General features: G+C 42.8%; 4 protein-coding genes across 9 annotated transcripts; 3 read left to right on the top strand and 1 right to left on the bottom strand.

The window, feature by feature from the left end:
- Positions 1–30,464: 30,464 nt before the first annotated feature.
- FGF4 (fibroblast growth factor 4) lies at positions 30,465–33,604 on the top strand (the record flags this gene model as incomplete). Its single annotated transcript, XM_082316604.1, has 3 exons — positions 30,465–30,768; positions 31,592–31,695; positions 33,428–33,604. The coding sequence occupies 3 exons, from the start codon at positions 30,465–30,467 to the stop codon at positions 33,602–33,604; spliced, it is 585 nt and encodes a 194-aa protein (XP_082172730.1).
- A 28,890-nt stretch (positions 33,605–62,494) lies between these two features.
- On the top strand, positions 62,495–66,676 carry FGF19 (fibroblast growth factor 19; the record flags this gene model as incomplete). The annotated part of the gene is made up of 3 exons (XM_082316797.1): positions 62,495–62,726; positions 62,809–62,912; positions 66,344–66,676. The coding sequence occupies 3 exons, from the start codon at positions 62,495–62,497 to the stop codon at positions 66,674–66,676; spliced, it is 669 nt and encodes a 222-aa protein (XP_082172923.1).
- Positions 66,677–72,375: 5,699 nt separating this feature from the next.
- Positions 72,376–103,160, top strand: LTO1 (LTO1 maturation factor of ABCE1). Of its 6 annotated transcripts, none has more exons than XR_014228927.1 (8): positions 72,376–72,480; positions 73,098–73,203; positions 75,806–75,876; positions 76,089–76,206; positions 84,614–84,680; positions 93,204–93,482; positions 99,844–99,899; positions 101,879–103,160. XR_014228927.1 is itself a non-coding variant. In XM_082318780.1 (6 exons), exons 1-5 carry the CDS (start codon positions 72,407–72,409, stop codon positions 99,853–99,855), a joined length of 381 nt encoding a protein of 126 aa, XP_082174906.1. In that variant the 5' UTR covers positions 72,376–72,406; the 3' UTR covers positions 99,856–99,899; positions 101,879–103,160. The 6 variants fall into 6 exon arrangements, 4 of the variants coding, with proteins under 4 accessions (XP_082174906.1, XP_082174905.1, XP_082174903.1 ...); XR_014228928.1 differs by having other exon boundaries at positions 93,039–93,482; XM_082318780.1 differs by lacking the exons at positions 84,614–84,680; positions 93,204–93,482.
- Positions 88,555–107,354, bottom strand: CCND1 (cyclin D1). Its single transcript, XM_082318776.1, has 5 exons — positions 107,084–107,354; positions 105,128–105,343; positions 104,414–104,573; positions 98,770–98,918; positions 88,555–93,217 (listed from the first exon to the last, which is right to left on the bottom strand). The coding sequence occupies exons 1-5, from the start codon at positions 107,279–107,281 to the stop codon at positions 93,062–93,064; spliced, it is 879 nt and encodes a 292-aa protein (XP_082174902.1). The 5' UTR covers positions 107,282–107,354; the 3' UTR covers positions 88,555–93,061.
- Between the last annotated feature and the right edge of the window lie 36,825 nt (positions 107,355–144,179).

The raw sequence follows: 144,179 nt of genomic DNA, 5'->3' as shown, positions 1-144,179 counted from the left end.
AGTATTTTCATCCTAACTTGCCATAGGGTATTATCTCAGTGACCCTGTCCTCCAAGATCATATGAATGTTTTACACTTACCAATTTTGTGTCCACAGAGAAAGCATGGCACTTTCCTGACTCTTTTGGCAGTTCCTCATAAAAGGCTACATTCCTATTTTTATGGAATACAGGAGTTAGAAAACTGGTTTATTTTTTAATTTACATATATTTATTTTTATTTTATGATCAGTCAGTATCAATTACACTTTTTCCATGACTGTCCAAGAAAAGTAAAATTGTAAGCTACTTCAAACATTTCAACAGACCTACATATTACTAGAATATTTTTGAATTTCTTTAATTAAAAACCCAAGACACCTGACCTTGTCATTCAAATAAATGAATGTTGGTAAAGTGGCATTTGCATTGGCCGAGCTTCAGTAATATATACCTGTTTACCGACTGATGATTCCTCTCCTAAAACAGGACCCAAATATGATGTGAAAGCTGAGTTTGTGGTGTGGACTGAACTTGCAATATAGGAAAATTCAGCATTGGGGATGAGAATCTTTATCAGGTACTTTTGTTCAGCTAAGTTTTCTACAGGAAATCCTAGTTCTAGGTTAAATACGTTTTAACTGTTTGGGGGGGGGGGGAAATAACAGTCACATTGGGCATACAACAACTGTAGTGACTCGCTAATTTAAGGTGGCTGCTATGTTCTGATTTTCCTTTCTTTTCAAATGCTTGTTATTTTCACCAGGTAGTCCTAAACTAAAAACTCCAAATCCAGACCATGGTTAACGATCTTGAGTTTTGGTTCAATCCACATAAAAATATGTTTCTATAAATTTTTCTACTCTGATTCTGGAAGTTAACTTCCACAAAGCTGAGGGGAGTCCACAACACAAGTTTAATTTTGAGCAAGGGGTTAAGCTTTAAAAATTTCTCTTCACAGTCAGGAGATGATAGAGTAGTACAAAGATTTAGATGTGCCTGACAAGCCCAAATAATGGTCATTTCAATGAGATTTGGTCTTGTGCTCTTCACTTCCTAGAATTAGGCCCTGATACAGCACAGCTGCAGAAAAGAGAGACCGCACTGAATAAACATTCAAGCTGAATTTAACGAAAGATCTGTAAGATAAATATGACATTACATAGAAACAGACAGGTGCAAATCCCATTCCCTGGTCATATCGACACAAAGGTCTTCTGTGGGCTACCTGCTGAATAACAGTATGATCATTTAAATCTAGGTAGTGAAAATCCTCCATCACTAAGGGGTGAATTCCATGAGAGAAGTAAAATGAGTGCGTAGAATGAGTTTACTAAGCCTAGTAGTTATAGGTTTAGCACTGCTTACATCCCTATAAAGGTAAAAACAGAAAGGTGTCTTTATACCAAAAAGTGTGCTCCATTCCTTCCACCTTCGGATCCTTTCTGTAATGCTCTAACAAAGAAGGAAACTATGTTTGAATAAGAAAGTTAAAATTCTTTGATCTCTGCTTTCCGTTACACTGAAATAATGTAAAAAGACACTTCAATGAAGTATATTAAATAATGCAATGTGGTGCACACAGGATAGACTTAGTTTTCAAAAAGGGTACAGGAAACCATGAACCATGTTCTCAAATTTTCTTGCTTTTACAAAATAACTGAAAATAGCGATGGGATCTTCACAGAAGTAATCAGGCAGTATCATGTCAGGAGCCACTGGAAAAGCTGTGCAAAGAAGAAACACAGAGACTGAAAAAGAAATAGAAGAATTCAGATTTCCTGTTTTGTTTACTCTCCTGTGAACCACACAAGGTCCAAACTACTGCAGAATTCAAGGTGTCTTTTGAAAGCTGGTTGTATTAGTGAAGAAATTAAGTTTTGCATCCTGGCCGTCGGGGTGTTTTGGGGACACATTGTTGATTACGCCAGCTACCCTATCTCAGCTCTGTATTTCCCTTCAGGCTACTGGTGGGGGCTGAACTTGACTGGGCAGGAAAGAGAGGGACGTAGGGAGTCCTCATGGCTCTCAAGCTTCAAGAACAAAATGCAAGGGAAGGAAAATGTCAGTAAGCCCCACTGGCAGGGACATATCGCCTACTGCTGAAGATTAAGAGAGCTGGTTTTCCCCATGTCTAATTTCTGGGCCATATTTGTTTTGCCCGCTTTCAGATCTACTTCACTTCAACTTGTAAGAAAACCAAGATTCATTCTCATCTTTCTGTCCCCTAAAAATTATTGTTGTAAAGCTAATGACTAATGGCTGCATCAGGTATTTTTGATACAATCCTCTTTGTCTAAAGAAAGTGGACAAACTCCTGTTTCCCATGACACAAAGATGGCATCTTCACACCAGCTCCAAGTCCATTTCCTATCAAACATTTAGTCTTCACTCTTAGCTTTTCTCAAGGCCAAGTGCTTGTGCTGACTGTATTCCCTGCTTTTCTGTCTCTGTTTTTATTAATTTTTCCTCTCATTCTTTTCTCCTTTTAATTCTCTTTTACAGATGGTCAAACTACCTGCCATAATGCAACAGAAGGTAATTGCTATTGGTGATATAGGAATATCGTTAATTAAAAACCACCTGCTTACTCCTGTCTTTGTTTTGAGCTGTATTGCATGCTGCTTGTAGGAGTATTGTTTTAACCACCTTCCCATAAGAAATTGCAATGAAGTTTAGCTTAACACATGAACTATATCCTTATTTCAGTTTCAGTTTCCATCCCAACAAAGCCTAAAATACTGACACTGAAAATAAAAAGGAGGGGGGAGACAAAAGAAAAAATAATTAACTGGGTGGAGGCGATGGCATTTTAACTACTGTAGGTAAGTGATGATTTTCACATCAACCTAAAACAATTTTACTGGCATTCTTAGAATTTTTCTTTGCTCAGTCTCATTGCAGCAATTCAAAGGAGATGGCTTTGGGATTTGTCTTTTTTTTTATCTTTTAAGAAATATTAATGTTCTTGTTGAAATACTTTTCATTACAGACCTTCATTACTTAATATTCTTTTAGCAACCTTGAATTCCACAGTTCCCAGATACTGACAGGCTGAAATCCTATTCACGATAATTATCCCAGTTGTATCCTATATTCCGTTTTATTTATTTGGACCAGAACCTTATGGGATACCTCAGAAGAGGCAGTACATTTGAGTTACTGTTACTTTCTCCTTGGGATTGTAAAGTCAAGATGTGTCTCCTCTTCTAAAAGTTTCTTGAGTGACTTTATACCTTTCCATTGTACAGGCTATTATCAGACTTTTTTCTTTTTTTTTTTTGAGGAAGATGTGAACTTTACCCATTTTGGATTGTAGAGTTTCTGCAAACTTCACATACTCTGGAAGTTCACTGGCATCCTTAAATTCGTCACAAAACAGAGATCATAGAAAGGGTCATTCTGGGAAGTCAGACCTGGTAAAGAGCTCGTCTGCTGCAGCCTTTTGATTAGAGACCAGGTCAATTTTCAATTGTTTTGTGGTTCAGAGTCCATTTCAGGGCCACCACCAGCATTATGCAGTTACATCTGCATTAGCACATAGTGTAGACCCAACAGATCTGCAGAGCGAAACCTTTGGAGTCAAGTACCCAATGTCCACACTATGCGTATTTTGGGAGTGGGTGGGAGGGTTACTTTGGATAACTTCCAGTTTGGCCCTATGGACTGAAAGCTCTTTGGCAGATGGAGCGCTCTGAGAGGGTCTTTGGGTTGAGTGTCACCAAGAAGGAATCCACTTCATGCACTCAGCAAATGTTGACATAACTCCAACTAGCAGGACCTTGCTCAAAAACACGCTTCTGATTGGAACCAAACACCAGTGTAGAGGCACCCTGTGTGAGATCCACCCTGTAACTGTTTCCTTTTGGAGTAGAAACCAGATCTTGAGATCACGACTTCAACCCTCTCCATCCTAGGTGGCAAGTCAGTTACCAGAGCACAAAACTATTGCTGTTCTCATCCTAGAGCCAGGAGAGCATGGGCACCACATATTAATTGCCTATTCCTGGGCAACCTGCTCTGGGTGGCCCTGCTTGAGGAGAGGGGCTGAACCAGATGCCCTCCAGAGATCCCATCCAACCTCAACCTTTCTGTGACTCAGCGATTCAGTTATTAGTTCTACCGAATCCAAACTGATTATTGGTTTTCCCTCACCTTTGGATATTCAGACTCATGCTGTGCATTTCGGAGTCCAGTTCCCTATCCCAGCCCCTCAGATTTCTTTCCACAAACTTCATGTGAAACCAAGCATGCTGTTCAGTTTTGGATCAGTTATTCTCTAGCCCATTTTAACAGTCTAGTGTACTAACTATCTGTTCTTGCCCTTAAAATCCCTTATTGCACATTCAGTATAGTCGTTCAATTGCCAGATACAAACAAAAATTGAGCAGCTGGTGTGTGTACTTCCAAAAGCTACCTTTTCAGCTTGCTGTCCTGCACCGCCTCTTTCCTGAACTCCACAAGGTACACTCTCTTTGTCTCCTTCACCTCCTTCACATCATAAAAGTCTTTCTGTTGGTGCCATTTATAGCACTGTATTATTGCACAAATTATACAAATATTGTGTTACTTTCCCAGTCACTAATACATTATTTGAACTGGACTTGAATGTCATTTTCTTTACATGGGCATGAGGCAGAGAACAGTGCATCAGGGGCTTTTGGCAAGCAGTTTTCATTCACTTGCTTCCAGACAGAAGACATGCCGCCTGATCCATGACTTCTGGATTTATATCTGAAGCAAATTTTTTTAGTTCCTTTAATCCTTGCTTTAGCCCATCATAGCTCTTATATTCCAGGCTGTTAAAAAATTAATGTAAAATACTCTGGTCTTTGGTGATTATGTTATTACTTTTGTGGTTGTCTGTTCATAAAAAGCAAGAGTTGTGCATGAAACATAAATAGCTACCCCATGTTGAATAACTAAATTACAAAGCATGAATTGTTTCCCAATTTACTCACATATTTTTCTCCACTTTCTCAGCATGGATTTTCCCTCTCTTTGGGGGTCATTAATCTGCCATCCTGAGATTATAGTTCAGTAATTTTGTGATATTTCTGACTCTTTGTTTCACCACTTGCTATAGGTCTGATATTCGTTTCTACAAGCCCTGCTACCATTACCCATTTGCTTCAGCAAGAATAGCAGCGCACCCCATTTGTATTTGGAAACTGCTTCACGCTTGTACCCTCAGCATTTAGAAGAGAGACTGGTGACATTTCTCAAGGTAATCTTATTTAATTACAAAGAATGTATAAAATCTGTTTTCCTCAGTCACCGCAAGCATGAGATAATGCTAGAGGGGATTTTTTGTTCATACTTTTTAATGGCAGTACCTAGCCCCAAACCCTCTCTGTTTCAAGTCCTTTTTTGATCTCTTGGATTTCCTGCTTTACTTCCTGATGTTTCCTCTTTCTTCTCTGCTTTTCTTCACAGATGTACAACCCCCTGCAAAACAATAGGCAAAGAAATCCTTTTGACCACACGTGCCTTTGCTTTGGGTGGTTGCATGGACCTGGTTTTGGAATGGGGCTGGTATTAGTTCAACTATTCAGTTGACAAGGCTTAACTGTTTCTTATAATCGTCTGAATTGAGGATGTGGTTACTCCCCCAGCTTTCAGAAGGTTTAGTCCCATGCAGAACAGTTCAGGCTGAAAAAAATCTAGACAGCAAAGCTGTTATAATACACTGATATTCATCATCAACTATTTGATTCACAGCCTCATCAGTAAATACGAGCTCAGAGGAGCAGACAAGTAAATGTATTTAAAGTTGTAGCCAGGCAGGGCAATATGAGGCATCACAAACCAATGCCGTTGAAAAGCCTCCTTGAGTTACAGCGAAAACCTTTTCCCTGAGCACCCTGCCACCATTGTGCATGGACGTCCAGAATCTCCCTCCCAGACCTAAACAATAACCTCAGAAAATAAAGCTGCTAATCACGACAATGGAAACTTTAAAGCTTAGTGTTTATTTGTATTTGATATAAAGTATAAGATTCTTCATATTTCTATGTACATGTATTGCATAGTCATATGGAATTTTCCCCAGAAAAATGTATAATCAATTGTATTAAAAATGTTAAAAATGAGGAATTCTTTTTCTGGCCTCAAAAACTCAGGGAGAGTGCTAAAAGAGAGTGGTTTATAACGTACCTCTCCAAAAACGTATTAAAACAAACAAATTCAGCCAAACTTTTCTAAGTTTAGTCATCGTGAAATTACTGAATGTCATATACATACAGCAAATACAATTACATCTTTGAGCCCAAAGCAAACAAGATTCTACATATTTTTATACTCCTGGAATTGAAGTGTTTCAATTTTAATTACCAGTAATGTGCTGAAGGTCTTGTAAAAAGAGGCATTCAGTTAGGACAACTATTTATGCATTGCTTATGTGCACAATTGTTTCCTAAGAACCAAACTTTTGCAAGTAGATCATCATGCCACTCTGCCAAAAAGATCTTGATAGGAACTGCTGTGATCTGTCTTATCAAAACAATAATCTGTGCACAGAAGGACCTTACTGACACCTCTTCTTTTTCTCCTTTTGGAATGCAACCTATTTTAATTGGTAATAAATATAGCATTTAGAAGTATCACAAAAGAAGTCTCTTCTACCAGGAAAATAAAACAACAAAGAAACAAACAAGTGAAACAACAGATGGTGGGATGAAATGCATTAACTCCCACTAATTCAAATCCATCTTGTTAGACTATTCTTTGTGATATTAGCCACTTAGCATTTACATAATGGAAGCTATATCTGATACGATTTACAAACGAGCTAACAGACTGAGGTTGGAGTTTGGGCTTCAAGCTTTGCCATGGTGGCCCAAGCACAGGACATGGACAAGCAGCCTGGGCTTTGCCCCAGCTCTGCATGCTGATGTGGTGGTCTGGGGTGAAATGGGGTCCATCTCCGTATTTCACTTTGTTTTCCTGACTTTAGGATGCAAGCACTCGTGACCCACCTGTGTCACAACATGGGATACGGCTGCGGTCGCTGACAGTCTCGCCAGTCTCCATTTTCTCCGTGGGGAGGCAAGGCACAGGGGAGGGACGCTAACATGTCAAAACCAGGAGACTACAAAGAATGTCTGCTGATCAACCAGATCCTGACAGATATTACTACATCTTCTAGAGCTTAAGAAGTGGATATGAGATGTCTTCAATCACCCCTTGGTTGCTTCTGGTCTCCTCAGAATGTCACCACAGCTGTACATCTCTTCAAGGACTGAAGAATTTTTATTTTTCCTTTGTTCTGGTAATGACATATTAAAAACTGATCGTGGGTTCCTAGTTGTTGCTATAGCCATTTTTCCAAATAGTGCGTTCCTTCATTTGTCCACAGAAAAGCTTAGCTGCAAGTGTGGAGATGAGCAAGGGGAGGCCGGTTCCCTCCTTTGTGGTTGTTTTTCATGTTCTTCACTTGCTGGTGTACACGCTAAGGTGGCACCTGTACTGGGAAACGGTGTTGTGGACACAACCCTGACAGACAAACTGACCCAGTGAAGGAAACATTTGCAGCTGCAAATGTTGCTTTACATATTTTGTGGCTATTAAAGTGACAGCAAAAAGAAGTGACCAGCTTCTAAAATATAAAAAAGAGACCTGAAAATATTACATGAATAAAAGCAGACACCTAAGTAACTAGGTGTAAAAATTTTTACTTGAATTTGACATGTTTTTCTCCAATTTGAGGCCAAATTTCATTCTTGTTACTATCTTCAGGGAAGCTATTGGGCAGAATGTACACCAAAGAATTCTCTCTGTTGGAGTGATTTGAACCAATTCGTACCGTAAAGTTCAGCGTTTCAGCTATAATTGCTTGGTTTGACTCCAGCACAGTCTGGTTCCCACCACAGGTGGTGGGACTTCTATTACTCTCAGTGGACTTGAATCATTTTCCACCTGACGTTACAACATTGTGAAAGTTTAAACAAGATTTTGGAGTACTTTGAGCCCTTCGTAAATGTGTGCAGTAAACAAGTCAGGGGCACATTTGAATAAAATAGTTATTTATTTGCAAGGGAAAGGTCCCTTGCTTTTTGGATGTACTGTTCCTCAGATGAGAGCACTGCTCATAATCATGGTGTTGGGAAGGTTTATTTCAGCGGCATGAATTAGCAAAGCAGAGGAAGAAAGAGAGTGAGAATATGTATAAATCCCATGGGAAATCTGGGAAACTTGTACCCCTGTGAGAACTAAAGAATAGAACAGAACTGAATAGCTTGGATAAGGTAGCAGTTTCTTTAGTTCATGGATCTGCTTCCTCTTCTATTAAAGAAGATTTGTGTTCTTCCTTCTTGGATTTTAAGTGGTAAAATGCTTTGCATAGGGAGAAAATGTATTGAACTGACTGTTGTTTTTTTTTTTTTAAGCTATCTTAAATAGTGCCTTTGAAGTTTGCAGCGGCGCTCAAGTTCAAATGTCTCCTGTTTCCTTTCGGAAGGTTTGAAGGATTTGGGAAGGTGAACAAGCAGATCTATAATTAAAGAACAGTTGATGGTAACTGTCCTCCTTTGTTAGCATGCTCGGGCCACCTCCAAATTTAGACGGTTAGAGGACTCTGTCCCATTTTAGTTCTGCAATAGTTTAGATGCCACCGTTGCATAGCAGAAGGGAAGCGTTTCTGGAACCAAGGGTACATCCCCTTTCCGACCACAAAAACAAGCTCACAGTCTTCACTTTACATATTAAAGAAAATGCTATGCTTTCCTACGGTAACAATCCTAAACACTGTAGTATCTTTATTGCAGTCTGAAATGTCTGGATTTGAAGAACAGTGATTTGTCTGTGAGAAGAATTTAGAGACATCCTGATGCTAATGCAGAAGTAAGTAAGAAGCACAGGGCAGCAGGGCTGGCTGCAGAGCTCTGGAAGGATCCAGCTCTGGTGGGATGTGCAGTTCTACTGACTTGGAAATATCTCTGGCACCAGCTGCTTCATTTTGCAAATTTTTGTCCTGGAGCAAAGAAAACTAAGTCTGATAGTGTCAAAATATTGCAAGATCTCACACTAAGATGTTTTTGAATGGAATGTCTTTTTCATTTGGAAATAACCTTTTCTGGATGTACTTCATGTAAGCTTGATTATACTTGTCTGATAAAACATCATATGTGATGACCTGTAATGACCAGCCACAAAAGATAATAATTTGTCTTAAATCAATTTTTATCTTTTGAAATTATTCCTTGTATGGATTTTGGAGGGAGAAATGGACTCATTCATAAAGTATGACGAGAATTCAGTGTCTTTAGATACTTCATCAAATATGACTCCCCCAAAAAATTGACAGCAGATCAAGGCTCCACCTTCCTTTTATGTTCCTACTAGGAAAAGTGACACAAATATTACTTTGTGCAGCCAGAAACGAACTAGTCTGAAAGAAGTCTGCTGGCAATCTTTGAGACAGTGGCACCAGAAGATAGGTGACATACGTTACTCGGCACAGCATAGTTATAGTATGATCGTACATGCTTGGTTTACACTGCAGACGTTGGAGTCTCACAGGCATGTGTTGCTCAGACCATGAAACCAACTGAAAATTGTTCTTAAATCCTTAGACATTTTTTCATGGCAACATGGGTCTAAAACTACAGCAACAGAAACTGAGTTTATTTGTGTCCCATAGTCTGTCTGCTCCGAGGATCTTTTAGCCATATTCAGAAGGGCATATGGAAAGAAAGCTCTCTGGATCAGATTAACCCTTTCTTTCCCCAGTTCTGAATGAAGAGCACATTGTATTTCCAGTGCTTTACTGCAAATGCATTTGAAAATAGTTATAGGAAATTGAGATGCTCTAAGATCTTCCCAGAGGGGGATCAGGGTAGTAAAACAAAGCTCTTCAGAAATGAGTTTTTCCTTCTTTTCTTTTTTTTTTTTTTTTTAAACACCCTAAATTTCCTAATCTAAATGGAGCAAGGTGATCCTACATATTGTTTGTTTTTCCTTAGAGAACTCAACGCAATGTTAAGTTTCCTCTTATACCTGTATTGCACAGACCAAATTTACTCTCTTGTTGTGTATCATCCCTTTCTGCGGTCTACTTCTCTAAGCATTTTCCCAGCCTTAGTAAAAACTTGTACCAAAGCCTTCTCCCCTGCAACTTCCCTCCCCGTAGGCCCATGTTTTTACTTCTGGTTCAATACTTCTGTATATGTTTTCAGAGAAGACAATCCCTTCTTTACTTTTTCTCTCCTCTGCTCTACACAGATAGAATACCTATATAGATAAAGTAAGAACGGTCGCCTCCCAGAAAGCCTGAAAGCACACAAGCAGCCTAGTGATCCAACCTCAGAATGGTCTCAAAGAAACCCCACCACCCTTCAGAAAGAGCCCCCTGAGCCAGAAGAAAGCCCCAGCTGCCCCAGCACACCTCTCTCAGAGCCTGTGGAGGGCACAGGTTCATTAATTCCCTGCATGTGTGCCCAAGGAAGGCAGCTGTTGACCATCTTCTGGCCAGAATCAACTCCTTCCTTGTTAATCCCCATAAAAGATGTGGCTACCTCTGCTTGTAGTGTCTCCTCAAGGGGCTGCAACAAATCCCACAACTCAATTGCTTCTGAAGCCTGATCTGCATGCAAATATAAGGCTTCAGCTGCTGGAAAGAGGAGGAACAGTATTTGAACTCAGGGCCTAGGTTTCATTTTGTAGCTATTTGGGTTTGTGACTCTGCGGAGATATTTTGGGGCAGGACAATGAAGAGCTGGAATTCATCAGGTTTAATAGCAGGTTGAGCACCTCCTAAGGGAAGGAACCCAATATAGCTTTCTTTTAATACCTTTCCCTAAAGGATGAGGATGGACTCCTGCCCCATAGCTCAATACGAGGTAAGATTACTTTAATGTAAACTTAATACTGCTTCTTGGTTTAAATTCCAACAAAAGCTGGCTTCTCTGCCAAGAACAAAAAATAAGAAAGCTTTTCTGATTTAAAAAATCAATATTAAAAAAACCTTATGATTTTTGCAATGGTACTGTCTCATGACACAAGCCAAACACTCCATCCAACTTCTTTTCTATAGAAAACTTAAATTTAAAACAAAAAATTCTTATCTGTACTGATATGATTTTCTATAGATTTCTCATGGTATCTACAATGAGATGAAAAACTCTAAACTTATGGAACAATAAAATTCTTATAAAACAAATAAGCCCTTATAAAATAACACAATTTATAAAGTCTATGTGTGGGATATTCTGGTGTTTGAATATTGGAACAAGATTCCAATTTTAAAGATTAATTAGAAAGGCAGTCAAGAGCTTGTTTTCTTGCTAAGTTTTGGAGCAAATCTAGCTTATAGCCCACATAAAGAACATGTATGGTTAACAAGGGAAGAAAATGTTTTTAGAAAATAATGAAGTATTTGGTCAAAAAGCTGTGGAAAGACTGAAGGACGTTTTGTGCCTCTCTTCCATGCAACCTTGATTAAGCAGAGTCAGAAAGGAGACATGGACAGATTAAAATGCAAAGAGAGATAAGAAAACCACTTTTGTACCTTGAGCTGCTATTATGGTGTTGCTCCCTCCATGAGACTGCTAGAGGAAAAAGAAAAGCAGTAGGGGGGAAGAAGAAACAGAACCACTTCAGAAAACTGCCCTGGAGAACCCTGCCTGTGGGTTTTTATTCTGCGCACGCTTCCAGGAATAATGCACTTTAACTGAGACAAACAAAATGTGTATTTTCACACCAATGACATAATTTACTTGTAGATGTGATACTCGGAGTTCACTTATTTCTGAAACAAATTCATCCTTTCTATTTGGTTATACTGTTTGTGATGGCGAACCAGTAATACATTCAACAGTTGTAAAACTGTGTATTCAACTTTGGTGGCATGTGTATATTTGTACTTGGAGACCCCACGAGAAGAGAAGTTCATGTTATGCAAGGAAACAACGAGATGACACTTATGTGCATGAAGGCTGCTGGAGAGTCTGATACTGATCCCTCGCTCGTCATGGCATGCGTGGGCATGAGCCCTGGGTGCAGTCCTGCAGATGGCAGAGGGAGCACGAGCTGGTGCAGCTCTGCACAGGCTTCGCGTGTGATGGTGGGAAGCAAAATGAAAAACAAAATGCCAAGCCAGGAAACAAGCTACTGTCATCCTCAGTGGGTATCGTGACTTTGCAAGAGCCAGTGCTGTAGAAACTAGTATTACGTTTCAGGAATTTGGCTGAACTCTCCAACCGCATTGTATTTGAGCTACTGTTCAACCTTGGTGTTATTGAAAAGCAGCATTTTCAATTAATTCTATATTTCAGAGAGGACGTATGGCCAGTTTTCTTGCTCCTGCCCAAAGTTCCACGAATATTAGGGCTCTGTGAGGCCTCTTCCTCCTTTTTGCTTTCAACAAAAGTATTCAAAGTAAAGCTAGATCTTTCCCTTTTTGAATAGTTTTGTGCAAACTTTTGCATAACTTCAGTGCAGTTATGAGAGGGGAAGTGTTTTTGGGCCAGCTGAATTAATTGCAAATCGATTTAATGGGTCCAGTTAGTGAATTTGGATAACCAAGGTTTTGAATAACTGAAATACTTTTCAAGGTAAGCAATAAATACCAGGAATAGAACTGTATTATAGGAAACAGAGACTATGACTGAGCTTTGGATAATCAAGATTCTAGTTTGTATCACGTGTACTTTGGCAGCAGCTGATTCCTATAGGAATAAAAAAGTAAGAACATGTGCAAACCGCAGTAGGACACTACCACTGTGACCTCATCAACAACTTCAAGGTCATCATTAGGAGAGTCTTCAGCTTTTTTTTTTTTTTTTGCCTGGTTGCACATGGGTGGTTAAGATTTATTACAATCACTGCAAGAGAACACCTGCTAAATGTCAAAAGATTCCTGGGAAACTTCAAGTGTTTTGCTAAGGCAAAACTACACCTCTAACACAGCTTTCAGGAATCCAGCTGGATGGAATACAGTCTAGTCTTCGTTGATTTGTTCATGCTCTAAAGCAGAAGCATAACAAAAGTGATGTTCAGAAACATTTGTCCTCCAGACAAATTTACCTGTGTCTAAAATGATCCATGCCTTGCTTCCTGGGATTCTTCATATATGTCATATTCTGAGTAAGGACCAGATCCTTGGCTGAAGTTGGTTGGCGTTGCCGTACCGGTGTTGGTGAAGCTGTGAGGAGTCACACTAGCTGAGCACTTGATCAGGTGACTAAGCACTGTCTAAACGTATTAGGAAAAATTAAATTTGACTTGTGAAACTTATACTAACTAAACATGGAGAAATATCTTAACTTTCAGATTCCTAGAGGTTTTTGCTGAAATTTGCCATGCGTCTCCTTTGGCTGCATTGCAGTGTTCCTCCCCTACATCACCATTTTATTTTCAGCTCAGTGATTCTCTCTTTTTTTTTTTTTTTTTTTTTTTTTTTTCTTTTAGCAATGAAACTCTGTCTGCTTTTCAAGACTAATATATGGCCCCTGAGTGAAGGCAAGGCTGTGATTCAAATCAAGAGTTCTGTTGACATTATAATCCTTAGGAACACAGCTGGAGCATTTCATGAACGGTAGCGAAGACCCTCCATTGATTTACTGCCTTGGTATTCAATCAGGAGTCCATGTTCTGTGTTGTTAGCTGCAAGATACAAAAAATAACTCGGTGAACTTCTAATTAAGGCATTTAGCTTCTTGCCTATCTTGTAAGAAAAGATTTGTGCTATATATGAGATGCTGTTGCTTTTATGGATTCTCCCCTATTTTTATAGCAGGAGGGCTTCAGGCCCCAAGAAGGTCCTGTGGGCTATAAATGGGATATACACCAAAGTTGCTCTCTGACCCTTCCAAACAGAAGACTAAGCAGTGAGGGATGGCAGGAATTTTCATGCATCTCGCCCAAGCTCTGCACCTTTTCTTTTTATTCCAGTTTTATGTAAACCTTTCCTAGCCATAATCATCCCTTGAGCACAAAAAAAAAAAAAATCATTCCAGTTCTCATGAGAGCCGCAAAGGGGACCCACAGCTCTGCTTCTGGGCGGCAGATAGACCCTTCCCTTTCTGCAGTGCCAGTCACCAGCCACAGCATGCACGAGAGCAATGTTGAAGCCGTGCTCTTTCTCGTCTCGCCCCTCGTTCCCAGGGAGCGAGCAACCGTGCTGCCAGCCCCCCCTGACCTGAAGATGAGAGTTCCCTAGATTGTTTCCAGCTTGCACTGCTAGCCCTGCTGAACGAATAGCACTTACAGTATTTTTGGGGTGGTGACTCACAAGAAAGTCATGAATGCCCCCTTAAGAGGCTGTCAAAAGCCCCCTGGAAAGAAGTGTTTTGTTTTTCCTGTTTTCGTTGTCCAGGCTGCCTCCAGATATTTCCACAAATCTCCAACATGGTTTTCTTGAGTCGTTGTCCATGCAGCAAGTTGTACCCTAAAAGGCAACAGAGCAGAGATGCAGACCCTAATCTAACACCATTCCTGTTCTTCACCCCCCTATAGTAATAGCCAGAACACACGGCCCTTCCAGTCATCGTAGAGGGTACCAAAGTGCCAGCCAGGACCAAAGCCACTGATGCTCCTGAATGCCTCCCACTTGCTTATCTGCTTGCTAATTTCAATGATACTTCAGGCAGCTAAATGCCATGGAAATTCAAGGGTTTAGGGATAACGGTGTCCTGGCAGATCCGTTATTGAGTGTGTCAGTCATATTTTATCTTCAGGAAGTGCTTCAGAAACTTTACTGATCCTCTCAAAAATAACATGTAGTCAGGGATTGTTATCACAGATACTTGTATCTCCAAGAGTTATGAGGTTTAATGACTTGATCAAGACCAAAGAAAAGCTGGTGTTGAAACACAGTCTGGATTCAAAAAAGGGCTCAGAACAGCTGTAAGATCTGGAGTTGTGAGTGTTATATTTGGACTGAAAGGCAGCTGTGAAAAGGAAAAATGACATATGTCCATTTTTTGTCTGAGCATGCAGCGGGAGATACAGCGCTTTAATAAAGGTGTTGCCTGCTTACCTTCTTTCACCTCTAACATTTATATTCTTCAGGTACCTTCATTGTGCTTCAAGCCCTAGTAGTGTCTGGGTTTCCAGCCTTCCTTCTCTTACTGAGCCAGAGCTTCAGCTGGTCAGAGCTCTGCTAAAGCCACCCTATGCCAGGAAGACGGTAGTCAAGACCTGCCCCGATGTCTGTTGGTATGTCTAGAGCTTAGTGACACAAAGCTTACCGAATAATTCTTTGCAGGGCCCATCACTGTTTTATTTGACCTGTATTGTTAGTGCTGGGTTCTCCAAGAGGTGTATGGTGGCAATATGACAACACAACGAAATTGCAAGGCTGGCTCTCAGCTCAGCCGCAATCCCTTCATCAAGGTGATCCGCCAAGCATAAAGATCCCCTCGTCTTCTCAAAAGTGGGCCATTAGAAGCGCTAAATAATTCAAAGGAAAGCTCGAGCCAAAACTTTTGAGCCTGGAAATCTCACAGGGCAAACCAGAGCAGACCTCTCCTGAATCGCTTTCATCTTTATAGGTTGAAGAAACAGGTCTGAACCCTGTGAAATGTGCAACCGCGGGAGCCAGCCTTGCATGCCAGAGTTACCCTGCAAGTGGATTAACTGCTGCTTCCCAGGGTGACCCCACATCCTGGGAGAAGCTGGAAAAGCGTCTGGAGATACTGGGCAGGACCGTAAGAAAAAAATTCTGTGTGTTCGTGGGCTTTTTGGAATAATTTTATCCCCTGTCAATTTGCTATGAACAATTGGGTAGAGAGACTGGCTAAGAACAGAAAGGCTGGATTGCCGCCTTCATTAGTTAAGGATGCAGTATCTGCTGCAATGGGGTCCCAATATTTCAGTGGGCCTTTGGGGTATAACAAAAACAAGCAGAATAATAGGTGACTTATGGCTGTTGGTTTATTGCTCATCTATAGTTGCAGCAGAGGCATTCACTGAAAACCTCTCTCATGCACTGTTCAGTATATTCCTTTAAAAAATATTTAGCTGTGATTTCTCTTACTGTCATGAAGAGGAAGACAATATCTCGCTTTCAGAACAACAAAAAGCTTTCTAGTCCATGTATGGTTAAAGACTAAGTGCAAGTCCTGCAGGAGTTGAATAACAGTATGTAGAAATATTTCATGGCTGCTTTATCTATTATTGCTACTTTAAAAGTATTTTTTAATGTTATTCTTGTCAAACAAATAAGATATTCCATAACATTCTTTTCTCTTGGAGCTCTGATTCTAACTTGGAGAAAATCAGTGGGGAAAAAACCCACCCCACTGATTTAAACAGTGCAGGATCTGATATTAGTAAAATAATGCCATGTAAAATAATGAGAGTGTAAGGTTTATGACTGCTTATTTGGTGGGGCTGGGGTTATCCAATGGGAGAAATACTACCAAAGTCCAGCAAGATATGGTTACCAGGCAGGAATCCCAGGAGATTCTGTTACCGCACAGGAATCCCATGAGACAGTATTATCAAGAAGGAATCTGTAGTATTCAGTTCACCATAAGGCAGTAATATTAGATTTTTAGAATTAAATCCTGTGGTATCTTGTTTTATAAGAGTTGGCACAGAAGGAACAGAGAAAAACGCAATGGAAGAAAGATGTCTCGCTGGAACCTGAGCTGGAAGCCCTAATCATTACACCGATTTCTAGCAGGAATGAAACGTCAGAGATTTTCCTCATGATCCCGAGGTATTGTTACTAAACATGATATCAATCACTTATTAGTTAAATAATACTTTTTATTTAATTAATCAAATACAGATTTGATCACTAAAATGCCAAGGCATGACTACTATTGTGACTATTTTTTGATTGGCATAAATAACTTCTGGATTTTTTTATTTATAATGGGTTTTACTTTTATGACGAGTAGTACTACTTAATGTTATAAATGTGCAGTATGGCTGTGTTACACCAGCCCTAACCAAGCTAATGAGCTGTTTAGATCAGCGTCTTACACTGCATGTTTGTGTGGTGCCTCACACAATGACATTTGCAGCATTTGAACAATAAGAAATATAAGAGAATTAATAAAACTACATTTGTTTTCTTCATTATCTTTTTCTTGTAGTACTATAATGCTGGCATATTTGGCAAGAAGCGACTGGGACATTTGTTTCAAGATGACCTAACTTAATTTCAGCCTCTTTCTGGAGATTGGTCACTACATCTGTAAGTTTTGAGAGCCTTTTGACAGCGATGGAGAGCGTTCTCAGAAAGCTACGACCAAGCTGCCCAACAGAGGAAACAGCTGTTTTGATCAAATGGAAATAGCAAGCCTAAGTCTGAATGCTCATCTTCTCTTAAATGCAATATTTTGCCTACCTGTATCATGGTCCACCCTTATCAGTATTTAACCAAATAAACTCTGATCAAGGACAAAGTCCCCTTGACATGAGGAGTTTAGCGTGAAGAGATGGATCAATTTTGTGATTAGCCTGAATAAAGGCTGAGTATGCATTAAATTAGGATCTAATACCAGGTTCCAATTGCACTTTTAATTCATCAATACTTCTAAATAGATCCTGTCAGAGAGACATCTCTGAAGCTGTGCTTTGGAAGCTGAGTGACAGATGCAATAGGTCACAAACTCACACGGTCCCACACCTCTACGCAAACAGTCAGAAACGTCTTGGAACGACTCGTCTCTCAAAAGTTTATCTTATTGAAGAGGGAGGCAGGAAAACTCAGGACTTTAGGTGAGAAGCTAGAAGTGAGAATGGAAACCTGTTGAAAAGAGCATTGGTAATCTATGATGGGAAATTTAAAAGATCGATCAAGAGGGGTGCCAAGCACAGCCGCAAGGATCAAGACCAAAAGCCATCAAAGAGAGCACAGTCATTGCTCCTTGGATCTGGCTCTCTGTGTGACAGACAGACGACCGTCCCAAAGCATCGCATCCTCCTGGCTGTGCTGACAACAAAGGTGTCGCCCATGGGACAGCGTCAGGTATTCCCAATGCTTTTCAAAGCTGCGGAAGGACTTGTCCCTGGTATTCAGATGTGATTACAGCAAGCTGAAGAAAAAGAAAAGGAGGTGGCAGGAAGGAACATAAAACTCAAGAGGCATTAGCCTGTTTGCTGTGTTTGAGAATACATTTGCTTGAGTGCCTGTGAACAAGAAAGCAGGCACAGCTGAATAGTAGGCTTAAGGAAAGTCAGTTTAGCTTCAGAAGAGGGTGTACATACGCTGATCAGATCTTAACCCTAAAAGACATAATCAAACAATAGTGTGAGCATGGAAGACTTCTGAATGTGCTAAGTGGACCATTAGAAAACACAACACCTATAGTGGGGATATTGGTGACACAGAGGTACTAGGAAGATTACAAATAGAGATTACTGGTAATGACAGATGGAAAAGTTACTGAACCCGCACACTGGAGAGATGCAAATCACAACCATAGTGCTTTTGTGATAAGGATTTCAACTCCTAGGTAATGGCTTGGGACCATTAGTTCACATACCGTGGCTCTACCCAACAGCCCTTGGATGCTAATGGCTTGCAGTCCTGGTGACAACAGGGTTGCATCACCCCAGCGGTCCTGGGGCGGCCGAATCACTGGGGTCTTTGTGAGCACTTGAGGACTCCCCACGTGCCTCTGATGTGCTTTTTGCCAGGTACCTCCGTGTAGGAGGCTATGAAAATTTTAAGGAGAACATCATTTGTGAGTGAACCCCACAGTGAAATTCATTCTCTGTGCACAGTGACCAATTTCACGTGTTGCTACAAGAAGGAAAAAAAGTCAAATGACTCTGTCATCTTGGAAGAATTAACAACATAACTAATGTTCAACATCAAGCTAAAAGCCAGGCCAATACTTTGTGGACCTCAAGGCTGACCATCTGTCATGGAAATTTCCTCATCTATAAGAAACCACTGACATTTCACAAAGTTTGTTTTGTCCTGCTCAGTTAGATGCCTTTTTTCTTAATATAACGTGCTTCTAAAAGCTTTTTCTCTTGTATTGCAAAGAAATCATTCTCATCTTCACTTGTTTCCTCAGAGCCTTTCATAAATACATTCTACGTTGTCAGTCTCACCAGCGGCATCTCCTGCGCTTACCTGTACAAATGAGCATGCAACGTATATTTTCAAAAATTTGACTTAGGAGCCGCTTGTTTCAGTGACAGAGTGGTGTTTTTGCAGAGCGACTTGATGAAGTCAGGTGGAGTTGCAAAGCAGCCTACACCGCAAGTCACAAGATTGAGGCTTGGAGCAGAAATCTGGTCATGAATTTGGTTTGGGATTTATTGCTCGGCAACTTGGAGCACAGCTAGTCAACAGCTGGCTCTCTAGCCAAAACACACTGGCAAACAGAGAAAAATTGTCATGGTAACAGCGTTACAGCGCATATTGCAATGGCACTCTGGTCGACTAAGGGAATTCCTAAGTGGTACCACAGTAAAAATTATGACTAATAATAACCAGTAATAGTAACTATTGCTGCTACTAATAATAGCAATAATGATATTTATACTATAACAACAGTGAGATATATTTGGCTAGTATTTGGTGATTCCAAATTGCTGTTTAAACATGTCTGGCTGATTTCTTATAAGCTCTCTGCTGAGGTATTGCAGCTCTTCCAGCAGTATGGGGTTAGTGCATGAGCAAAGGTGTTCTGTATGTTCCCCTCTGCAGCAAAGGGAAGTGTCTTTCCCTTATCCCTAATCGTCACGGAAGCTTAAATAATATATAGTAATATGCAACTTTGTCATAAATGAGTATGGTGCTGGCGATGGAAGTGCTGAAGCCCCTGAAGGAGCAGGAGTAGTGCCACAGCAGGGCGTTGGGTACAAGCTCCTGCAGCCCCAAAAGGGAAGAGCTCCTAAAGCCACTTGGAGCCAACTCTGCACCCTGTGCTCTTGTTGAGTTGAAAGCACCGTGAAGCATGAGAATGGGTTGCAAACCATGCCTCAGGCTCGGTAAAAAATAACGGCAATTTGCTGCTGTTAAATAATAAACTACAGCAGCATCCAAGGTTTGTTCCTGTGATTCTGAATTATGATTGCACTTGCACCAAAGCTGCTACAGCAGGGAGTTTTGGGATAGCTTTTTTATTTATACTCCCTAATTTTCATGCTGCAATTTAGAAGAACTACTGTGGTGATGGGGGGGAGAAAATTTCTAAGCTCTGCAAAAATCTGAGGTGGAACACCACTTGCCAGCACAATTCTTCTCCCTCCTCTTCTTCCTCCTCCGAGCTCCCCAGCAGTGGCCCCAGGTACACGCCTTCCTCAGGCAGGGCGAGAGAGCAGGGGAGTTCCAGAGGGAAGGGAAAAGAGGCAATCTGACTGCAGGTGTGACACATCCCCAAACTGCAATATGTTCGTTACGGAGGATACTGCCTGCCTTTTCAAATACTGATAGTGAAAACTGTCGCTACTACCAAAAATAACATTAAATCATTTTGGCAGCAGTTCAGCGGGGACTTCCAGGCAAGCAAACAGGGTGGCTTTGAGGTCTCCCTGGCTCTCACTCCCTCTGACACCTTCCAGTCCCCAGCCAGGCGGATTTTTACTGAGGTCACAGTCCAGCACTCTGTGAAAAAGGCTGCTGAGCCAGGCTTTCCATCTTCTCTCTTAGCATAGGGCAGAGTCAGCACCAACAAATGCCCACCTTCCCTGGGCTCCCGTGGTTGACAGGCTCTTCAGGACTGGTCTGATCTCTCCAAGGGTGGCTCTGGTTTGACATGGTGCTCTAGTCCGGGTATAATGTCTTGACCAGCTTCATCTTCCCTCCTTCTGCAGCCGCTCTTCTTGTGTGGGACAACACGTGACCTTCCCCATCCTCTTCTTAAAACCAATACACAAGTAGGTAGGTACCGGTCATCCAGGTTGCTATGCTGGTGTTGGCCAAATGAAAATGACAACAGAATTTGTAATTACAGCGTGTAGTAACACTATTGAAAACTAGCAGCTGCCTGGGCATTTTGGAATACAAGTCAGTCAGCAGCTTATTGTGTTTGCTGTTTCATCCTGTTCGTGGTGTGACTGTAACTGAAGCCTTAGACTGATTTTTTTTGTCAGAAAAATAATAATGGGAATGATAATATGTACGGTGTTGTAGACAATAGGAATGGTATTTTACAGTAAGGACTACTGTACCATCATTATGTTCCTTTGTCTTCCAGTCACTCATGAAGGCTCCAATGCCTTTTGTTTTTCCGAGTTCCTGCATTTGAACTTCAAATGACAAGCAGCCTCCTTATAAGCTGGTCCAACAACTCTCAGGAATATAAATTTACAAATTAAAAAGTGGAAGGAGGGGGGAGAGGAACACAGATCAATTTTGAAAGGATTTTTTTTAATGGCAGAATCCTTTTTCACCCAAATACTGGTACCCAAATTTAGTTTTTTATCCCCTGAAATAAATGGATGTTCTGAGAACTCCAGATAATTTCATAATACCTCATTCTGGCATTATAAAGTTTCATTAAGGTAGCCAAAAATGTTCGCTTTGCAGTTCCAGAGCAATGCTGAATGGCCACGGATATACTGAAACCAGCCCCTCTGATTTTGCCTGGTTCTTTACATGCTGGAATAAATTGCACGCAGCTTGTCCCATCTGGGTCAACAGGAGCTCTGCTGTGCTCCTTTTGTGGTGAAGGGCGTGCTTCGGTGGTTATTATAAGACTGTAAGACTTTGGGGTTCGCAGGGCTTTTTCTGGCCATGTCTCTGACTGAGTGGAATATTTTGTGACTGTATATAGCACGTGGCAAATAGCATAGCAGTGACTGCACAGCACTGTCTGAATTCCCTGGGCAGGGAGTTTTCCCTTCGTTATGTATCATTCCCATCCCACTGTCCCGATTCCAACAGCTCGCGTGTACATCCCCCATTCCCATTAATATAAATAATAATGTGCACAGAGATTCATATCAAAATAATCATTCTGAATAGGTGTGCTCCGAACATAAAAACAGTATCTCTCATAGGGATCAGACTTTCTGTAGGCTCAGCTTCTTTTGTTTTATCCCGTTATCTCAAGAAGTTACGTGGAAATGAGTGAAAATAGAGTTTAGCTCAGTGTCTTTCATGCAATAATTTAGCCATTATTCCAGTTGGGTAGCAGAAAAGTGAAAATGTTGGAGTTGTGGGACATGTTCTGCTTGCATGTGACAGCTAACGGGTTTTAGATGACCACACCATTACACTCAATGTTTGCAGGACATACATATTCAGGAAGGAGACTTGGCTTAGTTCCAAGTGGCTTCCAATCCACCGATGGAGGTAATCATGGGTTAGTACAGGGAAACTATTAAGAATACCAAAGTCTTCATTCTGCTGTTGTCTGCCTGGTTTACAGCTGTTTTCTTTTCAAGACAATCTTTAAAATGGTGATTTCAAGTTTGCATTTAACCCATTCCACATCTTAAAAACAAAAAGCAGTCCTAAAGCAAGGTAAGTACCCAAGCTAGTTTCCTGGGGATCTCTTCCCACAGAGCACATTAGCAGTATGGAAATTGTATGTTCTCTTAATCCAAATATAAACATATTTTGAAATGGAAGAAAAATCATAAACTGAATGTTCCTTGCTGAGAGCTAAGGAGACTGTGTGGCTTCATTGAACAAACTGACTTAGAGTCCAGTCCTGTTCCTTCTTTCATCTGCAGGACCAAAAGTAGTCCCTGCGAGAAATGTACTCGTAGAACAGTACCAGGCATCGTCCAAAAGGAGATAAGCAGTCTCTCTCTTTTTCTTTTGCTTGTTTATTTTTTAACTTGCACGTATTAGTTCTTGTAATGCTGATGTTACTGTAGCTCTTGTAGCTTTATTAGTGAAGTGAGAAAGATGGAGGGGAAACAGAGACAATATTAAAACAGTTGACTAGAAAGAAGTTGCTCTGGGCGTTGAATAGCAGGAGGAATTAAATGATTAAGTCAAAAATCAAGCAATGCAGTATGCCATCTCCGCAGGTTTCTTGGTGTCAAGGGGATTTTTCTGGGCAAGGATCATTCATCCAAGACTTTTTTACTTATATCTTGTGTGATCCAAACTTAGAGTGAGAATTGGCTCCCATTGTAATCTATAAGGCCTGTTATTAAACAGCATAAAGAGAGTGGATAATGAATGTGCCAAAACCTAAGACAAATCTTCTAGACATATTTGACGGCAGATGACTGACACGTCTGTTCACAGATAACCTGTTTTACAGACTTCTGCAATATGCTTCTTAGCTATATATCTGGCTTCTTGGCTTTTCTTTCCAAGTGCCTTGAAGGGGAAGAAATTGTATTTTACCTAACATATTACTGCTGTCACTGCCTTCAAGCAACACAGAATTTGATGAGTAACCTCCATGCTAGTTGGTCTTCAAGCTCTAGAGCTGTTATCTGTGTATACTTTGTGGCTTGCAGTTTACTTTTCAAAAACTCACCCAGCAAACCGTGCAGTTGTTTCTGGCTGACTTCATCAGGAGTAACGTAGTGCTGAACTGGGTACTTGTCCGAGCGAGCTGTCTATTAAACGCTGGTTTTGTAACTGTTTTCAGGGCCTTTTGAGTGCCAGAGTGCAAGATAAAGTTTTTGCCACTGCTGATACCACTGATCGTTGTTAAGAAAGAAGAGTATTTGGAGAGGTTTCAGGATGTCTGTGTTCCGGCCCCCACCCCACGCAGCCCATAAGGTGCAGAGCTTATCCAAAATCAAAGGAGCCCAGCTGTGTCTCCTGGTGCAGGTGAGTGCCATGGTCCTGCTGGACCCGTGCAGCTGTCCTGTCCTTGGGGGTGAAAGTCAACATCGTAGGTTATCTGTATGCTGTGCCACGTTGGGAAAGCAACTTGCCTAGACCAGGCTTTGAGAACCTCTACCACAGTAGTTCATCAACTGCGACAGACCACACAGATCTTCCACAACCTCTCTGGTCTTGATTCCCTCTCTGCCACCCCAGATGTACGTGAAGGCTTCTCATCTGGCAGCAGCAGAGCTGCCCCTCACTGCCACAGTGAGCAATGGGCTGGGAAGGAGGATAGCAACACCCAGCTCATGGAGGTATTCTGAGGATACGGCCACTACCTCCTCAGAGGACTCAGACCTTGCAGTGATGAGCACGGTGAGAAGTCCAAGAGTAAATAAGGAAAAGAGACATCCGTTTGTTTCATGGTTATGACACTAAAGGTCAACTGGAAAAGCTAGTCTCCTACATGCTTGGAGAGGTTATGAATTGTACAGCTACGTCCATATATGTTCTGACAGATTTTAAGTGGTGCTTTGCTGGGAAGTTTTAAAATTCAGCAATACACGTCATTTGCTTACAACAGCCAGTTTTCTTCACATTAGCCACCGGTAAAAAATGATTCATACAAGAGAGGCCACATGTTGAACAGACTCGTGTAAACCAATTATGCTACATTCAAAGTCAGCTAAAACATTCTCACACAAAAAGTTAACTTAAGCTACTATTTCCCACAATAATAATAATAAAAATAAGCTTAACAAACACTTACCCTGATTCTCAAAACTCATTTTCTATTATGTTTCCTTTTACCAGTTTTGTTTGGCAGAGTGTCAAGTAATGTATCAGCAAAAGTATGTGTGCCATAATCTGACAAAAGGAAAAAAATGTATATTTTTAGTTTTAAAGTGTTTATAATTTCAATAGGTAAAAAGAATACAGGACAAGGAAGAACAAAATAGCACATGCGGAAATGTCAGCAATGAATATGAAAGTATAAGCATGAGAGTTTTAGCGTAAGAATGAGCCTGGCTGGGAACTAAGTTTTCTAAAAAAGACCTACTTTAATAACCAGAGCCCTCTGAACATATTTCTCCATCTAGGTTCTTAGCAGACTTCCCCTCCAAATTTTTGGTCAAGCTTCATGAGGATGAGGGCAGTGAGACTATGACAAGACCCCAGGATGTGATTGCCCTCAAAAATGATCTGGCTTGACTGATGACTTCCCAGGACATGTCCATTGTCTCATGCCATTGAGTCCTGCTCTTCAATAATACAAACTCCAATGGTACTCCTGAGGAGTCCTCAGATCCTCCGTGTTCTCCACTCATCCCACCACCCCACAGAAAAGCATCTGAGGCTTCAGGAACTGACACTAATCACAACATCAGAGAGAAATCCCACTTAAGGCTGCTAAGAGTTCCTCCTTTAGCTGGTTCCCATGACATTGCTCCCCAACGCTCATTTTCATGCCAGCCATAGTTCATGTGTTCAAGTAAGCAGCAGCACCATAAAGGCGACTGCAGAAGATCCACCAGGTAGGACAGTTAAGGTCTGGGTGTTGTTTAGTCATCCTTTACCATGAATGTAACTTCCATGAAGGAAGTTTCTGTAAGTCTGTCATCTTGTCCTGAGGATGGAGAAGAGAGTAGAACAGCTACAGAAAAAGGGAGAGGGTAGTGGACCACAGGAAGCCCATGCAGCAGAAAGAGCTGATAACAGAGCAAAAGCCAATGGAGCAAAGAAAACTGCTGGAAATATGGAGCAGTAGTGACAGTAGGATTGGGAATTTTTGCTGTGGGGAATGAATAGTGAAAGAAAAGCAAGGAGCAAAGCTGCAGCCTGAAGAAACAGGGTGAGAAGCAGAGGCTATAATAGATTGTCCAGACGTGATTCTTCACCTAAAAGCTGTTCATACGTCAGTCAGTGATGAGGACCAGCAGGACAACAAAATGGCTTGTCATGACCGTGTCAGGTTGCTTGGCTAAGAACAGCCTTGGGTCTCCCAGAGGGTCGCTATCACCATACAACCCCCTCACACCTTTGAGCTGATGTTGCAGGAACAGCAACCTTACAGCTCAAAAGCAATGAAGCAAACAAATCAAGCCCAGAAGCTGAGGAAAAGGCTGCTAAGATGCTGAATGTAGTTCACAGAAAGTCAAATGTCTGTGGCTTGATCTTCCGGTCGGAGCTCCTTGGTGCCCATCCCTGCAGCAGCAAGTGTATATGAGCAGCACGGTCACAAGCTGGAAGTGTGAATTGCAACATCTAAGCCACTGAAGACCTACAGGAGCCACACAGATGGACGCGGTCGTGTTCTCTCTGATCTCTGCTTTATACAAAGATACACAGAGATGTACGACTGCGCAAGCTCAACAGCAGCAGAGGGAATAGCTGTTGAAAGAGTCCATACCCATCACAAGCAAAGTGGTGTTCACTCCTCTCAGTGAATGAATCCAAATACACTGGAGAGAGGTTATTAGTGCCTTTGTTATCTGCCCAGCATTGTAGCTGCCTGCTGCTATACTCCACTGCCCTTTTCCAATATATAACACTACAACATCACTCGAGATAATAAGGTTTTGATCATGGCAAGACGCTCACAACAGCAAACAGCCCAGGCACACAGAGATCAAATAGACCAGCTGCAAACAGAGAAAAAAAAAAAAGAGAGCATATGAGTCGCTAGCTTGTGTGTGGGTATGCATGTTATGCAGGCAGCAGAGGCCTGGATGGCGAAGGTCTCCCAGCGACCCCGGCCATTCGGGGCTTGGGCCCCCAGCACTGCGCTGCATTCCAGCCTGCCTCTTCTCCCGGGACCACTGCCCCTGCTCACACAGAGAGGCAGCCAGACGTGAACGTGAGAAAGCTTTCTCTGGCAGGTCCCTTCTGCAGATCGCTGGGTAGTTGTCTTCCAAAATAATCATAATTAAAAGGGGTGTGTGCAAAGGGAGAGCTGGGGTACAGGCTTGCTTTTTCACCATGTCTTCATAGCATGCAAACATGGTGAAAGGGATTTTTTTCTAACAATATACTTCTCCGTGCCCCTTCCAGTCCACTCCCCATCCTTCCAGATCAAAGGATCTCAGTACAATATTTGCCTTCAACAGAAAAGCTCATGAGCAATATCTTTCAGGGTCATTTACATCTGTTTACTGGGGTTAATAAACATGTAAATTTGTTTTTAAATGGTGGACCTAGACCCCTTTAGAGATATGGACACAGACCCAAGTTTGGATGACAGCTGTGCCAGTGCAATTGCAGAATATTTCTGTAAAGGTTGTAAAGATATTCCAGGTTCCTTCTTTTCCCTTTTTCTTTCAGCATACACGATATGGGCCTTGAACCTGGGTGTGGACCTGAATTCTGTGAATCCTTTCTTCTTTGTCATACTTTAAGCCTAGAGGAATTTGGAAAGCAGAGCTGTCTGAACTGTGACATCCCCATATGCTTCTTAGGGAACAGAGCCAATACAAAGATGAAGACATTTTACCTGTTTCAATATTTAAATTATTGCTGTGAAAGAGTGTGTGACGCAAGGCGTAGAGGACACACAGCAGTGGAGCATGGCACGATATGGAAGATTCAGAAGAATTAATTATGGGATGATCTGGAGACACTCAGCTCCCCTTCACTGCGTGAAAGCTGGTGGCATGTTGGAGAGTCGGTTCCTGGCTCTGCCCTGGAGAGCCTGGCTGACACAGTTTCCTTGGCTTCCATAGGGAATAGGCTGCTTTAATGGTTTCCCGCGACAATAATTTCCAACTGACAACGTCTGTGTTGCAGCATAAAGACCCCGAACGCCAGCAGTTTCCACCTGCCATTTACACCTGGAGCAAACTGAAAATGCTGCCGCTCTGCTTTGCTTTCATCCCTGTGGGTTTGTCACAGGTACAAACAACTCGGTGATCGGAGGGCTTTGAAGCATCAGGACTAGTGTTTCACAGGTAGACTGTGCACAAGCTTACACACATGTGAATATACAAAATTTGGAAGCAAAACCAAACCTCATAGTTTCATTCGTAGCTGAAAAGTTGTTGCTTTTCCTCTCAGAAAGGTTCATTTGAAGCCTTTATGGAAAGAGCGCCATTTAATTTTGTAAAAAGTTCAAGAATGAACTTGTAGAAGCATCCCTTATTAACCAGTGATATTGTGACTATGTAATTTGATGTTCTGGGTGCTCTGTGTAATCATTTAGGACCTGTTCTTGCAAACACAGGGACTCAGAGCCTAACAGAGCGTTTTGGGACCCATTTCCATAAGTCCTAAAGGGATGAAGGTATCACAGCTCACTGGGTCTCCAGTGCTCGTCCCTAACTTCAAGTTTTAACATGCTCTCACATTCACAGGGCCAAGACCTCAGAGTTCGTGCTGTTTTGGGCCAGGGACAATCGCTGCCAGTGGCAGTAAGGCCGAGCAGACCTGGCCCTGACCCATGAGCTGTGGGTGTTGGACTGTACTTCTGCTGCAGGAGGGAAGCTGCCAGGTAGGTGTGTTGGCAGAAGCACCACTCCTTGGCCTTATCCTTCAGAGGGTAAATAAACTTAATCCCAAATTCATCCACTGCTGTCTGCTAACAGCAAATAATTCAGATTTTGAAGTGAGGAGAGATCACACTGTTCTAAGGACCCTGGGGAAGGAGAAGGTGTTCAGCACAGCCCCTGCAGAGCAGGGCAGTTTGCAAGCCCGGGAGCAGCTGGTCTTTGCCTGATGCACAGCCCTTTCATCCAGAACTGATCCACCAGGCTTGTCAGGTGTGAGAGGGGTCTGGATGGACCTGATGCAAACAGAAATGTAGTAAATGTCTGTGCATTTAACCTGAATGGATTTACCAGCCTGTAAACTTCTACAGAGAAAAAAATTTAATTCTGCTGCTTTTAAACACACACAGAGAAATTAAGTTTTTTGAGACAAAACTACACCTAGGAGTCTTTTACCTCTATAGCACCAGATTGCAATCACCCACAGAGCAGCAGCATTCTCTTTTCCATCCTGAGAGGTGTGGTAGGAGAAAGGCACACACACACACACACAGAGTGTATATGCACCTCACAAGATGAAATAAAAGCACATCGTCTAAGTTTGCTTAGGTTTAGCGAAGGTCAGAGATTTTCCGCACCTAGGTGAGCTGTCATCTGGCTTGGGGCAATTCTCTTTTCTCTCGCATCCTTTGCTGGAACAGCAGGAGAGCTTTACTGGCGTGAAAGACTAAACTGTCCTCAGGCTATAAAGGACTTGAGTCACAAACCACTTCCCCCCCACACACACACTTTCATATTAATTCAGGACCTTCCAAAATTGTCCTAAAATCTCCTCACCTGTTGGTTCTGAAAACCTGTTGAGGACCGAGGCTTAAGTTAAGGGAGGTGACAAAACATATGGGATTTGCTCTAAACAAAGTAATTCTAGGCTGATGGGGTCAAAACCTCTCCTACTTTTAAATACTAAGCTTCATTTTCATGAACTTAAACCAAATGAAGTAATTACCTAAGAACAACTGCATCATTAAGACACAACAGCAGCATCTAAGTAAGTGCATGCGTAGTAAAGATTAGAAAATAATCATACCATTAAAAAGCACAGCAATACTTGCATGAATGGGCAGCGTCTAAAGCTCAGGAATAAACTCCTGTCACTACAGCCCCTATCAGTACAGTGACCAAGAGGGAGCTCCACATGTCTGGTACTCCAGAGCAATGCTGTGCTTTCTGATTTCTTAAAGGGATATTTAGAATCAAAAACTTTATTGCCGCTTTTGAGCACATGCTGCCTCTTTAAATGTTTTCCTCTTTATTAAAGCCTTGGCCTTTTCCTTTGTTAATTTTTTTTTGCAAGTTCTTTCATTTTTCATTTCTTAAACCTCCCATGCAACAGCTATTTTGGCTTTTAATGAAGGGAATTTTTCTGCATCCAGCAAACTGTAAACCATGTCGCTTGGATACAGCAAAAGCTGAAATTCCACAGATTTCCACAAAGTCATACATTGTGTTGGGGGGAAAGTGTGCTGGGCATTCTTTGATTTTTGTGTCCTGCATTAGCATTTGTAAGCACTTAGTAGAGAGAAAAAGAGAAAGAAAAGAGAAAGTAAGAGAAAAGAAGAAAGAAGGGGAGGGGGAGAGAGAAGGGGAGAGAGAGGGAAAGGGAAAAAAAAAAGAAAGAAAGAGAGAAAGAGAGAAAGAGAAAAAGAGAGAAAGGTAGAGAAAGAGAAAGGAAAGAAAAGAGAGGAAGGAAGGAAGAGGAAGAAAGGAAAAGAAAGACAAGAGAGAGGAGGAAGCTGCTGTGATGAACGCAAAATATGACCTTTTCTTTTTAAAAGTTTGTGCTGTCCCTCTTGTTTAGCACCAGTGCTGCTCATGCTTTCCCTTCAAGACGCTTCAGAGTTGTTAAGCATCTAGGGGTGATAATTTGACTTTCAGCTAAACCGGAGGGCTGCAGCAGACAGCAGTAGGTGGTGATGTAATAGGTACCAACGCACATGGATATATAAATATCGTGGCCAGGGCTAAAGCGCTATGGCTGAGCAGCTATAGAAGAAGATCAGCACTTCAGACAAGACTCCTGGAGTTGAGATCAAGTTCAGAAGCTCTTGCTCCCGGGATTTCCTCTCCATGCAGCCAGCCCAGGGAAACCGCAGATCCTCGGGGGACTGAGCGCGGGGCTCCCTCCCTCCCCCCCGCCTCGCTTTTTGGTTTTTTGTTTTGGTTTGGGTTTTTTTTTTGTTGGTTTTCTTTTTTTCTCCCCCCCTTTGACCTCAGTATAAAGTGGGAGCTGGGGGGTGAGCGTATTTTCGGAGCGACCGGCCGCCGGCCCGTGGCTACCCGCCCTTAGCCGGGATGCCTCTCCCCGCCGCGCTGCTGCCGGCTCTGCTCCTGGGGCTGCTGTGGCCGGGGGCGGTACGCGGCCGGTCGCCCCCGGGTCGCCTCCCCGCCGGGCCCCGCCAACGCCGCTGGGACGCGGCTCTCTTCGCCCGCTCCGTCGCTCGCCTCCCGGCCGAGCGCCGCGACGCCGCCCGCGACGGCGACTACCTCCTGGGCATCAAGCGGTTGCGGCGTCTCTACTGCAACGTGGGCATCGGGTTCCACATCCAGGTCCTGCCCGACGGCCGCATCGATGGGATCCACAGCGAGAATCGATACAGTAAGCCGGCGACGACCCCCACGGCGGGGCAGGTGAGCCGCTCCGCGCCCGCGGAACCGCCCTCGGGGCGGTTCCGCGGGCGCGGAGCGGCTCACCTGCCCCGCAGAGCGGTATGCGCCAAAGGGAAGGTGGGTGCATGGCAGACCTCTAACTCCCCGAAAAAGTCCGCCCGCCCACGGCACCGCGGTGCTGCCCACCTGGGCTCCCCCGAGGGCGGCGGGCGCCGGGGGTAGCGGGGCGGCGGCGGAGCTCATCGGGCGCTCCGGAGGAGCTCATCGGCGCTGCTCAGCGCCGTGCTGTCCCCTTGCCGCCGGCAGGCATCAGGTGTCGGGGTTGCCTCAACATCTGGAGGGTCTCCAGTCCGTGGGCCGCCCACTCTGAGCAGGGGCCGGGGAGAGCCCAGCTCTCCCCCAAACTTGAAAAGCATCTGCTGGGGACTTAACCCCGTGGCCCCATGACTCTAATATCCAACTGAAACAATAAGATACGGAGCGGGGGTGTGTGTGAATATAAGCTGTGTGATGACAAATGTTTCATTTGCCCCAAGCACACTCTGGCTTATTTTAACCTCGGCTACACAGGAGAATGCCTGGGGGCAAAGTAAAAATAGATACTTAGCTAAAAGAAGAGAGGTCCCAGCATGGGGCATGGGGCAGCACGTGGAGTGTGAAGCTGGGGTTCTGAGGCCACCCACAGCAGTGGTGGGGCATGGGGATCCACACCACACTGGGGACGGCAGCCTCTGGGTGAGCGCAGCACTGGCACCACACACTCCTTCAGGGCACAGCCCTTTGCCCCCCTGATTCCTGTGTCTCCTCTGTAGGTCTGCTGGAAATCTCCCCCGTGGAAAGAGGAGTGGTGAGCATATTTGGTGTTAGAAGTGGACTCTTCGTGGCCATGAATAGCAAAGGCAAACTTTATGGATCTGTAAGTAGCCACCAAGCGTGTGCCCGGGGAGGGGACCATGGTCAGCTGGGGTGAGAGGCGTGCATGGTCCTAAAAGCTGCCCAAGCCCCATCCTTGCCCCTCCTGGGTCAGGCAACACAGAGCAGCCCTTGCTGCTTTGCCAACAGAAGCTGTGCTGCCCAGGTATGCTGCTTGCTGAGATTTTGAAATGAAACCCAATTTTGTGTAGTTCCCCCATAAAAACTATAGTCACCCAACCATAGCTACCCATCTTGCCTACCACATAGACCAACAGAGTAGTCATTTGTGCGGCAAGACCTCAAGCTAGCCTCAGTCCGTATCTTTCTTATATTTAAGTACAAACAGCCTTAAGCAGGTATGGCAATTGCTTTCTCCTTCTCTCAAAGGGCACTTGAACTTGTGATCAGCCAGGCCCCCACAAATGACCCTTTATGATGTGATGAATCAGTGCCTGTCACATACCTATTGATCACTCTTTGTTAATGCTCTTGGTTGGAGAGCCTGCTCCCATGACAGTTCAGCATCGTCAGGGTTTGGACTTCTATTTATAAGAAGGCAGATCTATTAGGAGGCAACACAGATCTTTTTTTACATTGAATCTTTGGAAAAGATGGAGGCATCTTATAAAATATACTTGAGGTGAACAATAACAGTGCATGTCTTTCTTTGCCCATGTTGAGCTGTCCTCCTGCTTTTGAGTTCACCTCTGTGTAAGTTACTGTGATCAGCATAACTTCAAACCCATGTTCTCGGGTCTCCTTCCTTACTCACGGCTTTTCTATTCCATGTTTCTCAAGTACGCTTTGAAGAAACTTGGGCTGAGGAAGATCCAAACTATATCAAACTAAGGCATTTTCACATGAAGACATGAAGCATCCAGTATTATTTCCTGGGGCATCAGTCCTGTTACAGAGGATTTTGACTTATATAAAAGCCAGGCAGAATCAGTCACCAAAGTACAAGGGCTGCCTTTGCATCATTTCTTAGGAAGACTGCTGCTTCGGTGTCCTGGATAAAGTAATTCTCAGTGCCGTGTTCAGCTTGGCAGACTGAGACCTGCTTTAAAAAACCCTAGGCTTGTGCCCAATAAGAGATGCGTTCACTTGTTACTCTCCAGATAAAAACACACTTGTAACACCTGTCCCTCTTTGTACTTCTTGCAAATGAGACCTCTTCACTGGAAAGGTGCCTTTTGTCAGCTCTGTTTTCCTGATCCATTAACATACGTGAACCCAAACCCTTCCTTCAATTTTAAAACTAAAAAAGCAGAAAATATTGTCCACGCTGAGTGTCTTTAAAATGCCTCTTTCTCCTCAAGCAACATGAGAAAGTGATAGCATTCAGATTTTTCTGAAGCCTTTCAGGCAATTTATTGCTGGTAGGACAACCACTGAGCAATTAGATGAACAGGGCAGCAGAACTGGGCTTGGGCCTTACCCTGCTGCAGCTCTGTTAAAATGTGCCCCTCTCCCTCAAGAGTGCAGACATAGCTATGGGTGTCCTTCTCATCTTTAGGTGTACATGCCTGGCCCGGACACAGCATCCTTAATGATCCGCTGACTCCTGGGTCCTGTTTGAAGCTTCGTTTGGGTGACCACTTCAAAAGATTACTAAGGGGGAGGGAGTCAGCTGCGCACTTCCCCTCAGCACACCTTCTACACCTGGTAGCAAGAATATTTCCACACCTGATGTTTAAAATTCCTTCCGTCTCATTCTTTCCTTTTCATTTCAGACCCATTTCAATGATGAGTGCAAATTCAAAGAGATTCTCCTGCCAAACAACTACAATGCTTACGAATCCAGGATTTATCCCGGGATGTACATAGCCCTGAGCAAAAATGGAAGAACAAAGAAAGGCAATAAAGTATCTCCCACAATGACAGTGACACATTTTCTTCCTAGAATCTGAGACATCTCCCTTCAAACCTACCTCAGCACAGGGGAAGACGCAGAGCACGTTTGGGGAAAAGAAACATGGTGCACTTTTACTGGAGAGTTTTATGCAAGAGTAGGTGTAAGATATTTAAGTTAATTATTTAAATATGTATATATTGCCACAAAATTTATTTATAGTTCCAATATTTTTTTTTTGTTTTTAAATTTCTGAAAACAAAACAAACCTCCAACCCAAGGTATTTCATTTCATGGTGCAACAGTAGAAGACTTCTGCTTTGTGGTTTATTTAATTTGTTTCTAAGTTATCACAGGTGTGCTGCTACTCCATGTCCTAAACCAGGTGAAATTCAATTCCTCTATTACAATGTTTTGCACTGTTTGTGTGTTGTACGGTGTCTATCGTTGTACACGTGTTTGTTTGTTTATTATGGTGGCTTTGTTCTCCTCTGTGTGTTTTCCAAACCCCCGTGACTCCCAAAGAAGCTCTTGGCCTCCGAGAAGGAGCGGTGGCGGAGGTGCCTGGGTGGGATGCCAGCGCGGAGCCACACACAATGCCTGACCTCCTTTGTGCGGCGTTGCTATTTAATTGGAACAGTATCGGTTTACCTCGGTACAGAAAGCACGGTGCTGAAGAGCTACCCCACGAATCTGTTTTTAGATCTGCCAGTACTGAACTTTGAACTTTCCTGCAGTCTTCTTAGAGCTGCCAGGCAGTAGAGAGGTTTAAACACCTATATAAACTCAACAAGGTTGTTTTTTTTTTTCTATTTAGATAAACAGGAGCATATGATCTTTTGCGGTCCCTAATGGAAGCTTTGATACGATTGCTTGGCATCAGGCTAAAAACAAAAGTGTCTGTCCCTCCCCCAACGAGCACACTGTGAAACGCACTACCGTGAACGAATTATACTTTATTCAAATTAAATTCCCTTTCACATTTGGAGACTACATTCATTTTTCAAAGTTTGTGAAACTTTATAATACTCATAAGTTTTTAAACAGCAAAAGCATTTGCTGGTTCATAGAAAACACAAGCTCCACAGAGAGAATTTAGATTGATTACAAGGAATTGAGGTTGTTTTGTACTATTTATTATTTTTGGTGCAGTATTTGGAAGGAGAAATATGCTGCTTTTTTTCTGTCTCATTCCCTGACAAAGCTGATTAATTTCTACCTCACTAACTCTCAAAGCCAGTCTCCTAACAAAATCTGCATGGAAGGAAGGTACACGCTTTTCTGCTTGGTCTTACAGTTCTGGAGGAGGGCCTGGGGGAACAATCGTAATCCCAAATCTCTCTTTTTCCATATGTAGCCAAAAGTATTCAGGATAGAGTTGGTTGCATCCTATTTGAGCCTTGTCACGTTTGAGCTATCTTTACCCAGTGGTTTACTTTTAGTAAGGATAATCATGGTGAAAATATTTGCAGACAGCTGTCAGGCTGCAGTACTATATCGTCATCAAGTAACCCTATATTTTTCTTTATATATTTTGCAAGTGTAACTCATGTCTCTAACGTGATGAAGGAAAAGACAGGTTTGATTAAGGGGGAATCACTAAAAGGATCCGTTTGTCCTTTTTTTGTTCTTTCTTTCTTTCTTTTCTTTAAAAGACACATCGCCTTTGGGGCATCAATATGTTAAGTGGGAACCAGGACTAACCACAATGTTTGATGACTTAGGGGATGTTCACAGATCATCTTCCAATGTAAATTAGTTATTTCTGACTACACGCAAATCTGAATTCAGCCTTTTTTTTTTTTTTTCTCTTTACATTCCTACACAAAAGCCTTTGTTTCTTTGTAATGGTATAGACTCTACTATATTCTCTACTTACACATGACCTTGAAGACAAAATCTACTCACCAAAGTTCAGTAAGACCAGAGCAGACCAGGACCAGATCTTAAGCCAGCTGCTGTCAAAGCAAAAATAAGAATTTAGAAAAAGGAAGCCAAGTCAAGAGAGAGCGCCTAGGAAATGTCATGCCTAAGGATTTTCAATTTTTTTTTTTCTGTAATTTGGGGGATTTCTGTACTTTCTCTGTTTTCTATGTGTGAGTAATCATTGTGTAATTATCACCACTACCTCTGACAACCGATGATTTTGTGCCATGTTTCAGATAGCAAAATCAGATCACAAAGATTTTCTCTGGGAATGGTTCTTCTTTGTCACTTTTCACTCTATTAAATCCACAACCGACGGCCTCACACAAGATATACTCAGAGGTAGTTGTTGTAACTTTGAAATATTGTGATAAAACCTTGATAACAATGTTACATGGTATGAGCTTTCACCATTTACCAGAATCTGTCTGTAGTTTTATACAGGTGCTGTTCAAGACTGTGGTGTATGTGCTGTGCACATCTAAATGCATAATAAACGATAAATGTTTACAATGTATGGCACCCTGGTATTGATTTTAACTCTTTAGAAGGGAATGCATCCTGCAACGAAAGACAAAAAAAGTGCTATTTCACTTTCCCAAAGACCAGGGAGTCTTTGCACCTATGCCAGATACTTCACGAATGACAGCCTGGATTTCTTACTCAGCTAAAGTTCACCCTGCCAAAGTTGGAAATTGTCCAGGAAAGCCCAGCTTCATGAGCTCGGTAACAGATACACACGCTTGCATCTGCCACGCTCCGGTGTTCTTACTTGTATTATTTGTGTGGTTATTAACAACGGCAGCTTTTCGTGCAGCATCTAATATTAATGATCAGAGACACAAACCACTTTCGACATTTATGTTGCCGGATGGTAACGTTACAAATGAAACCCGATTGCCTTTTTCTTGGCTTTAATGAGTGCTGCTCGCACTCCCTCTGTGAAGTAGGACTACATCGATGCCAGAGATTGCAGGATTACCTGTTTGATTTGAGATACTGTCTCTTTTTACAATTAATGATTATACTCATACAAGTGTATAGAAATACGAAGTGCTTTGTAGCACACCTTATGGCAAGATTCTGTTGCACGACTTTTATTTATAAACACTCACACATATGCACTTGTGTACACACACGCTATGTCAAATCTATGTACTTTCAGTTTTACTCATGGCTCACCCTCCTCCAAGGATTAGGGAAGATATGTAATGGGAATGACAATATTCAGGTTTGATCTTACACACCTTGATGGCAAAGGGAGTTTGTCCAGCTCAGGGCCATACAAAACAGAAAGCCAGACCCCAAGATACAGACTTCTCCATTTTCCACTGAGTGATGCTCTTTTTCCTGTTCCAAGAAAGGGGAAGGCAATAGATGAGCTGGGAATATCCAGTGCCCTCACTCTGAGCAAGAGCAATTTCTCTCTAAAGTTGTATAGGCTCTATAAATACATAGCACAGGTGGGGTTTTTTTAACTGGACAAGTATAGCTGCAGAGTGTTTAATGCTCCTATGAATAGAGCCAGAATAAATAGGCAAGCAGACATATATAATCATTTTTCATAATTAATTTTTTTGTTTACAATGCTTGAAAAAAAGAACAAATGTAAATTTATTACTGCCAGGTCTTCCAAAATTATAACAAAAAATTATGTCCAGGGACAAAAATTTGTTTCAGCCTTGGGGAGACATCCAATTATAATTTTAAGATTGGAGATAAATCCCAAGACTTGGCTCTTAGGAAGGTGAGATTTCAGAGTAGTAGCTTTGCAGGTTCATAGCACCTAGAGTACTGGCGCCGCACATGTGGTCCTACCCCCACAAAAATATATGGGCCTGTTGCCACTGCAGATGGAGCAGCTTGAGATGTCACAAAGAACTCCAGAGAAACCTTCTTCCTCCTCTGACATCACCTGTTTTTGCTTCATTGCTAAGCCAGCTTTCCTCACATTGCCTTTGGAGATAGTAAAAGAAATGCATTAAAGGCAAAAATTGATTTTAACCCCCCCAGAAAAGGCCCTGATATATCATGTGCTGCAACATTTCTGAGATCACTGAGAGCATCGCCATGCTCCAGGCATGCCCAGTGCTCCTGCCATCCTCTACCAAACATTTCTCTGCACAGAACAACCAAAAACCTTTCCTGAGGCCAGATTAACCCCTTCCCTAAGCCAGGCACATTTCCCCCCACCCAGTGATGGTCCAGCCTGTCCTGTAGGATAAACAGAAGAGGAGCAGTGCCAGCCTGGCCCCGCGCTGTGCCCCTGCTTGCCAGGGGAAGGGCAGAGACAAGGCTCCAAGCTCCATCGCTCGTTTGCAGACTTGCATGCTTTAAATGGTCCGTGCTTAACATTTTCTGACTCATCTGTGACATCTACCAAGTTGTCTGTATCTAATCTGTGCTAATAAAAATCAGCATGACAAAACACTGCCTTGTATATAAATAGCCACAGGTTTCAGAGCGGTCACTGAGTTTATAGTGCCAGATTCAGTTGTTCACACTTTACCACTTGGTTTCCACCGCAGTATATTAACTGACCATGCAAGTGGCCAATTAAAGAGAGTCTGTTAAGGAGTGAGGAGTCTTTTGATAAAGGCTAGCAAGCACTTCAGCAAGAAAGTTAAAAGGGATTCCCTGAAGCACTGCAGCTCCCTTTATACGACAAAAAGTATTGTTAATTGCCAACCACAGATAAAAAATTTTTAATGTAGAAAACCTGCTCAGAAGCTAAAAAAAAAATAATAAAAAAAACCCCACAACAACCTCCGCCCTGTTCTTCTTCTACCAAGTAATCTAAACATGGATGGGATAGTGCAAAATCATAATACCTAGCTGCTTTCAGGCAATGCAACATGCAAAAAGGAGGCACAGCACGATTTCAGTTTCCTGCACACCAGCTGTCATTTACGGACTTCAAACCAGAAATACTACCCTGAACTGTTTGGTTTTAGAATTGATTACTTAAAAAAAATAGCTTACTATCATGCCAAGAAATGCCTACAGCGTCACTTAAGGCAGAAAATTACTTAATGTAAAACAATGACAATTTCTTATATCCTAAGTTTCGTTACACATTAAAAAGAAGTTCATTAGTGCTGTCTGTAAAACAGATTGTTTTTTCATTTTTAAGACTACTTATAGATACTTAAAAATTTATAAAACTCAAACAAATGTTCCTGAAAACCAAGCATGATTGATTGTGTTTTCCTTTTTGCAAGCACGTCCAAAAATGCTGCAATCCTTTTTGAGACTGATATTAGAAGATATGTCTTGTCCATGCTAAAGACAAACTGAATTTTGAGAACCATTTCTTAGCAAAGTCTCATGCACGGACCTGCAACCTGAACAGCCCTGTGCTGGGAGTGAAGCAAGTAAATAAAATGAAAACAAGCTGCTAATAGGTTCCCTATATGCTTTGTTACAGGGGCAGAAATTATACAATGAATGGAAAGTTTTCAAGGAGAAGCTAGTTTGGTGCCATGCTGGAGAATTAGATGTTAGTGTCACCTCTGCCACCAGGTAACCTGTGATGCCAGCAACGTGGTGCAACAAGTGGTCCAGCCCTTCCTTTCTGTGTGCCCGCATATGAGGCGTGGCAAATACGGTGAGCATCTGAAACTTAACTCAGCTGCAGCTGTGTTGTGAATATAAATGATGGGTAATGACAAGCGCTATGCAATATCACGCCAAGAAGGCTGCAACCTGGGCGGTTGACATTACTGTACCGTTTTGATAATATCTCTGTGCGTCAGCTCCCTGTTCGAAGCTGTCATTAAACAGTGTTCAAAATATATCCATTAATATATTAAAATTTGTGAGACACAGATACTGAGTTTGTGAGAGCTTGGGGTCTGTATGCCGTATAGCTTGCAGTTGAGCAAAACAAAACTAGGAATGGGTGCTCGTTTAGTGAACGCCATCTGTACTGGGCACGGAATGGGGCAGGACTCCTGCCAAAAAAGGTGGTGCATGACCAGATTTTAGTTGCATGGGCAGGTTTAATTAAGTTTTTCTTAAATTCTGAGTGCTGGATTGATTTTGGGTACCTTCTAGTGTCATTCTGTGTGTGTACATGCAATCACATTTTATTACTAGTCATACTATTTTATTGTGGGTAGATACAGAAGTACTCATTCTCTATGACTCCCCAGGCTGTGTTGACCTTTGCTATCGTTCATTCACACTACTTCATATAGGTTAAAGAAAGTGATTTAGTGCTGTTTGTACCAATTAACATATTCCAGATTCAAATTAGTTGCTAATCAGGTTACCTCTGAAGTACAAATCAGATCTTTATCAGCTTAAAGGTATTTGGCAAGTGTCAAAACCACTTGGTAAAACTCTGTGGTTTCTGGGGAGTTACTATTTACATCCTTTTTCATTATCTCCACAGCTACATCTGTTTGCTTCCAGTGCCTTCAAGAAAAGTGTTTGTAATGCTAGCTGGGGCCAATACAGCTGTTTAATGTCATTGAGGTTAAGGGTGCTTGTGAGAAGAAAGGGAGTACCACCTGCAGGACGAGCTTCCATTAGAGATGGGAGAGACCCCAACCTTGTGGGGATCTTGTTAAAGAAGTTTAGAAGACATGTCTGGCCGTGCACCTCTGACTGACAGCTGCCTGGCAAGCTTGAAGGCTCATCCATGAGGAACATTTTTGAGCTTTTGTTGGACAAACCTCTTTTATAAGCTCTTTCACTTGGCCAGATGGTAACTGGGTCCCTGCTCTGATCCCCGGTCTGGGGTGGGGATTGCCCCGGGCTGGCTCACAGCGGCTCGTGCCTGAACATCACGGTGGGATGAATGGCCTCCACAGGGCTCCTTCATCACCAAGCCGAGGCTGCTCCAGTGCCTCCCCATGCCCACCATCAACACTGAAACCCAGCACCATCACAGCTGCTTCCCATCTGCAAGCCCCCTCCCACCCCTGCAGCAGGACAGCCCCCACAGCTAGGAAAGATGAGGGAGAGCCTCGATTCCTCCACGAGACACCGTCTGGGGTGAGGACCACTGCTCTGCCAGGCCTTGGCACCCCTCTCCTCTCCCTCCCAGCTAATGCTAACCAGCAGGGTGGCTCCATATTACCTTATGGGGAAAGGGCACGTTACAGCTCCCCGGCGCTCGCCTTCCATGCCGAATCCTTCTCCAATACCTGTTGCAAGAAACCCTGATGATACTGCGAGCAGGAGCTTATCCATGAGGAGTTACACATTAACCCAAGCAGTTAGGTTGCTATCTTACCCGTGTGGTCTCGCTCTGGAGCCAGAATGTCTTTTCGTCGGTGCCTTTCCTTCAAATGAGGTTTGAGATAAGCGGGATAATTTCCCTGGGCATGAGTGTTGCAGCCGGGAGGTTACTGCCGTGTGATGACCTCGGGTTCCCTGCAGTGCTTGCTCTGGGAGCGGCCGTGCCCGTGCGGCTAGGCAGGTCCAGCCTGCCAACAGCCTTAACTTGGCTGCAATTTATTATACCTTTTCCACAGCCCCTAAGGAAAATTACCTCCGTTGCTTTTTCCCTTGTTTTTGACCTTCCTCCACTGGGGCTGGGTGACTGGCACTGCCTTTCCCCAGCAGCCCTGCCCGTGCCCGGCTTCCTCCTCGCAGGCAGCGGGCTGCTTCTGCCCAGAAACATCACTCATTCAATCCAGCACCTGTCCTTCTTCCACACTGTCCTGTTTTGACACCTTTTCCTCTTGTTTTGCCATTTCTCTTTTTCCCTCATACTCCTGCTTTGATTTTATACTCACCTTTTCTTATGTTTCTTAGTTGTGTTACCTCCAACCACCCTCCCTTTCTCTCCTGCCTTTTCTACTCTTTCTCTTTCCCTGAAATCTTTTGTTAGATTTTATTCTTGGGACCTTATTAATCACATTAAGGCCAAAGAGCTTTAACCAAGCACGTACCTGGACCTGCCTGCTGCGGCTGGCAGCGATGATGCAAACTCTGCCAACACAGGACCGACTCATGTCTATATCCAACCCTGTGACTCAGGTTCGTTCCCGCAGATGTTAATGTGCACAGACTATCTGCTATACTCTTGTCAGGGTGGGTTTATTTTCATTAAATCATAGAATGGGTTGGGTTGGAAGGGACCGTTAGAGGTCATCTAGTCCAACTCTGCTGCAATGAGCAGGGACATCTTCAACCAGATCAGGTTGCTCAGAGCCCCATCCAACCTGACCTTGAATGTTTCCAGGGATGGGGCATCTACCACCTCTCTGGACAACCTGTTCCAGTATTTCACCACCCTCATTGTAAAAAATGTCTTCCTTATATCTAGTCTGAATCTACCCTCTTTTAGTTTAAAACTTTCTTACTGCTCTGGTTGGTATCTGCCCTTGGTTTTCATCTTCTGCCTTAAGTTCAAGCTCCTGTTCAGGTTAGCACAGAACTTCTCACTTGCCTATATTTTATTTTTACCCCCGTATCTCCTTTCCCTCAGTCCTTTGCAGTTTCTCTCCCCAATGTCTGAGGGTTGCAGAGGTAATCAAACCAGCTTTCGGCGAGTGATGGCCTAGCTATGGCGGTGAAGAGTTGAACACACGCATCTGTTTGAAGAGCAAGGTGTATGAGCCACAAACTGAAGCAGAATTAGACCGTAAGTGTCTGTTTACCAGACAGAAAAGCATAAAAACCAGGTCCCTTGCGCTCCCTGATATGTTATCAGATGTGATTCACTGGATCGTATCTGTTTTGGCATCATAGCATGGGCAATTCAGTGCAGGGTTTTTTAGCATGCTTAGCATGGTCAAGGAAAAGCATGTATCTATTTATAGAACTAAGTAAGTTATAAATACAACTATGATAGTCTTATGCCGTGCAAAGAAGGTATGCCTTGATGGAATAACCAAAGCAAAGTGTATTTTAGGCAGAACGATATCTATATAGATGGCTATCTCTACACATAGCTTTGTGTTAAATAGTGATTGTATTTTAAAAGAATTTGAATGCAGAACACTGCTGAAGTCAGGTCTATAAATGGAAATCTAAGAAATTACACGGTAAGATAAACTGAAAGTCTTTGACCTCCAAGTTCAGAAATTTAGCGTCTTCCACAAGTCTTTATTCTAGTAATACTAGTCACATCCAAGACAGTCACTTGTTTTAAATTAATTCTTGTTATTTATTTTGCTCATTTAAATATATATACATATATACAAAATTTAAATTATAGAATAGGTATTCTAGCCATAAAATACCATTTTATTTCATGCCTTGGCAAATAACTCCTGGAGTTAATATTTTGCATTAATGACTAGTAAATAGCAAAGAACGTGACTTCATGGAATGAGGTACGTCATATGATTGTTCCTCAGGCGGTAATAGACTAGAGCTCGTTCAGTAAATGTTATAGTTTTCGAATACATTTTAGTCCAAAACATGGAATAAAAGAGTAAATACAACCACAATGGTTAACGTGTTGAAAGTCTATCAAAATACTTCCTGAGGTTAAAAATTTAGACATTTCATTTCAGTCTGGGGCTTTTACGCTTTTTATTATCAAATAAATATCACAATGGCAATGTTCATATAGAAATCTAACTGCAATTACCATGTTTCTACAAAGTCCTCCTATGCATACGTGGGTGGCCTTAGTAGAATAATTAGCGCATATCATTAGGACTTATCTGGACCCTTTAAGCCTCAGCTTATTGGTAGTCACAGGTACGCAGCAAAACAAAGAACAGAAAAATAGATTAGTTAAAATATTTTGTGAATAACAGTTGAAACATCAACAAATACTTCTTCAGGTTTTAACTGGCGGAAAAAGGATCTCCTGATACTTTCTGCTTGCAAGTCAGGTGAGTGCGAAGTAGTGACCTCCCAGAAGGAGGGAATGCATGTGTTTGGAAGCATATTCTACATTATTAGTTTAAAGCTCAGTGTTTAAACAAATGTTCTTGCTCTTCTGCGGAACGATCACAGAAAATAAATAAGGCTACCAGTGCAGTCATCGAATGACCGATGCTGAATGATAGATTAATAGTCACAAAAATATTCTGCTGTAATCACCTTTTGGTGACTCTTACAGAAAGGTGAACAGATGCAGAAACAAGGAATATATATGCATTTAACAAAAAGTTGTATGTGTTCTTTTGGGTACCATAGTTGCAGGTTGAAAATTATTATATTCATTTCTCCTGGTGACATAAATCTGAGTTTTCTTTGCATTAGATTTTTGGAAGATGATGTACTATAAATTTGCATTTGTTCATTGTTTACACTCTCCAAAAGTTAATTAAGAAAAATATGGAAGCAAATATGTATCTGCTTGCCAATTTATTCTGATTCTATTCATAGGACCATCAAATACATTGTCCTCCTGATTCTGCAGAAAGCCCCACTAGCTTTACAGGTATCTACTGATTTCATAGGGACACAGTTGGGCACTCACCTGTACAAGTTGCTGCGTTAACAGAATTGCCTTTACATGTGACCATCAATAAAAATATTTCATTATGTTGGTGGTGGGAGTGCACTGAGAATATATTCCTCGTAAAAGGGACGAGTGCATGAACTGACAATCATAAATCATAAAACATTTAAGGCAGAATGGGTTCTTTATACGCTGTGCTGAAGGATCAAAAAAAAATATAACAGCCACAGCTCTATGAATGTGTCTACAGATACACATACTTAAAAATACCTCTGCTAGCTACCAACATCTATTCATTTTTTACCTTTCATGGGGATCTGTGAAATTTCACGGAAGTGTACAGCTGACAGCTTTGGTCAAAACGGTGACACTAGGGGAGAATCCACTCAATTATTCTGTTAAAGAAAATATTAAAAACAGTCAATGTTAATTCATTTTATATTTGACACAAGCACTTAAAAAATTGAGCTACTCTAGAAGTCTGTTTAATGACACACAGCTTCAGGATACTTTTGTGGTTTTCCCATCTACTTTATGTAAATAAAATCCACTTGTAAGTTAATGGAAATAATCAGAAAGATTAATTTAGTTTTTAATAAACAGAGGACCACAATAATATGGGTAATAAAATGATGTGTAACCAAGAACAGCTTGTGGTAAAAATGTCCCTTTTTTTTCCTGCTAAGGAGATTACAAGGTTATCATTTGTAAAATAAGCATATTCCCGTTAATTAAATTAAGGACTTGGGCTGCATAAGCAAATACCAATCACAGGAGAGAAAAAGAGAGAGGGACAGGGATGCTGAGTTTCACACATAATTTGTTTCTGGCTACTTAGCAGGGCTATGACAGACATTCACTAAGTAGAAAGCAAACATTTACTATTTGGTTCACCTATCCAGCTAACGCCTATAAGCCTCCATTAGCAAAAGCTGCCTCCTTTGGCAGTGGATGGTTTGTTGTGAAATACTTTTACTGTGATGGCTTCAAAAGAGCATTTGTTGCTAATTTAAAGATGTATCAGCACTGACCAAGCAACAAACATACATTTACAGTTATATACTTTCTAGTTGCACTATACTTTATATTGCAGCCCTGATTCAGGTCTACTGAAGTGAGTAGGGAAGCTTCTATTGACTTCAGTGAAGTCAAGCCCTAAATCAAATGCTGGAAAATAAATATACCCAGGATGTCCCCCCAGAGATGTATACCAAAATCAGCAGCCCAAAATAGTCTACGCTCAGCCTCATGCAGGTACTTGATGAGGGTCTTTACAGGGTTTGGAAAAGTCTTCCCCACACTGCCTGGCCCTCAAAATGCCATGGGAAATGGCAGTCCCTGGAATGTTTTTTTCCCATTTGGCTCTCTCAGAGCTGCAACCCATGCCCAAGGTGAGCTCCATGGCAAAACAAGCCACACACCCCCAAGGAAGAGGGGAGCTCCCTTTTGGGATTCATGGCTGCACGCCCCACTCATGCCTGTGCCTAAAATTTGCAACTTCAGCCAACTGCATTCAACAAGGAGTCTTGTCTTAGGGAAGCATTAATGCAATTTTGCTAAATGTCAGCTCAAAATCGTAGCAGCCCAAACAAAGCGGGAGGAATGCTGTGTCATGGCATGGGCTGCAAACTGGCAAAGCTCCCTGAAAATAACAAAGCAATTTCAACCAAAGTTTTGCAGGAATGTGTTCCTGGGGAGGAGAAAGGGAGGGAGGACTGATGGACTTGGATGGGAACTGGCTGGTTGAAAACCTGTCTTGTCTAAGATACAGCACTTTCTTGTTCTCCACTTCTTAGAAATTAGAGAAAAAATGGGAGATTCCTTAATTTCTGTGTTTATTAAAAAAAAATACTGCAATGTGTGGGCAGTGATGTAGTAAAAGCATTATTTTTATGGAGGTTTTAGACCACACTCTGAGTATCACAGAGACATGAGCTAACGAATTGCTGCTACACATTTTGTCAGTTTGGTCTAAAAGCTCTATATAAATAATGTTTTAATTGTGTAAGTGTTAATCCATTGTATTTTCCTTCTATTTCTGTCCTAGGGTAAATAGGACAGGGTAATTAACCACAGGATATTCACCTGTGTTATTCACCAAAGGGTATCAGAGTTTAAATGACTCGGGTATGGACTCATTGAACTGCTAACTGGGATATGAAACTTAGTGCTTGCACCAGCCTTAGTATCAGAGGAAGGGAAGATTGCAAATGCGATGCCTGCTTTCAAAAGGGCTCAAGGGGAGACCAATAAAACTAGAAATCAGTAAATAATTAGCACTGGGCACCTTGTTTGAGACCATAATGAAAAATTATTAGCAGACACCAGGATAAAGACAAAAGAGTGGGCAGGAGACCACAAAGATTTTAGAGAAGAAAGTTATGCCTCAACTCTGCAGTTTTGGACAAGTCCCCCTGCCCAGGCTGCCGTGGGGTAAGAGGGACGTCTTGGAACTCCTATTCCCTGAAAATACCAGAGCTGTAATCAGCAGTCATCAAATAAAATGTTACTTACATTATAAGGTGTTGAGTACAATGATCCAGATTGTAACCTTCATTTCATAAAGTCCCTCTACCAAATATTGCCAGAGGTGGAAGAATGACTCTATATGCTCCTATTTGTCTTGTTGTCCTGTAGATATCTGTAGCCAACCACTACCAAATTGCCAGGATACTGGACTAAACTGATCTTTGATCTAAATCATTCCAGCCACGCTTATGTCCTTGCAAGCCTGTCCAGACATACTCCTCCAGTTATAACGAAGTATTTGAAGGATGTTAACACCATGGTTCTGGATTTATCCAGTCCCTAACTCCAATAGCTCAACACGAGACCCAATTGGAAAGCAGAGAAAATGTGAATTTGGAAAATCCTTGGTCTTATGTCCTAAGTAGCAAACTCTTATGTTTAACATAGCAATCTTAAAGCCCCAAACCTGCTTATTCATGAGGTAGGTAGCTGGCACCAGGCAGCATGACCAGTACAGCACTTACCCAGGAAGACATGGCCAACTCTCTAAATCAAACAGCATCTCAAATGCAATCGCATTTTTTGCCAAGTCTTTCAAAAAGTAATTATGGTTACTCCCATTTCTGGGTGAGAACATGCATACTGCTTTTGAGCTGTGACTCTAAGAAGTTTTCCATAGACATTGCTTCCATAAAGCACTTTTTGAACTATAATGACATTTTGTCACTCCTTATACAGACTGAAGTTGAATCTAGAAGTAAAAGGTAATTAAATACGAGGCTAGAGAGGCTGAAATTAATAAGACTTGTGTCCTAACTGACCCCACCATGTCTCTTTTGATTGGCAGGATATCCTCAGCTCTTTCACGGTGGGCTGGGGGCACTCAGGACCGTAGCAAAGCCTTCACACGCTCCTCAGCGGGTCTTGAATCAGCTTCCGAGAACAAATGCCGGTCCTCAGCCCCAGCTATTCCTATGGCAACACGGCAAAGTCTGTGGGGCCAGACTGCTTATTCTTTGAAGGTGAGTAAAAAGAAAATGAATAAAACAATCACCAAAGCAAGTAACAAGTTAACAACATACAATTTCAAGCAAGCTAAAGAAAAAGAAAAGAGTGGCATTTGTAAGTGATGTGCATCCTGCTGATCTTTTGTAAAGCCAGCTGTGAAACATAGCTGCAATGTCTGTTTATAGCTAGGTGTGCAGGCTTCCAGATGTGTAAGTGTAAAGCCTGCAGACATCAAAAGGACTAACATTCAAAACCATTACCTGAACACCACCTTTATGTATTTCAAAGGGAAACCAGCTGAACTTTCCCTGTAATCACTATCTTGCAACATCCCTTTAATGAACCTGCTAGTACAGGATCGTTGTGTCAGCCAAATAAAGAGGGTGCTGGCATTTTATTTTCTTCTGCTAGGAGCTGTTAATGTCCCTAGGACCCCTCACAGCCCTGCTGTTCATATGCGGGATCGAATGGGATTATGCAGCAGCATCAAGTGGGAAAAGGCAGACTCGGCAAAGCTGTCAAGGGGTATGGTGGGCAAAATCTGTGGTCGTAAACTGGAAATGTGGGAAGGCCAGCGCTCAAATCTTGGGATAAGGGGAAACATGAGCTGACAAACTTATTTCCTACCCTTCTGGGTGAGTGGCTCCCTAATTCATACCCTGGCATTTCTGCGCCTTGGGTGAGTAACCTACACATTTAAAAATGACTCAGAGTTTACTTCTAAAGCATTCCTCATCAACCATCCAAATAAACAGTATTTCTCCTTTACAGTGTTCACAGAAAATTATTTGGCAATTACATTTGTAACATATTCAGTGGATAAAAAAATATGAATGGATACCTCTTTGTCACTTTATCCATCTTTTCCTCTCTTACACTACTGTGGCAGAGAATCAAGAAGGGACATAGGTTTTCTGTAGACAGGAGATTTAAAATGCACATGAGTCATATTGTTTAACAAAACCATTAAGTAAGTAAGTGTCTTGTCCTGTGATCCCATGGATGAGAAATTCATTTCAGAATTAGCTCCTACTTGCTGTATTTCATTCCAAATAGGAGGTTCATTCTTTAAACTCTGATTCTACCTTCTACAGTCCTGGAAAAATCTCAAAACTGTAAGCCAGCTGTAAACAGGAGCATCTGCCCACAAGATTTCTGAGATATGTGACCTCCCTCATTTCCCTATTATGACTTTGTACAATTCACAATTTTCTGGCTGGGAAAACTGGCATTTTTCCAAGAGGAAATTCAGGTTTTTTGCCATAGACTTCATCCCTTTTGATCCACATTTAATTTTGTTATCTAGCAGCTTGCTTTGCATAGCTACCTTGGTAGCTTTCCCACAAGTAAATAAGTCGTCAATGATAATCCCCTCCACAATTCCTTAGACCTACACTTCAGAAACCTGAGAACAAAAAGCTAGAAATCACCTTGTAAACAGAGTTCAGCCCACACCAAGAGCAGGGAGACTGATATAAAAGTTCAGGTGCAAGAATTCACCGCAGTTTGGTTCACACTCTTCATCATTAGCCTAAGTTGGCAGGGCAGTGAATTGGGATATGAAGGACAGAGTCAAAGCATCTAAAGTGCATAATAAAACATTACCATGTTTTCTGCTAAGCAAATAAATTAAATCTATAGTAGACTTTACCAGATGCCATGTCAAAATTTGCAATTACTGGACGTGCTGTCTGTCATGCACAGAAAAAAAATATTTATTTAAGAAAACAAAAGATGGTATCATGAATTGTCCCAAAATTGTCCCTAGGTGCTGAGGACCTAGCATCCACACTGGACACTGTTCAAGGGGGTTGCTTCAGGCAAGGTCTAATCTGGTCCTATGGACTAAATGGCCATTAGCAGCTAACAGCATGTCAGGGGACTTCACTGAGCACGTATTCAGGTTTAGTTTAATCCAAACTGAATTCAGTCCACATGCTCTGATACTACTCACTCCAAAAAGCAAATGGAAGCTCAGCAAGGAGGGAAATCAGTTTTCTTCCAAACCATTTATCCTGACTTAAACTAAATTGCTGCCATAAACAGACCCTTTTTCCACTGACATACCGCACACCAAAAAAAAAAAAAAAAATCTGGTGATTTGAAATCATTTTCTTCTAACTCACCATGGCCAGTTAATGGAAGGTAGTGTATACAGATATGTACACCTGCAAGCAGAAAGTACACCTGCAAAGAACACATCAGATAAAATGCATTCAGCCACCTGCTCCTCTTCCCTACCACAAAGCCTTCCATCCAAGGCAGCCACATTTTGCTCTCTACAACTACCTGAAAGGAGGTTGTAGCGAGGTGGGTGTCGGTCTCTTCTCCCTAGTAACAAGCGATAGGACGAGCGGAAACAGCCTCAAGCTGCGCCAGGGGAAGTTTAGGTTGGATATTAGGAAAAACTTCTTCACTGAAAGGGCAGTCAGGCATTGGAACAGGCTGCCCAGGGAAGTGGTTGAGTCTCCATCCCTGGAGGTATTTAAAAGACGGGTAGACATGGTGCTTGAGGACATGGTTTAGTGGTGGGCTTGGCAGTGATAGGTTGACAGTTGGACTCGATGATCTTAAGGGTCTTTTCCAACCTTAATGATTCTATGATTTTATGATTTCCTTCCCTCTTCAGGATACCTCAATTTTCCTGTGGCATCCTCACTCACAACCAGCCGTGCTGCTGAAGGACTGAATTCTATTTCCCACTGGCAGCCAGCAGACGTGAGACAGGATTACAAGGTCATCGGCCACATCGCAAGGGTCAGGGCACCCTCCCTCCACCGAGTACCCTTGCACCAGCATCAGTGCATGCTGGCAAAGATGCTCACAGGCACAAGCAGCTCTCCTCCCACCCTGGGCTCAAAGGGCCTGCAAAACAAAATCATTGCCAGTCTTCTCATGATATTTCCAGTTTCTTTGCTTTACTTGGTTTGATTTATAACGTGAGTGCCATGGAGTTGATCTGGTTTCACGGGGCTGTAGAATAACGTCCTGTACTTGCTCACATGAGCAGCTAAGTGGAAGCAGTCGATCCGCCCTTTCCTGTGCGGATCAGTCCTGAGAAACAAGAGGTTATTTATTTTCCATTGCTTGATCAGTCCTTGTCTTTTATTTTTTAACTAACACCATCGTGGGTAATAAAACTAGTTTACTTTCATTTAAATTAATTTTTAGGGGCTGGAGAGGTGGCTAAAGACCATCCATAACTCAGCATTGATATCAAAATTATGTAAACGCAGTCTGAAAAAATATTTAAGTTCTAAGCACTCCTTGAAAACTATGGGAAGAGGAAATGTTTAGCTCTATACGAGCAGCCGCTGGCTGGCTCATAAACAGGCCCACAGTAGCCTATTTAAAGAACATTGCAAACACTTCGCACAATGTGCATTTTATTAGGAAAAGGAAGCACTGAGGAATCAACTAGAATATACACAGCAGGAAAAAGTAAACGCATTAACTGACTTTAATGCGGATAAAAATGGTGGCGCAGGGAGAAATTCTCTTTCAGAAAGGTCATTCATTTGCCTCTGCATTCCTTCCCCACATTTACATGCTGCTCGCTGGATTCATCAAAGGTCTTCATTATTCGCTCTTGGCATGCATAAAACAATCACTTTCAGATATAATGACCTAATTACTCAAACAAGACAAATGAAAAAAAAATGGCAGTTATTTACTTCAGATGTTAGCATTTAGCAGCTCTTCAGAAAAGAGATTTAAAGGACTTGCGTATTTAAAACGTGAGAGCCAGTATCACCTAACAGGGTGGGTTTTGATGACTACAACAAGCACTGGTGGTGATTCCTGTTCAATGTGACTCTTGGGCTGCCCCAACTTATACCCCAACTTATCCTCCTCTCCTTAGGGACCAGGACAGCTGCAGGTAGTCGTCAACAGCTGCAGAACGAGGACATTTTCACCATGTTTTTCCCCCAGCTTCCCCGTGGTCAGCCCCAGCTTATCCTGCACGCCCAGGGCTGGCCCGGGGGCTTTCAGTGACACTAGGGCCTCTACACAGCCAGGGAAGGCCCAACAACCGAACTTTACCTTTAAAGGCCATTTCTGCTCCCTCCATATCCTTTTTCTACTGCCCAAGCAGCACAAAGATCAGATGTAACACAGGAAAGTTTTAGACTGAACGTTTGTAAAATTAATGCAGAAGTGGGGCGATTTATTGCTCAGATTTGCTGTGTCTGAAAAAGAGACATGGTTCAAAAGGTGGATCGTTATGGTTCTTGTTTACTTCGTGATGTTCTTCTGTAGGATGGCATAGTAGTAATGATGTAATCACTACCAGTAAATGTCACAGTCAGGCAATGACTCATCTAGAGCTCACATGATTACAGAAAAAAAAAAGATACTGGTGTTATTATGATGCTTATCAGTGCTGTGTCATATATATAACCATATTAATTGCCTCAGCTAAATAGAGTTGATTCTGGGGACAAGAGTCAAAGCATGAACTTTTGAGTCTCTCTGCACTTTCCCCTACAGAGACATATTTTGTTTGCCGTCCCAGTACCTCTGCAAGTGTGGAATATGGATCTTTTTGTATTTTTCCAGAGTAGGCTGCCTACCAGTCCCCCTTACTGCTTTGGCAGTGTTAGTAAACACTCACAAATGCTACGTAGCAGTTTGCTTGAGCCTGTTACATTCACGTTAACATACATGGTTATAGAAAGATGTAGCTCATTTCCTAATTACGAAGCATTTCACACTGGATGGCAAATGAAAGGCTTAAGCCCCAGTGGGACCATATGTGTCTGACCCACAAATAATTGTTTGACATCAGAAGGTTTATTATCTCCTAGCAGGAATGAGAAGCATATTTCTTAATAGGTTCCCCACCCTGGGCAGTGCAAGCTTTCCTTTGAAGAGTGTCTCTATGGTAATTGATGTTAATAAGCAGCAAGCCAAGGAGAAACACTGGGTCACCAGGTAGGAAGCCCCCCAAGAGATAATCTAATTACTCTCCAAAACAAATTACTTTCAACCAAAACAAATTACTTTCAATTACTCTGCAACAGATAAGATCAGTGGAGGGAGCTCAAAGCTGATGACAGCTGGAGACTGAGGCTTCACCAGTTTACGGATTGATCGCTTTTCTCTTTGGTCCGTTTTGTTGAATGACAATGCAGTGACAGAAAACTGGAGCCAAGAACTGAGCTCCCTTTCATTTCATTCAGATGAATGCGGAGGACCTGCCAACTCGATGCTCTTTGCTGTGTGGCTCATTGATCTAAAATTGGAAAAGCTGTAGCCATGCATGTTCACATCTGTAACATGAGCAAAACTCTAGGAATAAATATACAGGCCGGGAGACTATAAAATCCACTCCCTGTATGTGCATCGTTATGCTAGGAAGCAGAAGGGAAAACATTACATCGTTGCTTATTTGTGCATGCACATAAAATGTGAGGCAAAATGGAGCCTTCATTCTTATCAGGCCTTAATAGACCTAAACTATAAATATTAACTGATACTCTAATAATTTACTACCAAGAATTTTTGCTAAATATCTGACTGTTTCCACTGAAGTAGATTAATTTTTTCCATGGAAGGCAGAATTGGGCCTTAGCTCCTTTTCTTAACAAAGTATTAACAATATTGTTCTGAACATTAACTGACGATGATGATGATGATTATTATTATTATTATTCAGTACTATATGATGAAGTCAGACTGAAATACAAACCAGAAAATTTTACCTCATGACAGTATAGAAGGAACTCGGGTAGCAAGGGTTATAAATTACCAGCAAAAGCTGCAGTTGATATGTCTGTCACTGCCTTTCTCAGGAAATTGAGAGTTAAAATGCAGCTCTAAAGGAAATGTAGTCAGGCAGTTAGGGTGGGGTGTAAATGATTAATCAATGATTTTTTATATCACTGCTATTTGCCATGATGGTGCAAAGGGTTGTCATTGCTGTTTGTGTGTGTGTTGGAGGAAAAAGTAAATTTGGGGATTACTGTCTTTTGAGAATGGGATACTGGTATTGCCACTGGAGCCATAAATAGGAAGGGTTTGTGTAGGGTCCATTTATAGTTCTGTTGCTCTTTATTTCATTAGTATCGGTTAATTCCTTCTACAAATGATACAATCGATGACACATCTGCCTAACTGAATCCAAATCCCACTGATGGCAATATGTGACCTATTAGTCAAGAGAATGGCAAAAGGGACATCTATTGCCCAGCCATAGCAGCTCTTCTGCAGAGTGAGGCTACAGTAGCAGAGATCGGCAGCTGTTTTGTTGCAGGCTTTATCTGCTAGAGACCTCTGATAAAGAGTAATATACAGGTCTCAGGGAGCCTTCACTTGAATGAAACCTTGGTGCCTCACATAAAGCTATGAGAGGGACTCCTACCCCACTCTGGAAATCTTCTGAAAAGGGTTAAATTCAGAATTAGTTGCAGGGGGCCTATCTTTACAATTCCCTTTGCAAAATGAGTGCCTAAATCAATAGATCCATATTCAAGAGTATCTGAACTTGAGACGGACCTGTATGAGAGAGACACCATGACTCCACTTTTTCATCCTCAGCACTTTGGTCTGCTTTGTTTGCTTCAAGAACTGAGGTGTCCCATCATCTTATCATGCAAGGATCTTCCTTGTAACTCCAGCCATGAAAGAACCAGAGGTAATTTGTCTCTCGCTTTTGGCCTGTAATATTTAAGGAACTTTGTTTCCAGGAAAATGAAAAAAATTGAAGATGCATTTAAAATAAAAATATTTGAGGTTTAAAGATGGTAAATTAGAATCCTTCTGACCATTATACGTCTGATCACAGATGTAAATACACATAAAAGAAATGCTGAGTTTAATTCTGCTTCTTACATCAGGTCAAGGTACATAACATACACAATAGCCAGATAGTGGGGGATTTTAGGTTCCATTTAATATTTGCTGTGATGTTTAGATAGATAAATCCCTTGTTTTAATGCAGGTATTTTACTTCACTTTTCAGCAATGCTTCAGATTTTATCTCATACTGACACAAGTTATTTAATGAATCTGAATTACTTTTGGAGTAAGACATCCATTACCTACTCATTTTTTCACTAGTCAGATGTGTAAAACCTAAGTAAACTTGAATTACTTTCAAGACCATCCAGGCTTTTTCCATGCTGATTTGTTCTGCTTCTCTTACTTTCAAATGGCCTTTTAATTGGCCCTTAAACTAGGAAATTATGGCTGATTAGGATCAATCCAAATGCAATGTTTTGGATGGACTGGCTATTTGAACACCATTCTTTTAGATCCCACGTTACTTCTGCTTTGTCAAGTAAAGGTCAATTTTAGCTGCATTGGCAGGATGCTTCAGTAACCTTTGCCCTTCAATTCTTGACCTCAAATGTCCCACAGCCATGTTTCATGGTAGCAAATGTGACTATTTAAGAAACTGCCATAAGGAATATCAGAGAAAGTTACTCAGTTTCCCGATTCATGGTAAATCGTGCAGCTACTCCATGGCTATGGTATAGGCTTCCTTTCAGCAGATTATTTCCTCTGACCTCCAAGTAGAAGAATGGTTATTAATAATCTTCATTTTTTGCCTCTTGAGCAAAGTCATTGCAAAAACTTTCTACTTGACTGTCACCTATATTAAGGACTGAGTCTGGGTGTCTTGTGAAGAGGGATGGAAGATATCGCCACACTTTGTAAAATCCAGGTAATGTAACTCTGTCTACTAAACAGATTTTGGAGGAGTTGCACAAGAATTTTATTTCTTCTAAGATATTTCTCCATGATTTTAGGCCCAGGATATGGGCTGGGATGAAAGGTAGACTTCTATTGATTCAGCTGAGTCACTTTGCTTTCCAGAAGCTGAGGATATGGCTGTATGCAAAATATTCTTAACAGCCTTATATGATGCCATTAGGAAACTTTGTACTTTTTTAAGTTTACATTTGTTCAGAACTGTTTCATAAGAGGCTTCATCATTTCAGTAAGAATCCTTCCTGCAATATCATAATAATCAAAAGTGATGACAGTAGGTGAATAAGCACTCGTGGACTGAAATGACACTTTGACACAACGTTCACCTCCAGTCACTAATCATTTACATCTCTCTAACAGTTTATCCAGTTCTGTTGGTGACTTGCAGTTCCTAGTAATGATAAGGAGCAGAGTGTAGCATGAAATAATAGGCAGCAAGAAAACTGTAGGTCTCAGCTGGCTTCCTTAACTCCTTTTCTACCTCTTTTACTCCACAACATGGTAAATTGTTGTAATGTGTTCAGCACAGACCTCCGACTCCATTTATCTGACCCTGATCAAGTGTCTGAAGCCCAGATCCAAAACCACCACAGCTATCTACAGTGGAACATAATCAGAAGTTCCCCAGACATGTATAAGTCTTACCTTTCACATCCTTCAGTCTTAACAGGACTGAGCAATCTGGAACCAACCTGTGTAGGGACAATCGGAAGCCAGGCACTTCTCCATCTCTGTCCTCGAAGAGGCTCCCTGTGCCAAGTATCTGCAGATCTTATGTATATATTGGCAAGCACAGGATTCTCACAGTAAAAAAGCGGTGCCAACTTCGTCAAACCATGGCTGGACTAGAAACCTTCCGCAACTTTTAGCAGAATACAACAGTGATTTAACATCAGTCTAGCAGATAAAGAATGTAGATCTCTTGCTCTGCAGCAGTTCAGACCCCTCAAACCTTCCCTAAGAAAGCACAAAGGCAAGCCTAGCAAGTAGTTTGAGCCAACAGCAGCTACGAGGAAACGTAGCTCTTTGTTAGCACAACTGCTTACACAAATGTCTGCTCCACTGACTCTATGACTCGGTTGCATGGGCTCATCCTCCTGAGACAGCTGCAGTGTGTAAATTTTACATGCTGTAAAGCCTCAGATGAGCATCTCAAAGGCATCTTACCTTTATGGGCTGTCAGGGACAACTAGAGAGTAGTCTGATCCTCAACACCACATAAGTCCTAACAATTCTCCCATTGGTTCTCAGTCAAGCCTAACAGATTGTAGCTAAAATACCACTTAGATGGCCATAAGCCTACCAAATACTATTAGTGATATAATTTATTATCATCTTCATGACTAAAAGACTTTGTGGTATTAATTTTACAACAAATCAGGGTTATTATCATAGGTGCTTTTGAGGCATGGAGAAAACATCTGTCTTTAAGCAGAGTTATAATTACATTCCCTGATATATAGGAGGCCTGACTTCAAGAGAAGGAGGGGATGCAGTGCCTCACCAGACAGACAGACATAGCTAAACCCATTTCACCCCCCACCCCTTATTCCTTCTGACTTCAGAAAAATCACCACCTGAGAGCCCCTGGCTCAGTGTCCTTGTTAACAAAGAAAACAATTTTGCACTTCCAGTGAAATGAAGTTAGACCTTTATGGAACAAATTCATCCCAGATATAACTCAGTGAAATTGCTCCAGGGTCAGGTTTGGTTTAACACGCCAGTATTAAGACTGATTTTGTGGGAATTGTCACTGTATCAGACTGAATAGGATCACCTGAGTAATTCTGGCTCTCCAGGGCTTTGGATCTATTTGAACAGGACCACAGCTCTGAGTACGCACCCTTGTGAGTTTGAAGCAAAACTTTGGTAGCAAATCTGTTTCCTTCTTTTTGTAGTATATCTTCTTCTTCTACTGGCCCATTCTCTGTCTATTAAGGAAAAAATATTTCCAGTGGAGTTGGAACTTGTCATTATGGCAACATTATTTAGCCACTGACAAGAAAAGAGTACAGATAAATGCTCTCTGGTTACCACTTTCGACTGAGAAGTTGGTGATCTAGAACTACTCTTTTCTGAAAAAGCTAGAGACTTTCCTCGTGGTTTTCACAAACACATTGCATAAACAAAGTCCAGGGGCATTACTCCCTAGGTCAAGCTAGAAATGAAAATGTAATCTACTGGCAAAGAAACTTGCAATTCATTTCTGCTGCGGGATGCAGGTTTGCTCAAAAAATAATCATGGTGCAAGATTATTTTAAGGAAGAAATCACCATCCGTAATAATCCAGCAACACTGCACATTTCTGTGTTAAGGTAAGTAAGTTCAAAACAGAAGTAAGAAAAAATTAGGATCTCAGCCTTCATAAAGAGGCCAGATTACAATTGCCTTGAGTACTGAAATATTTTAATTAAATCAAACATTTAGATTATGTGCCTATGTCTTCAAACTTTCATTGATTTAGTGTAAATAAGGTGCTGGAGAGCTACTGTACCAAATATGTTCCCAGAAAATCAATAAGGCTTCTTCTGTACCAGTATTACAAAGGATTTCATAGCACACAGAGAAGATGGCGTGGCTTAAGTATTTCCAAAGCATGAAATAATGGCTTACAGTGAGGAAAAAAATGCATTTAGGCCATTTGAAGCTGATGAGACTTTTGTGAGCCTTAGAGTAGACTTAATCAGAAGATATCATTTGACCATGACAGCTTTAAGTCAATTCCAGGCTGAGTATTGCTCTCAGGAATGCATTGACTGATAGCAATAGTTAAGAAAGCATTAGATAACAGAATGGCGAGAGATATTTGAAATTAGTTGTCTGGCCGGGTTCATTGGAAAGAACCAGCAATAACACATGCAACTACGAATTACAGTAGCAATGATCCCTCCAGCACGTTGACCTTCTTTAGCAGAGCAGTTTTAGAAGAGGAACCTCTCAGGAAGCTGATCTTTTGAAAAATCTTTAAGTATCTGATGCATTTGGATCCTACTAATTCACCGGGGACTATTATACTATATTATTATCTGGGGAGAGCCTCCGTGAATGCTTGTCCCGTCGTATGACATCCTGTCAGTGGGCGCACGCAGCGGGAGCTGTGGAATCTCAATTCTGCGCTCATTCACAGCCCAGGGAGAAATATTGTCACCTTTATGCCTCTTGGATTGCAGAAGCAGCTGGGAAGCAGAGCAGTCCTTGACATATGGTGGAGTAACCTCTCCTTCTTAGGCAGGTTTTTTAACTTGTGCTGTGCTGATAAGGCTCTTTATAGAACAACCCCGTGCTCAAATAACCGCATATCGCAGTGTACTGTGTCTTCACGTCTGCTTTCCCTCATTTGCCTGACATACTCATCTCTACCAGAAGCAAGAGAAAGGACTGGACTGTTCTGCTGGCCCTCTGCCACGGGGGAAATAAAGGCTTTCTTTTTGCTGTCACTTCTGGGATGACATGCAGGAACTTCAGCAGAAATCAGAAACCAAAGGAATTAGCACTAACATCTCTAGCTCTGCTTGGGACCTCGCTTCCCTCAGTGTATTTACAGCCTCTCTAATTCTTCCACTTCCGACTTCAGAGAAAAGGGGAAAAGACTTACAAATCTCTTCTCAAAAGTAATATTGAATCACGTTCATGGAATGCCTACACCTAAATCTGCGGGAGATCCCAAAGATACCCCAAAGTAAAAACTCTTTAAAGTTTCTGTACTATTTTTCTCTTTCTGCAATGACTTATATATCCAAAGTTTTCACCATGATGTTCTGTAGATATTTTGAAGTTATTCTGCTTTTGTGCAGATGGCTCTTCATCTTAGACACATCTAGTTCATCACATTTTGACCCTCAATCATCCTTGCATGACTCACCTATGTAATTTTCCTTTGATCTCCACCACAAGGTGGACTTCTATGACCACCTTCTACTCATGGGTGCCTTCATGCCCTATTTCTGACCATTGTTTGTGGCAATCTCCCTTGGTTTCCTTTCAGTTCATTCCAATGATGTTATTGCCTAGTTAGGCACAAGCCCTCTGCTACCTTTTTGGCATGTTCCAGGACCTCTGGATGTTTGACTTTTAAATATAGGTAGTTACATTCTGCCAAAACACATTCGGTTCAGCTTTAGTGTTACAGAAAGCTGAAGTTTTTGTTCTGCAGAAATTACAGAGGGACATTGAAAAGTGCAGTAGAAATAAATGATTCATTCCAACAGGTGAAAATGCTTTTGCAGTTGTGTACTATTTGGTCAGGAGGTATTTTTATTCTACAAGACTTTCCTCCTCAGGTTTTTTTTTCCTATCCCCATAAAAGCAAAAATCCTGCACTACCAGGTTTCCTTGTTGAAGGCTCTGTTTATATAGGGAGCAGGTCCAGCACTGAAAGTGATGGTGTGATTTACCCCGTAATACATTTGTACTGCAAATATTTTTTTTTTCTGCAATACATTTGTAGAAACATGTAAAGATGTGTCTTTCTATTGAACTTTGGTAAAAAGATGCCAATAAATGATAAAGTTCAGTGACACAGATAGGAACTGAAACAAAAATCATGTGTTGCAACTCTTATATTTTGAAAAGAGTGAGACTCATTAGCTCATTTAGCTCTAGCTAAAAATAAGGTACTTAATCTGAGTTAATCATCTAGGCTTTTTTTCCTGAGCCAATAAAGAAATAGGCACTTCCAGAGATTATTTAACCCATACCTTTTAAAAAGCTGTTTTGAGATAGGATTGGTACTATCCGGTCCAGATAAGTACTTGGAGGCACTTATCTCCGCCACTGACTACAGAGGAACTCAGAAAAACTATTTAGATTGAAAGCTTCCTATAGCAAGAGAGGCCATTCCAAAAAATGAGTTAAAAGTGCTTCATTTTCATTTTAATTGGATTTGATATGAACCTTTAAACATCAGTCCACATAACATCAGCAACAGTAACAACGAAAATAATTTTAAAAGCTCTCCATCAATTGTTAGGAAATTCTCACTTATAGCCAGCTTTTTCACTGATTTGAAATATCATTTAGTGCAAATTATTTGCCCTTTCTGCCTCAATTTTTAATCTGCACAAGGGAATAATAATACTATAAAAATTAATAAACAAGTTGCAAGCATCAATTCCTTACTGCTTGAAAGAAGTTTGACTTCTTGATGAAGAAAATGAATACTTACGATTGTGAATATTATTCACACCATAGTATAGCAGAAATAGTAGTCATAAAATAGCATCTATTCACTGAGATGCACAACAAAATGAACTAAAAAGGCCTTTCAGATTCATTTCAGACCACAACCTCTGTGTGTGTGGTGGGTGCTCGATACCTTGAAGAATGCACATGTAGCCAGGATGAGTTACATGCACAACTGCTGTGGGGCCCAGGGTTGCAGGGCAATGAACCGCCTTTGTAGCAGTCATGTAATAACATTGCAGAATTCTGTAGAGGAAAAAAAATGAGGGTCTCGGATGCCTTAGTATTATTTACTGGGTTTATAATATTGTGAACTTGTGTGATGTTTGAAAGGCCAGAATTTCTCAAATCAGGCCACAATTTGGTGGATGAAGCAGGAGACTCCTGAAAGTGAAGTGATCCTGATTTTTATTAATCATTCATCAGTCATGCAGAGAAAACTGGGCTCCTTTTTGGGTGTCTCAAGCTGACCATCAAAAAAAAAAAATCCAAAGGCGGTCAAAATCAGTAGTTGCTTTTGAAATGGCTGGTGACATACAATCCCTTGCTCCAGGGAGCTTGTGATGCAAGACCCTGATCATTCAAACACTGATCGATCGACGTGATTAACTTCAGTACCATAAGCTACACATGATAATAAGTGTAAGCATTTATGCAAGTGCAGGCCACCATCCTGCAAGACTCTGTATTTTTGTATGACCTTGTCTACGTGCACAGCCTCACTGAGCTAAGATTGCTCATAAAGAAGTGTTATTTGTATGAGTGTCTACAGGATGGGGATGCAAATGTACAGACAAAAGGATGAAAGTAAACAGGTAGCAAAATATAAAAACAGTATGTGGAAGCTGACTGAAACTTTGCTGTTTCAGAGAGGTTGCTGGGGGCAGGGGATTATGTTTTGCTTAGCTGTTATTTAATGTGTCCTGTGGGGGAAGGATTTTTTTTCTTTACAAAATCCCATTGGTACCCATTTTCTCTCTTGAGATCTAAGAAAGTTCCTTTAACGCTCAGTTTGGATAGACAGCAGAAAAGTCAGCAGCAAGCCCCCAAAGTGCCCCTGAGATGCAAAAAGTGTGGAACAAACCAAAATATGTGTGCTTGCTTCTTCCCATCTCTCCTGGTGCACTCGCTGAGTGAGCTCCCGGGGAGGAGCCCGCGTGGAAAAATCCACGCACCGCCCAGAAGAAAAATGTGTTTGATGCTGAGATCGGGCCGCTGGCTGGGGGCAACGCTCTTTTGCTACACACGCTTTTTTTTTTCCCCAATCTCTTTGTACAAATGGGGAAGAAGAGGAGCTGGAGAGCCCCCCCAGGCCGCAGCTCCCCGGCGGCGAGGCCAGCCCGCATCCCAGGTGCCAGGCTCCATCTAGTGACCCAGCCGGGGATGGCCGGGCGGCAATAAAGCCCGGGAGCAGCCCCGGCCCGCCCAGAGGCGCCGTACCGGGCCGTGCAAGGGCCGTGCGGGGCCAGACCGGGCCGTACCGGGCCGCCCCGTCGCGGCTGCCGGTAACAGGGCACGGCGGCACCGCTCACCCGGCGGCACGGCCCCTGCCCGGGGAGGCGACCGCGGCGTGCGGGGCCGGGGAGCTGCAGCGGCTCCGGCAGCGGGGCAGGGTCCTGCCCTGCCCTGCCTGAGGCTGATTTCCCTTCGCGAGGTTCAAAAAGCATTCCCCGGAGGCGGAATTTTATTTCTGGAAAGGGAAATAAAGGATGGGCGAGCGCTAGGGCCTCACCCCCGGGCTGGCTCCCTCACCTCCGCCTAGCCGCTGGATGGGTTTTGATTTACACACGCCCCCGCCCCGGCCCCCTTCTCGGCGCTCACACCGGGGCAGGGGCTGCGGGCCCGGCAGTGCCGCCCGCCCCGGCCCGGCCCGGCCCCTCGGGGCAGCCGGCACCGCGGGGGTCCGGCCCCGGCCCCGGCCCCTGCCCGACGGGGAGAGGCGCGGCCGGAGACTCGCATGGAGGGGGCGGCAAGCTCGGAGGTGCGGATGGGGAGGGAGCGACTTCAGGGTGTCCCCTGCGAAATGATGTCATCCGATCAATATTTTCGGGGGGAGTGACCGATCCGACCAATTCCCGCTATGAAATGGGCTCTATATTGGAGCTGGATGCAGCCGAATCGATCGGGCTGATAACGGAGAGCTATAAAAGGCCGGGGGGCTGGCTTCGCCCGCGCTACATCCCCGAGGCGCAGCCAGCGCAGCCAGCGCCCGGCCGCCGCTCCGCGCCGCTCCGCGCCCCTCCGCGCCGCTCCGCGCTCCCCTGCCGCGGCATGGGGCCGCGCCCCGCCGCCCGCCCCGCCGCCCTGGCGCTGCTGGGTCTCGCCGCCGCCGCCGCCGTGTCGCTGCCGCTGCCCGACGCCGGTCCGCACGTTAACTACGGCTGGGGAGAACCCATCCGGCTGCGGCACCTCTACACCGCCAGCAAACACGGGCTCTTCAGCTGCTTCCTACGGATCGGCGGCGACGGCCGGGTGGACGCGGCCGGTAGCCAGAGCCCGCAGAGTGAGTACCGGCGGTGGCGGTACCGGTACCGGAGCGGGACGGGGCCGCGGAGTTAACGCCGTTTTTCCCTCTTCCCCCGCAGGTCTGCTGGAGATCCGCGCCGTGGCGGTGCGCACCGTGGCCATCAAGGGCGTGCGGAGCTCCCGTTACCTCTGCATGGACGAGGCGGGGAGGCTGCACGGGCAGGTGAGATGCGATGCCCCCGGTCCCGGCGGCTCTGCCCCGGCATCGCCTTTCCCGAGGGAGTTTTCCACCCCGGCCGCCGCGCTGAAACGGCAGGCGAGACCAAAGGGCTGACATATTATTTTTTATCGCTGCGGTTGGTAATGGGTTCACAAAGCTTTCAGGTCCCCACCACCCCCCCTTATCTCTACAGGACCGGTGATTCTTGTCACTGTTACCGCCTGGAAGGCCGTGGGGATTATTAGAAGGCAGCAAGGAAACATCATTTAGAAAGCGAAGAATATATTGCGTGTCCCCTGCCAAAATATACTGAAAATAAAATCCAGGGCAAAATTGCATTTAAGTTTAAAAAGCCTCATCGGTGGGTGGCTGCGTTTCTGTTGCAGAAATAGATTAAGTCATGCCACAGAATCTGAATAATTTCTCACTGTTCAGGTCAGGTACAAAAAACCCCCAGATTCCTCCTTTGGAAAGGAGATGCAGCCAGATGGCTGCCAGGCGTACAAGTCCCAGAAACACGGGGCTGCCATCTCTTAGGTAGTACCAAGCAGAAACAGGGTTTCAAGGGGAAGAAGGACTCTTCTCCGCTGCCTCACGTCTGACCTGTGATAACGGCGCACCTGCGGCGCTCCAAGAGGTTGAGGAGTTCAGCGACCCGCTGACACCGCGTTGTTAGGTCATGCTTTTTCCCTAGGTATCTTCTAGTCATTATCAGCGATATAAACTTGTTTTTTAAGCCACACGAATAAGCTGCCAACTCTAGAATTTGAAGGGTAAGATTCAGATTCAGTCTGTGTTTATCTGCTTTACAGGAGCCTGAGTTTCACAGAGCGATGGCTTTTTATTATGCCACAGTAAAGATACAGCTTGATTCTGCTTTGATTACCCTGGCAAAATTTCTGCTGATTTAAATCGGGCAAGGACTTGGCCCGTTGTCAAAACTCCCAGTATCTTTAGTAAGAGCAGTACTGATGTAGTGATGTTTTTGAATGCGTAGTTAACAGAGGATTAAGCCTTTCTTTATGAATTTCCTTGCTTTTCTGGGCTAGAACCAATCGATGCCGTGATAAGGTGCATAGGTTCAGACGATATGGTAGGTCAATTATTAGCTTAATGTTTTAATGTATATCCAAAGGAAAATGATCAATAAAAACAAAGCAGAGCCTGGATCCTGCTCCCATCAGAGCTGCCGGCTGGACTTTAGCAGTCATAGAATTTTAAAATAGCTTGCATATAACGCTGTTTTGAAGGCATATGCACATGCCTTGACTGAGACTGGGTTTGTTGGTGTATACTATTAATTGCAGGGGTTTTTTTCTGAAAATACAATGGCATGTTGGCACGCCGTCACATCTCTGTGTTGCGGACACCTGCTGTCACCTCCCTGCTAACAGCCTGGGCAGGCAGCTCTGCAGGCAATGCTTTGCCTTATCGGTGCTACGCTCAGGAGTGGAAAAACGAAAGGGCAAATACGGTGTCTGGGGACTGAACTCGGCAACCACTTGCACTCCTGAAACATGCCCTTTTTTAACACTGGAAAACTGATGACTAGGGTTGATTTTTGAATGTGCTGTAGTCTGTAGTTTAGGGGGAAATCGTGTAACTGCTGAATATACTGACATATTCCTCCCATGAAAAAAATAATCTGGAAATACTTAAAGTGTGTTTGGTACTTGTTTAAAAAAATACACTAGAGACAATCCCAATGAAATGAAGAGGGAATGATACTGGTGAGACGTGGGGGGCGCAATCAATGACTTATCCGTAATGCACACTTGCTCAAGAAGCTCTTTTATTTCATCATCCTTGTTAGTGAGGCTGAGCACTCGTAGAAATAAGGACAGCTAACAATTCAGCCATAAGTTTGTATCATAAACACGTATTTTTCTGAGATATAATGTGTGCAGAAGGGTAAATATTGCATAATTTTATTTGGAGAAAATGCCTTTTTTAAAATTACTTGATTAGTTTAAAAAGTGCTTTTAAAAGACAACCAAATGCATGCACTTAATTGTACTCCATATTATTGAGGGTGTTTGAGAAAGGACTGAAGAGTATCAAATATAACCTCTATTCAGACAGGCAGAGCATTTGTGGAAGGACACTTTTATCACTGCAGACTGAGAAATAATCAGCAATTGTCTTTTATTGACCGTGAGTTCAATCACCTGCAGTGGCTGAGCCTGAAATAGCACCAGAGTTGTAAGAAATACAGTGCCGTCTAAGGATCTGGAAAGGGCTGACCTGGTGATACTAAATCCTAATATACTATCTGTACAGTATATCACAAATGGAATTTGGCAAGTTCATACCTAAGAAAATACATTCTTCTGTACAAAATTTTAACTTGCACTGTTATTAATTTGACAGTTCTAACTAATGTGTAATGGGAAAACAACACTGTGTTAACTGGTCTTTTGTAATTTCGGTAAATGCTGAGTAAAAAACCCCAGCAGTTACCTTTTTAGTATCGTTTTACTGTCCGGCCATGTTTGTGTAGGTGCTGTCTTTGACAGTACTGTCTTTCTACAGACGTGATCCTGAAGCCCTTACAAAAATCTCTAATAGAGGCAGTTTTATACCCGAGGATTGTTGCGTTAGGGCTCGTGACTGCAGTTAAGTACTGTCAGCAATTAAGGACAGTTTATCTAAATGAGCACTGTCATCTGAGATTCTTTTTCCCTGTGCTCAGGACAGGATAAGTGTGGTAGCTGTGGAGAAGTACACGTCCAGATTCAAAGCTTATTTAATGTAATGGACATGCATTAACTTCAGGAGTTCTGGGTTAGGTCTTTTATCAGCCTCATAACTCAAAATGCATACTATGTGCAAAGTGGGGAGCTCTAGTGGGATAGGATAGGATTAGAATAGAATGGAATAGAATAGAATGGAATAGAATGGAATGGAATGGAGTAGAATGGAATAGAATAGAATAGAATAGAATAGAATAGAATGGAACGGAACGGAACGGAACGGAACGGAACGGAACGGAACGGAACGGAATAGAATAGAATAGAATAGAATAGAATAGAATAGAATAGAATAGAATAGAATAGAATAGAATAGAATAGAATAGAATATTTGGAAGGGACCTACAACAATCATCTAGTCCAACTGCCTCACCACTTCAGGGCACTTCAGGGCACTTCATCTCGGTGGCTGTGGTCCATCCCTGAAAGAGCAGTCCCCAGACCAGCGGGTCCCACCTGCATCCCTGCAGCAGCCAGGCAGAGAGGCAGCGGGCAGCTCACCAGCATGGATCTGGCAGTGGGGTCTGCAAGGTGCACCAAATTGGGGCATCCATGACAAGCCAGAGGGACACCCCCACTGACAGCAGAGGGAGAAGGGCTGGTTGCATCAAAGGTTTATATTGTGGTTGAATGCAATGAGTCTGGTGGGTGTATTTGTAATTCTCGTTACTTCTTGCTGTTCAGCTCAGGTATTCCACTGAGGATTGTTCCTTTGAAGAGGAGATTCGTCCAGACGGCTATAATGTATATAAATCAAAAAAATACGGAATATCGGTGTCTTTGAGTAGTGCCAAGCAAAGACAACAGTTCAAAGGAAAAGATTTTCTTCCACTATCTCACTTCTTACCTATGATCAACACCGTGCCCGTGGAGTCAACAGACTTTGGTGAATACGGTGATTACAGCCAGGCGTTTGAACCAGAGGTGTACTCCTCGCCCCTCGAAACGGACAGCATGGACCCCTTTGGCATCACCTCCAAACTGTCGCCGGTGAAGAGCCCCAGCTTTCAGAAATGACTCTGGTCACACACGCGTGTTTTTAAAGAAATATTGCAGAGTACTGCAGGGTTTTTAGCTTTTCATGTAGTGATATTTCAAACTTTTTTGTATCTTTCAGTACAGAGCCAGCCTTTTCCTTGCCATGTGTTGTACCTGTAAGAGATGAGTGCCCAGAGGCTATTCTATAGTCTAAAGAATTGCCTATCCATGGTTTTATTTGGAAAAGGATTAAATAAGAAAAGCTTAACAGCTTCATCAGATTTCCTCCATTACCGCGCTGATGATAAAATAATTATAATTTTTCTACATCAACTTCATTGCCACGTATGTTCACCTGATATTTCTGTTCATAGGACCAAATGCAGAAAACCTTTTTTCCAGTCAAAGGGAGGTTAATGATCTCTTAGCTTCAGAGGCCTTAAAGACAAACATTTGGAACACAACACGATTAAGGAAAACCTAGCAAATGTGGTTATGTGAACTGGAGTTAACGCTGTTTCTTGAAAAGCTGCTGACAACATTCTGGGAAAACTTTCTGTTGAAAGCATACCACTGAAAAAACAATTCTGCTTGTATATTGTGCTTTTTCTTCCCTTAGGAAATAAGGGAAGACAGGTAAAAATTTCTTCCTTCCCTTATTGCTAAAGGGTACTTTGGAAAACTGGATCTTTGATTTCTTTTAAAGGCTAATTTATGTTCGCTGTGGGATCAGCATCATCCAGCAGAGAGTTCTCATTAACATTAGTGAGGATTCAGTATGCGGTTGGAAGAGTGCACAGAACTAGCATTTATGTTCATCAGGTAGGGAATGAGCAGTTCAAATTAGCGTTTAAATTAAGGTTCTGTTGTATATAAGCATGCATGTCATTAGCAAACGGAGAGGAAGGCTGAAAATGGATGATGTATAGGTCAAATCGATCGCAAAACAGGTTTTCGTGTTTAACCTTTAACCATCAGCAATTCTTTCAAGTCCCTTCCAGGCTTGATTCTGCATCCGTGGAAATCAGTGGAGAGACAGTTCAGTGACTTAAATGCCGCAGAACTGGGTCAGCCATGCCGTTCTTCTTGCAGGAAGGGGTTATGAGTACCTCGTGGCCAAAACGCGGATGTCTGATGTCTCCAGTTCTGTTCTCCCATTGTAACAATTTGATGAAGGAATAACCAAGGTGAAACCAAAGAAAAAAAGAAAAAAAAAAGCGCAATGTGAGAAAAGGGTTCAGGGATTCTACTCATTTCCAAAGGTTCATTTATAATAGAGATTTCTATACAAAAAAAAAAGCTCTACTGGAAATACTGGTGTTCTTCTGACCTAGCACTTCATTGCCAATGCAATATTTATAATTAATTTATTGAATACATACATCTGTTTATTTTGTTACTGTTATTTATGCTCAAAATTCTATTTATATACTCTTGAAGGTGGGTTTTTTAGTTGTAACAAATTTTGTGATGTTTTGTAATCATAAAATTTTAGCAAATGATAGCGTTTTAAATTTCTGTGCGTTATCAATAGTGTAATGTGTACATTTGCAATAAAAAAAAAATCATCTTCAACACAGAAATCTAGCTGGCTCTTTTGTCACTCCTTTAGTCTAGAGAATTCAGGGAGCTTTAGCAAACTGTGGCATCTGGCTTGGCAGCAGAGGTGTGAAGATGGAGTCCCTGGCGAAGGTGTTTTCCCAAAGCTAGGCAGTGAATGCCAAGGCTGGAATTCCAGTCTGTCTGCTGCCAGTTACTGATGAGCTCCATGTGCAACAGCAAGTCTAAGAAAATTATCTGTGTTACGGAAGGGTTTTGGAAACAGCTCATTAAATTTTGACCTTGGGATATGTGATGGTTGCTCCATCTAGTCCTAAGTTGTTACTCTCTTAATACAACAAATGAGTGAAGCTCAATTTTAAGCTGTGTGAGTGCGTCCTGCTGTTTTCCTCCCATTTCTCATCATTCAATCATAGAATAGAATCATAGAATCATTTAGGTTGGAAAAGACCTTGAAGATCATCAAGTCCAACTGTTAACCCAGCCCTGCCAAGGCCACCACTAAACCATGTCCCTAAGCACCACACCTACCCATCTTTTAAATACCTCCAGGGATGGGGACTCAACCACTTCCCCAGGCAGCCTGTTGCAATGCTTGACAACCCTTTTAGTGAAGAAATTTTTCCTAATATCCAACCTAAACCCTGGCGCAACTTGAGGCTGTTTCCTTTTGTCCCGTTGCTTGCTACTTGTGAGAAGAGGCCAACACCCACCTTGCTACAACCTCCTTTCAGGTAGTTGTAGATCTAGGCCAGCAAGTGCTGCCTGTAGACGTCACCAGTTACACTTCATCGGCAATAAAGCAGTTGTGGATTTTCATCTATTCTATAAAACATCCCTTTCATATTCCATTTATGTCATTAAACCCTGCTGTTCACACTGCTGGCAGCCTTCAAGGTGCTGGACAGTGAAAGGCGTGCTAACCCCTAACTGCGCGGAGGAGGTGATTCCTTGGGAAAATGGAAAATTCCCCATCAGGTGTGGTTTCTCTGATTCTTCTTCAGCTGCGCAAAATCCACCTGCAAAATGAAAAAAATCCTGTGGGTGGAAGGCTGCTCTCTTTTAAAAATGGGAACCATACTCGACAGTGCAGCCAGGGAGAAAACGGGTTGCTTTTGCCTGTAAAAGATGCAAATTTCTGGCAGGAAAAGAGACTGAACATTTCCGTTTGGAAATGCTGTGAGTCACAGGAATTGCAGATTTCTTGGCCGGCAAACATCTCCCATGGTGTTTCCCATTCTCCTTTGTGCTGAGCCACTGCCACACATCCGGAGGGTTCCCGCTCCTCATGTCCTGGGAGATCTAGTCCTGATGTTCAAGTTGTTTTATTCCAAAAGTTTTCAGGCTTGGGGCATTCTGGTTTTCTGTTTTGCATTTCTGGTTTTGATCAGACACTCTATTTTCTCTGAACATTAGGTACCTTTCAAGACCTTTTAGTAAAAAATAAAAAAACAGAAAACAAAATAAAATAAATATGAACTTTTAAAGTTTGGTCAAAAAAATTCACTTTTACTTTTCTGCTAAAAAAATTGCACAGTTTTGATGGGAAACACAGCAAATAACAGAGTTCAGAGGGTACACTGTTTAATTGAACCAGTGAGAGATTTTTTCAATAGATGTAACATCGTCGTTAGTGAATGTTGCTCAAGAGCACAAAGATGAGCAACCTTCTATTTGCGAACAGCATCTTGAGCTCTCAAGTGACCCTGTTTGCTGACACCTTTGGATTTGCATCTTCCACCAGCAGCACAATGTTTCTTACTGCAACAGCATGGTCAGAGGTTGGTTCAATATTTATTCAGACGGAGGGAAGAATGCCAGGAGCTAAATTACCCACACCGCTTCCTGGAGCACTTTAGTTTTCCTTGGAGGTTTCCCATCCAAGCTCTGACCAGACCTGGCTGTTTTGCTTATAAAATCTGACAAGATCACAGCTTGAGGTGGAAGGATTTCTGGAAAATGCTTTCCCTACCATCAGACACCTGACTCGGTCAGGAACTTGGTGTGCAAAACCTCGAAACACCATTGCCTTTGGTTCTGTGGGAATGTAAACACCACTACCACCATTCACGATACACCTCCCGGTTGATCATAGTTTCTCAGACAGTTAGGACAATTGCAGTGCTTTCATTTGCAATAGTACATTTTACAGCCCTAAAAGGTTTTTAAAGGTCAGGTGTCAAATGTCTCCTTGTGAAGTCTCAGTTAGAAGCTATGATGTGCAAATACGAGTTGTTAGAGTAGTGGGAAGGCTGTAGGAAAGGAGATACTGAGCATCTCCATTTCCACTTTGGGGAAGTGTAAAAAGCTATAAATCTTTTATTCAGGAGCCATAATATCAGCTTTACCTCTGCTCAAAGCACTGAAACTATGTTCGTGGAAAACTTGGGACCACTCTTTCTACTCTGCCGGTGTACTTTCTATATGAATGGAGAACACAATAAATTAAATAAATGTACTTTCTTTCCTAAACAATGTGTGGAAGCCAACCATCCTTTCAGGCAGCTTCAGACATGATGAAAGCAGAGCTGCGTTTCCTTTGGAAGCGAATGGGAGTGCAGAAAAGACATCATTAGGACTCTGAATTCGGGGTGAATTTGTGACAGTCTAGGCACACAGCAAGTTTATCAGGAACCCCGTTGGACAAGACCAGTTGTTGAAGGTAAGTAAGAATGCCCCAAATTGAGACTAGTGTTTTGTAGTCTTCTTGCCAGGACATTATTATATTTTCAGCATTTTTCATCAATCCCGCTACCTACCGAGATCAAAGAACTTGTTTTTCATTAACTTCCTAAGCAAGATTTAAATTGTAGCTCTGAGCTTAGAGGAAACCTTCAAAGGCACCTTATATTTCCACTGACATCAGTGGACAACATGTGTTTGCTTGTGATTGCGTGGTTGTAGAGCGGGTAGGTATTGACACCTGGCAAACCTTCAGTGATTTCATGTGAGATCCAGTGAGATCTACACTTTAAATTGATGAGAAAATGAGCTGGCCCACTGACTACAGTCGCTCTGTTTAAATCAGTATAGCCTGCTGCGATGGAGCATTTTTAATGAACTGTGATTGCTGCATCTGGTTAGCTAACCTTTAGTAGTGTGACTTTATGTTCACTCTAATGTAGTTTTATTTTTTCTTTAGATCCGTCTCTGGATTTTAAAGCTGTCTTTGAGTCCTCTGCCCTCCTGTGTTTGATATGGAGGCTAAAACACCCCCTGTGCCCCTATCTGGATTGGCAGACTACTTTGGTGTGCCCAGAGCCACATTTTCATTAAGTATTTGGAAAATGAAAGTGTAAGTTAACATTAAAGTATATGCTTATAGATAAGTATAAATGCTTCCTTTTACCAGTGTTGACCTGTAATAACAAACAAATGTAACAAAGCAGCCTAGAATGGCACAGTAAAGTTTGGTTTGGGTATTTACATCAAAAATATTTACGTTTTGGGTATATGTGTCAAAAATACACTACTTGAAAATCAGAAACGTCTCAAAACCTGGCTCGTACCGGAGCCCCGGACTCGTGGGGCTGGACAGGAGCCTCCCACCGCCGGCTCCCGCACCCTGCTCGGGGTGCAGGGAGCAGCAGCCGGGCTGGCTGCTGGGCGAGCTGCGTTGGGCCACCCAGAAAATAAGGCCAAGAAATCAGACAAAAGAGTTCATCGTCAATAATATTTTTTTCCCGGTTCTACAACTCCTGATGGTTTCATGGGAAAAAAGACCAAAATTCGTCCTTTCGCTGGTTTTGCTACTTTTTCCCCGTGCCCCCTCCAGCTCGCGCCCCGATTCCCGGCGGGGCACTGAGCCTTCCCCACGGCCACGCCGGCCCCCCGCGCTCCCAGCGCCGGGCGGGCTGGCGGAGGGGCCCAGAGGCGGCCCCGCTCCCCGGTGCGGACCCCCCCCCCCGGACCCCCCGGTCCCCCGGATCCCCCCCGCGCCCCCCGGCCCCCGGCGGCGCTCCAGCGCCCCCTCGCGGGCAGAGCCCGCGCCACCGCCGCGGGGGCGTGGCGATGCCGAAGGAGGCGGGGTCATTGCCTCGCGTGGCCACGCCCCCTCGCTGCCCCAGGCCCGGCGCGGGGGGGGGGGGCTTGCGCGCCTGCGCACTGGCCCCACGCGGCGCGCGGCCCCTGCGGCTCGCCGTCCTTTCCCGCCATGCCGAGCGGGTGGGCGTGGCCGGGGCCGAGCCGCCGTCGGGCTGAGGCGGCGCCATGGCGGCGGCGGCGGCGGCGGCGGCGTCTCCGAGCTCGGATATGTTCGATGAGATCGTGATGGCTGAGGAGAGGTGGGGTTGGTGCGGGAGCCTTGAGCGGGGCACCGGGGACCTCGGGGGGCAGGCGGGGCCGGAGCGGGGCTCCTCGCTTGCCGCGGGCAACGGTTGGCCTAGGGGGAGGGAGGGGAGCCCCGGGCCTGGGCCTGGGCCTGGGCCTGGGCCTGGGCCTGGGCTTCCACAGCCGGTAGTAGGAGCTGAGAAGGAAAAAGTGAGGGGCGAAGGACGGGTAATGAGCTCGGGGAAGGGGCGAAGAAGGAGAAGAGCGGGGAAAATTCTCCTCTTTGCTCTTGGTGAGCGACCGACCCGATCGATCTCGGCTCTTCCACCCTGTGGAAACTTGGCCCGGAGTTGTGAGCTTGTAGTTAGCTGTGGTGTTCTGGTGAAAGTACTGGGCTGGGTTGCAGAGTGCGTTGTTCTTGGCAAATTATTATAAAGTTGTTTGAAGAGGTCACAGTGTTCATAATTGTATCTTAATTTAAATCAATGTTATGTGGTATTTCTAAATACGGTCAGTTGCGTTTCCGAGATGATACGGCATGTTTTTTTATTTCTGTGAGTTCCTTGTGTGCAGCGTGAGTTTGATACGAAATGAAAGTAGGTGCTAAAAAATTATTCTGCTGTCTTCACAGGTTTCATGGTGAGGGGTATCAGGAGGGGTATGCTGAAGGCAGTCACGCTGGAGTTGTTGAGGGAAGGAGGTATGGATCGCTCCACGGTGCCAAGATTGGGTCTGAGGTAAATGGGAAAATACTTGAGAATCGCAATGTTTTTGTCATTAGGAAATTATTGTAATACAGAAACTGTTGGGCAGAGACCAATATATTGGTAGTCTGAGACCTGCTATGTTATACTGCTCTGTATGTATCCAAGAGGGCCCATAAAACTAGTTTAAAGGTGGTATTTTGATTCAAACAGTTAAATAGATGGTTCAGTGTTTTTTGAGCTTATTTACTCTATGAGATTTTGATTATTTTTTTTTTTTTTGAAAGGGGGGATAGGAAGAGACAGATCAAACAAGCTTGCTCAGAAAAAAATGACGATGGACTGTTCATTTATTTTTGTAACCCAAAACTGTGATTAGAGGCCCCCCTGTACCATCTCCTGTGGCTCAGCATTAGGGAAAAACACAGAACGTTAAGACACCTTGGGTGGAGAAGCATAAAGGGGCAATTCTGGGTGTCTCCGTTGCACTCTTCGTTATTTCTAATACTGGCAGAGTTCGTTAGCATTGTTATTCTTTAGCACATGGAGTCACTTCTGTGTGCTGGCATGCTCACGCAATGGCATACCTGAATCAATAAGCCCTCCTAGAAATGAAAGGACTGGAGAGTGGTGGTGAGGCACGTTAACTTGTCTCATATGTCCAGCTCAAGTTTAGCATAACATGGAGTGTGTTCAGTGCTGTACAATGTAGTTACAGTATTTTTGGACCTGGACTGGATTTTTTTCAGCTTTGATGGGAAGCTGTACTACAGGATTCATGGCAGGCCTTATTTCAAGTACAGCACCATAAATCTAAATCTATTCGATCTATTGAAACCCTTTGGGTAATTTGGCAATTTGGCCTTTTGATATTTTCAGGTGTCAGAAAGTTAATTATGTACAGAAAGAACAGTAGCAATGGTATTAATCCATTCTGAAGTGAAGAAGGGAAACTGTCAAATTCTGGAAGGATCGTTATCATAAAATTTTGGTTTGCATTTGGGTTTGATATAGAGATGTACAGTGATGAAATATTTTCCTACTTACGCTACAACTATGTAGTTCCAGGATGAGAAAGTTAAACAGCAGCCTCCAAAGCTGGATAGTTTTAAACAAAATGGTCCTAGACAGACCGTAATAGAGAAGTGCTCTAATCTACTTGTATTGGGGAAGCTGCAGAGGACAGTAGGATTGTAGACAGCAAGTCACGTTGAATGAGAGAAAGAGTGACTTGGGTAATCTTAGACCTGTCACCCTATTTTGTGTCTTAGGCAAAATTAGGCTGATCTGATATTGGCCTTGCTAGGTAGAGAATTAAAGTAAGACGTTATAATTAAAGCGTGTCTGTTTTCAGGCACATCCCCCAGGCAGGCTTAGGCACAGAATGTGTTTGGGCTCAAGCAGAAGATTGGCACTGCACCGCCGTGGTAGAACAGTGCTAATTAAGCTGAGAAGTCTGCAGCTACGTGTCCAGGGGCCAGGTGTGTTTTACCACAGTAGCTTGCATTTACAGCAGTGGTAACTGCTATATCTGTCAGTTGTCTCCATTTACCTTAGGTCTAAACAGTTTTGGGGCGTGCAAATTAAATTGCTGTCAATGAAAAATTAACTGGAAGCCTCACTTCAAATATGCTTGAGCATTTAATGGGATATTAAGCCCCAAACCCATGTTTGGGCCTTAAAAAGAACCTCCACTGCGTACTTTAACAAACATAACTAAGAGGAGACTTGGAACTAACAAACACTTCCACTCTACTCTGAAGTGGTTTGCAGGCCACAGGAGCTTCCAAGTCCAGCAATGTTTTGTAAGTTTAAATGGCAGGTGTATACACGATCACAAGTATGGACCGAAGTGGGATTGGACTGTAATTTTGGACTTAATTGCTCAAAGTCCGCTAACTTCTGTTTCAGGCGTCTGCGTTGTTTTTCTGTGAACTCTAAGTTGCTTTTGAAAGGGACTCTGGCTGATTTATCCAGTTGGTGCATTGAAGAACTTAACCTATATTCTTATTTCAGTTGGTGTTCAAAGTTGTAATGAGAAGTTCTGGCAGCGAGGCTAGCTTAGTCAGCTCCTCGTGCTTCATTCTGATGCCATGCTACCCTCTTGAATTAGGCTGGTAAAATTGTTTGTGTATTAACTAAGAAACAAATGTGTTTTCCTCTTTGGTTGACTTGGTAGCTCCCTCAGTCCAGCTGGCACACCTTTTTGTAGGGCTGTGCGTGGGCTGCTTAAACTGACAGTGCTGCAAAAATGAATACTTACCAAAACGTCTTAAATAGGTTGTTTTCTAACTGTCTCCCTACTACCACACTTTAATAAATCTGGGGGTTCAAAGCGTATGAAGTATGACTAGTGTTTTGCAGAATTGCTTTTTATGCTGTGTTTTAAGTATTTTGTCCTCTGATGCTGAACAGATTCTTACAAGACATTTTTTGACTCTTGTGCTGTGTAACACAGATAGCCCTCATTTATCCTACCCTAAGTCACTGAACTTCCCAGCGTAGAAACATATTTGTATATCCAGTGATTTGTTTCCTGAAGAATGGGATACAATGTAGTGCTTTATTTTTGTTTGACTATATATACTATGTGTATTTTTTTTTTCCCCCTCATGACATTCTGATAAATTTGCAGATTGGCTGCTACCTTGGGTTTGCCCTGACGTGGCAGTGTCTGCTCCAGAAATGCACGGATGAAAAGAACAGGTAAGGGTAAAAAAAAAAAAAAATATAAAATACACACTCTCAGTGAGCTAAACGAGAGAAGTTGAATTCAAGAAGGATGGAGGGCTGGGTTCTATGCTCTGAATTGTTATATATAACTATTAGTATAATTTTCATATTGACAGATTGAAAAAACTTCTGTAGTAGGCTCATTGGTTTTTCTGTTTTGATTTCATTTTTTTTTCTTTTTGTAGCAAAAAGATAAGGGCTCTGGATTCATTAATAGGGATGATTCAGAAATTCCCATATGAAGACCCCACTTACGATAAGCTGCAAGAAGATCTGGAAAAAATCAGAGGAAAATTTAAACAGGTTTGTAGGATTAAGTTGTTATTTTAGCACAAAATGGTATTAATTTCTGAAAATATTTAGTCTAAACCTGCTCAAAACCACAGTATTTGTGCAGAGCAATTACTGTTCTCCTTTTGCAATCATAGTAAAAATACTTGAAGTGAATTAAGTGAACATATTTGGTACTTGAAAGTTCCCCAACCGATAGCAAATGCAAAATAAAAGAAAAATATTCTTTAAATGAAAACTGAAAATATTATTTGACAATGAATTACAAGTGGGACGAGAAGAAGAGAAATGGAGGAATTGGGAGTTTTGTTCAACATTCGTCTGGGAAAATAGGTGCTTTGAAACACTTTCGTGTATTCTTTTTTAGGTTTGTTCAATGCTAAATATTCAGTCTGATTTTAGAATCGGTATTGAAAGACCTTCACTAACATTTTGAATATAACAGATGAAGATAAACATGGATGACCAAAGAAGAAACATTAAAAGAACAGACAACTGGAAAAGTGTTTATCTCCTCTTATTGTAAACAAAATCAAAATAGTGAAGAGGTGCTAAATGTTAAAGGGGAAAGGGAAGACCATTGAACTTGCAGTAGGACTTCTCATGTGTCGTTTAACATTTATTATCTCCAGGTTTTATTTAGGATCGCTGAAACGCCAGTGTGTAAACCCGTTAAATAGAAATATTTGCTTTAACTCCTCACTAGCCTTGCACTGATAGATTCATTCCTCAAAAGGAAAACATACGCATTTGCAAAGTTTCCTTATTTAAAGCGTGTATGTTACTTAAAAGTCTGTGTATGCAGATCATTCAATTTACACGATGCGTAGATATTGTAGGTGAAGTAAAATATAATTGCCTGCAGACTTTGCAGTAGGAAACATTTTTGTGTGTAAAGGGTAGAATGACAAATGAAGTCAGAATGCGAAGGAGAAAGATTAAGATATCTGCTTGTAAAGTGGCTGCAGCTCAGAACGTGACATTTGCGCTTCCATGAGTTCTGCAGACTGCCGCAGTGTGGGGAAAAAAAACCCTGCCAAACCCCCCAAAAACCAAACCCAAAAAGCTAGCAATTTAAGTGATCGATGAGAGAAATGTCACTACCAGAAGAGCTGTGATACTAATACTAGTATTTACTAGTACCTTTTATCAAGGAATAGCTTTTTATTTTCCAGTCTTGAAAATATACTCTTTAGTCTCATTCAAAAAAATGTATGCTGTCAGCTCAATGTATTCAACTATGTTAGTTTAAGAAATACAGTCAATTATTTTACCTGAAAAATGTTCTGGGTTGGGCTGCTAAATGTCTTTGCATATATTTGCAATGCAGTTATATAATGAATATAAACTTCCATCGGTTCTGGCGTATGCATGTCTGGCTAAGTCTACATGGCATAGTGTAGCTTCATAAAGAAAGATTTGACTACTGTGAGTATCGGAAGCTGTACGCAGGGTAAACTATCTCAGGTGAAGGAAATGTTTTAATGCGACCATAAGCTCGAACAGCACTACTTTGTGCCACCTGGACCTCAGTTCTGTTTTACTTGTACAGCTTTTTTATTATACAAGAAAATAAGCAACTTGAATTTTGAAAACGTACACTGTTTATTCACATCTGGGATATGAAGGACATGCATTCTGCTAAAATTTTTGTCTCTTGGACTCTGAAGATAAAAACAGTTTTGCTGACTGTATGGCGGGAGTTGTGTGCATATGTATCAATTTATTTCAAAATCATCTTTTACTTTTTGTCTGTTTCCTGAGTTTGCAAATATGCCAATGTCAGAGGCTTTTCTTAATAAGTGGTTGCTGGTGTACTTTTTTTGTTTGTTTAATTGTCTTCCATGTGTAAGCGTTCAAACAGCTTTGATACACATAGTGAGTGTCAGGGCCATCTAGTGGAGGAGGTCATTGTATTGTGTAAGAAACAGGTTATAAAAGTTCACAAATATTTATATAGATGGAAGTTGTTAAAATAGAGAGTACAGAACATATGTGCACATGATACAGCTCTTCTAATTATGTGGTGAATTTCTTTGAAATAAAGTAATATTGAGGTAGGATTCATTTGTAGCTTGTTTCCTCATTTTTGAGACCTTGGAAGGGACAGCGCAGCACTGATGGTCTCTTCATTTAGGGCAGTTTGAGTACAGTTGGCTTTTAATTGTTATGCAGCTGAACCACTGGGAACCAGAACAAGCACCAAACTCAAGTACCTGAAAATAGAAGCAAAATAAAATAGTATACCCTGTAATCTCAGTAAACAGATAGGCACAAAACAAAAAGATCACATACTAGAGAAAAGAAAGCTGATCTAACTTTATAATCACTTCAGAGAAATCCAAATTTGAAAAAGTTGTCTCTGCATCCACAAAACAGTTTATTTTTGCAAATCAAAGTAATTTGCCTGTTTACTTCAAATTAATGAAAGGTACTAGACATTCATCTGTGATTAACTTCGACTCAAAATATTTTTTTGTTGAAATCCATGAATTATGCTTTAAATAAACTCCCCCTGGATCTTAGTCTAAAAAAGGCAGTGTTGTAGTTGTTGTGAATGATAGTACAAAGAGAAGTAAACGCTGGAGGTCTAAGTATTCATGTTTTAAAATGTAGCCTTTTTTGGAATCTTTGTACATGGTTTACAAAAATGTACGTAAAAGCAAGGGAAGGGTGTGAGAGCTCAAAGTACCTGTGAAGCATTTGATTAATAGAAGTGTATGATATGTAAGTTACGTGCAAAGCGCTGCTCTAGAGGTTGTATCGAAAACAATTATTTTTGTTCGACTAAGGAGAGGAAGGATCTTTGCAGATGAAGCGGTCAATGACTCATTTTGAAAAATGGTTTGGTGGCTACTTTCCTTGTATTGCTTTAATTTTATTTATAACAAATTAGTATTATTAGAATAAATTATTATATAAATATATATGTATATACACATATTGAACTATAAAGGTTGTAGCAACCAGGATTTCAGACTGGGGTATGCCAGGTTTAGGGTTGCCTATTAGGTCTTTAATTTAGCTCCATATGTGTGTACATGCTGATGGAGTCTCTTATTCCATGAGTCTGTATTTTTCTGAATATCTTGTGTTTCATGTCTTGTATGGGCCTGATGGTGTTTATTAAATGAGGTACGGTTAAAAATTCTGTTGGATATGTAGTCGTATACTTTCTTCGGTGCCAATTCTTTAAACTGTTTTCTGCAACAGAGTTGTGGGGTTTTCTGTGATGTTCAGGGCTGTAACAGTGGAGTCTTCACAGCATACTCTAGGGATATTTTTATACCTTCCTTACAGGAGGTAAAAAGGCCAGGTTACGTCGAGAATATTGGTTTGCCTTAACCAATGTGAGATGTCTAATGTGACTCGTTCCAAATAATTTTGCATTTTGAGTACTTAAATACTTCAGAGTGTGCTTCTTGCCAACATCAAGAGTGGCCGAGTACCTGGCTTTTTTGCATGTTTGTATTTTTCTCAGATCAGTCACCTGGAAAATGAGGAACTTTACAGTTAGCAAACACCTGTGAAAGGTGTGTGCTTAAGCCAACTAGAATGCTACTGGGGGAAAAAAAAATCCATCAAAATTTTGAAAACCAGTATTCAATTTTGTGAGACATAAGCGTATGGTTTCTTTTCTTTCAACGCCTTTCCTGTTATGTTAACATCCTCCTAAAATCAGTAACAAATGAAAACAGATTCTTGTAAATGACTTCATTAGTTTCACATCCTGCTTACTCATCCTGTGTCTTGAATGGTCAGGACTCTGGTGGAAGCAAGTCTTACACTGTAATTAAAGACTCTATTGGACGATCTGTGCACAGAGAGGCTGAATAAAGCTTCTGTGGACCACGGTCATTCAGACATTCCCGGTTTGAATGCTTGACTGTGCAGCTTAAATATTGCTTTAAAGACTGGCTGGAAAAGATATGGAAAAAAATGCAATCTTGTAGATTGTAATATTGGCTATTAATAAAGTGGGACATAGAGATTGTGGCTCTGTGCTGTATTGTCAAACAGGTTTAAAATTTTGCAGAAGTACTTGATCTGGTAAGAACATTTAGATAGAAAATTTCTGCTAAAATTATTGAAGTTGCTAAGACTTAAAAATATATTGCTGTATTCACCGCCTCTAGTTATTGCTCAGTAGTTAGGGAGGAATGTTAGAAACATTTAACTTACAAATTTCTGACTTGCCTGGGCTGCGTTCTAGCTTGTTCTGCTTTTTCATGATCATCTCTCAGCTGAAGCTGTAGAATACAGAATTTTATTAAAAGGTGGGTACGAAGCTAATTACTGCTAACGTACTGAAGTCACTGCAGTCCAGAAGACTTGTAATTTTTCTTTCTACGATATGTGATGAGTACAAGAAATAGTGAGTTTTGAGGCATCAGCAGAGAAAGGTGAACTCTTGACTACAGTGAATTAATTCCCTGCAGAATTGCACGCTGATTCAATGCTGTCTTACAGTCATGGAATTCTTAACTGCTCATACCAAATCAGCTGATGGCTGGCTGATCACTAGAACATGTAAATCTGACTTTGTAGGTTATCTGTGTCATTCTACTACATCAGTACAGTAAAAAAAAAATAGGATGGAGTTTGCTAAAGCCTCCTAGTAAAATTCATGAATGAAACACTTGTCCATCTTCATTAAGCAGCATACCTTCTTTCCATTTGTTGTAAACTGTGATGTGAAGGGGATCAATTTCAGCTTTGAATGGACATCTGTAGTCAACAGAAATGGCTGAAATAAATCAGAAAAAAATCTGGGTATGCAATTGTTCGCTTAAAAACCAACCCTGTAGGAGTAGTCTGGCTCATTCAATCCTATTATGTTTTTCTGAAACAAGGTTGTGATAATTTACAAGTGGATGTGTAAGGAAAGTCTGGCTTCCCAGTTTGGCGTGCCTTGTTTGGTTATGTGACTTTTTGATCCAGTTGCTATTGAGGTATGAAATATATAAGCAACGGTGTGTTCTAGTATGCACCCAGAACCTGTGCAAACTCATGTTGCTAGATTTCTGGATATACGCCATTTAGAGGAAGAAAAATAAAGACTAAACACTCTGGTTTTGTAGGTTTATTTTTGGTAAGTAAAGTACACATTTTGGTCTGTGTCTTCAGGATTTCTAGAAAGGTAGCACATTTTTATTGATTATTTTAAATGGATAGATTACATTGAGATAAAATTATGAGGTTTAATTTTTTGGTAGATCAGTTCCAAAGTTTATATAGGTTTTGTTTTTTGAAGAGATGCAAGAGAGAGTTTGAGGCCTGTGATGTACTTATGAATGCTTATTTACGCTCGGGCTGTAAATACAACTTCCTTTATTGGAACAAAGGGAGATCTGTCTGTCAAAAGTCTGCCTGCACCCTGATATTCCACAGTGCTTTAGAGTAAGAACTGATACCCTTTTAAGATATATGACTTACCCCACAGAAAGAGATCAAATAATCTGAATTTTTCAGGTTTTAAACCCATAGATCCTGTTCTGTTCACATCTTTTTTGTTCTGTATGCATCTACATCCCTTTTTGAGTCCTTTTTGAATGCAGTTTTAATACCCATCTCCACATTAAGATATTACAAGAAAAGAACATTAAAAATGGAATCTTTTATTTATAAAAATCACACAACTACAGGCCTGGATCTAATATTTATTTATTTACTCACAAGCTGCCAAAGTGGTATATTTTATTAAATACAGCCTTCTGTTTCAAGATCTGATTTAATAATCTTAGGTTTTTTTCTAATTTTTATATCAAATGAAAGTGGGTGCCTTCTCCCTGGATGGCTTGTTTCAACATTTGGGTTGGTTTTTTTTTGTTTTTTTTTTTATAATGTCCTGTAATCACTCAGCAGTGTTACATGCTTGAAAGGGATTGCTGATGATATTAATGTTATTTTCTGGAGATAAAGGTGTGGGCAAGCAAGATGAGGATGAGACTCCTTGTCAGGGTAATTGCTTTCTTAAACAATTTCTGCAATGACAGCAGCATGAAGCACTAAACATTTTTGACAAAGTGCTGGTGTTGGTGTGCCTAATAATCTTAAGGATATAGTTTGAAATCTGCTGGAATAGTAGAATTATCTGAAGTCCTTCTGGATTAGAATCTTTATTTCTGACGGGAGTTTGTTCAGGGCATTCCAGAGAAGGTTATAACAAAGCTGGATGAGGCAGATAGAGCAATGTGTGTGTGATACTATATCTCATCTTGATCTTCTTAAAGAGAAGGGCTTTGATTTGAAACAAAAGTTTTAATATTTTTACTAATGTTATAATTCTTCATATTCTTGGTGCTACTTACTATGAACGTTAGTGCCTTTTGAACATTGCCCTTTGCAACTTCCTATGGCAATGGGTTCTGGTCTCATGACAGCCTAAAACTTCAGCTTCCATAGTTTGGCAAGTAACCATGAAGATTCTCATTTTACAGTCTGCCAGAGTTGTGTTTTTAATGGATGAAGTTATGACAGTACATATTACCACAGAAACATGTATATCACCAGAGAAAATGGAGATTTGGGAGGTGTGAAATGAGTTCTGCGGCAAGTTTCCAGTTGCAAGTTTTGGTGTCTAGGATTGACTATGTATAAAGACCAGCTGGAGCAATCTGGTACTGAAGCACTTCAGTGTGTCCCAGCGTTTGGAATTGCAGAACCAGCTCAGCCTCTATTGACATTAAAAATAATAATAAAAAAGCTTTGTGCACTACTTTGAAAGCAGTCTTCTAAGTATATAACTCCATGCACTCAGACTTGAAAATATTGGTTTCCTTAGAGACAAGAAGAGAACTTGGAGCTCTTGGATTCTTGGGATTGTCTAGACTACACTGTGCAATGGGGTGATATCTGAGCTAAAATTAAAGCCAGCTTAACGCAGCAGAAAGAGTATTCCTATGTTAGAACAAAGCACTGATCTAGCTGATGTACAATGCTGCTAAATATCCAAATAAGGTCTGTTTTAACACTGCTTATGCAGTTAGTTCATTTGTAGCTAACTTGAATATCTCTTTGGCATCACACTGTGAATATTCCTACCTTAATCACAGGTGTGTTTATTCCTGAGTGTAGTAATTACTTTCTTGCAGTATTTTTCATCCTAAGATTCTTTAAGTACTTTGCAACTCCTGAACATACGTATAGTTCTACCAAATGATGTAATACTGTGTGGAAGGAAACATGGTCAGTAAACTTATGTGAAACGTAGCCAACATAGGAGACTTTGGAAATCTTTATTAGCATAAAGTAGCACCCGTTAATTCTCATATGAAATATATGAAAGGTAAAAAAAAAAATCAGCCATAGTAAGTGCCAGTTGATTCTGAAGTGGCTTGCTAGACAATGTTTTTAATTGTTCTATGGTATTTCATATACGTAGTTAATTGACCAATAATATGGCATTCTGCGTGTCTGGTTTTGGCATGGCAAAATTGCCTACAGAAGATTTCTGAATAGGTCTAAGAAATAGCGTATAGCTTTTGTCTTGAAAAATTAGAACGCTTGATTGTAGTTGTGCAGAATTTGTGTGGACGGCACCTGAAATAGTGGTATACTGACTGAAAGAATTAAACTGATATTTGTTTTATAATAAAATTACAGAGTTTACTTTTAGCAAAATTTTTAGGCAGAAAGAAGACTGATTATTGAGTCTCTGCATCCCGACTCTGAACTAGACACAATCAACATCAGTATTGGTTGCCGTCTCTCATTTTTGATTATTTAGCAGCATATTTTGCTGCTTTATCTCAATGTAATAGTAATTACAATTTTTAACCTTGAGCATCTTCAGGATTCTGGGGAATAACCAACAGCACATGGAATCTTTCTTGATTGTAGGAACTGTGAGTCAGCAACCCTTTAATTTTTTTAGTTGCAGCTATTGTTCCAGCAGCAAGCTTTACTGCTATTGTCCACTGTTTGTCCAGCTCACGTTTACTGGACTGTGGGAACGGATTAGGGTTTCATGGCTTTTTTTTCCTTCTTGCATAAACTCTTGATCAAAGACATTCCTTGGATGACAAAACACTGTATACTGTGTCACACAGTCCTGACCAGACTACACGAACAGTAGTTTAAAAACACATGCCTACATTGTTCTCTAAACTGGCTTTTTTTTTTCCCAATGTATGTGCAGACATTGAATTTTTGAGACCCCATTTACCTCCTTTAAAAAACACATATACAGAAGTTATTGTTAATAAGCACTTGACAGCTTCTGAAATACAAGTAAAAAACAAATGACTATTTGAAACAGAATCAGTATAATAGTATGTCACTTTTAAGCAGAGCTAGAGATTATGTCTGCAGTGTATTTCCTTCTTGAGGAGACCTTGGGTCATGGTGCAGTTAGTCAAGTGCACTGTGAACCCAAAACCACATGGACTTACGGCATCATTTTGTGTGTCCTATCCAGAACACCGGAGTAAGATGGAGAATGATTTGAGCAGAGTTTGGGAATTCATAACCCTGCTTCACCATAGGTACGTTGTTAGAACCGCATGTTGAGAATCTGGCTCGTTATAGTTGCGTGTCTTGCTCTTCTTTTAAGTTCTCTTATGCAATAAGATGAGGGCAAACATCACAAAAATCCAGTAGCATCATTATTTCTCAAACTAATGAGAAAGAAACAAATCATGCTAGAGAAAAATAGGGAGAGACTTTTTCAAGGAGCCTTGACTTGTGATTTGCCTGAAATTTTCCTTCAGCAGAAGCATGGGAGAAGTGAAAAGAGATCCCTGAGGACACCTTAAGCAGGTTTACAGAGGGATTTTAAAAACATGGAGGACTATATTTACGTAATTGGAAAGTTGTTGGAGGATGAGAGAACACTTGTGTTGCCATAAACGCGTGAGGCTTTGCATATACTTGTTTGACTCTGCAACGCTGTTGAGCGCTATCATGCAGGAGTGAAGGCAGATGAACTCTTTCACTTAAATTAGAAAGATATTGTCCGTAAGGGAGGAACCTTTCTGATCCTTTGCAGTCCAAGGGTCTCCATGAAAAGAGAAACCAGAATTAATATGTGGCTGATAGATGTATTGTCTAAACTGAACAAAGTGGTCATAGTGAATGACTGAAACAGCTACAGAAATATTGAGTCAAAAACATGAAATAAATGTGTTCTGTTTATAAGAAATAATGTTTACTTTTGAGGAAATAATTGCTGATGCCTTCTGGAAATCTTGGGAAGATGTTAATGTCTGCGTATATAGAAAGAACATAGCTAGATTTAACAGTATACATTTGCTGAAGATCCGGTCTTCATATTTAAAGTAGCCAGCAACCAAATGTAAAGAACTATAGTCTGCCGGTGTTCAAGGAGCAAAAAATAATACCCTGTATTCAAACAATCCGTAGCGATAAAATCTAATAAAAGGAGAAATAAAACATCAAAAAGCTTAATTGTCCGTTTCAGACAGTTTGCCATCAGAGTAGTGACTTAGGACACTAGGTCACTCGTTCGGTGCTGGCTCAGGTGAGTTGTCGCAATGCTCTGGTGGTGGCTTAGTGATCTTTGTTAAATGATTTGCCCATCTCAGCCCAGCTCCTCGAAGACTGGTGCTAATGTTACAAATAACATCCTTACGGTGGGTAACATGTTAGCTGTCGTAGGAGGCCAAGCTTTTAATGGAGTATAGCTTGTGGATGGGTTAAGACAAGTGTTACAGGGCAGTCAGGTGGGATGGATGACATAACAAAACCTCACCACTCAGCAACAAACAATCTAAAATTTATTTACTTAGCAGGTTGGGAATGGTGAGTGGATAGCAGTTTCCATTCTGTGTTGCTTCTGATCTAGCCAGTCGACGTGTCAGATCCTGGCTTGGAGCTTGGCCTGTGCATGTAGCGATTCCTCCTTTGGTTCAGCTTTTTTGATGGTATTAGATATCTGTACCTGGGGCTCTCTCCAACTCCGAGGGGTTACCCTCTTAACCAGTTACTGCTTTATATATTTTCCAGCACAAGCAGTCCCAGGCCATTCTCTCTGAGTTTTTCCATATGTAAGCCCAGTTACTGGTGGGGAGGAGGAGGTTCCTATCACCCTCTGGTCACCCACCCCAAATGCGTTACCAAGTATGAATTTAGCAACAGTTGCCTAATGAAGTTCTTATTTTGCTTCTGTGTTTTCCAGTTCATGCCAGGTTAGTCAGAGCTGAGCAGATGTAGTCAAGGTCTCATTTGCCTGGGCAATCTGTGGCTTTCAGGTAGGCTTCACTCCTTGACAGATGTGTTAGCAGGGAAGATTGTACTGTGACTGCCCATTAGCATATTTTGAATATGATGGGAATATAATTTTGAATATGCTCATTTTGAATATGATGGGAATATGATTTTCTACTGCAGTCTTCAAGTGAGTGGACAGACTGGTACTCTGCTTTTGAGATAGATCACTGTGATTTTTTTATCTGAAATAAACACTAATTGTATTTCTTCAAGGATATTGTCATAAATAAGAAAAGTAACATAAGCCATAATTAAAATGAGAAGTGAAATCCACACAGATGGATTTTTTTTTTTTTTTCCCTACTGTGTAAGAGGGAGGACCCTAGCAGCCACTAAACACAGCCTCCTGCTTCCAGAGAGGCAACTTGAGAAAAGTATATCCGTTGTTGAGTTGGTCTGTGTATGGCAGTGACTGCTCCCTAAAAGCTTGGGGCTGGTCTGTGAAGGAATTGGTGCTCTGAAGACCACATTAAAAACAGCTTCAGGAGCTGGGTAGAAGTGGTGGTGTGTACTCCAGCAGCAGATCTGTTGCCCACACACCGCGGGTGGTGCTCCTGCATCAGCAGGGCCTGCACAGGGTGAAGATGCTGCCTGTGTGCCTTACTCCTGATCGGCCGTGAGCACCAGTTTTTCTGCCAGTAGGTCCTTCCTCAGGTAAGAGCGCTCAGGAAAATGAGGGCTGTGAATACTTAGTGACTTCCCTGAAATGTGAGACTTTTTAATACATAGTCTTCACATAGGCAAAAAGTAGGACAGATCTAAGCAGGGCTCTGCAGATGCTAATGGGATCGCCAAGAAACTGTTTCTGTTTTCCTTCTTTAATGTCTATCACATTAAAGAAACAAAAGGGTAACTTCTGCCTTGCCCTAAATTGGTACTCCTTGACCCTAAAAAACAAAATCAGAAGTCTGGCAAGTCTCACATTATCAGTGCAATCCAGTTGACTAATTTGCAATCCCTTTCTCATCATTTGATTGGAATATTGCGTGGAATTCAGTCAAAAGCCAGATGGGAATCTGTTTGCCACGCCAATGCAATTACTAGTATCAATTATATTTGTGGGATCATAAAAATACCATATTTGTCTGAAGAGATACATTTCCCATAAAATGAGGCTGGCAGAAATTCATTAAAATGCCATCATTTATAGCTTTACTGCCTTTGTCCCATTGTAGCTTTTCAGTGACACTGCCAGGAATCTTTATCAGAGTATCTAGCCCACATGCCTGGGTCATTCCTATGACTCCTTTGAAATAATAGCTCCAAGCTTCACTTTCTCCTCTATCTTCTGGAGTTTTCTATCACTTAAAATGCCAGATATGCTTGAATGTAAGTGGATTCCGAGTTTTTACACTTAACAGATCTTGTTTATTCTTTAATAAAGAGTATGTGAATTTAAGTGTTCGTAAAACATCCAGGCTTGTCAGTCAGTCTGAATTCAGCAATGGAATTGAGGAGGTATTTTGGATGTCTTTTGGAGGTTTTTCTGTGCACACGTCTCAATCTGATGTAAGAAAATACAGTATTTTCCCCTTTAATAAGCTACAGCATAGCCTAGCTGAACATGCATATTTTTTACAGCCTATAGTAAATTGTTTTCCTTGCTACATTCTTGTCTTTCTGCCCTTTGCAATGTGAGTAATACTGGCATAGTTCCCCCAACATTCAAATTTAGTAGTCTGCATTTAGAGATGATGTTTGAGAGAAGGAAAATGTAAATAACAGAGCTGACTATGTGGGCTTAAACCTATTTCAGCCACAGAACACTTCAGTCAGTTTAATAGAGTTTATAAAACAGATAGGAAAGGCAAAACGCACTTAACATGTTCAACAAAATGCAGGTTTAAATTTCTCACCGAATCATTTTATTTTTTTGTCAGTAAAAAGGGTTTTTGTCCCAAATCAGGATTTCCTAAGTATATCTTCACTCAAATTTCAAACATTTAAAATCAGAGGGGTTAGCCATCAGTGATACAAAAGACACACCTTTTTCCTGTTTTTTCTTTAAAATATGCTGAAATTTTGCAGAAAACTGGTATCTGCATGGAAAAAACGAGTCTTTTTTGACTGAGTCCAGTTCAAGCTTTGGCTTGATCTGTATTTAGTCACTGTGAATGTAGTTTAGATCTTCTTTCACTGCTATAAGGATCTTCCTCGGTGGCCTGCCAGTGTAACTTGGCCATATTGAGGCGCTCCCCATTTCAAACGGAAAAAATTACAGATGACACTATGTACTGATATTACTTTGCCTCCCTGACGTATGGTTTTTGCAGTAGGCCACATGGCTGAGGTTTCTGTCTGAAATGACTGGGAAACTGCCAAGCTAATACAGGCTCAACTGGGATTCTTCTGACGCAGGTGGTTTCCCATCTATTGGTAACTGCACTAAGACAAACTTATTTTGCACTAGGCTATAATTACCATGTTAGGTGTTAACTTGGGAGTTTCATTTTTCGTTTCCTTTGCTGTACTTACTGCACAGAATCAGCTGTAACGTGGCGTTTAGTCAATGAGAAACTCAGGAGGCAGATACTAGATTTCTAATTTGCGACAGAAGAGACAAGCACTTGACGTTTTATGTAGATTTTTTTTTTTTTAAGGCAGAAATATTTTCATAAGGTAAATAGTCAAATACACAGGTTAGAAACTTGACCATCTCCACTAAGAATAAACTGCTTCTGCTGTGTTCAGCTCTGGTAGTAATTGGTAACGTGCATCCCCGGTTTTCAGAGATACTTTGGAATGTGAATTGGGACACAGCTTATATTTTTTTTTTCTTATTTTACTTTATAATCATATACAATTTCTGTCCTTCTAGGTCCAGTTCTTCTTTACATATTTTAATAGGCTTTTACATGTTTCTGGTTTATTCCTTATTATCTGAGTGATACAGTAGTAAGCTGCAAAAGCTGTGTATGAGGGGAAGGGAAGAAGGCGGCTGGTTAACCTTACCGCTTTTAAAACCAACTATCTTCTGTAAAGGTATTCTAGGACACAAAACCTTACGCTGATAAATAAATACAAAGAAGCACTCTGTACCATCCAACACCTACTTTATTTTACCTTTTATTGAAAAGAACCACCAAAAGGTGTTTTACTCTGAGTAATTACCTTAAGTGTTTAAAACAAAATCTTCAGCAAAAAAATTATTTTGCTTTTTTAAAAATACACATCACTGTGACAGGTAGTCACCTACCCATTGCTAAAAACGCCTACGGTTTCCTAAAATAACAACAAAAGGTTTTCAGCATTGCAACTATTAAAGCAGAGAGTCAAAACCAGAAAATGTCATGTGGTTTACTCGTTGCATCAGGTAGTTACTACCATTCAGCATTCATGAAGGCAATTAAAAAAAAAAAAAAAGACGACAACAAGCAGACATTGGGTTTTACCAATTTTATTTCTAGACTTTAGTTTTTTTGCTGGAAACTTGTCCGTTACAGGTCTGTTGGTGAAAATGTGCATTTCAGACCAGTGATGCCAATAAGTACAATATAAAAATGTACAAATCTGAATTGCTTGCTTACTACAGATTGATATAATAATGTGACAAATAAAGCATCTCTGTTGGCACGTGAACCCACTTCATCTGGATTTGGCCTTTTAGTACATACAATATGTTAAAGAAATTTGCAGTACACACTGCCACTCAGTGTAACACATAATATAACCAACAAGCACTAACTCAATAATCATGTTTGGTTCAGAGACACAGAGATGCCACAAACAGAAGTGTTTTATGAGGTAAGCAGTAAGAAAATGTTCCTGAAATTTGGACAGAATGTATCCAGTCCTCCTGGGTCCTGCGACTGCTAGTAGCATTGCAATGCTTTATTTATGCACTATGTAGGATCTTAACTGCATTTGCCTCAAAATGAGTTCTAATTCTGTTTTGGTTTAGCAGCATACAGGCAACAGCTAGATTATTCTTCAGCATACAACTCTGTTAGCTGGCTTATTTATGAGATTTACAGGCTTTTTAAATTAGCATTATGCTATAATTAAAAAAAAAAAAAAAAAACCACAAACAAAAAACTAGTATATCATAACAGATTAAACACACAAAATACTTAGAGTTCCAGAAGATAACCTATCATACCAAATGATGCGTCCCAGCTGATGGGAAACCACATCAGGTGGCATACAAGAGTTATATTATAATGCACCTTTCATATATCAATGTGGCTAATAACACAGCTTAAAACTACTATGATAATAAACCCCAGATCAGACAAAGAATCCAGCTTTATAAAATGCATAACAACAAAAAAACTGACATTACTTGATCTTCTGAAATGTCTGCTGTTTTTAAATTAATGCAACCTAGTTGCAAATCGCGAGACCCATTCAGAATAACGTTCGATGCATTTCCGTTTGCAGTAGAACTATGAGGCACTGTGTACGAACATTAAAACCTGGTCTAGACACGGTTAACTGAAGTATGAGGTATTGTGAAACAGGAACCTTTTTGGAATAGAGCAGTAATCACATTAAGTAAAAATTGATCACATAAAAAATCTACAAAAAATGATGTCAATAATATAATTTTCTATGAGAAAATTAAAACCTATAACATGGCAGTATATGACATTGTATAACAAAAAAAAAAAAAACTGATCCACAAAATAGCAGCAAAACACAATGACAAAGATACAGAAAAGCAATGTTAATTTTTTTTTTTCAAACCATGCTGGGAATTTATCCATAGCAGCTCAATAAAAATGGAGCATCCACTCCTTTTCTTTTCTCTTTTTCTTTTTTTTTTTTTAATTTTAAAATTTTTTTCTTTTTTCCTTTTTTTGTTGTTTTTTTGTTGTTTTCTTTTTTTACAATCAACACCTTAGCGGCAGTTTTCTCACATACATTTCACCATCACATTCTCCTCGAGCATCAACTTCAACAGCTATGTCCACGTCCCTTCAGCTACTTTCTAAAATAATAATAAAAAGATACATAGCCAAGATGTGCAAATTTTCTATGTGTAGCTAAATAAAAAAATGGGGCATATACTGGAATAAGAACTTCTTTCAAGTACTCCAATTTTCGTATCTATTAACTATGGCGTTTTCATGGTTAGACTGCTTTTGAAAAATGTATAGGAAGGGGCCAAATAGACTGCTTGTTTTGGGTTTGTTCTTTGAAGCGTGTCCTTTTTTTCTTTAATAAGCTGTGTTAAAACTGCAACATCAAGGGTAGAAAGATTTTTTTTAAAAAGGGGCGATTGCATTATTTCACAAATCATACTGGCCTCACGAACATGCTCTGCAATAAATATTCTTTTTAGCCTTAACTATAAATTATATATTTTAGTGTTTAAAAACCTTCAGTTGTAAAACATCTAGCGACAATCCTTAAACTATGTGTCCTATATGTGAACCTTTAAGGCCCCTAATTTATAAAGATGAGTTGGCACCAAAGGATTTCTAAACTTCAGCTTTTCTATAGAAAAGGATAGGAAGATATTCTGGCAATTTGTGAATGCGATTTCTCTCACTGGAACACAACCTTCGGAAAAAAAAAATCACCTCTCCTCTAACACCATAGTTAAATGCACTTGCTTTGCAATTCCAAGTTTGCGAACAAGCACTTATATATTTCCAAACCATTCCATTAAAAAAAAATTCCCACACAATAAAGAATGTATTTCCTATATCTAATGGACTGAAAGTGCTTTGAATGGAATGGTTTTAGAATATTACAAACAAACAAAAAAAAAGACTAAACTGTGGATTGAACCTGACCATAATTAGGCTGAATATCTGTGGGGTCAGACCAGCATTTTACACAGGTAACTACAAAAATATGAAGATTACAAAAATATAATATATTATGTCACTATTTCGGTTTCTCTTTATAATAGAGTATCGTATGAGTAGTACATTGGCCTTTCCCAACAATGCTAAGCTGGAACCCTACAAATGCCTTATGCACAGGCAATCCACAGGCACAAAAAAAGATTAACATATAATAATGCTGCATACTAACATACACTAACTTATGGGTTACGTTAACCATTTATAAGGTGAAGAGGATAAAAAAAACCTAAGGAAATAAAATAAACATTTACAGATGAATTATAAAGTGACTAAATGCATAAGCAAGCAAGATACAGAAAAGCCTAGAACTGCGTTAAAGCTATGCTTTTTAAAGAAAAAAAAAAGAATATTTCATTTACTATCTAAAAAAAAAAAAAAAAAACCCTCTTCTACTTTAAAAATGGTTGGTTGGTTTTATATGTAGGAAATCAAATCTAATACCTCCCCTGGAGACATTTTGTGTGTTAATGCCTATTTTTACAACATACAGACAAGAACACTTTAATATAAAAACTAGTTGATTATTATTGTATAAAATCCTCTATTTTTGTAGCACAAACCCCTGGGGGTAATGCAAATACTATTTTTTTCTTTTTTTAAGACAGTTTTTGGGGTATTTTTTGTTTATTTGTTTGTTTGAAGTCACAGATGGAAGGGAGACAGAGCAAGAAAAAAATATAACGAGACTGGTTTTCCCTTCTGGTATAAAAATGTCCTGGAGAAAAGGGTTTCTGGGGGGGAGATCCTGATGCTGATTCCTTCTCAGATGCCCTTTCTTTGTCTGCTTTTCTCGCCAAGCAAACCCATTAGAAGAAGTCCTCTTAAATGTTCACATCTCGCACATCAGTAGGTGTGCAGGAAAGGTCTGCTTCATCCTCTACAGTCTTTGTTTCTGAAGATACGTTGTGCTGCTGTGCCTGACGTAGACTGGATTCAAGGAGGGATTCAATCTGTTCTTGGCAGGCTCGTAAACAATCCTAGAGAAGATTAAATGGAAGGAGAAAAAGACCCAGGGTCCTTTAGCAAAATAGTAAGATCACAGACCAAATACCATTTCTTGAAAAAGCAAGAGAAATATAATCAAGTTATTTGGGAGGGCAGCAGACTGAAAGGAGCGTGGGAAGAGCAAGAGAAACACTGAATAGTGAACGGATTGGACGAGCTACCCCATTTTCTGCAGGATGCTAGCCTGGATCCAGACTTCAGCAAGTAACTCTCACCGTCTTCTATTTAATGGCCTAGGTGAGCATCTCTGGTCCTCTGGACAAACCACGACTGCCATTTTGCTGTTAGTCTCAGCCCATAGGTCTACAACTGAACATGACGAACGCTCCACTACAGTGACACACATAGTAACTACGCCAGGCAGGACCGTGACACCCACCGTAAGATGATGTAGCTTGCACTGCTGCTTTTCTGCCTGCGCTGTTAACACTTCAGCAGTTCTGGAGAAGTCCATTCATCCTATCTTTTACCCCACTGTCCCTTATACCTTTTGAAAAATAGGAACCGTCTGACTGGACAGCAGTGTGAATCAATCAAAATTAATTGAGTGGAGTTGCAAAGACATGAAACTGGGATGGAGTCGTCCAAGTATTGCTGATGCTGTAACGGTTTCTACTTTTACCACAGAAACACTTCAGCAATACAATCTACTAGAAGTGATGGTCATAAACAGTGATTTTCCCAGGCTGAGTTCTGATAATACAAATTTCTTAGAAGTGCCATATATATATATATATATATATATATATATATATATATTTAGATGTACATGCCCAAAGTTGCCTGCCAACTGCTGCTATGTGCAGCACTGGGCAGCTCACGTTAGCTAACTGATTCCTAACTCAGAAAGCATCTGAACAGGAAAATGTACCAGACTGTATGACCCCAAAATGGAGAGATCTTTCAGAAGCATCACTGAACACCTTCGTAACCATGCATTACAAAGTGCTGCCAAGCTTTCAGTTCGTTACTGCATTCACCTTGAAATCTCAGTCAGGGTGAAATCTCTTTCCTTTGCTTCAGAAGAGTCTTCTCAGAGCTGAACACGCACACAAACCCACTGAGTGTTCAGGAGGGTGCAAGGTCCTCGCCGCTTGCACAGACTTTGGTGTGAATTAAAAGCATAAAGCACCAAGCAGGCTCATGTCTATGGTGGGGAAAGGTAACTTCCCCCGGGCATTAAACCATACCATGAGCAGATCTATCCAATTCTACTTATTGATCTACAGCAATTAGAATTGGAGAAGACCTGTTAGCTCAACCTGTCCAACCTTCTGCAAGTTATGGCTGTATTCTCCAGAGCCATGTACATCCATTGCAAGGACACAGAAATGGTGCCTTAAATAGGCAAAAGAATCACACTACATTTTGCCCAAATTCCTCCAGCGTGCTGTTTACTCATATCTTTATAACAAACATCGTAAGCTTTTTCCCAACATATTTAACTCTGTGTATTAAGGACTTTGAAGTCTCCTTTCAGTATTGCCTTTTCTGATTTAACCTATGACATGTGTTAGCCCTTGCAGTGAACCCAGTCTTCCATGATAAATTGCCGTCAAAAGTGTTAGGATGTGCATGACTGAGAATGAATGTTGTTTTCCTGAGCGGGTGACCTGCCTGCTGTTTTCTTTATTTCCCAGTTTCAATTCTGCCTTCATTCAGAGGCTTCTTGTGTGATCTACCAGCTTTTCACTGATTCCACTACCACAAGAATCTCCTCTGCCACCAATAAGGGCACATGGCATTTGGGGTAAAATAAGATTAGAAACCCAAGCAAACAATTCTCTGCGAGTCCTTTCTGAGAGAGAGGGAGGTTAATCCTACCTCTAAGCAGATCAGACCATCAGTTACAGCTCACTGAAAACACATAACCTATGACCTTTTCTGGTTTAAACCCTAGTGTAATATTTCCTCTTGACAGAGACACACAGCGTTTTAAATGACAAAAAGAAACGCCTCATATCCTAAAGTCATCATGCCTTTGGCTCCTACATACCTCTGGCCTTCACAATAAGATCTCTGTGAAGTCCTTTCACCCCTTCCCAAGATATGACGGATCAATCCTGACTGTAAGGCTTCTACTTGCGTGTCCTGTACCATGTACCTCAGTCACACTTGGAATTAGATGTATTAAGAGAGCAGTACATGCATACAGGTTTAGGTGTTTTCAGTTCTGAGGATAATTCTCTTTTAACAAGGTAGCATGTTCAGTGTTCCAAACTGAAAGCCAATTTATTTTCAGAGCAAAATAAACCCTGTTTGCCTTTGATTTGGGGGGGGGGGGGGGGGGTATTTGGTGGGGTTTTGGTATTGCTTTTTTTTAATCCTGTCATTTGCATATAGCGTGTTTGAGCTCTGAAAACTAAAAGCATTCAAAAGAATTTCTATAAATACCTATTCTTCTCCCTCTGGAGTCCAGTCATGAATAATTACATAGACTATGTAATTTAAAGGTAATTTTTGACCACAGAAATTTTTTCCTATGAGATTCTCGGAGTACAGCATGTTGCAACTGTATTTTTTTTAAACATAATCTTTACGATTTGTTATGAACGGACCGTTGTCTTAAGCTACAGTTGAATGAATATTTTTTTTCATGTCTGTCTTAGGCATTTTTGTTCAAGTAATTATTTCGTATTCAGATGACTATTAGATGAATAGTTTGTCTGCAGGAATGTTTTAGAGCTAGCAAAAATATAACAGTCCCTGTGAACAACCTCAGCAAAGCTTTTTTTCATTCTCAGCACTCCTCAACACTGAAAAGCCAATACAAAACTTGTGCATTACTCTGATAACTTCTCCCAACAACTTTTCTGCTTCACTACCCAAATTTTCAATGCCCACAGTTTGTTCAAGGTCATAAACCCTTCCTGGATTAATTAAGCTCCTCGGTGAAAAAAAAAAAAAAAAAAAAAAAACACGCTTGCTAGCTTAACTGATGTGGTCAAATACCTTTAACACACACAGTAGACATGATCAGACTCCAGGGTCAGATACTAAAGGAAACAAACAACAACAAAAAAGAACCTGCTTGGAAATCCTTTGTTGCTGCCCGAGCCGTTCTGGGTAACAAGCACGTGTTTGAAGGTGCCTCCGAGTAGGGGCAGGCAGGAGACGAATTCCAGTGTACTAACAGACAGCATGGAAACCCCACCTAATCTAGTTTAGCAAATTTCTGGCCTGGAAATGAATGTCAGGTAAAATTCGATCTGTTTGGATGATGGGGTCAAGAATAGAATGATGGAAGACAGCCCAAGACTTCTAATTGTGATTATCTGACTTCTAATTACCCCTGATCAAAGGCAAAATGGGAAATTGGACTCCTACCAACGTAAACATGAACCATAAAGGAATTCCAATCAGGTGATATTCATTTTAGTTTAGATTCAGCTTTCTTTGAGACTAAAGGTAAAAAAGTGTAATTATATAACCTGAAATCCAACAGACCAGCTGCTCTAGCTAATAGATAATCAGGGAGAATGTTAGCCATGTTATAATGCATGCTCTTAATATTTCAAGACAATCCAATATAAAGCGTATTCATTTGTGCGGTCTGACAAGGGGAACCATCACTGTGGAGTAACAAACTTTTCAGATACATGCTAGTGAAATAAGATAATAAGAACGACATTTGATACCGTGGACTGCATAGGCACCTCGTACGGGAAATCCTCTACGCAGGGGAATCATGCTACCTATGAAACCAAGCAGTCTCCTCTACTCAAAGCAACAGTAGTGAAAAATGCTGTTCCCTTATTCCACTACAAACACAACAGTATACATATACATAGGTATAATTTTATGATGCTTATTTTCTGTATAAAACCTATACAAAAACCTTACTTCTAACTTCAGCTGCTCTGACACATGAATATATTTAGCAATGAAAGCTGGAGAGGAGTTACTTCCTTTTAAAGCTCTTAACTTTAAGTTCAGGTCATGTGGATTGTGGCCTTGCAATGACTCTGGACAATAAAAAAGAAATAAGCAAGGATTCTCCTTCTTGCTAAAACTACTTTCTTTTCTTTTAAGAGCTCTGTCATCAACTAAGTCAAGTCACATAAGGACATGCTGTTGTTCTCCAAGATGTGAGAGAATCTACTTCAATGCTTTGTATCAGGAATGATTAAATAATGTTTCTGTTTGAAACAGATACTGTCAGAACAGATAGTGAGCCTAGTAGTTTTCCTCAGTACCTGCTTCAAATATCTCGCACTGGATAGTGGCCAACCATACACTGAAATATCTACATTGTTCACAAACTGCCTAGAAGCATTACACGTTATGTACCAAACTGAGCAGCATTTTATTTCAGCATTTGAAGTTGTTATAGTATTTAACATTGCAGCACTGGATCCATATTACTTTAGCTGCAGTAATATAAATGGCAAAAATAACGTGCTCGATACTGAGGCATTGTTAAGGTGATCAAAATAATAAGCTGAGATACCATATTTGTCAGCAATTGTTTCACATCGTCTGTCAAAAGTAAAATATTCTTTTGTGAATAATTAATTATGATGCATTCGTCCTTCCAGAAATCACTCAATCCTGTCAACAAAGTCCAATTATACAAACCTAGCTTTGCAGTGTCTGGACTAGTACAGTTCTCTATGTATTTAAATTATTAACGTGTAAAATAATTTAACAGCATCTCAAAGATACTGCCGCTAACCACAGAGTTGTCTTTATTTGACTCATTGTCCAGCGCTTGGAGACCTCACAAGAACCTTTTTAAAGCATCTATTTATTGGTCCTCCACATTGTTACAAAACAAAGCTCAACTCTGCCCCAACTTCACACACCATTATGACATGGATCATTGACTTTAGGTCTTCCTTGTAGGCTCCCTTCCTGGCCCATTCACTCATGAAAGGTTTATTGCTCACTAGTTACTGATGTGCATCTCCTGGAAGCTGCAGGGCAAAATGAGAGTCCTGTGAGGACCATCTACCTTGTCAGAAAGTCGTGGGACAAGCATTTGTTCCAAAAAGGAATTCAATACCAGCTACTGTGCAGGTCTAGCACGTAATAAACCAAATTAGATCATTAGAACTCTTTTAAGAAGGGCTTTTTCACACCACTTGGCACAATAAAAGGCCTCAAGAATGGTCAAAGATAAGGTCAGAGATACCACGAGGTCTCAGTGACTATTTCCTCGTCTTATTTTCAAAGTTTTGTTTTACATAGGCTCCTGGTTTAATTACCGACAACCAACCACAGCCTCTGCAATGTCCTAAATCGATGCAGGGTTTCCTTTGCTTTGTCAGATACGCCTCTCTTACAAACATTAGAGCTGGATGTGGCATGCCTATCAGCAAACTGCAGCAGCGTAATCACCGATTATTAATGGGTGTAATGACAGCTAAATAACTAGGACGGACACAAGAGAACACGTTCAAAAACCCCGCTCTGCGGTTTGACTTTTATCAAGATGTACTGTCAGATTAGCTACTATGCAGTAAGCAGGCATTCATTCTTAAACTCTAAGGCAGGAGATCAACCGAGAGAAAGAGTCACTTACCGGATCACATTTGATAACTTGTGATAGGAAATGTGTGAGGCATTGATAGGAGAGGAAAGTGTTAGTGTTCCCCAGATGCAGGCCTTGCACAGCTGCTACCACACTGCCAGCTGCGATCATGGAAGGTGGGTTTGAAATAAATTTAATATCTGTATGAAGAAAGAAGAGAGAGAAAAAAAAAAAAAAAGAAGACTGAAATGATTGCTTTAGGAGAAGCCTGCCCATACACATACACTCTTCTACCAGCATGGCTTCAGCTGCCAACTATTGCACCCGAAAAGGTAGGGAAAATTGTGAGCAGGAAGGTTGCCTCCTGCTCTAAACTGTTACAGGTCCAAACCTGTGAACACTTATCCACATGAGCAACTGTACTTCAGTGAGTAGCCCTTCCTAGCGCTAAGCCTGGGAGGCCATTCATCGCTTCGAGGTATTTTTATCATAAGCAGGGCCCCCGTTCTTCAAACGTTAAAATACTTTGCTCGTGTGAATAATGCCACTGGGGCCAGTGGCACTGGACATCTGAGAAAACCTGTTCGCCTTCTGAAGCGTTTCGCATGATCAGATCCTAGGTGCACTCTAGTAAGGAGTCCTCGGGGCCTTTAAAGCAGGAACCTTTGCACTGACATTCAAAGGAATATAGCTTTAATGAACAACAACATCAACAAAAAGAAAGAAAGAGAAAGACTGCTTAACCCTGTCAGGAGGCAGATAATCCATATTTAAATTAAGGTTTCATCTTAAAAATGCTTTGTCCCAACCTAGTCTCTTGTCAGTGGCTGCCATCCATCCTGGCAACAGGGATTTAATGTAAATGTGGCATAACTAAGTGACGGGGGTCCCAAGAATTGGCGGACAATCAGTTACATTCTGATGTGACACCATGCTGACAAGAGGCTGGGCCCCCTTCCAGACTGCATTGCTGTAGGTCTCTCCACAAAGCCACTCCCATGATTCCTTAAGGGGCTATCTCTGCCATTTAGCATGTTTTTGGTTTGGTTTTTTGTTTTGTTTTGCTGGGGTTTTTTTAATAAGAATAATCCACGTTTTAATGCTAAGACTCTTTCTGCCGAACAGGAATGCGTTTGATCCGTGGCAGTGTACACCTTGGAGGAGAATCAGAAACAAAGGAAGTAAGTGGCACAAGTAAACGTCTAATTTTGTGAGGAAGAAAGGGAAATGCCACATTATACACGAGAACCTGAGATACATTCCTTCAGCTTTTATCAGAATACAACTTCCTCTGGGTTGAAAAAATATAAACCATCTGTCAAACCCTTGAATGAAATCAAAGGCATGGACAGCTTAGAGGGCTCAGTGGAACAGTTTAAGTATTAAATCATGCATCTCCTTTATTATGATAAAATAACTTTTGTGTAAATGTTTTACCAGTGCAACTAAAGGCTTTGGGACTCTATGAAAAGTCCTCTCTCCCAATCTATTCATACACCTCTGACGCTCCATTGCAGCCCTGACCGATACCCACCTTCAAAGGGGCATTTCGCCCAGCGTTCTACGGACCTTCCAAACTGAACTGATACAATGAAGGGTGGCCAAACTTTTGTGATGCACTGCCAGCTAAAAGGCAAGCTTCATCTAAAGTCATGGCATTTACGTTACCGTGCTTAAAATAAATCTAGTTTATCCCCTTTTCCTAATCTGCCCATTTCCAGGCAGATGTAAATACACCCAGCTTCTAGCAAGCTTCTGTCATTCCCCAAAATCAAAGTAGCCCAGACTGTTTATTGACCCTATACACATGCCAAAGCCAGTCCCCTAACTGAAATACCGATAGGCAGTCGCAGGTAGACCTCAGAAATGACGGATTTCAGTAGGCAAGCATGAATTCCACCAAGATTGGGTTGCTCGGAGGGGTACGGTGGCAGCGTGTTCGCGACACTATTTGCTGAGCTCCACAAACAGAACATGACCAAAATGTGTCAGTTTAATGAGTCTGTCCCGACAGGATCATGTTTGGGATTAATATTTGCGTTCTTCTTTTAAACGGAGCAGTAAACAAGAACATGAATTCATAGTCACACCCTCATTCTTTCCAAGGTGGAAAAGTGATAATGAAGTTTAAATGACCAGTTTGTGTCTGTCCCTATAACCACTCCAGACAAGCAGCATGGACTGCCTTTTTGTTGCAACTCAACAAGGAATTATTTGTGGCAGAGGCCACTAATTTCAGCATATTAATCAGGGGGCCCCTCTCGCCTGTAATTGGATGCCCCCAAGTGAAGAGTGTGGCATCATTGTCAGCCTCCATCGCCTCATCTTGCGCTATTGAGCGCTCAGGAACAAGGGGGCTTCGGTGAGATGAATTAGACCTGACACAGCCACAATGGGGTAGGGGGCCCCATCAATTGAAGCACACATCCCCAGTAGCCTATCTGAGACTTCATCCAAAAAGAATAAACAACTTCAGCGTTGTTAAAAAGAGAGAGAGAGAGAGAGAGAGAGGAGGGGGAGGAGAGAGAAGAATGCCAGCCACCCTGAAGGGAGGACAAAGCAGGCATATAGGCGCTGCAGCGCTTTAAAAAAAATTCCTAACAAGGCGAGTCACCCCTTTTCCTTTTTAAATGGAGCAGCAATTCCATCCGTCTGGAGAGCTGGGGGCTATGAATGAAAATCTTTTCATTGAGGCAAATCAAAACTGCGAACATAAATCACTTGCTGCAAGATGCAACAGGTTCCAACTGGTCACATACCTTGAGACTCCCAATTTTATAAAGGCCAGAGAATAGGAGAATTGTAACACGCTTGTTTCAAAGGGGGATCTTTCTTTCTCCATCCGAGAGGAGGAAAGCAACAACAATAATAGCAATAATAATAATATAAAAGGAGCCTGGTATGTTTTGATAACCAGAGGAACATAATGAAATGCTGAAGCTCCAATATTTGTTGCTATTCATTGTTATGCTTGTATAGAGCTGCAGTTCTCCCTCAACACTGGTCTTAACTTGGGCCAAAAGAGGCCTGCTTCCTTTTGAGCTCTCCCTGCCTTGCTCGGCCATGCCAAAGCCCCATTCATTAAGCTCAATTATGTGTTAACTTCAAACAACCTCTGGTAATTTTTTTTTTTTTTCTTTTTCTCCCGAACCTACCACAGCACAAAGACATCCTTTGGCGAAAATGGATTTTTCAAAACTAAACCGAATCAAACAAATCCACTTCTACTAGCCAGACAACTGAGGAGGGAGCTTAGAAGGAATTCCCCTCAACTTCACCTTGCAGCGTAACCTCCTCCTTCTGGAGCAAGCACATGCACACTCATCTACAAACACTTCCACAGCCTTCACCTTGTTAAGTCAGCTGGCGGAGATTTTATTTTCTAAGCAAGCATTATTTTGCTGCCTCTTCTTAGGAGACCCTCCTTTACAGCAGAGGCCACAGGCAAAGGATATACTTCAAGCAAAGGATATACTGCTCTTGCCCCTGAGGCCACTTAAGCGAGTGTCAGTGTTTCCAGTGGACTTTGGATTGGGCCCCACAGCATCCAGGCAGCACAACGCGTTTGCAGTCCATCTAGGTTCATTTTGGCAAGGGGAAATACAACACAACCCAGCAACAGCAAAGCAAAGTCCAGATGCTACTTAAGCCACATGTGATCTTCACTAGCCAACAAAGAAGTCATGAGGAAAGCAAGAGGTAGAGAAAATCCTGACATCCAAAAATAACAATAAAAATACAGAGCCTAGTGGCAGCCTTCCTGAGCGCTCTTTCCCCAGGCAATATTCCCAACTTCAGTAGGGAGCTGAAGAGGGCCCCAATTCTGGTGAGCTCAGCGCTGGTTTTTTTAAAAAGCTAAGTAAAACTCCCAGAACATGGTTCTCATTTACTGATCCATTCTCCAGCTGTGGTGTGTAGCAGCATTAAATAAAGGCTCTGGATGTGCTTCCTAAAAGAAACATAACAACACCGACAGTAGATCAAAGTACTGGACTCTTAGCAAGTCTCCAACCTTTGAACTACTCTTGTTTTCATCCCTGTCATTGCCAACACAACAACCTAGGTTAAACATCCCCATATCCAAAGGGGAGGCCGGGTAGCTGCTCTTTTTAGCTAACAGCCGAGGAAGCTTCAAACTTAGCGAATCGCGCATTCAGGATCGCAGCGGCCTTATCTGGTAGAATCTGGCACGGCGAGTTAGCTCTGATTTTCCCAAAATGTTGCTGCAGGTAGTCTGAAGGCTGTTTGAAGGCTGTAGCGCTCCGAACGCTGCGCGTTATTCCAGGCAATCTAACTTACGACCCGCCCGTTACGCTGATGTTAGGCCCAAGATGAAGAGCAATGCCAGTGTTTATAAATTTCTCTTTTATGGCTTGGTCGTTCTATCTTTAGGCCTTGCAGTAGGGCCGATTCTGTGAAATAAAATTTTTCTTCTGAGTGCCTGCAATCTTTCTTCCATCTTTTCGTACCAAATCCATCTCTGGAAAATAAACTACACCACCTTAATTTGTGCCATTGATCGCACACATCCCACCGAGGTTTTTCAAGTGTGGATACCTCTTCTCAAGTCCAAATGCAGGCTTGATCTCTTTTTTTAGCACAACTGCTACTGAATATTAACGTTTACTAAAGCACTGTATCTCCTTTACACTAAGTTTTTATCAGTGTCAACAGAGCGTCTGGCATTCCTCTTTACGTGCTACTGCAAAAGAACATTTGGTTTGGCTGCTTTTTCTTCCTTATTCTTTTGCCATTCCTGGACTGGTCTCGCCATACTAAAAGAAAACGCGCTGAACACGTTTTGTTTAAACCGAGTATCTTCCCTCTAGAACTTCTTCTGTCCCTGCTCCTCCGCTCTGTCCTGTGGGAACAGTGAGATCTGGAGAACGGAAGGGCTCTTCTAAAACTCTTTTTTCCTTCCCACTTGCTAGGGTTCAGTGGGTAAAGCCGGTCCACGTACGAACGCACGCACGCAGTCCGCATGCAAACATGGAACTTCAAATAACCGGGGCACGTGTGGGCGCACGGTGCCCTTGAAACCAAAGATCGGGCCTCTGCAAACCTGGCCTAGCGAACGGTCGGCGGCGTCTCTGGAGGCCGGCCCCGCACATGGCTCCAGCACAGCACGTGGTCGGAAGGGTGCAGATGGCAGCAGCTCGGTCCTGTGCCAGGAAAGCCTCCGTGCCGCGTGGCCCTCCTCCAATCCACCAGCCACCGAGGAGGGGGGAAGAGGCGACTTGAAGAGGGAAGTTTTAAAACCCCCACGCAGAGCTATTCACAAGCAAAATCTCCCTCCGCCTTTAAAAACTGTCTTAAGAACGAATCCACCCGGGGAGGGATTCCCCGCACGGGCAGTAAGCCTTTTGCAGCCCCCGCACAAAACCCGGCGTACGGAGGCGAAGAAATCGTGCTGCGCTGAGCTGCGGCTCCACGGCTGAGCTACAGAGAGGGGGGTGCTTCTCCCTCCCCGACAACACCACGTACTCAACTCAGAAGCAAAATATCTTCTGAAAAAACTTACCTCTGCAAAGTAATCCACCTTCTGCAAACAACAAGGGGCAATAATCGGGGCTTAAACTACCTCCCCACAGCTCTGGGAGCGCGCTTTAGACCACAGCTACGGGAAGCTTTACGGGCCGGGGGGTAGGCGCCTGGAGGGGAGCAACGCGCTTTGCGTAACGTGCAGGGCTCATACCTGTAGCGCACAGAGCCACAAAAGTCTGAGCATGTTTACGGATGATCTGCTTGGTGTCCTCTGCCAGAGGCATTTTAGTAAGGAAATGTTCAATGAAATCGTGGGGGGTCATTGCAGCCAGATTCCATTTCAGCTTATTCACCAGCAGCAGCTCCATTTGCTGCAAAGAGAAGAGGGAGGGAAGGGGGAAGAAGAGAAGAGGAAGGAGAAGAGGGAAAGCGTGGTCAGCGCCGCTCGCACACGCTCGGACGAGCGGCCTCCGCGGCGCGGCTCCCCCGGCCGGGGGCGGGCGTCCTCCCGCGGCCGAGCCCCGGCGCAGGCGGGGGCCGGAGGGCGCCGGGCCGCCCCCCGCCGCCCAGCGCCCGCCGCAGCCCCCCCGCGGCGCCGCCAGGGGGCGCCCAAGCCGCGCCCAGCCGCGGGTCCGGCCGGGGCAGCGGGGGGCGGCCGCGGCCCCCGCACCGACACCGACACCGGCCCCGGCCCCGGCCCCCGCGCACCGACACCGGCCCCGCTCCCCTCCCGGGCCGCCGCCGCCGCCGGGGCCGCAGCTCCGGAGCCCGCGGGGAGCGGCTCCCGCCCGCCGCCGGCACCCCCGCGGCCCGGCGGCAGCCCCCTCCCCGCCCGCCCCGCTGTCGGGGGCTCGCCAATCCGCCTTTCTACTGCGGCTTCTATTTATTTATTTATTTTCCCTGAGGTGATTAAACGTGAAATTACCAGTAATTCGTCGGGTCTAATGGAGTTATCTGTATAAATGCACAGTTTTTCTGCGGTCAGAGGAATAGTTTCCTTCATTTTTGAAGCCACAAACATGCAGGTAGCTCCGAGCAATTGCAATCGGCTTTTCTTGAGGGGTTCAAACGACAAAAATCTGTCCAAATAATTCATAGCCAAGGGGAAAACTTCCTCTTCGCACTTCTGCTCCTCGCAGACCTGGAAGAAGGAGAGAGATCGTTGAATAATTTAATATAGGCGAGAACTGGGCTTGTCCCGCCGCCCTCGTCCTCCCTCCCCCCCTCACCCCCGGGCTTTGCAGGGCAAGGTTGAAGGAGACGAGGGGGAAAATGCAGTTGGGGGAAACGGCCATAAATAAGGGAAAAACAGAGGCATCAAAGAAAATGAAAGTCACGAGTGACAAAGTGGGGAGAAATGTGGCGTTAGGAATCCGTAGGCGATTCGTGGTAAAAAGCGGGGGGGGGGGGGGGGGGGGGGAATATCGAAGAGGAGGTCTGGCCCCATCTTTTCAGGCCCTAGAACAAATGTTGAAAAAGGCAAGAAAAAGGAAAGCGGAGGAAAATGCGAGCCCCCGTGTCTGGGACTGGGGTGCAGAGCCGGCCTTGCCCTCCGAATTTATTTATTTCGCTTTTATTTTTTCATCCAATTCGCCGTTGTGCTGCAGATTCCCCTCTCTGGTCGAGACACAAAGGTGGCGTCCAGCCTCATTTCCCCAGACGTCATCTTTTCAAAAAATATTTAAAAATATTTAAAAAATTCTTGGAGCCCTCAAAAAAGGTTGAAAATGAAGCGGCGGGGGTCCTTTACCGAGCCCCGTGGCCCCGGTGCTGCTGGGGGGCTCCGGGGAGGCCCCCCGAAGTGAAATCCACCGCCTCCCTCTCTCGCCCTGCAGCGCAGCCGGGCGCGACATTTCCCAGAGCAAGGCAGGGCGCTGCGCTTTCAAAAATTAATTAAAAATAGATCGCGGGGGCCCAGGGCTTCCGAAAAGGCATGAAAATGTAGCCCAGCTCCTGGGGCTCCCGCTGGGAGCCCCCCCAGACGTGTCCCGCCGGGGGACGAGGCCCTTTCCAACTCGCTTTTCCCAGGCGACCTTGCAGATCGCCGCCGCAGCACAAGCATGCCTTTGAGGGGTGACCACAGCTCCAGCCTCTCTTCGCGCCGAACAAAGAAACTTTCACCCTGCAACTCCCCCAAGAAACGCCGGAGCCCCTCCGGCCGGTCCCCCTGCCCGCAGCCCCGGCGGGGTCCCCCGGCCCCCGACCTCCTTCCCCGGCCCCCTTCCCCCGCTCCCCCCGCAACACACACCCTTGGCTTGCTCCCCGGGACTTTCTTAATTTTTCTCCCGATTAATAAACACTTTTGCTTTGCAAATAAAAGAACAAAGATGGCGCATAATACTGGCACGGGCAGCCGCTTGCATACGTGTACAAGGATATTAATTTAAAATAAAAATCTCCAGAAAAAACGAGCTGGCAGGGGTTCCCGGCGGCCCCGCACCGGGCGGCCGGGGGCTCGGCAGCCGGGGCCGCTCCCCGGCGGGGCGGCGGACGGGGGCCGGGGCTCCGCTCCGCCGGCACCACCGTGCCCCGACGGCCGGGGAAGGTGCGGGGCTCCCCCCGACCCCCGAGTGCCCCCCCCGGGGGAGGGGGGGGGGGGTCCGTCCGCCGCCCCTCCGCGCCGGGCCCCGGCTGCTGCAGCGGGGATAAAGAAGCGGCAAGAACGGCGGTGGCCACCGTCAGCCCGGCCCGTGGCGACCGTAAGCCCGGGCCGCGTCCCCTCGTTACACGCGGGCGTCTCCGAAGCCAGAGCAACGTGTGCCGCGCCGGGGAACTCGGGGGGGGGGGGGGGGGGGGGCCGGGGGCGGCAGGCAGCAGCTCCCCGGCTGAACGCATTTCGGTGCCGAAGCTTGCAAAGAAAAATCGCCGAAATGATACAAACCTCCAACATCCAAGTGGCAACTATTTTCCTCATATATGGCAAGATTTCTTTCTGCACGCACTTGAAGTAGGAGACGGAGGGCGAGCAGGTCTCCTCCGCCTTCAGCATGGTCTGCAGCACCCTGTCATTGAGGAGGTTGGCATCCAGGTAGGCTCGTCGGATGGTCTCCACCTCGCAGCACAGCAGCTGATGTTCCATGTCTGCCTCCGTCGTCTCGACTCAGTTTTCTGCAGCAGGACTGAGGCAGTCGCTCGCTCGCTCTCTCTCTTCCCCTTCCAGGAGTCCCTTGGATGCTGCTTCTGCTACTGCCGCTACAGCCCTCTGGAGGCTGCAAAACTTTCTAACTTCCAACAAAACTCTCCTGTATAGTCCCTGTGACGTTACTGTTGTTAAGCAGAGATCAAAGCACGAGAGAGAATGAGAAAGAGAGAGAGAGAGAGCCAAAAGCAAGGGGCAGAGCCCTAAAGCCATCCCATAGGCTTCAAGTCCTTCCCCTTTGCTTAGCTTATAGAGAGCAGGGTTTTAATGCAAATGCAAATGAGACAAGGGCTTGCTTTCTTCAAGGGCAAGGGAGAGGTGGGGGAAACCCAAATTGTCTCTTCAGTGTATCATGCATAATTTTAAAAACGGAGCGAGTTCTGCAGTGGGAGCCAAATGATGAATGGGGCTAGGCCACACACAGACACGCAGGGATATAAATACGAGGAGACTGGGTTGGTATTATTTTACTGGGGGCGCCGGGGAGGGGGAGCAGGGCAGCACCGGCGCGTCGCTGGTCTTTATCAATTATTATTATTGCCGTCACCGACGCGTACCTGCGATATCTGTCATTTGAAAAGGCGCGCTCCCAACCTGAACCCCCGGTCTGCGTAGCTGATCCCAAGGGAAAAGCTTTCTCCCATTTCCTCAGTCCTATTTTTTCCCAGCCTAGATGGTTTTGCTGCACGCCAGAATTTTAAAAGAACTGGGGTCTCCCCCCCCCAAGACGGTGCTTTTTCTCCTCTTCCTTTTTTTTTTTTTTTACGTCTTTCCTCTCACTCGAAAGGTTTTACCTTCCTAAAGGGGCGCAGAGGTGGCAGGGGACAGGGCGACAGCTCAGCCGAGCCGCAGTCGGCGCAGGCCACGCTGGGCACCCCACCCCCACTGCTCACAGCCACCCAGAAAAAATATCCCAGCAGAGCAGCAAAATGGTGGCCAGAGCTTCCTCTAGCACCTAAAGGGAGATGAATCGGGGGGAGGGCGGAGGAGGGAGGTGCTGGCAGCCGCCGGAGCCTGCCGGGGCCTCATCCGACACGCCGCGCCGCCAGGACGGCCTGTCCACGCGTGACGTGCAACGGCGGGGCCCCACCGAACACAACTCCCGCTCCCCGGCCGAACTGCCTGTACCTGAAAACGCTTTGCTTTGCATTGTTTCTAATTTAAAAAAAAAAAAAAAAAAAAAAGTCTTTTTTAAACTCCTCGCTTTTGGAGGGGCTGACAGGGGAGCTTGGGGCCCGCTGGAGAACACCGGCGCTGAAGCCGCTGCACCGCTGCATGGGAGAAACGACTTGTCCTGCTCCGAAGCGGAGCGGAGAGAAGCGGGAAGGCCAAAAACTGGGGTTCGCGCTGCCTTCTGCCTGCCCGCCCCTCAAAACCCGAGCGCTCGGATTAACCTCAGCCTCGGTGCTTTAGCATCACCTGGGTGCGGCGCAGAGAGCGGGAATACCTACCGGTGGTACAGCACTCGCGGCAGCGTCGCCGGCAGGCGCCGGGCAGCGGCAGGGTCTCGTGGCCGAGGAGGACACGACATGCCGTGGAGTCATATAGCATCTCTCCTGCGTGACCTGCGGGGAAAGCAGTGCCAAAGATCACAGGGCATGTTGTCGCACACAGTCGCGTGTTTACGTAATCTCTTTGCACGAAATATCTGCCCATCTTTCCTAGTTTACCGGTTTGCTTGACCATTTGTCTCCATTTTGTCTTCGTCTGTTAGGAGGATGTCGGAGGCCCGGGGATCTCGGTTCCCCTTGCACGCCGCAGCCCGCGGGGCGAATCTGGACGGTTTCTCAGCGAGGAAGCTGTCCCCTGCCTGCCTCCCTCCGCCTGCCTATTGTGCTTCGCACACGGGACACGCACTTCTGTTTTCACAACTTCAGTTCGCCGGGGAGGTTTTATTTTTTAATGGAGAAACATGCCATGACCCCATGCTCCCAGACCGGAGTCGGGCCTGCCCGCGATGCACGACTGGGGGATCCGATTTAATTGGCTTCCCTGCACCCCCAACACTTTTTTAGGGGAGCGGCTGCTTTGGGGGTGCAGGCAGAGCGCCTGGGGGAGCCGGTCCCTGCCCCTTCTCCTCCCCAGGACGCTGCCAGCACTTTGCTTCCAAACATTTGTTCCCGGCCACGCCGTGCCGAGCGCGGCCTCCCTCTCCCAGCCCCGCGCAGCGCCCACGCCTCCGCCATCCTCGCCCTCCCGGTGCCTCCCGGTGGGGGTGGGCTCGCCGGAGGGGTTTTTCCTCCCCCCCCCCTTTCAGCACAAGGCCGCCGTTTCATTCATAAAAGCTCCCCGGCGGGGCGCGGGGCTCCCGGCGGGCGGGCGGTGCCGGCGGCGGGGAGCGGCGCTGGCCCCGGGCCCGGGGAGCCCCCGGCGGGCGGCGCGGGGCGGCGCGGCCGCAGGAAGCGGCAATTAGCGGGAGCCAATGGGGGCGCCGGGCTGTTACCGGGCGGGCCGGGCAGATCTGGGAGCGGGGCTCGCCCGGTCCCGCCGAGACAAAGGGGACTGGGCCAAAGTACCAGAGCGGCGGCCACCGGCCCGGCGGCAGCACCGGGCGGCCCCGCACCTGCCCGGACCGGGGGGGGGGCGGGGGCGGTGCCGCCGGGGTCCCGCCCCCGCCGCTACCTGCCCGCTTGGCGGCGGGGCTGCGGCAGCGCCCGGTCCCCGCCTGAGCCGCCCTCGGGCCTGCCCCGCGTTACCGGCTCCCCCGACGGCCACCGGGGACACCAGCGCCCCGGGGCTGCGAGCCCAGCGGGCGTGCGCCTCCCGCCCCGCTGCCTAACGCGCCCAGCGCGCCGCTCCCCGGGGCGGGCTGCGGGCTGCAGCCGCCGCCGCCGCCGCCTCTCCCGCCCCGGGGGCTTCCGACGGCGCTCGCTTCCTTCCTGCCCGCCCGCCCCGCGGCTCCGCTCCGCTCCGCTCCCCGCCCCGCGGCGGCCGCTGCCGGGGACGCCGCTCCCGGCCGGCACTTTCTCATGACGTCACCCCGCCCCGCGCCGCCGCCGCCGCGCCGGCCCCGCTGACAAAGGGCAACCGCCCCGGCGCGCGCGTGCCTGCCTGCGAGCGTGCGCGGGCCCTCCGCCGGCGCGCGCATTCCTCGCGTGCCGCCGCCGTAATCTTACGAAGAGCCGCGCACCGGCGGGGAGGCGATTCCCCACCCCCACCCCCGGCGGGGGCGAAGCGGCCCAGAGCGGATCAAACCGGCACAAACGGGCGGGGGGCAGCAGCCGCGGCCGCCCCGGGGGAGCGGCATCCCTCTGCCGCGGCTTCAAACCCTGGGGGGGCCTCCGCCCCGGCGCTCCCGCCTGTCACCTGCTTTCCTTCCCCGCTGCCTGTAATTAAGTCCTGCTAACGAGGCAGGAGGTGCCCTGGCCCCCGATGGGGTCCCGGGGGGCTCTGGGGGGGCTCCGGTGAGGGGAGCCGCCCGGGGACGCCATGTTTTCCCCTCGGGTCGCGCACCCGCGGGGCCTGGTGCAAGGCCGCGCGTCTCCCGCGTGGATGGCGGAGGGCCGCCGACCGTCTGCCCCGGCCTTGTGGACGAGGCGCTGCTCCGAGGCGTCGCCAAGAAGCGGATCCCGAGCTCCGGCCGTGGGGCAGCTCTCCCTCCTCTCCATCCAGCGCTGACCAAAGCCAGCGGCCAAAACGCAGGGCCGCCGTACGGGGCCGGTGGAGGCAGGGATTTGAAGGAGCGAGGCGCCACCGAGGATTTCCACGGGAGATCCGTCACCGGGAGGGAGGGAGGGCGAGCCTGCAGCAGGGCGGGGGGCGGCCGGGGCGGCCCGAGGCGAGGAGGCGTCGCGGGTGGGAGCGCAGAGCACGGCCGGCTGCCGGAGCGATGGAGATCAGCCCAAGGTTAGCCTGGCCAGCGGCGGTAAGCGAGTGGAGATGGGAGGCAAACGGGCTAGGACAGGGGAAGAAAAAGAAAGGAAACGAGGGCTGGTTACACGTGTTTCTTTCTTCATCAAGGGAAACCTCGTGTTCATGCCAGAAACGAGGCGGTGGAAGGAGAGGCACCAAAGGAAGCCTGGCAGACAGCGTCAAGGTGAACAGACAATGTCTTTATGCACCAACATCCTCAAAGTGAAAACGTTTCAGTGGAAAATATTTTGATTTTAAAACCAGCAGCTACAGTTTCTGGTTTGCTGTGCGCTGTTAACCCAGCGTCCTCAGCTGACAGTGCGTTTTGGTAATGCATCAGCATGAAAATGACCAACATAGACGCAGGTGTTTGATATGGATTAGTGAGCTATGAAAAGGCATGTCTTGGCCACACAGAGCATTTAAACTTGATTTACAAGGTAGAAAAGGAACATTTTCTCCATTCCCCAAACTGACACTTCCTCTGCGTAGTATTGCAAGGCACTTTAAAGGCACATTATAAATACCATGAGAATTTTGTGGTTGAACTGGGTATTGGGAGTAGTTTTTGAAACACGGTGTTATTATTTTTCATCTCTCTCTCCACCAATATTGCAAACCAAAATACACAGGGAGGTGTTTTGTGGCAATGATAGGTTCTGCTCCCACTGAAGTCAGCAGCGTTGGGTTGCTGTAACACGGCAGATTGCTGATGTGATGACTTGCTTGGGGCGGGGGGACAGAGTTTACTGGAATGATTCCTACGCTGTGTTATTCATTAGTGGCAAAGCCCTAATCAAATTTTGTGGAGTACCTTGCGTTATTCCCACTAAGTGCCAGTAAGTCAGTACGTATCACATACGCTGCAGAAAAGCTATTTCAGGAATGTCTTAGGTGTCGTCTTCTTAAATTTTGTTTGTCTCCCTCTGCCAGAAAAGATGCGTTAGTAATTGTGATCCAGACTATCAGATAGGCTGGGCTGGCGGGGTGGCTCCACGGAGGCAGATTTGCTGCCTGGCTAAATGCGTTGGCTCCAGAGAGAGGTAGCGGCAGAGATCAACACAAGCCCCTGTGCACTTTTCTGTGCGGTAAAAAGCTGCAATGATATCTTGGGACTCTGGTCTAAATACAAATATGATCTGGCACCTTTTTTTGTCACCATCCCCACCACCCGTTCCCCGTCTCTCCCAGAGTCCAGGAGCGAGTCTATCCAGCCACACACTGCGCTTCCCATTTCAGTCCGCTGCCCTGTCCGCTCTTTCTCCACCTGCCTGAAAGCAGTCAATCCGCTCGCCGCATCCTTGCGACACCGTCTCTGAGTAAAAGCGGTACACGTAACCTCTGGGGCCAGACTTTTTGGGGTGCTTAGTGCTTCTTAACTCCAATTTAAGCCAGCGGCAGTTCCAGGGGTCAGTTCTTCTGTACCTCAGGCGCTTGGCTCCCCTGTAATCTCTTCACCTTCTTTAATTACTGCCTGTGGCAGTTCACCAGTCCTCTGGTAAGGTTCCAGTTCTTGGTACGTTAACATGGGATGAAGGGAGAGGCTTTCAAAATCAAAGTCCTATCAACATCTGACACCCGACTAATTGGTTCTGTATTCTCTCATCCTTTCTGTTGACTTAAAGCGAAGACCCATTTTTGGGAAGCTCATCTACCTTGTTTCAGAACTTCTTGAATATTGCTGTTGACTCCGTTTGGTTGAACGACCGTGATGACCAGAAGAACTTACCTCTTAACTACCTAGCATTTCCCACCATGCAGTGTTCTCTACCAGGGGCTGAGAGAAGGTGAGGATGAGAAGAGAAAGAAACCTGCTTCACTTAAAAGCGGTGGACTGGATAATGTAAATGATTAGGACTTAGGATGTCTCACTGAAAGAGCTGCAGTTCAGTAGCACGAACAATCCCCGAAGGTCTCCTTCCCTTCTGGTGTTCTGCAAATGACTTCCCCAGCTCTTCCTAAGCAGGCGGGCACTGGCATTCCCCCAGCAAGAGGAAGGCCTTGCTGTTTGCTGCAGCGAGACCCTGGAAGCTGAGATTGCTGTAGTCGCCTGCAAGATGTTTGCATCCCTCAGACCATTTTGAAAACCTCAATCGTTTTACTCCTTGGTTGTAAAGTGGATTGGCACCTCCCTGAAGGACAAATATGTGCTCTTTGAACCTTTAGTATAAATCATTTGGCTCAAAACCAAGTCTAAAACACTGGATTATAATTTTGACCTGAAGCATAGATGACAAAATGATAAATTTGCAAAACTCAGGCATTTTTCAGAGCTCATGAATTCAATGGGAGTATTACCATCAACATCAAAGGGAGCAGGATTGAACCTGTAATGTATAGCACTAATGACTACAATCAAATAAACTTCTATTGCTTGGGTTTTCTACCACCTTTTGCCTTGTGTGTGTGTGTGCGTGCACTTTTATCTGTGTGCCAAATGAGTGGATCCAGAGTGCTACCATTTTGAATCTGGGGCAGCTATACTAGATTGGTAAAAATATAAATAATGATGCAGGGTGTCAGGCTTTGGGGAATCTGGTCTACTTGTTTCCATAAATCAGTAAAGGAAGTGAAGAACTGAAAACCTTGAAAGATGAGATTATAGTCTTAGTGAAGTCTTCAGAAATATTTACACTTAATTTGATCTGCTTGTGGTAGCTGGTATTTTTTTTACTTACTTGTGGTGCAGCTCAATTTGGTTAAAAACGAGTATGGAATAGCATATCTCTGTGGAAACCCATAATCCTAGAGTTACATCTTTGTATACTACTTATTTTATGTTTATTGTTTCTTTTTGCTGTGTTTGGAATAGCGGACAACGTCAGCAGTAGCTGTTTTGTCCCCTCTGGTTAGTTCTTACCTGCCCCGCTCTCCACGGAGCTACAGCTAGTGACAGAAGAGAATGTAAGGTATGATAATAGCCTCCTATTTAACTCAATTGAATTTCTTTTGTTGGCTAATTTTCATTTGTGTTTACATCGTTTTCTAAATTGCTCAGATTTGCAACCTTAAACTGTGGATGCTTCTTCTTGGGGGGAAAAAAAAACGAGGAATCATCTTTCTGAATGTGTATTACACTTCAGAGGGATTAAAGTAAAAAAGTCAAAATAAAACGTGAGCGTCAGTTTTGATTAACAGCTACATCAGGATGCTTTGTTTCCAAAGTATGACATTTTCTATGGTCCTAACATTACCTTGGCTTAGGAAGAGCCTAGAGTTTGCAGCAGCATCAGTGTCCACTTTTAAAGTAAGGAACAATCAAAATTAAAAATGCGATTTCATTCCATCCTAAATTCCCTTTATCCTTTACGTTTTCTTGATTCCCAGCTTGGGACTTAAGTGGCTTTATCGAAGTGCTTAGTCAGCTGTTGCCTGTTGATAGGATCCCCAGTCATTCAGAAAATGCTAAGGCTCAGTCAGCATGTGTAAAACCTCCATTCGCTTGATCGTGGCAAGGCGGTCTTTTTCATGCAGCTGAAAAATTCGGAGGATGCTGTCATGGGATTCCCCAGTCATGATTGCGTCGGGCTAAGAGGATGTCTGGATGAACGCAGGGATGTTAGATGAGATCATCTGACAGAGATTCTCAACTGGAAAATGGTACGGCACGCAGATCCAACACTTCAACACCTGAAGAAAAAAACAGATAAACCATAATACTTATTTCCAACCCAAAATACACACAGTTTCTGCCAGGCACAAGCTTGTGTCACATGCATGGCTATCGTGGTGTGAGTGCTAATTGCGGTGTGTCCTGAAATGCGCAGGTTTCCCAGAATATTGTGCTGGGAAAGGGAGGATCTGGAAGAGGGGAATGGCTGCATTTTTGCTTGAAACGCATGATAAAGCTATGCCCCCACCTTATCTCTCCTCTTTGAAATCTGTGTATAGTTTGAGCGTATTTTGTCCACAACCAAAGTATTTCATCAAATCCCAGCTTTGCCACTGAATTCAGGCTGGAACTGGTTAAAGAAGCTGAATCTCAGCAAAATGTTAGTGTAAAAGCAGGAAAACTTTCTCAAGAAATACCAAGAATATCTTTTCCTACTTCTGGAGTAATCAAGTGATGTAGCACAATGATTTGCGCTGATGGAAATGAGGCCAGATTGTGAATGATTTAGAAGCTAATTCAGGTAAGTACACTGGAATTACTCATATGCTTAAAAATTAAATATATATTTAAATACATTGCTGAACTGGAGCCTAAGGGTACAGTTTGAAGTTAAAGCTAAACTAATCTAGACAGTAGCTGTCGCTGAAAATGATTAGTCTTCTGGTTTACTTCCCTGAAATGGCCCATGCTGGAGTAAAACAAATGCGGTTTGTTGACAATAACTGCTGCTTCCTCAACAACTTTGAAAAGCATTCATTTCTCATAAAAATGCAAGTAAAAGTCTTAGTTAATACTAAAAATCAATGGAGATACACTGAAGTCAGTTTTTGTACTGACATGCAATCCCTATTTGATCTCACAAGCTACAGCCTGTTAGAGAAAGAATTAAGGGGAGCGGTTCTCACGGGGACTAGGATGCATTTATTTCTTTTCCTTGTGGGCTCCTACATCCTCCTAGCGATAACTAAGGGTAAGGGAACAGCAAAGCAAGTATGTCACTGAAATCAAGCTGGCTGCAAAGCAAGTGAGAAGAGACGGGGTGTTTGAGGTGCTGGCCCTTCACGGTGGGATGCAGAAGATACTGTAGGCACACCAGCATCACTGGTGGCTTCTCAGCCTCGCTGAACCCAGCCACAGATTAGGGCTTCATCGCTTGTGTTTGGCCCTCTATGAAGGTTTTGCTACAAGCAAGAGGACTACGCTGTCTCCTGGCAAACTGATATTTTTCTGGAATAAAACCATAGAGATTGAAGGCTGTTCAGAGGACTTGACACTGAGGTCAAGGGCAGGTGACCCCTTGGGAAGGTTAAGGCTTCCTGGACATACATCAGGAAGTTATGGGCTTGGGGAGATGAAGCTTGCAGAGTTGTCTGCATTTTTAAGGGTGGTGATAGCAGATCTCGGTCTCTCAGTGCAAACGTTTAAAGGCAGCAGAAATCTGAGGACCCCAGGTATCCTTCTGGCAAGCTTTCTGTGGAAGGAGGAAGACTGGGGCCTGTGGATTTTTATCATGGTCATTTGTGCTGCAGCTAAGCACTTGGCTGCCTGCCTGTGACGGCTTTGTGATAAGACTCTGTGCAAAGATCTAGCATATTTTTAATCAAATGTTTCCATTAGTTTTAATATATTGTACCCATCAGATTACAGTCACTCAGCAAAAATCCAGCCTTCGACACACAGTCTCATTTATCCTTGTCCTACCATGCACCCAGCTCTGCTTTGCTGACGTTGGTTCTGGTTGTACGGTCCTGTTGTGGGTTTTTTTCTTTTTTGGGGGGGGTGCAATTAGCCTGATTGGAGCAACTAGGCCAAGGAACATCAAGCAGTAAAATAAAGTCTTGATGACATATTTGAACTCTTGTAGACCATGGGTTATCTGATCTGCAAGGTCACTGCTATTCTCTGGGAAAGTTTAAAAGAATCTGCTCCTGTTTCAAGCTTAAAGGGCCCTTCTTGACAATTTTGGGATGCAAATTCAGTTTTTCTTTAAGTATATGCCATGCTGCATCGGTGAGTGTTTCAGAGTATTTACTACCTGTATTTTTGTTTTCCTTTTCTTTGGATTTAACTGGTCATCAAAGGCAAACAGAGTAGAATTAGTTTTCATAAGCAAACAGAAGGAAAAGGTGACTCCAATAAGGCTTCTTCTGCTACCAAAACTGAATGAAATGCAGAAAGGAAAAGAATAATAAAGTGAAAATGAGAAACCTAAAAAGAACTTTAAAATTCCTTTTAATAATTTAAGCTGTCATCAGTAGCAGAAATAAGGAATTATATTTCAGACATGACTTATACCAGGCATGTCTTAAGAAGAAAAAGAGAAAGACAAATTGATAATGCCTGAAGAGACCGTCCCTGGGAATAAAAAAAGTGCAGAATTAGGCCCTGGGAAGCCAAGTTATCTTTTCCACTGTTCAGTCTGTAGAAAAAAGAAACGATGGCCCTTCATCTTTAGCAACTCTAACAGATGGACTTGGGGAAGCAGTAGGAAAATAACATCATTAAACGTTTTCTCTTTCTGTATTTATGAAAAGTCAAGTTGTGCCTTGCTGAAAATGATCGAAGCTATTATATTACAAAGATTTGGTATTAATATGATTAGCTTAACAGTATTCTTCTGTAATACACATCATAAAGTCCTGTCAGAATGAAACTGAATGCTAAAAACATCGCGTAATAACTTTCACAGACCATTAAGATTTAAGGCTACAGCGTGGGAGTTTATTACAAAGGGACCCTGAAACGTTGTACGCTCTTACATCAGCATATACTTTGTTAGAGGTATTTCCCCCCCAGGCTTTATTTGCTGCAAAGGATGATGTTCTAACTTCATGTTCATATACAGACTGGCTTAGCTTTGCGGCGGGGTTGTTGCAATAATACAAGGAATCCTATCGGAGGGGATCGAGGAGGCTATTCTTTTCCTTTCACAGGAATCGGAATATGTAAACTCTTGGCCATTTTATCCTTGCTGGCTGTGGCAAGCGATCACCCCTCTGTTTCCCTCCTATTATATTGTCAGCGTTATCCAGCAGGATCAGGTATGACTTTCCCTCGCCGGTGTCTTTCATGCCACTCTGTGTACTGTTGGGAACAAGGGTAATTCATGCCCTTGCCTCAGGGATTATAAATTTAATGCCTTTAAGGAACGCGCAGTTTATCTACGAAGCAATGCACTGCTGGTGCCATAAAAATTTCCTATCACCCAGTAGGAATATGGATTCGGATCCATTTATTTGACTCTGTGTAGGTATCGGAGTTTAAGGAAGGATCCTGTTACCTTGCAATTATCTCCTCGGGCTGATTTTACCCCGGTATACTTCCACGGGCTCCCACGAAGCTATTTCAGACTCACGTTGGGCTAGTGGGGAAAGATTGAGTGCGCATACTTGATGAAGTTAGAGTGATAGCAAAACGTGAGCTGGAGTTTTTGGCGGGAAAATCTATCATTCTCCATTGATAAAAAGTTTATGATTAATCACCGGCTTGATTACATTACCCTTTAATTAAGCTTGTAAGTGCCAAAGAACGGGGACTTTGGTGTGTTTTTTTCTCTGTTATCTCCTGACCATGGCTCTGCTGGTGTGATTTTATGAAGGTCTTGCATCGATTTCCCCTTAGTACAACTGTTCCCATCCCCTAAAGGGGAATTAAAGTTATATTCTTCCTTGCTGATGCTTCCACAGTTGGAACCATTTCAGTGGAAAGGAAAAATGTAGGTGAAAATATGTGTTGGTTTCATTTATATCGCAGAGTTACCATCCTTTACCTTGGGTTCCTTCCTCAGCTCTCTCTGGAGCTCTCGGGAACCCACACAGGCATCCATGGGATTTTCTTCCACAGAAAACTGCTGATGCTAACCACGGATCTACAGCACAGGCAGCTGTTACCAGCAGTTTATAGTAACCTTCCTCACACAGGATCCCACTGCACCGTACAAACTGATCAAATACAGCACCACTGATGTGCAGCGAGCGCCGGAGCAGAGCGTGGCAGCTATTCAGCACAAAGTACATGGATCAGGATGGTTTTGTCCAAAGCCACAGGATCCAATTCCATCTCTGGTGAGAAGTGTCCTGGGATGATCAAGGGCCAGAATGAAAAAGGAGAATTTTAGTTCTGAACATAGTAGCTGGGAGAAGAAAACATTACAAATTTCAGCATGGCTTCCCCAGAGAAATAAAGGGCGCTGATGATTCCTGGCAGGCTGAAGGACTTTTGCTGATGGGCTCGCTGAGGTCTTGGATCTCCTTCTGACATTGAGCCATTTTAACCCGCTTGTTTTTTTCTAGCATTTCTGATGCTTTTCAACTGGATCATGCCTGACGTTTTGGTACTAAGCAGCCCTTTTGATAACTGCGGTGCAGTGCTATCATCCCTGAAGAGCTCCCCCATTCCGTTAGTGCCATCAGCACAAGGAGAAACAGCCTTGACAAAAATCCCAGTGGGACTCTGCGTGCACAGTTCCTGCACTGAGAAGTGAAAATTCAAGTGCAATGTGTGGAATTTGCAAGTGCAGCTTCCCTTGTTCCTAGCCCACCCTCTGTGCTATAAAAATATTTTTGACTAGTGGTTGTTATCCTTACAGCAGAAATGTAACAGCAACAAAGAATTATTTGAAATATCAACAGCCAAGGGAAAGGCCAGAGCACGTTGCTTTGAGAGGGCTGTCTCGCAGATCTGCAAGAAACCTCAGCTCCTTTTGTCCTGAGAAGGATTTGTCGGCTGGGGTCAGTTAGGAACGGCCACCCGGCTGGGTGATGAAGGGGGACCAAACCCCCTGGGGACAGTGGGTGGCTGCTCTGGGTGCCATCGTCAGTGCCGGACTCTCCCCACCCAGTTTAGCCTATTTGCTCCAGATTGTAATCCCACTCCAGGGACCACACGCCATAGGACTAGATGTCGAGAGGCACCTATTCTTCAAATATCTGAGTCTTATATTGAATTCAGTTCTTAGTAACTTAGATGCTACAGTAGTGAGTGCATCAGTGTCTAAACCCACCTAAAAATCCAAGCTTTAGCCACGTTCGCAAGTCATTCGCTGTCTACAAGAATCAGCCCCAAACCAGAACAGACTGAGACCTTTGATGGTATCAGTCTGAAGATAAGGAGACTTGCCAAGCCAGATGTTGGCTTTCCTTGCATGCCTACCAGGCAGCCCATAAGGCATCCATCCTTTTACAAGCCACTGTCAGGAAAAGTCACTCTTAAGATTTACCTACTAGAAAGTGCAGGCAGGAGTTGGAAGAAGGTAGGGATCAGGCCACAGGTCTGTTACACCACTTCAAGCTGTTGAGTTCATTTTGTTGCTGGCAGTGACCACTGCCCGACTGTTTCAGACAGCGCTGTCACGCTTCCAGTCCTCGGTCCAGTGGAGCTGGCTGGAAGCGCTGGTCAGACGCAGGTCTCTTGTGCTCTGGTGCATCTTCTTACTAGGAAAGCCAGATCCTCAACTCAGGCTGGATCTTCTTTCCTGCTCTTCTGATGAGGGAAGTTAACATAGTTCACATGCTCTTACTCACAAACGTATCTATTCTTTAGAAGCTTTCTCTGCTGCCTTTGCTTCCTAGCTGACAGAGCCCAACCAGCTCAGGGCCCTGGCTTCACTCGTGGTGTAGTTATCTCATCCGTCTGGCTCAGCTGATCGAGAGAGAGATGCAGTTGCACACAGGTATGCAATTTTGGACTAGTTTAAATGATATCACGTAATAATAGTAATGATAATGATGATAATATCTTATGCTAGAGATGAGAAAAATAAACTATTGTCTCAAAATGTACCTGACAAGCAGTACAATGCAGTGTTATGTACTCAGGAAGAACAGAAGTTACTTCACTCATTTTCATCCCATCCTCTGAGTCTTGTCTAGCCTACGGGTTAAATCAGGGAGACAGAATCATCTGCATGAGAACCGTGGTATGAACCATCAGCTCAGGCCGATAGGAACTACAGGCTCCCACACAGCCCATACCAAATGATAGGACTATCAGATGGAAAGAGGTTATACACATAGTGTAGTGTATCAGTCTCAGTTAAGTATCTTTGCAATGGTTTCCCACATCACTTAGCAGCTTATTTTACATATCAAGATTAACCAGTAGGCTCTGCAAGAATTTCTCACAATGAGTAGAAAAGACCTGAAGGACCACAGTAGAAGGCAAACATAATGATGGACAGTAAGTGTGTGTTGATGCCTCTCCTGAAAAATGTCCACAGCTGTTTGGCTTCCAAAGTATTGTAAATTCATTGCTAATATTTTTGTTTCGGTCCTTTCAGCACAATATTGTAGTCAGTTTTAGGAAAAGCAGCAGAAATCTTGATTATTGAAGTCCTGTTATATGTATGATGGAACTTTGCAAAGCCACAATTTTTTTCTCAGCCTGCACAAAATAATCCGTTATCTCTCTCTGATTCTCAGAAAAAGACTTGATCATGAAGTGATTGTAGCGAGATCTTTTACTTGAGTCCGTAAAGACTTTCATAAAATATGACAGTTGATAAATGCCTTATCTGGTATGCCAACTTACTTGGTATTAAATTCAAATAGAGAAAGACAGCATGTTTTATGATGCTTTCCACCTCCTTTTTACCATGCACCTTTGCCTACTTAATGTTTTGCAAAGTTCTGCAGTTGGTAATGGATTTGCCAAACATGCAAGTTTAGAAAGTTTCTCTCTCTATTATCAAGATCAATGGTTTCCTCTCTTTCTACTTGCAAAACACTTTCTTTATCATGAAAATTTTAAATTTCCATAAATAGCCTTCCCAAAGGCTAAGTAAGTGCTAAACAAAACTAAAAACAAAGTGAGAGGAAATGCAATGAAAATAAATAACTCAAATGCAAAGCCTGAATTCTTTCAGGAGGAGAACTTATGAGGTGCTGAGCACCCCTGAGAGCTGCTTGCATTGATAAAGTTCAGCATGGAGGTGGAAAAGCATCCTACAAGGCCTCTTAAAACAGCCCCTCTTAGCCTGCCTTCTTAGGCCAAAGTCCAAAGCTGATTCAACGCAGTATCAAGCCACAAAGCTTTAGTCATAGAGATGGAGGAAGGAACAGCTGGCAGAGGAAGATGACAGATAGCAGGAGTGTATCTTAGATGAGACTTCTCGTTACTTAAATGCTGTTGAATTAAATATTGTCTTTCCATAATTTAACTCCTGAAAACCCAAAATATTATTCTGCATGTTATGACACAGAGAGCTGATGCACGGTACGTCAGCAGTGATGTAATATTGACAGACAAATACAGCTATTGTATTCATAAATGTTCGCTTTACAAAGCAAAGAGCATTGTAACTACATATACTTAACGCTACCATGATAGACTGCAATCAGTGTCTTGGATGAATTGAGAACACAAACAAAAATAGATTAGCTAACAACTAAATTGTATTTATCTTGCTTGACAGGGCTAGTTCAATAATGAGTCATTTTCTGATCTAATATCGCTGCCATCTCTAGTATTGCGGGTAATTGTTACTGCTGAGAGAAAAAGTTCCAACAACCCAAAGGCTAAAGAGGCAAAGGAGTATTAGCATGTCTAATGTAGGAGTATTAGCATTAGTCTGTCTGATCCCCAGTAGATGCAATATACCAATTAGTTGCATACTTCCTTGAGCCGCGAAACCGGGATCTCGGCCACCTGGGGTCATTACAGATCTCACGGGGCTTTTGTGAAAGCCGAGTTATTTTTCCAGGCAGGATTGTAGCCGAGGGCCTGATATATCCCTCACGTAAGCTGTGCTGCCCATGCTCTGCTGGCCGCCGCATCCCTCACCTCCAGTGGCGAGGGCAAGAAGAGGGAAAAGCTCGCTCTGCTGACCCTGTCGGGCTATTCCACGGGCGCTGAAAGCCCTGGGACGTAGCAAAAGGTTAGATTCAGCCACCTCCACGCACCCTGTCTTTATCTACCCTGCGATGATGGCGGCTCACGTAGCCAGCTCCCCAGGCCTGCCCCCCAACTAGCTAGCACAGGTATTGATAACAGCGTAAGTAGAGCAGCCCAACACTCAGGACAGGCTAGTAGCCCAAGTATTTACCCAGAGGCCTGGGTGGTTTTGCTGGCCACGGTATGCTCCGCACTGCAGCCAGCAATATCCGAGCCGACGAGCTCGGGCATGTCTTCACGGGCTGCATTACTTTGGGGACTGTAGCACTGACCTACCTATTTGTTGGTAATCAATGTGGATGAGTAGAAAACTCTATCTCCAAGCATGCTTCTTTAAGGATTAAAAGTGTTCTGCATTTATAATGGAGAATAATTACCTTTTTTGAAAATAGTTGTCAGCTTAATTTTAAAAAATAAAACATTGTGCTGAGGTCAATCGGGTTCCAGGTGGAAACGTGCTGTGGAAGACAAATATTCAAAGCAAGAATGGGCATGAATGTGATTGGGCTTGATTTTGATCAAGTTTACATTTGTTTAAAGGCCCAGCCCAAAGCTTGTGAAAGTCATTTGACTGACGGAATAAATCAGCTGAAGTCAATGGGATTACCCTACTGTCAGCCCAGTATGGGTGAGATCAAACCCCAGATCATTATCTTTTTGTGGTTTTCCTTTTTGCATATTGAGAGGGAGGCAGTGTGAAGGGCCATTGATTGTCTTGTAAAACACCCTTTAAGTTCGGCGGGAGCCTGCCTGCCTGCGGCCTGTTGGCAGGATATGGCCCATAAAGCTACCGGGAGGCCAAAGATTTCGTACCTCTGGATGTGCACTGCATCTGTTTGGTTTCGCTGCCAGAGGTAATCAGACAGTTAATAGCTTTTGCATAGAGAGCCAATTGAGTGTGTGCGATGTGAGAGCCTAGCCAGGCATGAAAATATAAAATGAAAGAATGAGTTAAACCACCACATTCTTTGGGGAAATGCTAATGGGTGACAGTTATCACTTACCACCTTGGCCTCTTGTTCTTTCATCAGAGTCAATTACTTAATTTTTCTTTTTGTGCATGATGATGATGCTTTCATGAAAAACAAGTCTATGGAAATACTGAATACCAGTAAGTCAGAAGAAGTGAAGGATGCAAAACTGCAGTTTTCCCATGGCCTGAAAATGACTCCCTCCCTGGCTTAGGGCAGCCACAGGTATGCTGTTAATTTTAAGTCCTCTTGCCAGAAGGCTATAAAATGTCTTTTCATCTTACGTTACATAAGTATCCAACAAATAAGAAGACTGTTATTACAACGGCAACCACACCGAAAAAAGGTTTCATTTACTCTGAAAACCTGCATTAAAGACTTCTGATGTCTCTGTGTAACTTGTAGGTTGCTGAACGCTCTTGGAGAGGAAAATTCATTGAATTCTTTTAAAGAAAGAAAAAGTAAGTTTGATGCAACACCAAACTGGGATGCTACTAGGAACCACGTGATAAAGCTTCTGTTAAACATTACGGTAATTTACTCTCAAAGATGAGCTTCTCTGTTCTTTCAGCATACCAGACAGCATCCTGGAAAACAGCGGTAATATTTAGCACTCCTTAATTAAACATTTCAGTGATCCTTCTGAACTAAACAGAGAAGATCCATGTATGTCAGGAGTGAAAACTGTGAGGTGCTAAGTACATCTTAAGATATGAAAACATGACTGAGTCTGAGGATGCTCAGGACTTGAGAGAAAGTGCTCAGCAGCCACAGGAAGGGTATTCAAAATCCTTATGCTTCTTGCCATCAAAGAAGTAATTCTGCTTGGCTTCATTGGGTGCTGAATTGTTGCTTTGCACTTTGACACGATTTTTTCCAGGAAAATAAAATATGTTTTTGTGCCAGTAAGATAAAGACATTGTGACAGTGAGATAAGGCATAGGAGGATGCCTCTGTGAAGGTGATTCAGCATGCATTCAGCATGCCTCTTAGCAATTAGGGCATTCTTCCTGAAGTTGTTTAGTTGTATTATATTCTTCTACATCTTCACAAATTGATAGGCATCAGGTATCTTTAAAATATGTTCTAAGTCAGTTAACTTCCAGGCAGTAAGGCATCCTCACCTGCTCATTTCACAGGAGAAAAAAAAACCAACCAAACAATAGAAATGACCATGTGCGTGTTGACATCCTGCTTGTGAACCAATATTGTCACAAGCAAGAGGCTTAGAAAGAACAGACCAATCGATGAGTATGAACTGACTTACACTAAGCTAAAATTAGGTCCAATATCCTGATTAAAGTTATTACAATTAACTAAATAAATACACATTCTCAGTTAATTATTTTTGTAATACCGTTGTGCCTAGAGGCCACATCTGAGACTGAGAGGCATCCATACTAAGCACTGCAAATACGTCCAGTTAAGATACAACCCCGGCCTTGAACAGCTTGCTTTTCGTATAGACAAAAGAAACAAAGGACTGGAGACAGAAATCATTCTTCATTATCTCCGTGTCACAGAAACAGGCCCAGAGAAATTGAATTGTCTTCCCCAACACTGTATAAGAATTATTTGGCAGGACTGAGAAGCAAATAGAGAACATCAGTATCCGCTTCATGAGTCTGCCCGCCCTTTCTCCAGCACAAACTCCTTTTTTACCAGAAGACTTCTCGTGCACAGGACAGCTCTGGACTCTTGTTTCTTTACATTACATTCCTTATTTTTTGAATGCAACACAGTACATAATAGCTAGAGCTTTTGGGTTTCTTGTGGCTGTTGACGAGCCCATGTCCCGTCAATCTCACCCGTGTGAAACACACTGCTTCTCTGTAGTAAGGAATGATGTTTCACTAGCAGAGATTCAAGGCCTCAAACACAAATCCATGAGCATCCACATTTCCATTGACTGCTTTCACTTGGTTTAAGAGCTCATTATACATTCTTCCTCAAATCTAGAGCCAAGCTTTGCCTCCTTTGTGTACATTTGGAAATCAGCTATGCAGAGAAAAGTTTTAAATTCTCATTGCAAGGGGAGCAAATGTGTTTTGTAAATCCAGAAATAGCCCATTCTTTTAGGTCAAAGCAACTGACAGTTATAGTCTCATCTCTTGGAAATAAGTCTCAAAAACATATTTACATGGCAAATACTTTGGCTGCAATAACTAAGTTACTTTTGTCACCATTAGCCTTTCCTGATTAGTTTCTTCTGCATTATGTACTTGCACCTATAGAATATAAACTCATCAAAGAAGAAGTTGTGCTGCTTGCTGACTCCTTCCATCTGCTGAAAAAAATATAGAAATAGAAATACAGAGCGTCCAGCACGTGGTTACTCTACTCTGTTTTTAAAGAGACACCTACACTGGCATATTCAAGACCTAAACCCAAGACACTTGCTTTGGCCTTTCTCCCTCTATTTTCTGTCAACCTTGGTTCTTTCAAAATCAATTATAAAATGTTGCTAGCATTAACTTAATTGGGAATTTAACCTTCTATCTCCAGACAAGCAGTGCAGTGATGTAACTAGTGAATAATTCTCAAAGTTCTTTCCCCCTTCTCTGCAGAAAACAAATCTCAGAAGAAAGCTGAAAATCATGAGGTTTCAAAAGTACTGTTCCTACATCTTTACGAAATAACGTCAAATTTCTGTTCCAGGCTTTGATAGATTCATTTTGTAGTCAGTCAATCAATGATACTTGTGGATTTGAGGAGGTTTAAAAAACTGACTCAAAATAAATAGTCTATTCTTCTTGTAATCTTAACTATGGAGTTACTTGTAATGATTTGGTAATGAGAATTTCCTTTTCCAGCAGTTTAGCTATAAAATATGACTTATGTGAGTCCTTGAGTCCATCTGGAACCCCCAACAAGTCAACGTCTGTGCCATCTTCCCGGCTGTAAAATTATTTTCTGCCTCTTTGCCAGACTGAAAGTTCTAGGAAAGGCCTAATTGACAAATTACAGAACAGTGTAGCAAACAATAATTTTTCCCAGATAGCTGCATGTCTGAAACAAAATCTTCCTTTAAATGGCATGGATGTATGATTTGAATACGTGCTTATTTTCTAGTTCTGGAATATTTATTTACCTGAAACCCTGCAGCTTTAAGAAACATATTGTGAACTGAGGAAAAAGACTAGCAGCGTAATAGATAGCCTAGACATCTCCCTTTTTGAAGTCTCCTGGCTGAGAAAGTGAAAAAAAAGAGTCCTCTGTGTTTGATGAATGCAAGAACCAGGTTTCCAAGCATGGAAAGAGCCTTTAGAAACACAAGTGAGGTTTTGATCCCTGGCCCCAGTGTCATCCATCTTGGAAAGCTTTCTGTTTTTATTATTTTAAACAGGTCAGCAACAGTGAGATGGGAAACTGTAGATTTCAAAACAGACGTCTCTACAGTGTTTCAGCAAAACATTGCATGATTTCAAATGGAAATTTAATATCGGTCCTGGATCCCTTGCAAATTACCTAGCTTTGTGCCGGTGGGAGCCCCAAGTCTCAAAAAGCAGCGCCTCCTGTTTTACAGCAGTAAGCAGGCAGCACGGAGGAGACCAGAGCTCTGGTCCCCAGGGGATCTTTTCGGCTCTCAGGCCTAGGTCCTGAGTGCAGGGTTGGCGTTAGGGGCATTCGCTTTGCTGCTCCTCTCCCGCCTTCCCCCAGCTCCTGCTGGAAGATAGCTCCTGGCTCCCAACACCTCCACCTGTCCCAGCTCCCCTCTGGACATTCGGGGCTCAGACCTGCAGCACGCAGCTGCCCCATGGGTCGCACGTGGCCGCGACGTCCCTGAATCCAGATTGACACTGTGGAGAGAAGTCCTCGGCGATGAATGAAAAACATTTCCCATTTTCAGCTCCGTGACAGACTAATGGAAATTCTGCAGCTTGCTCAGATCGATGTAGTTAGGACTGTGTATTTGCTGGTGTGAACAGGAACACGGTAGCTTTTTTTCTGTTTCCTGCATTTGAACATGGTGAAAATACGATCCAGGCCTTCTGTAATGCTATTTGCTGACACTCTTTCTTTAGGAAAGTAATTCGGGAAGAACAACAAAGAATTCTTCGGCGAACTTCCTTGCAGAAAAGGTTGTGGTTGTCTTGCCAGCTCTCAAAATTAAAACTATGTTCCAGTCAAAAATGCCTATTCAGACTGACATCAAAGAGAAAAATGTGAGCAGGTCAAGGAGTTTAATTTCCATGGCACTTGCATTTGTGATTCACATGTAGGGTGCAGCAATGACTTACATGCCCATTGGCAATAATGTAATAGAAGGCTAGTGTGAATAAAAAGAAAAATGAATCGGAGGTAACAGTAACGGGCCAAATTCTGTATTCAGCTGGATGCGGGGAGCTCATTGAAGTCGGGCAGTGTCACATAGAGCACGATCTGGTGGTCTTTCCCACAGCAGCGTTTTCATGAATACGTACCTTATGGAGCACTCTCGCCGTTGCTGGTAGCCTGGGCTGAGGTTTTCAGAGATCAGCGGTGCTGCTGTTCGGGGATATCAGTCCAAGATGCTCACGGGGGGCCTGATGCCAGGGGGCTCCTTTTCACTGTCTATAGACCAGGTCCCTTTAATATATCTCAGGCTGAACATACTAGATGACTCCCAAAAATCCAGGTCTCAGGGCATGTTTCCTGAATCATTTCAGGTGTGTTTTCATACCAGCTTTTTAACTTCTCAAAATCTCTAGTTAAGGTGAAGGACTGTATCTTGAGGTATGAAAGCAGGAGGTATGTAAACTTTTTAACAGTGTCTGTATGTTCTCCTACTCCTCCTTATTTGCTTTTCTCATGGGACGATCCAACTAGGCATTACAGACTGTTGATAAATAGATTTTCAGCCCATTTCATTTAACCATTACTGCATTTCCATATCAAAGATTTTACACTTGGCATGCCCGAGCCTATTTTATTTGTAATCTTTTCTCAAATGAGAAGTTTGGAATGTTTTTTCATTATGTGTTTCATCTGCAATGTACTGCCTTCATGTTATTTTTGAAGATGAGATCTTATACGCTACCTCAAGTCATTCTACAACTCATTGGCTCTTATTTATTCTGGCCTCCTAATCTAACACAATTTCTATGTTGAAACTTGTTGCTATTTTTTTTCCAAGGATACACCATATGATGTTAAGCATGTGCTGTATATCAAAGTGCAAATATAAACTAGTTGATAGTCTCTGGTCACACCCTGGATAGGTGTGGCAGTTGGGAATTTTTCACTTTCTGGCTGGAGATCAGAATGTGCTTAACATGGCTCCACATACAGGATCTTGGTTGGGAGAGAACTGGTTGGGGTTTTTTTGGTTTGGGTTTTTTTTTCATGTATGTTGTTTGAAGGGTTGGGAGCTAAATAGTTGTACTGTTTCCAGAAACAGATTTTTACTTGTTTGGCTATATTTAGAGCTGCAATCGGGAGATTTGAGGGTATGATAATCCACTGCCTTACTGTCTTCCCTTCTTTCTCTCTTTCTCTCTATCACTTTGTGGATAAGAGGATGGACGAGCTTAACTCTAATGTCAGCCTAAGGCATGGTGCAGAGCTGCACTACTCCAAGAGAAACTCCAAGGAGGAAGTATGACTCAGAGAGCTGCAATTCCTTCCACGGTTCCTCCTTGTTCCAGCCAGGGAAGTAAGTTACTTCGGTATTTGTGCTGCTAGACTAAAGCTTACTTCTCCCCTTGTGCTTACAAGCCTCAGCTTGCAGAATAGAAAGAAGAGGGATAAGGGTCTGTGCCAGAAGCAAGGTGTCACTAACCTGGGAAAGGGCGTTTCGCTGCCTTTGACACCTCGGTTGCCCAAGTGAGACAGGGTCCACTCTAGCCCCGAGCGGGGTTTCACTGTAAACAGTCCCCTCGTAGCCACCTGCTTCTACTGGCTTGCCCGTCATTTTGCGGAGATATACATGGCTGCCTCTCCTGCCAGGCATCTTTTGCGTTAATACCAAGAGCAATGCACAAACTATTGGACAGCTTTGTACTGTTGTTTTCTACACAGACTGTTACATCATGCTGATTTTCTTGCTTAATTTTCATAGTCCTTCATTCAATAAGATGTAGTCACTATCAGGCTAACGTACAGCTCACCAGACACGCCTGAATTGCCTCGCAATCAATTTCTCACTGACTTTTATTTTCCATAGTAATAGTTTGTTATTATACTCAGAGACTGGCAAAGGATTTGCAGGCAATAATTCTCTTGCCAAAACAGAAACACTAATAAGGGTATTCATAGTGAAATGTTCAAAATCGGTGTTTCTTCACTGGTAGTGCAGCTCCAAGACCTGAGAACACCGACTGACGTATGATCTATTTGCAAATGATGCACATGACTATTCACCTCCCTGACATTCTGCTCAGCATCAACACGCTTTTGGGAAAAAATATAAAATTCACAGCCTTTTTTTTAATATGCTTTTTCATGGATGGACAGCAGAGCAGAAATACTATACTAGAATACTGGGTGACCTTCAATTGAGCACTATTTTAAAAGAATTTATAATATGACAGTAAAATACTATGTTAACTGAGACAGTGTCAAATGAGAGCACATACTAAATAATTATGTGATGCACTGGCCTGAAAGATAAAAGGGTTCAGGAAAACAAGAGAGGAATTCATCTATATGCACAGCAGCTAGATGATCCAGGTAGGAATAAAACCTCCGTACTTGTTCGTATACCCTCTAGGATTACCAGGGAGAAGTTTTCAGGAAGTATCTTGCAATAAAAGAAAAACAAAACCAGGAGTAAGAATCAACTTCAGAAAATAGATCTGGCCCTCATATGGTGTTCGGCAGCGCAGATACACACACATGCACGCTTCCTGCCTGAGTTATATCAAAAATAGCCTGTGAAAGAAGATTCAGGCTATAGGACCAACTTCTGCTTTCAGTAAAGTGGACTGAATATAGAGCTGAATTTATATCTCCATCTGCGATTGTGTGTACTGACATGTATAAAGCTCATCCTTATACTGTGAGCTTTGAATGGCATCAGTACTAATTCACCTGAGTACCTGACAGAGATCTACAGAAAGATACAGAAAAAGAAACACAATCCATTTGAGCTGGTCTTTATTCCTACGCTGGAAATAAGTGATGCAAAGGAAGCATGCAGTTCAAATGTGCAAAAGTTGCTTTTATTTTGCATCAGTTTATTCAGGTATTTTAAATAGGCTTAGCTAAAATAATCAGTTGAGCCTTTCTGACAACTTTGTAAGAAAGCCTTATGTGGCTAATTCTTAATTATCATCAGACAGCAGGGTCATTGTGTCCAAGTGCACATTGTTGCCCCAGGTAGCAGATAACTTCCTGTGTTGAAATGATGACTTGAGAGCGATATACTTGTAGACAAGGAAATATCATCTTCCAGTCCTGCTGTGTCTTAAAGTTATGTATGAGAACTCTCTTTAGCTGAATGCCTGTGCTTAGCCAAGGCATTAGACATGTTCAGGATGTATTAAACTCATACACCTTCTAAATTATTTGATGTTTTTTAGTCAGATTTCTAGTACTAACAATAACTGAATATGCTGAACTGCCAGGAATGTTACTTGTATAGGTATGTAATAAATGTGCTTAGCTGTGTTTAATTATACCGATATGCAATGGCCACCTTTACCACTTTCTGTAGTTACTATCCTGTTCCCAATGCTTAGTAATATGGAACACCGCTTTGGAAATGGGAGAATACTTTGGAATAGCAACCATTCACATTTCATGCTTTGGCAGTTCGGAACACATAATCAAAAATATGGCAAAAGAACATTTAGTGGGTCAAATTATGTACCCTTTCAAATAGAAGTAAACTCAGAATAATTCCATGAAGTTAAGTCAGAGGAGAACTTACTCTCCCTGGTAAAGACTACTTTAACGAAATTGGCTGGATGATTCGCTGTGAACAATTCAGTGAAAATGTTATCTGTGTTTTGTACAGCCTTCCTTTTTCTTTTCTCCATATTCCTCTTTCTCTTCCCCATCCTCTTTTTAACCTTTTCCACCTCCTGATGCTATGCATAGAAGACCTAAGAACCTAAATGAAAGCATACATAAGAAACAGATGATCGAGTTAGCAGTTTGGGCAGGATAAAAACAAGCCATTGCTGGAAGTGCAGAAGATGGTAAAATACCAACGATCTGTACTGATATCTGACATGACTAACAGAGGAAGGGTTCGTTCCTTGTATTGTTTCGGTTCCTGAGAGTGTCCCTTGCCTTCTACATTGTATAATATAGCCTGAATAAAATGTGGCTACAGAAGGAAAACGGTAACACTGATCCTACTCTAAACAGGATTTCACACTGTGCTCATCACTGCAGTGTCTGAGAGCAAGATGCACTATTGCTGTTGCAGTACAAAGTTCATGGAATATCAAGTGCTGATAATCTGTGCTCCGAGTCTGTAAATGTAGGTACAAATGGATCAGATCCACAGCTGGCATCTGTCTGGCTCCAGATCTGGTCCAGTAGGTTTCTAAAGAGTAGTTCACGACAGACCATTGAAAACTTCCAAAGAAAGTCCCAGGGCACATGACAGAAATGGCCAAGTGGGACAGCACAGTAGAAGAAAGAAATCCTGTGGGTTCATTTCTTTAAAGCATAGAAGTCATTAATCATTTCTATTCCTTTCCATTTGAAACAGCTGCCTGCCTGCATTTGCTAAGTAACTGCTTTCCTAACCACACAGAAACTAAGCTGTGGGCCCCAGAATGCTCATGCTTCCAGATATTAATAAACAATTTCCCTCTTTCACTGTGTCAATGAGAGCACGTTAACATTCTTAGCATCTGGTTTTGGTAGTGAAATAAAACACTAATGTTTCTACACTTCATGAATTCCTTCCAAAAATCTTTCTTATTGCTTATCTTCTCAACTGAGGCTTCAGAAGTTCAAAAGCTTGACTTGAAAAATCTTAGTGGCCTTCTACCTGTCACCTACGATGTAGGATGCTGCTCTTTATCAAGATAGAAAATAATCTTTCCCGTCATGCTTATTTGCTCATCTTCTTGTGAAGCCGAGTTACATTTTCCACATCAGCTCGTTACTTCAAAAAGTACGCTGTCATCTCTACGGGCTATTGCAATTAGTGAAATGCCAGCCAGCAGGTGGAGACGCATGAAAGCAATCTCAATTCATAGACAGGCTGCTTTGACATTTCATTCCCATAGCCCTGGCCAAGCACTCGAGCGGGCCAGAGCCAGAAAATATAGCTATTGGTTTCATGGAAAAGTTCAGAATTAAAATCTTGGATTGCTGACAAACATGTGACAGAGCAGCTTCTAGTGTACAGCCGCTCTGCACAAAGCCACACTAAAGAGCCATCCAGTCAGTACCTTTCATGTATCAGTGAATCGTGGAGGGAGGGAAGCTTGCGGCTGACTCTGGCCTGACCTTGATTCATTCAGTTTGTTCAACAGTTTAGAGCTGCCTGTCAGCGTCAGCTGTGCTGAGTGATGCAAGGAGCCACACACGCTCCGGTTTATGCATATTCACTTTTGGCCTTGTGCTGTACAATGATGGGGCTCTGATGGCTCAATACCATGCTTCGCCCAGATGCATTTCCACCTATTTGCTGTAAAAGCGCAGCTTGAGATGGTACGAAAACAACTTTGCTTCCTCTGTTCCTTTCATAACTCCTCCCACCCAGCGTTTCCTCTTTCAGAGTGGAAACACCATTGTAAGAGCTATTTCTGAAATATCCCTGCCAAGACCAGGAAGCGCAGAGGAATACATCAGTGTGAGGAGGGGGAAAGGCAGTTTGCGAGTTATTTTGGGAGTGGGGAAGTTGTTTACACGAGTTTGGGAGAAAGGCTGAGGGTAATTGTGTTGTCTTCAAACCTGTTGTTAAGTTTCTAGCTCTAGTCTCTCTGCTTTATAGAAACTATAAGAAACTGCAGTACTGGGTCTGCAGGATACCTCATGTGAACTGATTGTCTTCAGTGGAAATGCACACACGACGGGACACAGGCCGAAGTGCCACGCCGAAATACAGCACGCTCGCAAACTCCTCCCTTATACCAAAAATCATTGCTGAGACTGTGAAAGACAAATTTTAACTGACAACAGTGACAGCATACATCAGCATGTATGTGGAGATATGGAAAGAGGAAAGGAGATGGTGTAAAATGAGCAGAGATTTGAAAATCTACAAAAATAATCTGCAAACATTTTGAGAGATTTCAGTGTTTGAACATAGGATGTGCTGGCAAATTAGATTCATTGTGGAGGTTCTGGAAAACATGGTGTCTTGTTTTGCAGCTCCAGACCTCTCTACATTTAATACTTTGTGGTGAGTTTGGATGAATTATCGGAGTTTATTATTCTTCCTTTAAATGAGAAAGATTCTTCAAACCTTGCAAATTCAATTTCAGTGCCTCTAAAGAAATGTATTTTGCAGCTTTTCCATCCTTTTGGATTCTTCTCCTCCCCCTCCACTACTCCACTACCTCGCCTCTTGCACTCTTCTCTTTGGAGAGCAGAGTTTAACATGCCATTGAGGAGATAGCCTGCATGCAAAGTCCCTCAAACATAAACACACTTAAAGAACAGATTCATCACAGTATGTTTCCAAATGTGGAAACCGCATTCCATCTGCACCCTTATCCAGTGGTCATTAGCTTAGATGTTGAATGGACATTCCTTAACGTGAAGATTATGAAAACATACATACTGCTCAACAGTGATTCATCAGCTTCCAAGCTCTCTCTGCTCAAGAGCAGTTGAGCTCAAAGTGACTCGGGCTGCGGACTTTGAGAATGCTGTGCAGGGATTTGCTACATTGAGCTTGCAAAACTGTCTTCAGATGACTTCTCTGGTGACTAGGAAGCCCTGTGTTCATTTGACTCAGGTATTTTTCTGCATTTGTTGTCCTTTTAAAAGTTTGTTATATCGTAATTTATAAGTTATGCATAATTATAAGAGGTTTTTTAGAGCCTGGCCTTGATTTTCCACGCAGGTTTACAGCACTGTAACATCAGTGGCTTCAGTGCTCTCACCCCGGCAGAAGAATCGGAGCCCACGTGAGCATGCTTGTCAGTAGTTTACAGATGACAACGGTCACACACACTGCTTGGCGATAAGGCAAGTTATCACCATTATTCCTTGACCTATTTTTTAGCTTGTAAATGACGGGGTCTAAATTCCCAGCCACAAACTGAAGATATTGTTTATTGATCTATTGTATAGGATTGCCTTGAAAGAGTTAGCATTTATCTTAGATGACTCAGAGATTGTTCTGATGATGGATGCGTCCTCTAGTTTGCTCTGTGTGTGAATGTGTGTGTCTCTCTCGCTCTCTATGTGCATATGTTTGTATGTGCATATATATATATATATATATAAAAAATGGTTTGCTTTCATGACATACCCTTTAGGGTCTTTATTTCTTTTGAAGATTGTTTTTTAAAGAATCACTATTAGTCAAGCAAAAGTTTCTGAGGTAGAGAGAAAAAAACTTGGATTACACAGGGAGCTACCAAAGATATTTGAAATAAAGGACAGCTTATCATTTAGGGCAATGGAGTAAGGGCGCAGAAGGAGAATTGAATTCAAGTGCTGAATTATGTGGACATGCTTAGTAAGTTCTTGGTAGGTTGCTTAATCTGCATGGTGATTCAGTTCCCTGTTTATAACATAGGGACAATGCTCAACAGCCTTGTTAATAAAAAAAAAATCTATGAATGAATATGGCTGTGGACATGATGGTGATGACAGCTTACTCAGAATTTACACAGTTTATCCCTCCTGGCCAGACCTTGCTGTTGGATATAATTTTGGATCCTGCCCTAAACAGTATCATGTTGCAGATCTCTTAAAACGTTGGTCTCCGTGGCACCTATTCAAACTGGAATGAGGTCCGCATTGGGTCATGACAGAAGACAATGAAATTAAACTAAGGATGTAATCCCAGTGTACAATTCTAGGGCAAAACACCAAAGTAGTTGTCTCAGGATGAAATAGGTCTCTAAAATAGGTCTCTAACAGAACTGTATTTGCACCAATCAAACATACTAATGAAGTAATCAAATTTTTATGAAGTATCACTTCAAAAGATACTTTGGAAGCACCTAACTTGGCTATACAAGTACTGTTCAAGCGCAGGCTATGAATCTTTGACATCTACTTCCACAGAGTATCAAGTAGGTGCTATTCAATGAAAAATTCTTTATAAATTTCTTTCAATCTGAAGTGCAATTGCATGTATTTTCAGATCCCTCTATTCCATCGTTAGGTTTATGGGTCACATGGATGCATCTTGTACCTGTATATTAATGACAACATTTGGTTTACGTTATAAACATCTCTTCCCACAAGTACGTGGTGGTGTTGTATAGAATGCACATTCCCATAATCATTTCATATGTTTTCAGTCTTAAAAATAAAGTTTATATAATGAAAATACAATATAATTATACACATGGGAGTTCTGGTTTGGAAGAGGTTCAGCAGAATTCTTTGATAAAACAAGCCCCCAACCACAAAAGCTACATACAGTGATTTGACAGTCAAACATATATAATCACTTATGCTAAATTAAAGGCAGTGTCACCACGTTAAAAGTAGCACATTGAAATCCCTTATGTCACTTTTGGCCAACAAGTGACAAATACTGTAAATCTAACCAAACGCATCCTTGAATAAACTTTGAGCAACTTTTTAGAAAGGTGCTTGGGGTGGTCAGTTATATAAGGAAATGGGAGTGCAAAGGATATATTTACATAGGCTAGTTTGTGATACTAATCGAGCTCTCTTATACAGTCAGCAGCCCAGTCCTTTTTTGCTCTGCACCAATTTCTAGTACCCAGGAATGGAGCATATGAGGGTTGTCAGAGCAAAAAAATCATCCGGAATTATCTCATTAGGCAGAACTGAGATGTTAGTGTCTGTGAAGTTAAACACCTCATTGTTTAGGTGGGATTTTCCATGTGCTGTTCCTGCTAATATCGCTTCCCAAAACACATGAACCCTTTTTCACTCCACCAAAACTGCCTGTTTGTGTAGAAAGTTCATGGGCAAGATCCTCCATGGATAGAAAATTTTGTAGCTCCACCGAGAGCAGCAGGATGATGCTGATTTACACCAGATAACAGATCTGGTTCACAGCATGTTTCAGTCTGAATTCACAAAGCATGGAGTAATGTGAAACAAGGAAGTGACTTTTGTGAAAAGCATTTTGGAAAGGAAACCCAAAAATGATGGATGTACCACTGGGGCAGAGGGAGTGGAGCCCGCCTCAAAGAAGACCTTGTAGAGCTGCCAGCCTTCCCACAAAATGTGCTGCTGATCTCAGAGAGGAGGGGGAGGTTTCCCCAGGACAAATGCAGCCACACCAAGCACCCTAATAACTACTTTGTAGATATTTTTATGTAACGTCACATCAAAACCAGACAGAACTTCCAAAACATTTGAATTCGACCCATCACTGATTAATGGAAGGAGGAGAAGGAGAATGGGTGGGAAGAATAGTCATTGTGAACTGCCATAACACTGGGCAGTAAGCCATGCTATTCAACAAATGAGACAATACATTAAAAAATAAAACTTTGTTTTCAGGGGCCTTCTATATATATCAAGAGCTTGATTCACAGACCACTCAAGTTACTGGGAATCTTTCCTTTGACTTTAACCAGCTACTGGTCCAGCTATTACAAAAGAAGAGTTAATACAGCTTTGCACTTACTCAGTGTCTCAAGATTAGAAAATTACAAGGTTGAATACAGCATCAAGGGTTCCTTACTAACTGCAACTAATTACTCAGAAAACACAGTCATTTTGCCCACCTGCGTGTACTGCATTTTATTATGAAAGCTATTAGCATGAGCCAATAGATGGAGAAAAGATTTAACAAAAGACAGAAAATGTACATGCTTACAAGAAAGACTAGTTAATAATTTATGTCCCACCTGGCATTTAAAGCTCTGCAAACAGTATTATTTGGGGGAAAAAATCTTATTTTCAAATATTGCATACCTTTTTATAGTTTCTTTCTGTTTCTTTCCCTCTGGAAGCAATTAGCTCAATCATACTGTAATTCTTACATCTTCAACTATGCAACTGGCCATATTACCATGCCAGTTAAGTATGCAGCAGAGCCACTAGTCCTTTGTGAGGAACGGGATTGTTCGTTTCAATAGGAGTTCGGGGTGGGGATAGTAAATCATCCTGTTCCTGATCCAGATGTGCTAATGGAAGAGGTGACCCTCCTCCTTTTACCATTACTTTGTTGGAGGTCCTGCCTCCACCAGTCTGCTGACAGAGAAGGCAGTATGAGAACTTCCAAATTATGGGGGACAAATCAGCTATGCTAAGTTAAACTCTCAATCTAATTCTCTATCAGAATTAATTTCTCCTGAGGCCCGTAATAAATTGTACCAAAGTTAGCTCATCAAGAAAGACTGAACTGTGAGGCTACTTAGGACAGCTTGCTGCTCTCACAGGTACGAAGCGTGGCAGCTCACCCAAGCTATGCTGAATGGGTGTCAAACAACCCAGAGGGATCCAGAAGGCAACCTCTATCAGTAGCCTCAATGTTCGTCACCAGAGAAATGGAAAACACTTCCTCATTCTCTCTTAGAGGTATTTCCTCTGGGATGTTTTTGACCTAACTTTTTTGACCACGCAAGACACAGCACAGTTACGACCTCTGGATCAGATTCCTCCCCTATAACCATCAAAAAGGGGTAGGGAGAAAGTAACAACTGCTATAGTACAATACCAGGGGAAAGCTGGTGGCATTGCCGCGTACTCAGAACCTGGGGTGGTTAGATCCTTAGATGTATTCAGCAAAGCTCTCTGTATCAAGCTTAAAGGGTACATAAAATTCAGCAGTTTTCCAAATAAGCTTAACCACGTGAGACTGCACTTCCATTATGCAAAGGGCTTCTCCGATATGGCTGAAATATATCCCACAGTGCTTGCTCTCTGCCTTCGGGAATTCAAAACTGCAGCTATGCTGATTCCACCAGGTCTGCAGATATACTTGTGTTTTCATTCACTGATCACTTTTTTTTCCTCATATGTTTGGGACTCATTAATAGAAAATCGATATTTAGTGTCATTAAGGATCAGGACTAAAGACTCTTCTGGAGTAGAACTTTGTCGATGAGTCAGTCACAATTCAACTGAAACAATATTCCGACGTTTCTACAGTACAGGAAAGGCTTGGATCACTTTTTCCCTTCCTCTTATATGTAAATGCAAGCATATTGAATATCCTGGACACTTCTACTTGGTAACGTTGACAGAAAGTGACACTGCTGACATTGTGATCGGTTGACACTGTCAAATGGCAAGAGCAAATTAAGGTGGCACAGAAGTTACTGTAGATATTTTTGTGCCTTCAGTGACAATACATGCTGATAAACAAAAAAAAGGAATTCTCGTGGTCATACTTAATGTAAATATCACAAGGATTATGTCTATTTTCCAACCAAGAAATGTCAGGTTCAGAAATTTCACTGTAGAAAACAGAAATGGTTCACATTTCATTCAGGTCTACACTGAGCTCTACCTGAAACATCAGAGATGTGGATGGTGTCGCTTTTTACTCTTCATGACTGGAAAGACTTTTTCTTTTAATCTGAGTTTTCTAGTTATTTTAAAAGGCATTTTTTCTCACTTTCTTATTGGAGAAGAAATGTTTAATCTGAAAGTTTGACCTTGTTTGAAACTAGCTGTAGCTCCTCATCCAAAAACCAGTGCATAGGTACGCACTACATCCAGCTGACTCTTTAACTCAGGTAAAGATCTCAGCATATACTGAAGTTTAAATACAAACTTTTGCCTAAATTGGGGTGCTTTCCAAAGTAGAATCCTTAATTATTCATGTTAAAAGTATTTAAAAAAGTAAGGAAATGCACAGATAATACCTAGGAAAAGCACAAAACACAAAACAGCCTGGATCCCTCTTGGCTTTGCCTGGGTCAAAGGGAAGAGTTGAGGCACTGGCTTCTGCTTACATTTTTTTCTTTCATCTTATTGATAGCTGGAATATGAGTCCAGCTCTCCAAGACTTTCTGTCCAAGTTCCTCCCTTTGCTTGCTTCCCTTCCCAAGACCAGTCCCTTTCCTCCCTTTTATCCTTACACAGCAATATTCAGCTTTGCACTTTGAAAAGGCTTGAGCTGACTCTGTACAGAGGTAATAGCTAGTTGAAGCAAGAGTGGAATGTTCATTTTAGAAAGCATTTTGGCGTACCAGTAGGTAAAAGGGTTCTAGCTAGATTGCAGGAAAAAAGGCGTTTTCATTCTTCCTGTTTTTTGTTAAGTTCCTGAACCAAACACTTTGAAATTTGTGCACCTAAAGAGGCGCCTACATCTCTATTTCAAGAAATTGCCGGATTGGGAATGGTTGCTGCTGGTTAACTTCCTTGGAAATACAGTCAACTGAAATTTCATTATTGTCTTATACGAGGCCTTATAATTCTTCCACGCAGGAAGAAATCTTCCAGGCATTAGCAAGAATGTGGCTGAATACCTAGTGACAAAGTCAGGGCCTTCAAAACCAACATAGTGCCACTGGGGTGCTCCAGCAAGATCTCTGTAACGTTTCACGGTCCTGGGCAGTACATGGGGCCGTTGAATGCATCATGACTTGTAAAGGTGAGGTGAGCTACCAATTCCGAGTAAACCACACACAAGTCCATTGCGTACTCAGCCAAACTGAACTTCCAGTCTTCAGCCTTCTCCATCTGCTCTGTCGATTTCTTTTGACTTATCTTTTTTTTGAAGGCACCAATTATGCGCAAATCAAATGAGTCTGTTTCTTTAGGTCCATTAATTATTACATTCCATTTACATTTTCTGTTTACTTTTTCCCTTCTCTATGGAAGCTATTGAAGGTCTGATGATTCAGAATGCTCTGGGAACACTATGTGGCTTTCCTTCTTGTTTGCCCATTGTAACGGAGCTCATTTTTCAGTGGAGGTTTCCCATTATTTCCAGGAAAAATGTGGTCAAACCCATGTACTCCCAAACCTTTTGATCTCCTGAATCCTCTTCATATCCCAGATAAAAAAGTCAGTGATTAAGACAGAGTTCCTAAAAGGACACATAGTCAGGCTTCCCTTTGACCAAAATGGTTTCCCAGTGAATCAAACCTTTCTCAGCTCAGGGGGGGCTCGACAATAGACCCTGAAAAGATGGATAGGGCAATTGTCCTGCTTAGTGATCCACGAAAGGAAAGGGGTCCTTAGTGAAGGGAGACCTACACTAAGTCTGACCTGACACTGCAGGAGTAAGACAATAAAAGGTCAAGGAGACTAACGAGAGGAAAAATGCAGACAATAGGTGCCACAGCTAGCACACAGCTCCTGCCACGCAGACTATGGGGCAGCAACGTTAACTGCCTCAGACATGTGAAGGGGAAGTGAAGCGGAAAGAACTTGAAGTTTCCTTCTTAAGAATTGTGGCCCAGCATCTTCAGGATTTACCCAGGCCTCACAGAGAGGTCAAAGTGATGCAGCTAGACCTGAGGTGAATGAAAAATAAAGATTATCTAATTGGGGAGGAGAAAAATATAGATGTATTTTAGATGGAACGAAAAAGGCAACAACTTGACAGTTGGGATCTGCAGCCAGTTCCCAAGGCATTTTGTGGGAGGAAGCAGAGAAAGCTTTTGCCTAATTCTGATTAAAAAACCCCAACAACTTGATGTATGTGAAGTCCTGCAACGGGCATATTTTTCTTCTGTATGAACAAAAAGATTCTTAGTTTACACTATCTGGGACTCAACTGAATTTCCTTCAAGCGCCCAGCAATTGTTTCTTTCTGTGTGTGAAAGAATCCTGGTCCTTGTGATCCGGCTGGAGACAAAAGGAGGAATCTCTGTGGCTTCTGCATGCATCCCTGTCGTCAATGGCATCTCCATTATCGCTTCTTTGTAGCTGGGCCTTGCCCTCGTTAAACGGAACAGCCCCTTCCTACTTAGGTCAGACAAGCACTCTGAATACTACTTTTGCATGTGTACACCAACAGGCCACTCTTGAGTTAACAACTCACATTTAAAAAGCCTCATCAGAGGACTCAGGAAGAAAATCTCCCTCGATTCTATTTCTCATAAAAGTCGCTGAATGTTTTTACCATTTTAAATGGCATTTTTCGTCTTTTCAGTGACCCGATCTTTTGACAGCAGACATCATGAGCAGTGAGATTTATCAGAGTATCATTTGTGATAGGAACTGACAGGTGGAATAAACATTTTCTCATCCGTAAAAGCAAAATAATACAGCATTTTAAAATGCAGTAGGTTCAGGTAGGAACCTTGCACGAGAATAACACTTCCCCAACACTGTTAGAAATCAGATAGAGCTGTAGAGGGAAGGAACTGGGACGGTACTATTGGTTAGAGGACTGCATGTGGAAATTAAACAGCACACCTGGATTTTATTCCCAGGTCAACTGCTGGCTTGCTGTGTGATCCCAGGCAAAGCCCTCGAGCTCCCTCTGCCTCAGCTTCCCTGTCTGGAAATTAAATCCAGCTTCTTAAGGAACTTTTTGGATCTTGGGTTAGAAGTACAGCAGATTATTTTTATTTTCACCTATTTATTTTATTAGATCTATATCAAAGGGAGAGAAAATTTAAGCAGCGTATGTTAGTTGAGGAACGGTGTGAATTTCAGCTGGCATTAGACAACTATGAAAATTACAATTTAAGAGTAAAATACTTTTCCTTATTCTGAGATGATGACTGAATCAAAACAAAATTCTTTTAAAAGCTATCTCAATTGGAAACTATTAGGTAATTTCTTTGGAGAGTGGAAAAGGGGGTAGACAATATTCCTCCTACAATTACTGAGTCTTCTACAAATGAAATGATCTCTTTGCATTCCAGTGGTGACCCCAGACATTGATGAAAGCTGTGTTTCTCATCCGACCTCTTGTTTTAAGTTTCCACCTGTGTAACTCTGCATTATTATTGTTAACTCTATAGAGCCTGTAGATGAGCACACCACTTACAGAAAAAAAGAAAGATGGACCTCTCGCTCCTTTAAGGAACTTGCAGTTTAAGGAACTTTATTCCCAGAGTTATCTCCATTAGTGCTGGAAGAAATTCTACTCAAGATCAAACTGTAAAGTGACAAATGCTTTTAAAGCCTCTAGAGTTACAAAAGCCCAAGCAGAGAGGGAAGTAGGTATTTCTGCCCTGCTGAAGCAGAGAATTTGTATGAAGAAAGAGAAAGGACTGCAGTGCCTAGATTTGCTGAACATCTGGTTTCGACCAAGCCAATCTGATCTGCAAGCTTCATCAGGGATTCAGGTTAGAGTGAAACATAGGCAATTCAACGCTTGCTCAGAATGCAGTATCTAAACCATAGTCTGAAACCCAGGCAGATACCTCACTAGCAGGCACGGGGTGTTAGGCTTAGCTCCCTAGGCACTTTTATCCAAGCCAGTGAGCACTGTAGTTCTGAACTTACTAGCTGTATTTGACAGGAGTCAGCAACCACACATGCCAAGATAGAAGCAGCAGCAGACTACTTGCTTTGGCTCTGGGAACGTATAACTGAATGTCTCTAGCAGTTTATGGACTAGGATGAAGAAGATAATGACCTTTAACAGAGATCTAGCTTCAAGTGTTGAGCACAGATCCACATACCTTATTGTCATGAAGGAAAAACACTTGGGATGTCTCTACACTAGCTCTGTAGCATAGACTTGGAGTTTGCTTCTGAAGTGAATCTCCCTGTTCTTCCCCTTGCTGTGCTGTGGTTCACATCGTGGAGCACATGGACTCGATTCCTTTTAGATCCGTCCAAACTATGAGGTCTCTTCCAGTTCCAGGAGTGAACCTAACTTACATGCAGCCAGTGGGACTCAACTACATCTGGCCCAGAGTAAAATCCCTAAAGCACTGGAAGCATGGACGTTGGGACCTCGGCTCCAACAATTTTGCTGGACAAATCTGCTCCTTTCAGGAGTCAGCACTTACTAGTGGTGACACGGCTTTAGGGCATTTCTCTACAGCACAGCGGCGACCAGCGATTGAAGGGGAACACCATAGACCTGAACTGAAGATTGACTCCCTCCACCCTGTTGTCTTGCAGATCATTCTCCATCAGGTAGCACAGTTTCATCTGGCCTTTTCTTCGTTGCTCAGAATTAGGGCCGGCGACCAAATTTTCTTAACTGCCACACATACTACAAATGTGATTCATCTATTTAAACGTAAGGTAGGTATATGCCTAAGACCAAGTGACTCATGTTGTAGAAGTGCCTGGTTTTTTCCACTGACTGTCGCTCAGATGTAACGAAGACAAGGTAATGTGTGGTGGAACCGCTCCCATGGCACATGCCTATTAATTATCTCCATTTTTCAGGTGATGTCTAATAGGTTTAATAAACACTTCACAAGAGCTGGAAGGGAATAGTAACTCTTCTAATCATTCTGCTGGCCAGATTTTTACAGTTACTGTGTTTTTGTATTGCAGTCGGTGATTAAAAAAATACCACGTCACACAGGTGCAGTTCACATACAAAAATAGTAAATCTGGGCTCCTTCTCTGTAGCCGATAA

The sequence above is a fragment of the Platalea leucorodia genome (genome assembly GCF_965183815.1).
Source record: "Platalea leucorodia genome assembly, chromosome: 7".
Lineage (NCBI taxonomy): Eukaryota > Metazoa > Chordata > Aves > Pelecaniformes > Threskiornithidae > Platalea > Platalea leucorodia.
This window is presented reverse-complemented; position numbering and strand designations above follow the sequence as displayed.

Excerpts from the sequence above, each read along its gene's own strand:
- LTO1 (XM_082318777.1), top strand. The coding sequence starts at position 72,407 with ATGGCGGCGGCGGCGGCGGCGGCGGCGTCTCCGAGCTCGGATATGTTC. Across the intron at positions 73,204-75,805 it reads GTGCCAAGATTGGGTCTGAG|ATTGGCTGCTACCTTGGGTT; the intron begins GTAAATGGGAAA and ends ATAAATTTGCAG. Across the intron at positions 76,207-76,639 it reads TCAGAGGAAAATTTAAACAG|ATGAAGATAAACATGGATGA; the intron begins GTTTGTAGGATT and ends TGAATATAACAG.
- CCND1 (XM_082318776.1), bottom strand. The coding sequence starts at position 107,281 with ATGGAACATCAGCTGCTGTGCTGCGAGGTGGAGACCATCCGACGAGCC. Across the intron at positions 104,574-105,127 it reads TTAGACCCGACGAATTACTG|CAAATGGAGCTGCTGCTGGT; the intron begins GTAATTTCACGT and ends TTCTCTTTGCAG. Across the intron at positions 98,919-104,413 it reads TGTGGCTCTGTGCGCTACAG|ATATTAAATTTATTTCAAAC; the intron begins GTATGAGCCCTG and ends TTCTTCATACAG.